The 121896-nt window shown below is 39.6% G+C and overlaps 6 protein-coding genes and 1 long non-coding RNA gene across 22 annotated transcripts; 4 read left to right on the plus strand and 3 right to left on the minus strand.

Moving 5' to 3' along the window:
- Positions 1–5660: 5660 nt before the first annotated feature.
- On the minus strand, positions 5661–43360 carry tbc1d4 (TBC1 domain family member 4). 5 transcript variants are annotated; one of them, XM_023336488.1, is made up of 23 exons: positions 41151–43360; positions 30433–30561; positions 30115–30346; positions 28704–28948; positions 26596–26685; positions 26061–26165; positions 25847–25979; positions 25641–25732; positions 25378–25488; positions 23378–23500; positions 22794–22853; positions 20643–20860; positions 20001–20138; positions 16727–16884; positions 15373–15585; positions 14182–14346; positions 13911–14069; positions 12551–12651; positions 12306–12449; positions 9229–9388; positions 8931–9100; positions 7962–8138; positions 5661–7343 (listed from the first exon to the last, which is right to left on the minus strand). In XM_023336488.1, exons 1-23 carry the CDS (start codon positions 41538–41540, stop codon positions 7113–7115), a joined length of 3744 nt encoding a protein of 1247 aa, XP_023192256.1. In that variant the 5' UTR covers positions 41541–43360; the 3' UTR covers positions 5661–7112. The 5 variants fall into 5 exon arrangements, with proteins under 5 accessions (XP_023192256.1, XP_023192257.1, XP_023192259.1 ...); XM_023336489.1 differs by having other exon boundaries at positions 14182–14343; positions 41151–43359; XM_023336491.1 differs by lacking the exon at positions 20001–20138 and having other exon boundaries at positions 14182–14343; positions 41151–43359.
- LOC111609237 lies at positions 15508–20723 on the plus strand. Its single transcript, XR_002753000.1, has 3 exons — positions 15508–15594; positions 20280–20364; positions 20634–20723. It is a non-coding gene; the product is annotated as an uncharacterized LOC111609237 (long non-coding RNA).
- Positions 43361–44535: 1175 nt separating the features above from the next.
- On the minus strand, positions 44536–49347 carry LOC111609200. Its single transcript, XM_023336242.1, has 3 exons — positions 49096–49347; positions 47179–47321; positions 44536–47090 (listed from the first exon to the last, which is right to left on the minus strand). Exons 1-3 carry the CDS (start codon positions 49265–49267, stop codon positions 45924–45926), a joined length of 1482 nt encoding a protein of 493 aa, XP_023192010.1. The 5' UTR covers positions 49268–49347; the 3' UTR covers positions 44536–45923.
- An 852-nt stretch (positions 49348–50199) lies between these two features.
- Positions 50200–53377, minus strand: commd6 (COMM domain containing 6). The gene is made up of 7 exons (XM_005798022.3): positions 53225–53377; positions 52228–52286; positions 51855–51920; positions 51680–51756; positions 51370–51538; positions 50558–50710; positions 50200–50463 (listed from the first exon to the last, which is right to left on the minus strand). The coding sequence occupies exons 1-7, from the start codon at positions 53247–53249 to the stop codon at positions 50413–50415; spliced, it is 600 nt and encodes a 199-aa protein (XP_005798079.1). The 5' UTR covers positions 53250–53377; the 3' UTR covers positions 50200–50412.
- A 1159-nt stretch (positions 53378–54536) lies between these two features.
- On the plus strand, positions 54537–58718 carry uchl3 (ubiquitin C-terminal hydrolase L3). The gene is made up of 9 exons (XM_005798023.2): positions 54537–54673; positions 54865–54876; positions 55202–55330; positions 55484–55640; positions 56520–56605; positions 56725–56772; positions 56875–56950; positions 57894–57952; positions 58093–58718. Exons 1-9 carry the CDS (start codon positions 54632–54634, stop codon positions 58180–58182), a joined length of 699 nt encoding a protein of 232 aa, XP_005798080.1. The 5' UTR covers positions 54537–54631; the 3' UTR covers positions 58183–58718.
- Positions 58719–59995: 1277 nt separating this feature from the next.
- Positions 59996–121543, plus strand: lmo7 (LIM domain 7). Of its 12 annotated transcripts, none has more exons than XM_023337264.1 (30): positions 59997–60668; positions 70404–70474; positions 73192–73261; positions 80344–80450; positions 89929–89959; positions 92622–92735; positions 94548–94764; positions 96223–96472; positions 102415–102444; positions 103043–103157; positions 104258–104397; positions 104716–105373; positions 106344–106607; positions 106822–106936; positions 108101–108262; positions 109027–109211; positions 109819–109882; positions 111189–111230; positions 111982–112007; positions 113007–113117; positions 114182–114265; positions 114681–115069; positions 115240–115296; positions 117028–117083; positions 117195–117338; positions 118437–118620; positions 118839–119153; positions 120314–120422; positions 120781–120883; positions 120956–121543. In XM_023337264.1, exons 1-30 carry the CDS (start codon positions 60597–60599, stop codon positions 120976–120978), a joined length of 4308 nt encoding a protein of 1435 aa, XP_023193032.1. In that variant the 5' UTR covers positions 59997–60596; the 3' UTR covers positions 120979–121543. The 12 variants fall into 12 exon arrangements, with proteins under 12 accessions (XP_023193041.1, XP_023193042.1, XP_023193032.1 ...); XM_023337263.1 differs by lacking the exon at positions 111189–111230 and adding an exon at positions 110853–110909 and having other exon boundaries at positions 59998–60668; XM_023337269.1 differs by lacking the exon at positions 111189–111230 and adding an exon at positions 110853–110909 and having other exon boundaries at positions 59998–60668; positions 109111–109211.
- On the plus strand, positions 97112–101423 carry LOC111609333 (LIM domain only protein 7-like). Its single transcript, XM_023337275.1, has 3 exons — positions 97112–97686; positions 98581–98727; positions 99145–101423. Exons 1-3 carry the CDS (start codon positions 97460–97462, stop codon positions 99935–99937), a joined length of 1167 nt encoding a protein of 388 aa, XP_023193043.1. The 5' UTR covers positions 97112–97459; the 3' UTR covers positions 99938–101423.
- Positions 121544–121896: the final 353 nt, after the last annotated feature.

Raw genomic sequence — 121896 nt, forward strand, 5'->3', positions numbered from 1 at the left:
TTATTGCTGCAGTGAAAACTCAGAAATAGACTCCCACAGGTCATCTGTCATCACAGGTTTTCAGGTTTTTTTCCCATGTAATGTAAGAAACAAAAATTGAAAGCCTACCTTTTCAAATAATCATAGTGTGTAACAAACACACAACTGACTGTCTTTTTGTTGTCGTTCACTTTCACACTCTCTGGGACTCTCTTGCCAACCAGTGGGAGACCAAGGGTGAAGCACACGTTCATGACGTCGCCCAGCAATGGTTTCGCAAACAATGCAAGTTGGTAATATCATATTTTTCCCTACTTTATGTACTGAAACGCTGAAGGAATATACAGACAAACAGAGGCTAAACAGTATTATATTCAACTGGTGATACAAACCATCAGAAAAGCAAATTAACAGTTTACTTGCGCAACTCTTGCTACCGTTATCTCCATGGCAGCCATATTGAATGCAGACTTCTGACTTTGGTGGGATTTGTGTTTAATTTTCCATCTTGTAAAGCTGAATTTTTTTTTTTTTTTTTACCTCCAAGTACAAATCACACCATTAACATAAGATTTTAAAGGATTTATTATACCATGAGTGAGTTTCACAGCACCAACTGCTAAGGTATCGCCTACAAAAAAAATAAACACACTGGGGTTCAATGAAGTACCAGACATTTGTGCACAAAAAATAAACAAACTTGAGCATAAGCTATTTAGTATGGAGGTAGCTTCATAGTCAGAGCTTTCTCAACCTCTAGGTTAACTAAGAAAATGTTTCTTTAAAACTAGAATAAACCTTGCTCTGTATTCTCCACACCGTTACATAAGAGCTGACTTTGTCTTGGGTGCTTTACAGAAAGACCTTGACACATGCTAATTGTGTTAACTGGCTAAAAACTTAACATATTTGTGTCCTGTACATGATTATGAAACAAAGTCCTAATCAGAAGGTCAGTTGTGGACGTGTGTTCGCCATCAAAAGTGTCAAAGCATCTTCCTCTTAAAGCTGCATCGGAAAGTGATCAATACCGAAGCTGGTGGGATGGACGGAGGAGAGTGGGAGCGCAGTGGGAGGCAGGGATGGGTTGAAGAATGAAGATAATGAAAAAAAAAAAACACAAGCAGAGCTGATAAGCCTTCAGCAGAGGAAGTGTTGTTCTGGGCCAATTCCCCCATGGAGACCCTGCATCCCACTGCTGCCCTGCTCCAGGATGTGTCCTCGTGTGGGAATACACAAGGAATGCGGCCCCTTTTGTTTAGCGTGCGATAGGCTTCTGGTTGGCGGTCATTTGTGTGTCTTGTGTGTGACGAGCTCCAGGCTTGGCAGAGGCTGATCAGAGCGACACTCCAACAGTCCTTTCTGGGTAAGGCCCTCCTGGGAAAATGATGACTGAGCTCATAGCTGCTATCTTTCAAAGCCCCTCCTTGGCCAGTTAGACACATGGTGGGTTTTCTCTCAGTTTTTTTTATTTATTATTTATAAACCACACATTAAACAAATGGATAAGAGGGGATCTAAAGCTTGCCAGTATTTTTTAATTATTTTTTTTTAGTTGGAATCCCCCCAAAGAGCCAGAAGAACTCAAAACCTTTCCCTGACACCTCCCACAATGTTCCACCAGTATGAAAGTTTTTAGAACTTGACGCTTCTCCTTCCGTCTGCAGCTAGTCTGTCTCTTCAGGTTCACCAAGGACCCACTGCACATTGTACTGAAAAATGCAAGTTTCTGTCTAAATAAATAGTCAGGAGTTACTTAGTTGGTGCTAAAACACTGTTTGACTGTTTTTATGGATACAGCGAACCTGAAAGGGAAAAAAAAAAAGTTTGCACAATTTGCTGCTAGTAACAAAGCACTTCAAGATTTTAAAAAAATGTCCTCTTGGCAAAGGTTGGATGTACTCCTGAAGATATTTTATGCTTAAATTATATGTTTAATAGCAAGAGGAATAAAAATAGAACGCCCATCTTAAAACAGCAGGGTATGAGGAATATGCTGACAATAAAAAGCAACCAATCTATAAACAAGGTCTTGACTTTCAGCAGTTGTATAAAGCTATTGCTCACCTTTTCTCAAAAGACAACAAGAGTGAGATTTGTTGGCAAGAAAATACATAGAAATGATGCATGGCAAAAAAAAGTAGAGATTCTTTCAAGATGGAATAAGGCCTGTCCTGGATAAGGTGATAAATGTTTGCAGGCGTGGGAAGCACATAACTGAGATAAGTAGCACACAGTGTTTCCCAATATATTTGTCTTTTAAAAGTTTAATTTTAAATATTCAGTAATTCCAAAAAGTGAAAGTTATATACAGATACTGATCTTACAAATTTATTTCTGCTAATTTTAAGGAAAAGCCTAAATTTGAATCGACTGAAAGTACTGCCCAATAGGCCTAGATAAAAAAAAGAAGAAAAAAATCATTTATTTTGCCTAATTAGATGTTTTTATGAAAAAAGCATAGTTTTGTCTTTTAGTTTTTTTATTTTATTTACTAAGAGAAAAGAACATTTCAAGGATATTCTATTTCACTGAGATGCAGCGTTGGAAAATGTTTTACAAAACAAGCTCAACTAACCACATCATGCCTGGTGTAAGGAGGAGTTAGGAGAATCGTCAATAGTTTCTGAAATATTGAACAGTCAGCCTTTTTAGAAAACAATGTAGCAGCAAAAGAAAGGAGGCACCAAACAATAAATCAACAAAAATCCACATTAGATAGGTATTCCCTTTGACAAATTACAATATATTTACAATTTTTTATCAAAACCAGTGAGATCTGCCTCACAGTTTCACCTGATTCTGAGCTTGGAGAGAAACAAACCGGTGCAGTGAAAACTCCAGCAACACTTGAAATAATGATTAATCAACTTTGCTGTTACTGAAGATTGTTACAAGGCATTCAAAGTGTTTTAATTCAATGTGGCAGAATTAAAACAATTCTGCATAGAAGAGTGGTCCTAAATTCTTACACGGCGATGACAAAGACTTTGTGACAGCAGGTTTGTGATTACTTTCATCAGGTCCTGTTGGCTCACATTGCGTTATTCCCCTTAACAATCAAAGCATCCTTTGAAAACAACAATCTGTATTCAGTCAGGTTATCTTTTTTTCCCACAGTGAAATGAACTTTGTCTGACATATTCAAGCGAGGGAAAATACTTTGTCACGGCGCTCTGTGACAGGACTTTCTCACAAACTAACATTTAAAACGCGTGAAACTCATCGCTTCGTACAGAGCAGTGAGTCACACATGGTCGGGACGGGAAGTCAACTATTTGATTTAATCTTAAAAGTGAACAAGGCTAAACCTTTGACTTCTACTGAGATTTTTTAAAAAAAATCTTTTTTCGTACTTTCAGCTTGATGTGGAAATACGGTTTTATTTGCCCAAGTTGCTGAGAAAAGAACAACTCCTAATAAAAAAAGCCTTTATATGTGGTCATTGTGGATGTCAGCTTATGCTGGTCTTTAAGCAAGGTAAACTTGGAGTGCTAAAGGAACAGAATTTCTTTATTTCAGGTCGTGATGGGAAGGAAATACAATGGGACATACGGAGACAGAAAACAAGGCAAGGTGAGGTTTATTGACGTATTCAGGACAGTTTCTTTGCTTCAGTGTAGCCCTCATGTTGACAGCTTAAGCACAGTGATACAAGCACTAGTCAGCAGTCGAGATGCTGACCCCAACAGTGAGATTCTTAGGCTGACACGTCACCTCCATAGACCACACACAGGGTTCCAAAGCAGTCTGAAAAAGTATGAAATGTATTTTCATAAACCCATCCATCCACTATTCAGTTTTCCATTTGTTCCGGTCACTCTTCCATAATTTTGACCTCTCGCTTTTCCGATTGTCCACCTATCCATTCATTTAGCTAACTGCCTATCCATCCATCCATCCATCCTGTTTTGTTTTTTTATTTCCATATTAAAACCTGGGATTCTGTCATGAAATGCACAAGAACCCTGCAGATAGAGCATTGTGTAGCTAAATAAAATTAAAAAAAGTGTAATGATGATAAAAAGACTTGACCTTGTTTTTTTATCGCTTACTCAAGTTTTTGTGGCCAATATTTGGTATTTCTTCAAGTTACTGTTAAAAACATCTAGAAAAAAAACATGAAGAAGGGAGACAGATTTGTTGAAAGGACCAGTAAAATATATAAAACACTGTGCCTTTTGGATGAATCCGTTCATGTATTTCCAGGAAATAAAGCACATCTTTGGTTCAATGGTCTTACATCTAAGACACACAAATATTGCAGTAGTACAAACTAAAGACAAAGGCTTAGTTTCCTCTCTACTGCATGCATCCATTAAAAGTTGTTGGTTTTTCTTTTTTTTTTTTTTTTTAAATGAACCATTTGATATGTTTTGTGGGGTAAATCCATGCAGCTCATTTTTCAATAACAACTCAATCAACAAATTAGACGTTTGTTTTAGCCGGGAACTTACGGCCTTATTTACATGACAGCCAAAAACACTTTATGCGAATTAGCTGATATCACTCGCATGTAAAGACGTGTGTATGATTGATAAACAAACACATTGCACTGGCTGCCATTACCATGCATCTTCGGGGACTGAAGTAACAGAATAAAAACACTCAAACCAACACAAATATGTCACTTGTTGTCTCCAAGGGCAGGACGACTGATGAACAACCTCTTGTTTCACATTAGAAGTCACCCTAATTTAATTGTAAAGAGTCCCCCCACACACACACACACACCTTTAAAGGACGAGAACAAGTTTTCACTTGAATAAAAAGAGATGACGGTGATTCAGACCTGGAGGTGGCAGAAAACAAAATCAAAGAGGGAGCCAGGGACAGAGCTTTAAAAGCATATAAACCGTCTGTCCATACAGTCCACCACTTCACTGCAGTGTGTGTGCATGGGTGTGTGTGTAGATGCAGTATATAGAATCCAAGACTCATTATCGTTGAGAGGGCAACTCAAGTGCCCTTAGGCTCATTTTAGCTCCTTTCTTATTTCTCTGCTAAACTAAACTCTCCAGTTTTGGACATTGTGCACGGACAACAATGCATCTAATTGAAATCTTGAGCACAATAAAGTGCCTTTCAAAAGTATTCATGCCCAGCAAATATTTCTGTACTCTGTCATGTTACAACTCCAATTTATTCAATTTCTTGTACAGATTTTAGATAACAGACCAACCCAACATAAAGGGTAATTTGGAAGTGAATGTTAAAATTGCTTATTTATAAAAACCTGGAAAATGTGCTATGTACTTGATAAACTACAGATAGTTCATTATGTGATTCTGAAGGGAATTGGCTGTACCGCAATTTATTTAGGGGTATCAGAGTAAACAAAATCCACACTGCAAAAACACAAAATCTCACAAAGTATTTTTGGTCTAATTTCTAGTGCAAGTATCTCAGTACCCTTGAAATGTGATAAAACTATCTTACAACTTTTTTTACCGAGATATAGAAGTTTATTTTAAGTCGATAATTCCTCAATATTTGTTTCAGTGGCATATTATTTCACTTATAATGTTTGAAAAATGTCTTATTATACGTGAAATAATCTGCTTGTGTAATTAATACGTTTTTGTCAATATTGAGGAATTATTGACTTAAAACAAGTTCCTATATCTTGCTGGAAAGTTGCTTGTAAGTTAATTGTGTCTTATATCAAGTGTACTAAGACATTTGCTCTAGAAACTAGACTAGACTACAATACTTGGTAAGATTTTGTGTTTTTGCAGACAAATTTTTTTTCTGTCGAATGGCACCTTTGACTTTCTGCAAGATGGTTTCCAGTTTGGAGTGGTTTTGCTCTCTGTATGTTTGTATGTTCTCTTTGTGCAAAGGTGGATTCTATTCAGGTACTCCAGCTTCTTCTCAGTAAAAAAACACGACTGTTAGGTCAAATGTCAATTGTCTGTTCTGTGTGTCACTCTTTCCCAATACCACCAGTACCAAACTCCCAACACTCCACCCTCCAGCCCTGCCAGCATAAGGGAGGATAGTTGGATGGGTGAATGCTTCAATTTCCTTCTAATTCACAATTACATGCAAATTGCATTGATGTGTCAAATTCAATCATGAAAAAATACATTGTAGTTGTCACTGAGACAATGTGAAACAGATCGACAGCTATGAATACTTCTGAGAGGCGCTGCAGAAACTGAAGCGATAGTGCCTTCGCAGAGCTTTTTCTTTTGTTTTTTTAAGTGCAGCAGCGTGTACATTCAGAACCCGTCTCCACCTCAGTCTGTTTAGTCTGCGCCTCTCGGGGAGCGCGAGCTCTGCCTCGGAGTCTGAAGGCGGTGCTAAAAGAGAGACGACTGGCGCGGCCCGCGTCTTACAGGAAGCCGAGGAGGCAGGCGACCTCACATCCTGCCTGAGATCTGGAAGAGACGTTTCCTGAGAAAACTGCACTCTGAACGATCTCTAGCGATGCCACACTCCAGTTCTGCTGAAGAGTAACGTCGACCTTCGCGGAGAAGAGAATGGACGCGATTAGAACGACCCACGAGGAGACGTTACATTCATAAAAACGTCGAGTGATTAAAATGTAATAAAGCGAAGCTTTCATTGGAGACAATGGTGCAAAAGAACAACAAAATGCTCCCCCGATCAGACACTGGTAATGGCTGTAAATAGACTTCACAAGGTCTGAAAAAATGATGTCTCAACAGGCAGCTTCTGTGGAGTCACTCTGTCAGGCAGTAAATACATCCAGGCAGTGTGAATAAGGAAATTCCCCCATGAATAGAGTCAAAACTCCGACCATTGCAGGATGTTGTGGCCGTTGATTCTACCTCCTAACCGGTCGTGAATCAGATGAGAGAAACATTGGCTTTTCTGCGCTATGGAAACCCTGAAATCATCCTCCCACCACTCTTTTTATCTGCTCATCAAACACAACCAAGATGTTTCCCCATGCAGTCTGTCTGTCTCAAGACTTCAAACATTTACAAAACGCAGCCACACTTCATCACAGAAGTAAAGTGGAACTCGTCAGCTTTCCACCACTGAGCAGTCTTCACTTGACAGTTTGTGGATCTGAGTCGCTGCATCTGCCCAAACGCAGCCAACCCGGCTCCACTCCCCCCCCCCATCCTCCCTCCATCCCCACCTACTCCCTCCTGTTGCCATCAGGGCTTCTTGGCTGAGGTTTTGGCTTTCCCGTTGGGTCCTGTTTTGATCTGGGTCATCTCCACATCTGTCAGGGCATCAGGGGGGAGGCTGAAGCGCATGCGTTCAATGGTCCTCTGGTAGGTTGCCCTCTCTTGCTCCAGGGAGCGAATCATGTGCTTCATTTTGCTCTCCCGAGAGAGGAAGTTCTCCACGCTCGTCTCCAGAGTCTGAATCTTCTGTCTTGCAGCCTGCAGGACAGAGAGAATGCACCTCAGTCGACGCTGTTGCAAAACGGACACTTAAATCTGAAAATCTTGAAGACTACAACACAAGAAGTGCAATTTCGCACCGCAGCCTGGGAGGATAATGTCAGTAATCACCGTAATGCATCTAAATGTACATTTCATCCACAGTCTTGAAATGACTTGTTGAGTTTTATAGGAGTCGCATTTCAGCTTCCAAAACATTGACCCTCTAGTGATTTTCTCTCGCTAAATCAGACACGAGAGCACCTGAAGAACTTTTAAACCTCTATTAATATGAAGCTCATCAGGTGCGACTTTATCAGTCCTCCTCCACAGATTCACACTTCACTGAAATGATTGAAGTACGTGGAGAACATAACAGTTTGCAGGCCTTTTGTGTCTTCAACAGTCTCTCATTACCGCTGTGTTTTCCACTGATGTATTACTGCCATCTACAGGCAATCTGAGGCAATGACATTTTGCAATTACACACAGCTTCTTCTAGATTGCACAAATTGGCATTGTTTCAGCGAATCGTGACTCTTTGCACAAGAATATATCCTCTCAACAGTATTCTGGTTTACCATTTAAACATGTGATACCGCACTTTTTCTCCCTTACTTGAAGTTTTTCCAGCAGATCCATGTTCTGTTTCTTCAGCTGCACGTTCGTCTTCTCTAATTTGTCGAGGCGCTCCGAGTCGTCGGGTGGCGGCCCGGCGTCCAACATCTCATCCTGCAGGACGTGGTACTCAACTTCATATGCATGCAGCTGCTTGGAGATGTCCATCTCCATAACCTAGTGATCCAGAATAAGCTCCAGTGAGGTTGTTTATCCTTAACTTAAAAGTGTAAATTTTTCTACACTTTTTGTTTACACCAATGTTTCAGACATATAAAGCCTGGAGATAAAATGTGTATTGCAATAGCCTTACTTTGTTTGTAAAACATTGATTTTTGGGGGGCACACCTGTTGAATTTAAAGATGTCTAAAGTCCAAAAACATACGACATTGCTCTTTTTGATTCAGTCAGTGAATCGCAATAAAACTACTGATGGGTATCATGCTAAAGTTAAAGTATGCCGTTTGTATGTAAACCAAAATAAAAAAATCTTAATTGTTAAGCTATGTTGGACTTTTGTTCTTTATACAGCCAAGAGTTTTCAAGATTCTCTAGGAAAGCAATGACAGGGCAGGTTGAAAATTTTAAATGATTCATTTAGAGACACAGCAGATGTGCTCCAGTCAGATGAAACCAAAACTGAACTTTCTGGCCTGGACCCAAAGTAAAGTGTTGTGGTGACAGAATCATGCTGTGGGAATGATTTCAGTTAGTAAGAAAAAAATATTCCCTGTCTTGATCCATAAAAAATAAAAATCCCAATAAAATTACACTAAAGCTTGTGCAAGGGGAGTGGAAACTTTTACAAGGTTCTGCATAAAATACATACTGCATGTATATTTTATTTTTTTTACATTCGTGTTCTGTGTTTGTCTTCACAAGTTGGCAAAACCAAAACAGATGCTCAATAACGAGAAAATTTTAGTATTACTTTGCATCAATGCATTGCATTAAATCCCTTACGGTACCTTGGTAATGGTTTGCTCCATCTGTGTTTGTGTGAGCGTGGGGAGTGTAGTTTTCAGGTAGTCCACGATGCTCTCGAAGCTGTCACATTCCACTATCTCCCTCTCATGGCTGCTCAGCAGACAGAGGGCCACTTTAAAGATCACCTCAGTACCCTGCACAAACACTAAATCTAACCACATAAAACAGAGAAGAAGCATCAGAAAAGCGTTAATGCACTCTCCAACACTGGAGGTGAAGCAGATATAATTCTGCTGAGGCATTTGGCTGCAATAAGAGAACCCTATGTTCTGGCTTTACCAAAGATGCGGGACACGAAGCCAAGGGGGAACTGTGAGGCGAAGAGCGTGAGGAACCAAGGCGCGGCGTAGAGGCTCGGCCCGATCTCGTACTCCTCCAGGTGACTGTAAAGTTCCCGGTGGTAGTCGTGCAGCAGCCTGGAGAGCTGGTACATCTGAATCTGGAGTACAACAGAGACAAAACGGCAACCTCAGGTCGGAACAAACTGGTAGAACTGGATCTGGAAGAGACAAGTTTTCCATAAGAAATTTAAGAATCAATGAAGGATTTTTTTTTTCTCTCCCCCATTCAACCGCAACGCTGGTAAAGTGAAAGCAGTGTTGCTTTAAGGACTTGCTCAGACAAGGCTGTGCGTCTGATGAACTGCAATAACTCTTTTTACAGTATGAGACAGCAAGCAGCGAAGACAGGAGAAGCAGAAGTTAGCTCGGGCTAAAATTAGACTCTCAGCTTTTACAATTTCCTCAAAGTAACAAAGACGACAACCGATACCTGAACCTCCTCCTGAAGCACAAAGAAAACAGCACAAATATGTCAGGGAACGTCTTTAAAGACCAAAACCGTTGCAGGGAGGGAAACAGCAGGCTTCTGCTCGGCTGAACGGTTACCTGGAGGAGATTAAACATTACCCCCCCCCCCCCCCCCCCCCCCCCGGTCGATGCTTCAACTATGGTGAGGTCAGCTGATGTTTAACTGGAGCTAACAGAGCAGGTGTGGTCTGACAGAGAGGTGGAGACACGCTGCTGTCAGCAAATCACACCAATAAAAGGTGGCAGGCAGATGACCGAATGGAGGAGTACACTGTGCATGGTTTTAAACAGGTAGTAAATGTGATTTTTTTGTGTGTGTGTCTGTGCATTCAAAACACATTCACAAAAGTGGAATCTGCACTTGTCACTCCCGTCAAAAGCAATTTTAAAAAAAGGCAATAAAGACAAAAAGCATAAAACTGTAAGAAAGTATTTTAAAATGATACATAAATAATGCCACAAAGTCAACAAATGTTTGGTAAAACTAAAATCAACTCAGAAAGAATTCCTGCACATTCTCAAGCTCGTGATGACATTACACAAGAAAACTGGGTAACACTTTATTTGACGGGTTGTGAATAAGACTGTCATGACACCATCATTAACATGAGTAAGTCTTCATGAATATTTATGACTGTTGTCATAAAGTGTCATGACACTTTTAATACCAAGTTGACATTATTCAAAATGTCTTTATTATGACAACTTGTCATTAACCAAGAAATCATGATCTGACATTATTATTTTTATAAAAGTATCACTGATTAAACTTTAAAAATTATGTAGCTTTATGTTATTAAAGCTAAAGTTTAATCAGTAATACTTTTACAACAAACAACCCATCAAATAAAGTGTTATCGAAAACTGAATGGTGTGTTTCATCATCTTGTCTTCTCCACTTTTGGTGATAGAGAGGATCGGGCGCCATAGTTTTTACAGTTAAATGTTTCAGTGTTTTATCCATGGCGTAATGCCTAAAATATTTAAACTATGGAGTAGGTCTGGACTGCTGGTGTGCAAACTCGGGTTCTGGGCTGTTGTTAAGTTGCTCTAAATGCGCATTATTCTTAGGAAATAAATTGAAGCCATGTGCATTTACTGGATAACAGTACTGATTATAGTGCAAATCACATTGTGCCTTTCCTTTTCCACTTGGAGAACGCAGGAGCTAAAAGTAGTTAAATGTTTATTTGTTTAAACAAAGAGTAATTTTCTCTCAGTCTCATAAAGACTGAAATGGTTCTGTCCCATTATTTTCTAAGGATTTCCTTTGCTTGTGAACAATGTTATGGAGAACTCAGCAGAGATTTTATTAATGAACAATTTTAAATACTTAAAAGTCTTAATGATTCAGTATTCATTATTGCAAACAGCACTATTTGTTGACGAGGGGAAATTACTTTGTTCAATGATACTATAAAACATTACAGTTTTTTTTGTAATTAATGTCATCAGCAGCCTTTATCAAGTATTTGTGACAAAATGTCCAAAGTGGCCAAACAGCAAGCAGGAAGGTCAACACAGGTCAGAATCTGAACCCTTTGGCGATGTTCCCATCCCAGCTGTTCATCCAGAACGACTCATCAGGCCCTCAGCAGTCGGACAAAACTGTCCCTGCAGTGTTTTGTAAAAGTATTAGGGCCACTGGAGCATTTTTTTTAATTTATTTTGTTTAGGGCCAGAACTTAATGTGTTAATTTTGATTAATTAATTACATCGATTTTAACGTGTTAAAAAGTTTTACTCTTTTTTTTTTTTTTGTTCGTTTTACAAGCAAAAGCAAAAGACAACGAAGCCGCTTGTCTTGGACCTCTGCGGGTTGATTTTTGCCTCAATAAGTAACCTGATAGGACTCTGGAAGAGGCCGTTGTTGTGTGTACGTTGTGCACAAAGGAGTCGGCCTGTAACCGAAGCCTAAAATGCCATCTAAATGCAAAACGTGCTGCAGCAGCACAGAAGTACCCAACACTAATGTGAGTGTCCATGGTGCACATTTCTAAGTATTTTTTTTCCAAAGATGTTCTGTGAATGCTGAATGGATATAACAGTGCTTTTGCCCGAATCTGATGGTTAAATAATACAAATAACAGATGAAAAGCAACAAATATCTTTGATGTTCAGCTCCTACGTCTATTTATTCAGTGACGTAGCTGCAAAAAGGGTTTTTGAATTAAAGATGTTGCTTAATTCGTCAATATATGGTCTTCAATCAAATTGTGATCAATTAATTACAAACCTTGAAATTAACTCCATTAAAAATTACCACTAATTTCGTTACAGTACAAACACAAGCTTTGATGAATTGTATTATGTGAAAGACTAAAGCAAAGTAGTGCATTGAGAATAGCTGATGGTTTTCAAGATGTTTTATTTTAATAATAGTAAAATAAAAATCCTGAACATGCAGACAATGCTACAAGAGAATATAAAAAACACTTAAGTGCAAAAGTCTTCACCAGTTTTGATGTGAAAAATATTTCTGTGCACTCATGAGTTCGCTTTTGTTCGAGTGGCATGTCAAAGCAGCCGATCGGTGTGTGCGCTGACCTGCAGTGAAACCATGTCGGGTCGGTACTGCCGCCTGATGCCCAGGTCGTACATCAGGAACTTCAACAAGTCGAAAGCTTGCTCTTCCCTCATGTGGAGCAGCAGCACTCCGGCCACAAAGCTGATGCCCTGGCAGTAGCCAACCTGTGGAGAATAAATAAGAAAAGGACGATTTATAATGACGTTGAGGAGATCCTTTAGTATAAATGTTTTTGCGAGGAGAGCAAAAAGGACTAGAGGATTACCTCTGTGTCCATCAGAGAGTAAGCCTTCAGCAAATTGTAGAGGGAAAGTTGGCCTGCTCCAAGCTGGGCTGAGAAGTACTGGTGGGTGGGGAAGGTCCGGCCTGAGAAGGGAGTTGGATTTACAACTACAAACTTTTGTTATAAAAACAATGCTTCATGTGAGATCTTAATAAACTATTTGCTGTTTGTAATTTTATGCATCACTGAGTAGTGGGACCACAGTTTCAGTTTTCCCATTGAATTTATTCTAGATCACAACCCATTTCACTGTGCACAGCTTGCAGACCTAATATAGGAAATGACTGTTGGGTTTTTAATCTAACCAATCGAGGTAATCGCTAACAATATTAGTGGCTTTTACCCTTTTATTGTTATAGATAATATGAGGGACTATATTGGCTGCTGCACCTTCCTCCAAACAGCTGTTGGTTTAGTGACGAGTGGCACAGAGAGCAGCTCAAACACTAGTCTTTAAATCTCATGGTGGTGAAATTCAAGTACCAAGTTCATAAACCTTTAAATAAGCTGTATTATCAACAAATTAAAACAGAAAGTAGTCAAATTTTAGACAAGCACTTCAGAAATTCAAGACAATCTTGGAACCATCTGGACTGTGAGTTAAGTTGGAAAGAATTTAATTTCTAATTTAAACCATGTTTTGGAGTACTCTATGGACTTTGGGAAAATAGTAATTTCTGCTACTGTAACTTTTAAGTATTCAGCTTAAGAAATGCAAGAAGCATTCAAATTCACTTGTAACTCAAATTCTAAAATTATTTATTAATCCCAAAGGGAAACTAAAAAACTACTAAATTGTTATTTAATTATTTAAAATAATTATATATACTTAATTACTGTGCATTTAATTTAATGATGTAATTACTTTAAATAATTTAGTTACTAAATTCAATACTCAAGAATTTAGCTCAGCAGCAGATTTGTATTTGTGTTTTAAATCCAACATATTAACTAAATCTCCGATCCATGTGTAGAAAAAAAAAATGTCTTTCTTCCTACAATTGTAGCAAAAAGAGAAGCATTAACTTCCATGTGCCTCCGTTGTTTTTAGGTGCTTTTGAAAGCTACACACAACTGTCATCCGACTTCCTCACATCTCTTTCACCCTGGCAAAGAAATATCTGCACAACTCATCGCAAGGAAAATCAGTCACAATACATTTCTAAACAAGACACACGGAAAGCTTTATTTCTGCTTCTTATAGATTTTCTTTTCTGATGAAGACTTCTGCTCGCTTCTGCCTGCAGTGGGGCATGGATGAGAATATTTCCCCTTTTGTTGTGTTTAATCCCAGTAGGGCCGCGTGGTTAAGCAGAGGTCACCTAACGGTGAGCACGCCCACCTAAGTCCACCAGAATGGCGTGCTGCTGTGCGGTGAGCTGCTTCAGCAGGTCGTAGTAGGGGGTGTCTGGAGCTTGCTGGCGCTGGGGCAGTCTGTGCTGCAGCCGATGCTGATGGGAAAGGAGTAACCAGACCTCCCCGCGTCTGCTCTTTGGAACTCCTGCAGAAAAACAAACAAATAAACCAAGTATAAGGAAGGTAACATTTAATAACGTTAGCCTTGTAAAGTGCATTTCAATCCACGCTCACACACCCATGCGCTTCCCTCTCACCCTGGCAGACGGCTCTGTATATGTCCTCCTTGTCCTGCGGGTTTGTGGTTCTGCCTGGAGCTGTTAGCTTTCTCTCCCAGAGCGCCTGAGCCTCCTTGGAGCAGGTACACACTTCCTGGTAGTCGAGCTTCGTTTTGCGGATGTGCAGCTCATCTCGACTCGCTTCGGTTGAATCAGGAGGACGAAAAACAGATAAGGGAAACAAACTGAACATCGCTCCGCTAAAGAGGGCATAAAAAGGACAGGCAAAAACCACCAGGAGAGGATGCAGACCATCAACCGTTTAGCTAAGGTGGAAACACAAGACACAAATGCCACAATAACACCAAATAGAAACTGGAAAACAAAAGTTGATCACCCCCACCGCCAACCCCGTAACATGCAGAAAAAAAAGGAAAGATGAACTGAATGACTCTTACAGCTGGCCACTAGTATCATGCAAAACCTCTTCCCTGATCCCAAAGGCTTCTGTTATTATGCTTACCTTCTATAGAAAACAGTTTTGTACTGTAAGGTCCTCAGACCAGCATTGACGTCAAAATATCAGACAAACAAGAAGAGATGTGTTGGTGTTGGATTAAAGTGCATTAAAGTGATGCGCTCTTTTCTTAACATCAGTCTGTGTATATAATGGGATTCATTCAGTAGACGGAGTTTGAATAAATTAACTTTTCAAAATGATCTAAATTTATTGAATACTGTACAGCTATAGCAAATCTTTAGTTCATGATCTCACATTCAAGCTGCAGAGTTTGTTGACACGTTTCCTCTTAGGATGTTGTTGTGCTAAGCACTGATATCCAGGTTTGGATTTCAAACACAACATCATCGCTAATTGGTAACATTTCAGCTAATTTCTCAGCTGAGCTCTTTTTTTCCCAAAGCTTTTTTCATATAAGTATAAGTTAGCCTAACAATAAGCTAAAACCTAAACATAGTTGAAAAGTTATTTAAAAATGACCATTTATGCTCTTTAAGCTGTGCTGGTGCAATGAAACCTTTTATACAGCATGTTACATTTTTTACAAGCTGAACAACAGGGAGAGAACTACTAGTGAGGGGAAAAAATTCCTGTTTCAGCAAGTATGAGGACATTATAAGCACCATGTGTCCTTCATGTGACCAGCAAAGAATGAGCTGCAGGCTTTAAATGCCACTTTTTGGTGCGGTGGAGAGGGGATTTACGCTCACCTTCCAGCCTCTGATTCTCCTTTTCCATGCGCAGCAGGAGGATCTGCTGGTGGATGGCAGTTTTCCAGAGAGCTCTGTAATCGGCTCCTGTCTTCTTGGGCTTCTTATCGGCCGGCTGATCAGATGCCGGGGATAAAAGGCGCCTCAAAGGGTCCAGACCCGGGTCCGAGGCACGGGGAGACAGAGGCAGCAGCTCCGTGGCATCAGAGTCGTCTGCAAAAAGTGAGTTAACACAGGAACGCGTGCTTAAAATTCACTTTGCTTTTCCATATAACAATAAGTATGATTTACTAGCAGTGTTGAGTCCGCAGAGGATTTTAGAGGATAGCGAGTGCAGCTCCACACAGCTGCTTTTAATTTAGGATTTGTTGTCTGGAGTGGTTCTCAGCTATTAAAAGCACCTGCTTTCACACAGACAAAAAAAATACTGACAAAAGTATTTAACTTATTCCAAAATTGACAGAAAAAATGGAGCATTTTGAAGTAAACAAAGATGTTTTCTGAACCCAGGGGATATCCAGTCAGAAATACACAGACAAGATACCAAATTAAAATCAGAAGGAGATTTATTTAATTTTTGCCTAGTCTCACTGATAAACAACAATGGATATGACTCTCATTGTGGTTCATTAGTCTGAAAGATGGCTTTGTAACCCTTTCAGTGACTTTGTTTCTTATCAGTGTTTCAGTTTCTTTAGTTTAGGGCAAGGTATGTTTCTTTTTGGGACATTATGGTCTTCTTCATGTTGCCAAACAGAGTCTATTTGGTTACAGGTCAGGTCAGTTACCAGGTCTAGTGAAACTGAAGGGGGAAAAAGTTAACTCTTTGTAAGTAATTACTGCATTAATGTGTAATCTTTTGCATAGACGTCTGCTGTGGTTAGTTTATTTAACTGGAATTACTATTGCAGTCTTTAAAAACGCATGTGCAGATTTATCAAATTTAAAAGTTGTCGCATTTATTTATATTTCATTTCATATTGATTTACAAAAGGAAATCTCACCGAGACACAAAACAAAATATTCTCTAAGAACAGAACTTTTGTATTGCAGAAAACATTTTCTGTGCACCACTACTCAGAGAACTGATATAAAACTGAGTGAAATGACAACAAATATTTCAATAACTCTAGTAATAATACTGTATCTTTGGAATATCAGCCAAAGTATACGCATGTTATCAAAGTACCTTAACTTAATAGCTCTGTCATTACACTGACATTTGCACACAATATTCATGCCACAACATTTTCCTGTCGGTACATTGGCAACTTTCATTAAAGCAGAGGACACAGATTACATGTTGCACATAATGATTCCTTGTAAAACAGCTTAAAGGATTATGTTACCACACCTGTGTCCTGCATAGATGCAGATGGCTTGTTCATGGGTGAGGAGACCCGCAGGAAGATCTTCTGTCTCCAGGAGACCCTGCGTGGGGTCAGAGGGAGACCTCCGCTCAGAGAGTCATTGCTGCAGCTTGACAGCGTCCTTTTCCTGCCTTCTCCATTGCTACAAGAAAGGACAGATGTGTCAGAGACACCTGATAAAGGAGTCAGGTGTCACATTACACCAACTCTCTTCAACCCCTCTAATAATGGCAGACACAAACCAAACACAAGCACAACAGGAAAACTGATCCAGCTTTCTGGACAGCTCAGTTCATAAGTGGCGAAGCTGAACCCTCCGAAAAAGCAGCAGCCACACACCGATTCCCCAGTGTCCGTGTTAATAAAGCAGCAGTAAACAGAAGAGACATCGGCCACGGCTGAGGCGCATGCACTTCTGTTCTTTCTGAAAAAGAAGTTGATTGTCAGCGAAGGAGAAGAGACCGGTGATGGGAGTTTCCTAAAAACTTTACGTTCACAACCTGTCCGCAGACATCCCAGCTGTAGAAATACAATCTAGACAGTCTGACAGAGGTGGGTAAATGCAAACTTTCACAATCCTGGTTACTAGAATATATAAAAACTTTTATGAATCCATTACTGTAAGACCATGGGCGGGGAAGGGAGAGGTCAGTGGCATAGCAAAGAGCATAGGGGAAGGTCCTGCAAACTGTGCGCTTGGTCAGATGTTCGGACTAAGCGCACAGTTTTCCCAGAATGCCATACTGCACCTTTTATTGACGTGGAGGAATTTATTTGCACAATATTTACTTTGCGCAAATACATTTAGATATGTTAAATGTCAAATTTATTGTTTCTTTATCTAATCTTATACATTGTAAATCATTTTCCCTGACACTATGAGGTTTTTGAAGAATGAATTCAATGAGTGACAAACATTCAAAATAACTAAAGCCTTTAATGGGAAAGGTCAGATCTTCAACGGCAAATTGATTTCCAAAAATTAAAAAGAAAATTAACAAAGAGAAATAATTATTTCCACCTCTTGCTGATAGTCACAAAACGCTTGAGCAATCAGTAAGCATTGTCAGAACACAAAAACTTGCCTGAACATGTGAGCTATGGGAAACAGGAAGTGACCTTGGTTCAAGACTAATGTCACTGACACAAACAATCCGGCTCCGACTGCTACTCCATGCATGCCCCAGTCACTTCTTAAAATTCCTCCCATGACACATTTTCTCTAACGTTTCTCTGCTGTTAACTCAAGCAGGGCGTCGTCAGAAAAGCTTTGGGCGCCAAAAGGGTCTCAAAACACAATCAGAAAGAAAACCTCAGAGAGTACAATTCATATTCAGCACATTCAAAAACCAAAGCTAAAATATCTGATCCATAATCTGGGAACGACGCAGTTCAAGAATAAAAAGTTGATTCTTTGGATGCCACCGTGGAGTCTGGCTGCTCGGAGAGCAAACAACACCTCCCGGTCCGCTGCGCTGCATCTCATTTCTAATGGAAATGTTAACCTTTACTTTCTGCCATCTGGACATCCGAAGAGACAGAACCCACTTCTCAGACACACCGCGGTCTATCCTGCTTTCATTGACGAACCAAACACGGTCATTGATTAGCCGAAGGTTGCCGACGACAACCTTCCAAAATGAGAAAAAAAAAAAGAAGAAGAAATTTGCAAAGCTTGTTAGGTTTTGAATTGTGCAGCATCTTGCAAAAAAACTTCGCATCCTGTGTTGTTAAAATCAAAAACTTCAATGTGTTTCATGGTACCGATGAACAACAAAGTGCTACACTGTTGTGAAGTGGAAGGAAAGTGGTATGTGCTTTGAAATATGTTCTTCAAATAAAAACGAGAAAAGTGTGATTTACTCTGATACCCCTAAATAAAATCTAGAGCACCCGTCTGCTTTAAGAATTCACCTGATTAATAAGTGGAATTCACCTGTATGAGATTTAAAGTTAGCATAAATACAACAGGTTGTAGAGAATATTAAGGAATATTCAGAATCATGAAGATACAGCCTACAGTTCAGGGAGAAAATGGTGGAAGAGTTAAATGCAGGATTGGGTTTTAAAACAATATCCCAAGCTTTGAACAAATCGGAGAGCAACCTTTTAAAGAGTACAGCCCAACTGCAAACCTAACATGGACGTGGACGTCCGCTTAAACTCACAGGCCCATCTGGTGACGGGACAAGTATTAGTCATGTAATCCTCTAATCTGAGCTTTCTGGAAGAAAGTCATTGTTGAATGAAGCCTATGTAAAGTCCAAAGGCATAGCAAATGGATAGAAGAAGGTGATCTAGATGGATGAGAACAAAACTGAACTTCGGAACTAAGAAGTAAAACGCAATCACCATTGTGGTGATGCACTGTGAAGGTGTTATGTTGTGGGGATGCAGTGGCAGCTGGTCCATAGGGGGCGCTGCCCTCCCTGATGTGGAGGAGAGGCAAGAGGAGGGGTCTAAAAATGATCTATAAACATGATTAAAAAATTTGTACTTTCCTTAATTTCTAGATCTATAGAATCTTATCACCAACTGACTCTCATTCATCAGTGAATTTTCCCCGACAGATTCCTGTCAGATAAAGCTGGTAGAGACAATCCGAAATAACTTACAGCCATATTTGCAAAGAAAGTATTGGTCACAGGGAATGAACACAAATTAACTCCGTATCTCAGTTTCAACCCTTTTTACTAATGAAAAAGAGTTGGAAACAAGTTATTAATTTCCTTCCATTACTACAAAAATGTGATGCTTTGTGTTGGTCTATCAAAAAATAAATAAAAAATAAAAATCACAATAAAATACATTTTTTTTAGCCTGGGAAAAAAAAAGCTTTAGTGGTATTGTCACGTCAGAAGAATGAAATGCAGTTAATGACGTTTGTTCATCTCAATGAAACACGCAGGAGTTTTGCGCAAAAAGCTTTAGATGCACATGCAAATGAAACAGAAGGAGGATGTATCAATATCCCGCTCTAAACGGGAAGAAGGCCAGTCCATCTGCAGAGCCGAGAGGTGGGTTAAAAAAAAAAAAGTCTTGAAATCCAGGAAACGAGAATAATAAGTTCTACTATTCAGTTGAAAAGAGACTGGAGAGTAGAGCTGCGAGTTACAAAGTTTCAGCCAACACGGATTATGGCTACTGCCATCCCAGCAACAGGTCAGCTGTTCCCATCCCATAGAAGTCATATTCTTCATCATCAGCTGTCTGTTTATGCAAGGGAGGGGGGCGGGTGGTCCGAACCCCCCCGCTCACCTCTTGAAGCTCCCACTGTCCGTCAGCGAGCCCAGCGAACCCTGGTAAAAGCTTTTCAGGAAAGTGGGAGCGGAGAAGGTGGAGGGGAGGCTGAAGGAGGACTCCCCCTCTGAAATGCTGCGTGTTCGGGACACGTGACTGGGCGGGCCCAGCGTGAAACGCCCACAAATAAAATAAAAAGAAAATAAAGAACAAACATTACATAAAGGAAAGGAAAACAGTGAGAAATGCATGTGGGTCCAAAACACTGACAGGAAACCTGTGATGCTATTGTTTCAGAGGACAGCAGGGGAACGAGGAGGGCAGATTTTAGACTGATCAAAGTGCTGCAAATAGATTACATTGTGTGTGCAGGAACCAAAAGGTCAGTGGAATATTTTGTTAGTTTTAAAGAGATTAAGGAGATTAACTGTTAAAAAAAAAATCTACTAAATCTCAAAGCTAATCACAACAGCTCATGTCAAAAGAAAACTGCAAAATGTGCAAAAGATTAATTCCTAAATCTGTAAAAAGAAAATAATAATAATAATAATAATAATAATAATAATAATAATAATAATAATAATAATAATAATGCATTTTCCTTTTTCAACAGTCTAAATAAATAATGCACAAAATGACCAATTGTTTCAGGTATTTTACCTGGTCTGCAGCAGTTCTGGGTTGACGGAGTGCTGCCTGCGGAGCGGAGCCTGTTTGGTCTGGTTGGCCGGCTGGCTCTCGAAGGAGATGCGCTTCCTCACCGGCGGGTGGCTGAAGGTGTGAGCACGCCGACGGAACTGCGGCCCGGATTCCAGCTCCTCGTCCGGGAAGGCGGGAGGCGAACCTGGCGGGGAGTGACCAGGAGACTCCTCATCCTGCTGGTTAGGACAAAATGCAAGATGTTGGTGTGAGTTTGCCGCACTTAGGTTGCAGATGTACCAAAATATTCTGCATTGCGACACAAACCCACAAAAAAAAAAAAGAAGTTGGAAATGAAATCTGCACTCACCTATTTCCTCACGATTAAACTGACTCCACGCTTAACTTCTCTACTCGCCACTATTGAACTCTGTGCCTCATGCCTGCTGGTACAACTCCCACATCTATTGTATTCTAATGGATGATGTCCTATGACTCGGAGCATCGCACACGATTGGTGGGGAGGACCTCACTGGTAACAAGTCAGCGCGAAAACCCTCCAATCTGCTCCTGTCCTGCCGTCAGAGACCTCCCTCTTGACTCCTGTCACCACGCTGGACATGCAGTGACATTTGTGCTGCCAGTTCCTATCTTTGAACACAAAATACTTCCATTTCAGTGCAGAGCAGAACTGCACAATAAACTGCCCTTTAATAAGGCCGTAAACAGAGACTCACTTCCGTGTCTCTTTGTGTCATGATGAGGCTGAGCAGACAATGCGACAGACGGATCTCAGCTGAAGTACAACTGGACATCCTGAGCGTTGTTTCCTGCTCGCTTGTACGTCCCATCCTCGTGAGGCACTCCGCAAAGTGCCTCATAAATCTATTCACGATGCAAACAGGTTTATCTGACCCACACAACATTACTTGGGAAAGCATCTCGTTTGTCTTCTACTGGGTAATGTAGGATTTTTCTGAGGAACTGTAAATCTGACTGAAGTATGCAAGGCAAAAAAATAAAATAAACCTGCAGCGGCTCACAGATTCTGAGAAGGTAGAAGATATGCGGCAACGATAAAAGAGTGAATGGAGTCTGAATTTCCTCAACCCGGCAGCTTCAGTTTTACTAAATATGATATGAGGAGTTTGAGGCAGGAGGCAAACTGGGTCATATCGGCAGATCTGAAGTGGAGGCTCTGCTGAGCTTCTGGAGATATTGCAGAGAATTTTTCTGCAGATTTCTGGGAAACGTTCTCCCGCTGATGAACAAACTCCACCAGGAGGAAACCTAAACACAGTGACGGCGTTGTTCAGCACCGCAACAACTATTTTGATTCTAATTAACCCGTTCTCGAATGGGTCCCCTAAAAATCGCTGTGAGGGCGGCAAATGGACACTCTTGATGTAGACCCTTCAAGTTTTTCCAGAAATGAAGGAAACGTTTAAAACTGATCTGGAGTAGTGTGACCAAAGTCCTACATGTACAAATAAAGTCATATTTATTAGAACAACCTGCTGGCTTTGAACTACTTCAACACTTAAAACGCTTTTAAAATTTATGTCATGAATTCAAGAAAAAACTCACTCAATATATTTTCTCCTTATATGTATCTGATCATTTAAATAACCTTAAATGTTTATTTTGAGATTAAATTAATTAGGTCAGCAGTAATGATCCTGTATCTGCAGTTTGATCAAATCATGCTGAATGCTTTTTTACAACCTCGATGCGGGTCATAAAAGCTAAAAGCTACAGCGGCCGTGTGCTAAATGGACAAAATCCTCTTAACTTCACACTGACGGGCAAACGGGACTTCGTTTCATACTCACTTCACATTCTGCACAACAGCAACAAAATTCAACCGCTTGTTACAAGCAGCTCGCTGACACCCCGGGCAAACACATTCCCGGTCAGCCGTACAGCTCGGCCTCTTGGCCAGCGGCCTTTAATCTTAAAAGCATCTGGAAACAATGCGGAGCAAAATCACGTCTTCAAGTTTGAAGAGCCCCGGAGAGAAAGCAAATCCATCACCCTGTTGTGATGCTCATGGCAAAGCTGGAGTATAAAAGGATTTAAAAAGCCGGTGGGTTAAAAAAAAAAAGAAGTGGGAATTCCCAGAATCCCCTGATAGATGCTCTGGGAATTCTCATGTTTCTCAAGGACACTTACTCTTTCGAAACTGCTAATGCTTCCCATGCTTCCCAAGCGGCCCCGCATTCTGCTGGCACCCTGGTGACAGATATCAAGAGACAACGTGAAACACGGTGCGAAAAGATACAAGTGTTTGATAAAATAAACAATTAGGGTTTATATAAAATAACTGTTTTCTTTTTAACTCTTAACGATAAAACTGCTAAAGATCGCAAAAACGCACAGTCGTGAGGAAAATCTGAAATGGGAAGATACAAAGAGGGCCGATGTTTTCAGGGTTGATAGCATTCAGTGCGATTGCCGAGCTAAGGTCTAAGAGATAATAACAGATGGCAGCAGAGACTCTCTGAATGCCTGGATCCCTTCACTAAGGAATTATTGTGTTGTCTCACTGGCAGATATGGGTCAATCCAAATCCCTTTGGATGAGCGCGACACAGAAACAGCAAAGACTGAGCCGGGTGGGGCACCAGAGAAAAAAAAAAGGTGGTTACATCCAATCAGGTGCAGAGCAATTGAAGAAACAGAAGCAAAAACTTGGAGAGAAAATATTTAACAAGGGGAAGGACTGAACTAAAAAAAAAAATCTCTACTTATTCCTACCCTTGCAAAGATGTTTTCCAGAGAGCTGGTGAGGGATGTGCGGGCTTTATTCTTGAGAATATCAAGTTTAAATCGACTGCCGGTGGCTGAGCCGTCTCCTCCAGCTGTGCTGTTTGTTGCATTCTGCAGAACATCAAGAAAATCATCATTAAATGACGTGGGAACGGTGGCCATTTTAGGTTAGAAAAGCATCAGATAAGAAGCAAATGTTAGTTGCCAAATTTAACATCCACTCCATTTTTTTCTAGTGTTTTACACCTGCATTTCTAAAGTTTAAGAACTTTACAGACTGAATGCAATTGAAGTCTAGATTTAGAAACTGTTTGTTTTAACAGAAACTTTCCCCAAACATAAGGGAATGTCTGCAAGTTTCAAAGCTTAGTGCTATTTTTATTTTAGCCTCTCATATACTCACCCGATGATGAGCACTTAATGATAGTGGAGGGTTAGGATACTTGTCAACAGTAACATTAAAAGGTGCGTGATTCGATGGTTGGTAATAGGTTTCTGGGTTTCTCTTAATAATACCTGTCAGAAAGAGCAGGGCGTTCTCTAAGACTGTGGTGTAAAAAGCAGTTTTCTCCTCTCTGATCTGTTGCTGTGTAGAATAGCTATGAGTGGATTTACCCTGAACTTTTCCCCTTTGTTAAAAAAACAACAAAAAAAAACCTAAACATCAGCTGTGGAAAACACAGATAGTCATGAGTTAGATTTCCTGAAAATCTGCCCATCTCGCTCTTTTTGGGTTTTCACTGCAGGGCCCTTTTTCTAGGAACCAGAAGTAGTTTTGTGAAGCCCATATTATTCCTATTTGTTTCCACTGCATTTACCCGATAAAACTAAAATAATACCAGGAAATGAACTTAGAAAAAGATGCCATGTAGGGAGGCAGTGTTTTTTTCCCATCTAACAGGAAGATTTAGCTAGATGAAAGACCGTGCTAAACATTTAAAATTGATAGATTATTTGCAGCATTCTAATTTACTCTTAACTCGTCAAAAGCTCATATTTTCTGTTAACTTTAAAAGTGATGTTAAAATCATCTGCATCTTTTTTTCAGGAATCAGTTGAGGAAAGGGGAACTAATTCTTTATTTTAAAAGGACAGCTCTGTGGTAAAAAGAAAATCAATTCCAATCCCAATGGATCATTGATGGATTTCTGACAAGCATTGTGTCGCCGTTATGTGTGAGGTTAATGATTCTTTGGGACACATTTGTCAGGTTTGCTTGTTAAGCATCTGTGACTACTCAAAGCTTCCTCTGACTCTGAAATGCTTTTAATACACTTTTAAAGTGTAAGCCCTGTGAAATCACTCTGTTTCTCCTTTTGTCTGCTGTTGGTACAAAACTTATGGCCTGAATAAAAAAACAAACAAAACAAAAAAAACAACTTTAAAAATAGATCACAGTTACACCTTTCACTGGATTTTATAGTGATTCCCTAAAAGAATTATAATGTGTCGTTGCTGCATTAGAATAATCAGTGAGAGATTTCTTTAAAAATCCCAGTCTATATTTTTAAGTCCTTGATCTCAGAGATAAACAAAAACCCTTATAAAGGTTTTTGTTTACCAGTCATTATACATCTGTGGATTTCACATTTTTGAACCCAAGAAAAAGTAAAAAAGCACAAAAGTGATGCATCTGCCATGGGACATTTTACACCCCCTTTCACAACTCGTGATTCTTCGATTACATTCTTTTGACTAAATATACGTCATTTCTTTTCTCTGTTTTCATTTAGAAAAAAAGAGAAAAACATGTATGATATAAACGCTAAATAATACAATTCTTTTCAAATATCCCAGCTTATTGGACTCATTGAAAACCATTCAAGTACTCAGTCCACCTAATGAAGACTGGCCCTACTTCGAATCATCAGTAACCTTGAACACAAAATGTTAGAAATTGCCAACAAGCATGAATGAGGGTAAAGTTCACTGGTTTAAATAACACTCCCATAACAGTTTTTAGATCCTCTTCAGCATAGAGAGCATACCTGAGGGGTTTCTCCGATATGAAGATGAGATTTCTGTTTGCTTTCACAGAGCTGCCTTAGATACATAATCGCCAACTCATTCTCCTCTTGGTCAGACCCAGGCTTCAGTCTCTGGAGAAACACACACCCACAAACACCTTAAAAGAAGACAACTAGAAGACGGTGTGCTTTGAAGCTAGTAAAAGGAAGCTGTGAAAACCTGAACAGCTCTCACCCAAAACCGTTAATGTGTCACTTATGGCAACAGGAGAGAGTGCGCTTACTTGAACTCGCTCGAAAATCTCTGCCTGCTCATTATCGGTCAACAGGGAGAGATATTTTTGGATTGCTAGCTTCGCTCGGGGTGGATAAAGACCTGCGGAGAGAAAACGGAGCTCTAAGAAACAGACTCATTAACGTACGGATCATCAGTACGAGTCGGGGACGCGGAGGGATGACGGGGTGTGCTGCTCGGATCGCGGGGGCTCACCCTCAATCCTCTCGCAGAGCTTGTGCAGGTCGTGCATGGGGCACGCTTCGCAGAGCTGCACCGGGGTCTTGTTGCTCTGTAAGGCTGCGGCGGTGGAGAAGGCCTGCTTCAGGGTCAGCATCACCTCGTCAACCTGATACATAAACAGAAACACAAGCTCTTCACCTCTTGCGCTTCGGTGTAATTTTCACTGACATCACCCCGTGCAACTCACCAGCGACTCATTGGCGCACTGGAAGACATAGCACATGTACTGACTGGGACCAGACTCCGACTGGTCCCGGCAGATGAATCCAAAATGATCGGTCTGCTTGACGCCCTGTTGAAGAAAGAAGCGTATAAGAAAATTCATTTTAGAAAAAAAACTACTTCGAAATGTATGTTCTCAATAAGCTAATGCTCACTCAACTGCAGTACAGAGTGAAGCATAATGGTTCACTCATGTCCCATTTTATCAGTAAATTACCAAAACCACAAGGCAGTCCATTAGCTCATAATAGCAGCCTCTTTCGATGCATTCAAAAAGCATTACATATGAAAAAAGGGGCCACATTTCCACAGTATTTCACAGATAAAAAGTTAATTCATTGTCAGTTTAAATGACAAACAAAAATCCATGTTGATCTGTGGCCTGGATCAACGTACTGCATTAAGTTACTCTGTTCAAAACCTGGAGCTGCAGCAAAAAAAAATAAATAACAAATTAGGCTCTCCTGTGTAAATAATGAGAGACAAAAAAATGAACCAACCTGACAGCAGGATGAGATATCTTTGAAGTTCTTTTCCAGCACCACTGTTTTACTGTCTGGACTAATAAGGTTCACTTCAAAACGTCCAACCTGTGCAAAACATATAAATACAGATTCATTTAAAGCACTTAAAGGTATTCACCCCCCAGAACACTCTGATTCAAGTCCTAGCTTCATTGTGTCGTTTTATTGTGGTTTTGATTGCCCAACAAAAAAGTGTGGCGTGGAAGTTAACTGGGCGGGAAACATTGCAACAACTATTTTTGCCTTATGGCCCAGTGAGCTCATACTTTCTCTCCAAGTCTCTTGGGTTATATCTGCCAGCTTTGCACATCTAGAATCATTTGTCTTTGTAAAACAGCTCAAGTTCAGCCAGGTTGAATGAAAAGCTTTCCTATTAATCCTATCACATGAATATACTTTGATGTGAATCATTCCATCGCAGCCCTGGCTGCATGTTTACAGTTGTGATCTCACTACAAGGTGAAGCTCTCGCCCAGACTTTCTAACCTATTGCAGCCTCCAACAGGTTTTCTTCTGGGGTTGTTCTGTATTTAGCAACCTGTTAAAGAATCCACACATCATAATGCTGTCATCCCCATATTTCAAGAAGTGGGTGGCACCTTCAGAGTGACATGCAACATTATTTTACCACCACACACACGTCATTCTGCATGCAATTTGAAGTACAATTTTGCTTTAATCTGCCAATAGCCAGCCCCTCCAGAATGTTGCAATATTTTTGTGACAGCTGCAACATTACTGACTTTTACAAAATGTTGCAAAGTTGCCAATTTTTTAAAGCTTTTCTCATAACATTGTCTTACACACAAAAAAGTTGAAATTGCTGCTCATGGCCTTCCAAAAAGGAAATGATTTTAACATGGTTAAAGTGCAAATAATATTTTCAAGTACGTTTTTTTTTAGAAATAGCACCGTTATTACAAATAAAGTAATGTCCTGGAAGTTGTCAAAAGGCAAAAGAAGAATACCACATTGGCCATTAAAGTCAACATAAACTCTATCCACACTGTAAAGCAAAACCTACAAAACATCTCAAGATGCTTTTTGAAAAAAAAAAAAAAAATTAGAATTAAGTTTAGCATCAAACATGCAGGTTCGACTGTCAACGTAAAAAATCAGTCAAATTAGAAACGGGCCAAGCAAAAAACATTAAGGTCATTTTTATCAGATTTGTATCTAAAAAAATTTGCAACAACTGGTGAAAATTGCAACTGTAATTATTAACCAGGTGATTTCTGAAAACAATTGGTTGCACAGGATTTATTTAAGCATATCGGAGATAAAGAATGACACTGCACACCACTGTTTTGTGATTTTGCATCTCTAAAAATGTTAAAACCCATGTAGCAATTCCTTCCACTTCACTGCTATGCAAACCTTTGTGTCGGTCTATCACATAAAAACTCATGTAAAACAACCTTCAAGGGATATGAATTAATTTTTCTGTTGGCTGATTATGGTATTAAAGACATGGAAAAAAGATCTCCAAATCAAAATATCACATGATACTAAATTGCTTGTTGATGGGCAGAAACACACCCGCTCCGACTCCGAATCAAGGCCAACGACACAGCCGCCCAATGGTTTTTCCAATAACTGGCCTCTGTGTGGAGTATCATATTGAGCGTTGTGCTCTAGTTTTTAAAATTAGCCTCGTGAGGAAATGGGCACGGTGTTTGAGGAATGGCAGCTGGCTTGCGCTGCAGCCCCACATGTTTTCAATAAAGTGGCTTTGAGTTTACACAGGAGCAGGGATTTCAGTCGGGAGTTACAGCCGTAACTCCAGCAGGAGCAGAAATGTTGCTGAGAACAGAGCAGGTCTGTACATTACACCTGCCTGGCGCGTGAGCGTGGAAATGATTTGGCAGTAGAGTGAGACTGAGCAGCCTGAATGCAGAGAGACTCGATGACAAGACGCAGCCAGGCACTAAGACAAACTCCAAGACAAAGTCCACAAAGAATGGACACTGCAAGCGACATTATTTTGTATTTTGTTTGTTTTTTGTTTTTTTTGCAAAGATGCTTTCTTTTGTTACAGATCATTCAAATCAAAGCAACTTCTCTTTGATTTTTGTATCCTTTACCTGGAACAGCATAGTGCGGTTCTTGTCGGAATCGGACGGCTGGACGTTGTTCGGCGCACTGGCGTGTCTGCGACGCGTGGGACCCATGATGACTCCCTCCCCCGGCTTCCTCTGCAGGCTTCCAGCCAAGCTGCTGCAGCGCGTGCGAAACTCCTGAGGTTCCTCAAACCCAGAGTCCTCCAGGATGCACTCGGGGAAGGATCCTCGCAGACTGCTCTGACTGGCACTGCTGGGCAGACATATACCTGGACCAGAAAAAGAAAAACTTCACTCGACATATTGCTTAGATAAAGATGAGGTTTTTCTTTAGCCTTTAGATATCACTCTTGGGTATTTCTTGTTGCAAAGACTTGCTTGATTTGCAACCAATCAGACAGGTTTCACTGTGTTTAAACATGTTTCTTTTCTGTTAGAGTATTTGCTTTAGCATGGGAACGCCTGGCCTTGATTTGACGATAAGTGCTCAGCAATTTTTATTTTTATGCAAACTCAACTCAGACTGTTTAAGTACTGCATTTTCAACTTGAGCATTTTATTAAATTCTCTCTATCAGCCTCATTTTCTGCTTCTTTAGAAGTGAAAATGAGTCAAGTGTTTTTGAACCAGCTCCTGTCTATAGAATCGTGTAACTATCTGGTTAATTTACCAATTACCTCTGCAGCACAAATTGAGAGTAAGATCATCTAAACATACTGGCAGCAAACATTGTGGATCCTGAAAGCATGAAATTACTCCACACGCTACACAGTAAGGTAGTTCTTGCTGATTATTTATACATGTTGAGAATAAAACAAACTGACTAAACTGATGGTCTTAAAATCTCTTCTTGTGCTTATTTTTGTCCTAATTCACTGCAGTTCTCCTCCCAAACAGCAAAAGCCACAACTGAAAACGATAATGACACTCCACATCAAAAAAGTCCCCACAGGAGTTCATTCTCAAATGTCAGCTTCACCTGCACGGACTTAATTTTACTGACGCAAACATTTATTAGTTTACATAACTAGATTTCAGCTCAAAACTAAAAACTCAAAGCACCAGCATCACATCGGCCTACGGCTGTTAATTATGATGACTCACATGACCAGATATCAGTAATAAATTACATGGAAAATGTTCAGTATAATTAATCAGAGAAATTGTTTGAGATAAATGTATTTCCTAGCAGAAATATAAAATAAATATGAGCGCTAGACCTTATGGCGTCTTTGATTGAAAATACAAGGGCTCTAATCTGAGCGTCTCCCTCAGAAGTCTGACTGACTTCATGCTGAAGTTAAGTTACTGCCATCTCACAACTACCCTATAGAATCCCACTTCAAAACAATTTGAGTTTTCTCTTAAACATGTAATTTGCAGACCAAAGGCTGTCAGTACTGAACTCTTAATTGTTTTGTTTTTTTTCCTTCACCTGTGATCAGGTCTTCTACTCCTGGAGCTTCCGGTTCCTCTGTCGTTCTGCTGAGGGCAGTGAAAAGCGGGTCTCCATCTCCAGTGATGAGTAAATCCACGGGGATGGTTTCTGTAGACCCTCGCTGACCGTTGAGAAGTCGCAGGCGCTTACGTTCAGTCTCATGTTGGCGAAATTTTTCCACGCAGTCATCAATGAGGGTCGACGAAGCTTTCTTGTGGCCCACAGTAACCTGGACATTTAAATCGGAAAGATAGACAACTTTCACCTGACGCTCATGAAACATGAAAATGTACGTCTGTTTATTCAGGGAACTACCTTGCCACAGTAAAGCACTTCAAACTTCTGAGAGTTGTAGAACGCCTCGTCGGCTTCCTGTTTGGGTTTGGCATCTTCCTTCAGAGCCGATTTGGACACTTGACGAATGCTGCTGATTACCTCTGGGACCTATGAGTAAATACAGTGGAATGAGAGCAGATAATGACTGAGGAGACCTTAAAAATTTTAATTAAAGTTCAGAAAATTACAAGAAAATATGAATAAAAATTATGGTTGAAACACAACAAATTTGAGAGACATAAATGTCTTTCCAACGCAAAAAGGTTTGAAAATGAAGTTAAACAAAGCCTAAAAAAATTGCTTTCATTGGATGATGACTTGTATGAAAAGTAGGGAAATTATATTCAAATATTTTCTCTACTGAGTAAAACACAAACCAAAGTCAATGTGAATCACTAAAATTATGTTTTAATTTTAGTGATTCACTAAATCACTAAAATTTAGTGATTTAGTGATTTAGTAACTTCCTGTATTAAGTCAGGAAATGTCAGACATTTCCTGACTTCATACATTATTTTGCATAACAAACATGTTACATAATAAATAACTTGATGCAAAAAAAGAAAGAAAAACACCCAAGGCCTTGGTGGAAAACAAGGCTCAAACAAACAGACTGAGCTCCAAAAGAAATAGGCAAGGAGTCATGGAAAAATCAATACGTTACTGGACTAAAGACAAAACAGAGGGCTGGAAGAAACCAGAGATCTGAAGGTGAGCCTGTTTGTGCAGCAGTGTGTTGGAGGAAGAGTCTGTGCTATCAATACACTCAGAGCAGCCTGGTAACATTCATACAGGAGAAAAAAAACACAATATAAACACAGAAAACGTAAATTTTGCAGGAGAAATTCATAAGAGATATCTGGAAATGTAAGAGACATTTGTTTTGCTTCCTATCTATACAAGAAAAGAAAAAAGAAAAAAAATACAAAATTATTATGCAATATTGAGAGCTAAGACAATGGATTCGTGTACTCTATAAATGTATTACAACACAATTGAGGTGAGACTAGTAGAAGCAGACGCATAAAATTGAAATGGAAGGAAAACAGGAAGAGGATGGTTGGGATTGAAACAAAAACATCCTGCAAAACACTTGACCGATTTCCTGTTGGGGCATCAAGAAATCCTGACAAGATTTCTTATAATTTTCCTGCAAGGAAGGCAAAGGGAGTTTGTGCCTTACATCTGGCTGCAAGGGTTAAAATAAATTTCAAAAGCTGATCTGTGCCAAGATGTTGAAAGTAGGAAGAAAATTAGGGGTGGTCAGACATGCTTGCTAGGTGAAAAGAAAATAAGTAATTATCTTTCTAGCGGATTGCAAAGCTTCTTTGTAATAATTCTTTGACATCTTGTGAGGCTGAAGAAGCCAATTTCCTGACATAAGTCATCAACAGTGGAAAAAAAGCTGAGATGAAATGAAGATGGCAACTTTTGGTCTGGCAGACTGGACAGCAGACACCTCAATCAAAGCAGCACTGTCTCCGCAAACCCCAAGGGGAACATGACTGGACCATTTTAAGATTTTAAAAAACTGCTTTACTATGCATGAGTAAGATGACGCAATGACACCATTTGGGCTTATCAATTATTTATAACCTACCCAAAATAGAGCCTGTAAAGCAGCTTGTTCCAGGTAGAAGGAGACTGACCAGGACAGAATTGGCTTTTTCCATTTAAAATCGGTTGAAATATAACCCCTATAATAACTCACTGTCAAGCTGATTTAACTTTCACCCATTTCTGCCTGGATCTGTGGAACCATAACAGTAATGTTGGGTGTGAGCAAGGAACTGTCAACATAAATGCCAGCAGTGAAGCCCAGCTTTTATAGTCCAGGAGAAAAGCAAATATTACATGAGCGGATGGATTGCAGGGTGAAATACTATGACCCCCCCACAGTCAGTCGTAATAATATGAGATCATTTACACTGATCCATGCAGGAACAGTTTCTGCAGGCAAGCCAAGTTGGATTTCTTATAAAAATATAGATTAGGTTGATACACAATAAGCATGAAAAAAATTGACACTTGGATTGTCTATCTCCTAAATGTTTCAAAAGTCCTTGTTAAAAGTCCAGTTTTAACAAGGACTTTTATTCCCAGTCCTTGTTAAACTGGGAATAAAAGAAGTAAAAAAAGGTTACTGTATTTAAGATCCAGGATAATTAAGGAACTTGTATTTTTTTAAAGTTTTGTGTATATTAAAAGGGAGCCAAGGCTGCAACCTTCATGTCACAAAAAAAGACTAAACTGTTTCCTATTCTGCAGATGTGCTTCTCTATCTCAAGAACAGACATTCAATGAACAGTTCCAAACAAGCAATAAAAGCTAAAAAAAAAAAAAAACATAGTTCTTTCCATATTTTACAACTGTGCTGAAAACATAAAACACTACATCATGCCATGCTTTATTCAATAAACACCAAGTCTAATTGCAGAACCAATGCATTCAGATTTCTTATTAACCATGAGCTGAAATAATCAAATTTTCCAAGACTTTGTTTGTTCCCCATATTTCTCACTGTTGTTTCAGCTAGTGAAGAAGTACCAACATTTTCTTCAAACAAAGGAGATTTTTTTTTATAGTATTTTGTCAGACAGCACTCATCTTCACCACTAAAAATATGTTACGTTTTGAGTCCACGGACCCTGTCCAAATGTTATATTTACCAAGTTAAAAGTCAAGGTTGGTTAACTCATTTCATTAACCGCATCAAGCTTTCAACACCACAGTTAGACATCAATATCAATGGATATCTTTATGCAAAGGTCAATTCACCTCTCACTTTCAGCCAGTTTCACATTTTTACAAGCAAAAGGCAACATAGAGCTCTCCATGTCTGTTCAATGGAAAACTGCTGAATGGGGTTGAATATGTTTTCTGTTGTGGACTTGCTGCTGTGCTTGGGGGCATTGTTCTGTTTCAGTGAAACTTCAGCTGTTGCCTCACATCTGACTCCCAAATAATTCAATCTACAGAGGAGTTCATGGTTGATTCAATCACGGCAAAGACCTCTGGTACTGTCGCTGCAAAACAAACCCAAATCCTCAGGTCTTCAGCTCCTTGTTTGACAGTTGGTATAAGGTGTTCGTGTTCACATAGTGCACAGGTGTCAAACTCCAGTCCTCAAGGGCCACTGTCCTGCAGTTTTTAGATGTGCCACAGGTACAAAACACTGGAATGAAATGGTTTAATTACCTCCTCCTTGTGTAGATCAGTTCTCCAGAGTCTTAATGACCTAATTATTGTATTCAGGTGTGGTGCAGCCGAGGCACATCTAAAAGTTGCAGGACAGCGGCCCTTGAGGACTGGAGTTTGACACCCCTGAGTGTGTCTTGTTTTCAATAAGTAGTGCTGATAGTGATGACCAAATGTCTTCAAGGTAAATTCTTCCAGAAATGTGATGGTTTATCCAGAAGGGCAGCAATGATTACATTTTTAAGAATATTTGCACTTTCCAAATTGTCTGGTGACAACATAACTCAGTCAAACTACGGTACTGTTGTTTTTTTTTATTGCAGCATCTAAATAGTATTTTAAACACTCCCAGTTAGAGTTTGGTATTTTTAATGAATAATTCAACTAGGTAATGTGTAGACTCGTTGTTTATGTTGGATAAAAACTGGTCAGATTATTTTTTAACTCCTCTTTCCTGAATCCACAAGACTGAAGACTCTGTGGGAAATGTCAAAGGTTACCTAAGAAGACAAACGGGGCAGCCGAATTTAACAACATTCATGTCCCAACATAAAACAGAAAGGCCCTTATGTCACCTTAGCACGGGGTGGAAGATTAAAACATAATCCACAAAGATGGATGTGAAACAAAACAGGTTTTTTATTTTTGTCATCAACTAATGTAGCTGTATAAATATTGGGAGTTAAATATTGCGGCAGACGGCTATCGCCTCCATTTTCTATCGTCAATACTAAATTTCTTCATACTGTATGAGGCATCATCTCAAAATTACTCTGGAAAATGGAAATAGTTATGGGAACAGAAAGCACAACTAAATGCAAGTAAGAAAATTGGACAAAGAAACTACTTGTTCTGATTGACAGTGATTTAAAAATGAATAACAGACTACTTACTGTATTGGACTAATTTAAGTGACTAATGGCCAAATGAATCATTGTGTGTGCGTCAGTTATTGTCTCAATAAAAAAAAAACAGTAATTGAGAGTTGGCCCATTTTACCTACTTTGGTCTATTAATAAAAGTTTAACTGTTGTGAAAATCTGGGGTTTTTTTCAATATGTCACAAAAACTGCTAAAATGCCAAGCATTTTTGATTCCGTTTCAGCATTCAGTTTTCCTCTGTTACAGTTCATCTGATTTACCTAAAATAAAGTTCAGCGATGAACCTGAGTGAAGCGCTTCAAGTGGTTTTCGGAGTTCATCATAGCTACTAATAATATTTTCATGGCTTCAGAGGATGGACTTGTGTCTGCTCTGGTCTTGTTAGATCTCACTGCTGCATTTGATACAATCGATCACAGAATTCTCGTACAAAGACTCAAACATGCTGTAAGGATCAAGGCAACGGCTTTGGGCTTGTTTTAGTCATATTTGTCAGACAGATCCCAGTTTGTTCATGTTAATGAGATGTCTTCGTAATGCTCCAAGCTTACTTGTAGAGGACCAAAGTGATCAGCGCTTGGGCCAGTTCCTTTTACTAGATGATTCCACTCATCCCAGCACACAGTATGGGATATAGCTCTTTATGCTGATGATACGCAGATATTTTTATCCATAAATCCCAATGAATCCAATCAGTTAGACTACAAGCAACTTTTGGAGAAATAAAAATCTGGATGAAATGCCATTCTTAAATATCAACAAATAAAAAGCAGAAAACGGTGAGAGTTCAACAAAATTAATAGGAAGACATTATATTTCTCCATTTGTCGGTTCTCTGCTAAACTGTAATCATGTTTAGCCGTGTTTGTGATTGAAGTCCCAGTTTTGACATTATAACTTGTAACTTGTAATGCAGCTTGACATTACAAACCCCTTTTAAAATACCCTTTTAAAAGGGGTTTGCACATTTTTGATAGACACTGCATAAATTATTCTAATTTGACTTCACAACAGAATTGTTGCCATGCCCTTTAATGACTACAACACCTGAAAAGCAACATAAACAGTCATAGGGTGATGCCCTTCTGAATCTTCACTTCTCAAACAGAGGCAGCATGGCTGGTTATAATAATTTGCTGCTCTCCACCTCTTAGTTTAAAGCAAAGGAAGTAGCAGAGTTCAATTTGTAATTAACAGTGAAATACGACTCGCCAATGCAGTACACTCCTTTAACCAACAATATTGGTAGTTTTCTCACTCCACAATGTTTCTTATGTGCAACGGCACGTGGTGCAGTTCAGACCCACCTGAATATTTGTCTGAATATCAAAGGAGAACACAGATTCCAGTGGTCCAATTCCACTTCAGATCACAACTTAAAAAGCAGAGGAGTATGTGGTTTATGTGATGGGCAGGCTCAAGTTCTCTACTGTTGGCCTTATAATGGAACCATGCTATTGCAGGGTAAAAGTTCGATTTGTAACTGTGGCTTAGAGCTCCACACTAAATCTCGGAGGAGGTGAAAGGTAAAACTCAGTGGAATGTCTAACTCTGACTATGATGTTAATCTGACAAAACTCTTAAAGAAACACACCTCAAATATATTTTATGATTGGATATAAACTCTTATCTTATACATGAGAGCTAAAGTTGAAATTCAAGTCAAACCTGATTTGACACGTGACCAACCAAGTATAGAGACAGAACCTGCTTTCACGGCATTTCCGAATGTTTAACTTTTTCTTTATGCATGCAAAATCAGATTTGCTGTTTGCCATAAGGCGTGCAGGAGGCCTCTCCCTATTTTATTTAACCTTTCCCTTGAATTTAATGCATGCAAGGACTCCTGACTCTTGCTTTACACAATGAGTTCCCACCATGTCCTCAGCTAAGAATAGATTTGGAAGCAGCTACAACTCTGTCAGCTAAAAGTCTGCAGCAATATTTCATTGTTTCTTTGAACTTTTCCGAGACAAACAGAAGCTTCCCAAAAGCACAAGAAGCTGGTTCTGAATAAACAGAGGATACACCTGGCAGATAATCGAATCAGTAACAATAGTCACAGCAGGGTGTTGTGCATGATGATGGCATATGGGTAGAAAAACCCGACCATCACACGTAGTCCACCTTTCATATGTTGCGTGTGGCCAGACCAGTTTTTGTTGCGTAATAACAGTGACTGAAGCATGTTCGCGATGTCTCTCCAACTGTAGACTTCAGCTGAGAGGCCGCTAACAACTTCTACTCTTATTTTAGAGCTCAAAAGAGACTCTGTGCTCAAGCCCTCCAAATACCACTGGAAACATGATACAACACAGGCGCACTTGACATAAGCGCAAAACCCGAGCATATCCATTTGTGAACATTATTTGTGAATGTTTCCCGGGTCACTGGGGTAACAAGAAAAACACGAGCGAGAGTGAAGCTTCAGATTGAGTGGCAGGCTGGGAAGGAATCGTATGTGAACATCCTGATGTTTAGATGTGCAAAAATAAACTTGCAAATTGCTCATTAAATTTGTGATTTTGTTTTTTATCCTTCTTTTTATAGCTAATTTACAGCCAGACAAAAATCCCAACATGCACCAGAGCTGCTGGGCTGAACTCCTAAGCTCAGGGACTCAACCACCCGGTACGACCTTTCAGCACCGATAAGAAAGCAAAATAGCACATTGGCTTTCAAACACCAACTCCCACGTTCCTGGTTTTTGTAATGTTTTCAAAATTTCAGTTTATTACTCAAGACTGGCATGCTGATCAGCATGTAATTGTGCTGACTCAATATGGTGCCTGTTCAGATTTCAGGAAAAATGTCTCATCTACATCGATTGTGACAGCTCCAATTTGGAAAATACAAACCAACAACAAAGAGTTACTGTAGGAGAAGTGATAGGATGCTGACATCTGCAACAAATAACACATGTAGAGAGCCTCAGTGTGTTTCATTGGGACTAAACACCAGACTGTCACATAACAGTGAGTTATAAGGAAAATCATAAATAACGTAAAAATTTGCATTTGTACAATTTGCATTGCAAAGATGTACTTCTATTTAGCCCACTAAAAAGTTCTGTTCAAATAATTAACAATTGGGTATAATTTAACTTCAGCATAAATGCAAATAAATACGAACGTTTGGTAGAGAAACGGGCAAGAGATTCAAGGTAACTCTGGAGGAGTTACAGAGATGTACAGCTCAGGTGGGAGAATTTGTTGCCAGGACAAGTACTAGCTCTCCATCCCACAAACATGACATTTAAGAAAGAGTGTAGACAGAAAAGCAATTCCTTAATCAAGGAAAGACATAAAAATCCAGCTTGCAGGCAAGCATTGCCAAAAGTCGTGTAGAAGGCAAGCAAATATGTGGAAGAAGCCACTCTGGTCAGATGACACCTAAATACATATACATCAGTCTTTCACCAGGAGATTACAGTCAGGTTCAAATACTCACTAAATGTATTGAGCAGATTAATGTCTGGATGGGCCAAAACTTCCTCCAACTAAATAAAAATAAAACCGAAATATTAGTGTTTGGGCCAAAAGAGCATAGACTAAATATAATCACCCACCTTCAGTCCATTGGATTAAAATGTTCTGACGAAGCCAAGAATCTGGGGGTGATCATGGATCCTGATCTGAACTTTAATAACCACATCAAATATATCATAAAAACGTCATACTACCATCTAAAGAATATTGCTAAAATTACACGACTCATGTCCCCACAAGACTCTGAAAAATTAGTTCATGCCTTTGTTTTTAGTAGACTCGATTACTGCAATGGAATTTTTACTGGATTATCAAAAAAAGCAATAAGACAGCTCCAGCTTCTGCAGAATGCTGCTGCAAGAGTCCTAACTAAAACAAAAAGAGATCAGCATATCAGTCCAGTTCTAAGATCCCTGCACTGGCTGCCTGTTGCTCGAAGAATAGAATTTAAAATCTCCTTAATGGTTTACAAAGCACTTCATAATAGAAACCCAGACTACATTTCTGATCTTCTTCAACCATATGTACCACTCAGACCTTTAAGATCATCAGAATCAAACCTTCTAACCATTCCAAGAGTCAGAACTAAACACGGTGAAGCAGCTTTTAGTTTTTATGCTCCAACACTCTGGAATAAGCTTCCTGCTCACTGTAAGACTGCCCCTACCTTGAGTTTATTTAAAACAAGGTTAAAAACCTTCTTATTTGACGTTGCCTATTCTTAAATTTGTATTTATTATTATTTTTTTTTTTTTTTTTTAACTATATTCAAATTTATAATGTTTATTTTGTTTATTCTTATTCTGTTGTATGTTGTTTTTAACTTCTTTGTACAAGCACTTTGAATTGTCTTTGGCTGAAAGGTGCTATATAAATAAAGTTGCCTTGCCTTGCCTTGCCTTGCCTAAATGAAACTTTTTGGCTGTAAACCACTGAAACAACCATCACAGACCTCCTGTAAAAAATGGTGGTGGGGACAAAAAATCTGGTGAGAGTTGATGGGAAGATGGAAGGAGCTAGCTGCTGATTTGTTTTCTTGAAGAAAACAAATCAGAGGTTGCAGAGATTTCTTGATAGAAGTTCACCTAAATATTTTTCAAAAATCCAAGGTACACAGCAAAGGCTACACTGGAATGGTTTAGAGCGAAGCTTATTTATGTGTCAGACTGACCCAAAAGTGCAAACAAAGTCAAAGTGCAGATCTAAATCCAGTCAAGACATTTAAAATGGCCATTCATTGTACTGTATATGCAAACTGCTTTGAAAACTGACATTTTTCTTCCACCTTCTTATTATGCACTACTTTTAGTTGGTCTACCACGTAACATTCCATTAAAATACAAAATGTGGCAAAAATCAAGGGGAATGAAATTTTAAGCTAGTGCTTATTGTGGCACTGAACACCCAAAATACAGTTAAGCTTAAAAAAACAGCTGACCTACAAGTCATCATCACATGAAGTCATCCCAAAATGAGAAGTGAGAGTTGTAATGTCTGAAAGGCTTGCGTCTAACAAAACAGCTTTACATGCATCACCATGCCCACACTTTTCTCGGACGCATGTATTTTATTGCTCGATTAATATCAATTATTGATATAATGCTTCCCAGTTACTATCAATTGACATCAATAACCCAGTAGGAGTTGGAAAACTATGCATCTCAGGACTGTGGAGGGTTACAGTGAGGATTTGTCAGCAAAAACAAGTAGAAAGTTCATTAGGTTGGAATCTGATTTGTGGCAAAAAAAAAAATACAAATAATTTTTAAAAAAATGAAGTATCTATTGCTATCTAAAAGCACCTATGAAATGTATGGGGAATAACAAAATACAGCAAGAATTGTTTGTGTAAAAAGGCAATCCAGGCAAATTCTTTAAAGAACTTTGTGTATGCACATATGTTATTTTATTTGGACTTTAAGGAGATTCCTAAACAAAAAAAGGACAGTGAATGGATTAACTGCCAAATATTATTCCCTCCAACCAGTGGCCTAAATACTTAATAGTAAGATAAACATGTTTGGACTAAAGGCTAAAATAATACTGTGTTTGTGAGAGATTAAAAGGCAAAGTCTGTCACCCCATGGTAATCCCAACTTCCTTGTCTTATGTTTGGAAAATTATGAATCATGATAGATTTTTTTTCAGATAATAGCTACTGTAACAATTGACATATTTCTTTTGGAAACACAAACTACACTTTGTGCACTTTATCTTGTGATATCTACCGTACATCTACTCATCAGTCTACAGCCTGTACAACACTTTAGACTATCATGTGCTGCTTCCATCCACCAGTAAAGTACAACATTTGATCATAATTACAGTTATTTATCAGTATTTACCTGTAAAAACTAACACTTTTTTCCAAACATTGATATAATTATAATTTTCATCTGTACTTTTCAGAATTTCTGGAGACTTTTTTTTGTAGTTTGATGAAGATTATGTTTCTGAAGGAGACCCATGGGAAAAATGTAACTACAGGCAGACCTGGCCCAAGGCAAACAAAGCCACTACTTAGCCCCTTCCTCCACAAACCATTGGGAAGCCTTCCATAAAAATCTACATTTTAACACAAATCTAAAATGTCTTTGAGAATAAGGATTACATTGAATTTGATTTGGCATTTTAGCATAGATACAATAAAATATTACAATTAGTTAGAAATGTAAACGTTTGTGGTACTAACATAATTACAATCTGATGCTATGACTATAAACTTTTCTTTGTGATTGACCTCAGCTTGATCACAAATATATCTTATCAAATAATAACCAATTATCTGTGGCTGTTTTTAAGCTCAGTCAATTAAACATGTGGAATATCACCTCCCAGATTTCACCAGTTGTCTTGAACGCTACTAGCGGTACTAGCGGTGGTAATTCAACCGCCAACCCTGATTACAATAATTAACTAACTCATTAGCACACATTGATTACATATTTATGTATTACTGGAACACAACATTGACTCATGTCTAAATTAGTTATGCATATTAACATTAAAATCGGGTCTATTTAACTACCAAAGGATGAAAATGGGGGTTGCATGTGGAGTGGCTCGCCCAGGGCGTCATTCGTGCAAGGCTCGCCACTGGCTTGTGTGCCTAAACTTCAGCACGCCTACCTGGTTCGGGTCGCAGGCCTTGAAGACGTGACAGGACATCTCGGACTCCGGGTTGTCCGGCTGGCCCCGCAGCAGGTAGGAAAAACAAGTGAGGTCATTGCTGTTGTGGATGAAGCGCGAGATCAGCTGGGCTTTGTGCTCGAAGATGAAGACCGACGAGTTGCTGCTGTTGGAGGGGACGCAGCGGACGAAGGGGGTGTTGAGCAGCAGCTGAACTTCTCTGGGCTGCATGACGGGGCCGCAGTCGCCCCTCTCGCTCCTCCTGCGGATCTCGGCCACCAGCCACGGCAGCATGGGCAGAGTGGTGCGCCTGTCCAGCGAGCACCAGCCGACGTAAGTCAGGGCGAAGCGCTTGTCCGTCCTGCTCTCCTTCTCCTCCTGGATCTCCATGTCGACCCAGCAGACTCTTCCGTGCAAAACTAGCGAGACAGCGAGGGGTAACTAAAAACACTTTCCAAAATATCCCCGTTGGACCATTCCCCGAAACCCCAATCCAAACGACGCTGGGTTTACTTTGTAGCAATTTCCATGTCCACAGCCACACTCTAAGCCCTTGCAGCAACAACGGGGCTCTGCTACATGCACAACATGTGCTCGATCAGCTGCAATTCTCCATGTTATCCAAATGTCAAAAGTGTATCCGATGCACTGTTTTTCTTTTTCTTTTTTTTCTCTTCAAGGGATTTAAAGTAATCGCATACGTGCAGTCTGATTCACTGCTCCACTCCTCTGTTGGGATAAACAGCTAAAAGTTTTCTGCACTGTGTGCTGCACTTCGTTCAAGATTGCCTGCTAAAACGTGGCTTTGGATGGTTCCTGTGTAAACACAAGGCGTTTGGTAGAACTTGATTTTCTGACGCGCTGAACGTCCCTCCAGGGTGCACAGATCGCGGCGCACTTACACCATCTAGATCCTGAAATCCTACAGCGCGTGGACTTGTGAGGTTGTATCAGTTCCGTGCATACGATCAATATATTGATGCTGGTAAATCGTCTTCAAGAACAGTCCCTTGATTGTGATCCTTTCTTCCCAAACGCCTTGGAGGCGGAGCGGCTGTGAAGCACCTCCCAGCCATCCCATGTGCTGGGGAAGCGGGTGGGTGTATGGCAGGCCGTTGTAACATATATTCAAAAGAACACCAAACTAACTTTTTTTTAAGGTCAAATTAGGGCCACACTAAGAAAATGTAAAAAATAATAAAGTCGTCATATTACAAGAATGATGTTGTATGAGAATAGTCGTAGCTGGTTTATTTTTTGTAAAGTTATGACTTTTTGCATTATTTAATTTTTAATCTCACAGTATTGTGGCTTTATTCTCATGATATTGACTTTAATATTGTGACAAAATATAACTTTATTCTCATATTATTTCAACTTTATTCTTGTACAACTTAATTCTCGTAACACAGAGTTTAGTCTGGTCATTTTATTTTTTATTAGTATGGCCCTAACACCCTGTTGTACAATGCCCTCCATATTTGCCAGGTTGTTCTATTTGAGGTTTTATTTGGTCCTCCAGGTTTCACTTTGGAAATGAACAGTCAGCTCTTTAGATGCTCTTGGAGTTCATTCTTTTTTGTCTCTGTGCACCACCCAGGTTTGTTTACCAGCTCCAGGTCCCGACCAGAACCCCTCAGTGTAAATTACCTTGAGGAATAATGAGATTTGGTTATATAAAAAACAACAGGCTTTAGTGCCGAAAAATGATCAGTGATCCGGAACAGATACAGAGTGACATCCACCATCCAGCACTGGGCGTCACTTAGCACACCTTAGGGATGCAATCAAGTGAGGCAAAGATTGCAGTGCGAGTTTAGCTTTTATAATTCTCTGCAATCGGTACTCTCCCTAAAGTCTAGTCTAATCAGTTTCAGTCTGTTTACGTATGACTGGCGGCAGTCACACATTATGCGTGTGCGTGTAAGCGGGTAAGAGAGATAATAAAAAACAGAATCCATAACAATGCCCAGATGTTTGTATGCTGGATGAATGTCACTCCTGATTTGCCAGCCCTTCCCTTGACATCTGCACCGGTTCCACCTTGCTGGTCCATCATGCTGTCCAGCTAGACGAAAGACTGTGCCTCCTCCATAGGTTGTTATTAGAGTGATCTTAAGCATTTTGGTCTTCTCCTTGTGGTCGATGAGTATAACCTATTCTGATGTGGCAGCCAACACATTTGTATTGACTTTTTGTATTCTGAAATAAACTGCTTCTTGTTATCATTCCTTATACATGAAAATACTCTGAAAATGCTGTTTAGTTGCTTACGACAGGATGTCCTTAATGACATATCTATACAATATTTAAATGAAGTCTTAGATTTCAAAAATAAAATCATATAATACCAATAATTAATGTCATAATTCAACAGGCTTGTAGCCAAACGCTACAAAACACATAAACGAGAAAATTTACGTAATGTCTTGCTTTTTTAACATTTTAGAAAGTTGAAACTTTTTGGTGTTAAATTATAAAACACCTTGCCATAGTACCAAATGACAGGACAGAGCTCCGCCTTTTCTCCAACAAAACAGAAGCTGTTAAATGGAAAGTGTTTCCCATGGCAATATGAGGAATGTTTGCAGCCTCTGTGGCACAGCTCCTCTGGGCTCCTGTTGGTTGTAATTCCTGAGGATAGTTTTTAATGAAAGCCTTGTTTAAGGCCTATGAGTATTGAGTATGAGCTTGTAAACTATAGGTTTACTGTTTACAAGCTACCCCTGCTGAATCATTGTATTACATAGCTGCTTTACGTAGCAGGAAGTTCCCATCTGCCAGACTACATAATTCCTAGAACTCCACCTATCCCTTTGCCATATATAACCTCACCAGTCAGCTAGTAGGGCCCTGCACACTAGACACCCCCCACACAGAGCTCTCCTATGTATCTTAGCTATCACTTATCAAGCACCCAAACAACTAAAAATCTTGGCTTGCATTTTATTGACGTCTAGAAGAAATAATAAGGTTCCCTTTTTAGAATTTTAATACAAATTTAAAATACTAATTTATTAAAACAGAAGAGGCATTCTGCTCAAGTCTACACATTTCTGAGCTGGCAATAATATCCAGCACACACATTCACATATAAAATTAAACTTTTATCTGTAAAATAAAAAAAATACTGCCGACTACCTAGCTTTGAACAGTCAAAGCTAAACTAGAGCAAAGTTCAGAGAGGAACAGTTGCTTTACATCACTCAATTAAAAAATGATCAAGCGCTGTTTTAGCTGCATAGATTAGGGGCCCGAACTCAAACGCTGTCACTACTGAGCTTTGAATGTCCAATTGTTTGGGAGACCTTACTACTCTGATTAAATACGGCTCCAAAACCTAAATATGATTTAAAAACAGAACCCAACACTGAGCAATAGGTAAAATTATTTATTTATTTTTTTCAATTTCAGCTAAGACAACAAAAAGTTTAACTTCTCAAAGCAATGAATCCGAGATCAAATACAAATAAGATTTATATTTATGGAAGCAGTGCTCAATTAAGATGATCCACCGATAGAGGAATAGGCCTGCAACAGTTACAAAAAAAGAAAACAAAAGAATGTTAAAAATACTGTTTATTTACATACATGAAAAAAATGGGAAAATTCTACATTTTAATACAGTACCCAAGCTCCAAACCTACATTAATAAAGTCAAAGTAAAAAGACATTATGATTTTTATTGCTAAATTGTTCAGGCCTCAGTGGAACACAATATATCCTTCAAAATGTACAAATTACTTGTGTCTGCACACAATCCTGGCCAATAGAGCTGACTCTGATTCCTAAGTGAAGAGCAAATTGTCCAAGTTTGGCAAATATGGATGATCCAGCTGATAAAAACAGTGACTATGTTTGCTTTCAAGCAGAGTGAGGCATTTACTGTAAGAAACCCTGAAAAGAAAAACAGATGAAACTGTGCTTTGTTCATTAACAAGGTGCAGGATAAAACAGGCACAAGTTCTTAAAATATGAGCCTCAATCAGGAATAGACCTAACTAAACCTGGAATGGTGAGAAAGAGAGTAAAGGAGAAAACAAGGGAGAAAAATTATATTATTCTGTGATGTGAAGAGCAGCATGAGCAGGAGATCTGTTTCCACAACGACCAGCTGCTTAAGATGTCCCATCTCTATTGGCTGTGACCTGAGCACAGTGCAAGCCCCAAAGACTGAATGGTAAATGACGCATAATTATATAGCACTTTATCTAATCCAGAAGACCACAAAACACTTTACACAACATTCAGTCACTCACTGATGGTGGTGAGCTTCGTTGTAGCTGCAGAAAATGGCTGACACAAATGGAGAAGGGATTTGAACCTGCATCCTATCGGTTGCAACCAAACTCCTACCTCCTGACCCACTTTCGCCTCAGTACGAAGGAAAGAAAAAAAAAAAAAAAACTGTGACATAAATTAATATTTGTGGTTCCAGCTTGATTCAAATGTGAAAAAATTCAAAAATGTATGAATATGTTCACATCCACACCTGTCAAGTCTCCCGTTTTGGCCGAGAAACTGGCGTTTTTAATCGCCCTTTCCTGCCGTGCTCCCATATTATTATTTTCCCGTAAATAATAATACGCTGTTATGTCAGTCTACATAATTAGTCTCGGACGGCGACATTTCCCGTTTTCTCAAGCCCAAAACTTGACAGGTATGTTCACATCACTGTGATGCAGGGATCATTGAGATGTAACATACCTAAAGTACCCTTTGCCAAGTACCAGCTTGGAAAATCTACAAAGTGGAGGAGTTTCTGGGGTCAATCTAATTACATGGCATCACAGAGTTACATATATTGCAGAGGCCACAAGTGACTCTCATAATTTTATCAAGCGTTGACATCTTTGCCGCTTGATCCGTGAGTAAGAACTTGATAGGAAAGGTGCTCCGTAAAATTGGGTATTTTTGCATTAGGTTGCCCAGAGCTCGGTCCATATTTATTCTAACTGATAAAAGTTTTTTACCTTCTGTGATTTCCCCATGCGGCAGCTGTTTGACACCTTTTGTGATGACAGGAACTATCAACCTCGCACCACGTAGTGCAACAATATCTTCAATATTAAACCCTTTGTTTGCAAGAACAGCATCTCCTGGAGCAAGATTGTTCAGGTAGCCACAGCTCTCCGTTACCAGCCGATCGGACGTACGGCCAGCCCATCCTTTGGATATAAAATTAATGAAACCTTGTGGCGTTACTGAAATTAAATACTTCATTGTATTGTGACTTTTATAATGTGAACTGTTTATGGTTTTGGTTTCAAGGTATGAAGGTCCTTCAGTTAATACCTCAAAACAGTCCAGTATCGAAACACAATCAGGATATGTAGCTTTAAAAAGTTGGGGCATTGTACTTTTTATCTGATCTCTTTCTGGCCAAAATACAGTAGAAGGAACTAATTTGATATTTAAAAAGGTGATCACGTCAGAAAATGTTTTTGCAACTGTGCTGTAGTGAACTCTGAAAACATATGATAGGTATAGCATACTGACATTAAGTCTTAGCTTCATTAATGTCAATAAGCATTTGTGAAATGGCGATAAGGCCGAGTTTGGTTTCCGTAAACAAGGCATGATCAAATCCATGATGGTCATAAATGAGACAAATGTCGGTAAACCTGTGTAAACCTTTGTTTTTTCATCATTATCTTTAAACGATTCCTCAGAGAGGTCCATGATCTTTAGCTGATCAGTCAGCAGTTGTTTTTCTGAAGTCAACTTTTGAACTGCGGATGTCAAAGTGTCGACATCTGCACCGCTCAGGTCAGTCTGAGCTTCCACACCCGTTTCTTCTTCCTCTTCCCCAGGCAGATCTGCTTGACAAACCTCTTCGTTGTACAGGTCAACGTCTTCCCCATTGTCATCCGCTGTCCCACTGTTTGGTCCAGTCCCAGAAAGATCCAGCAGTGCAGTTGCAGCACTTATTATTTCAGTCTGAAATGCAACGCCAGCATTTAGACATTTTTATAACTTATGGCGACGATTTAAAATCAAACTTTTTTATTTGATGCATTTCCCGTACCTGATTAGATTTGGTGCGACTCTTCTTCGTAGGTTCCTCGCTGTAGCTTGCATCTCTTTTTATGACTCTCCTTTCAGCGGTTGGGGTATGCGCAAAAAGAGAGGGTACATAATCCGGAGACAGAGGGTTGTTGCTTTTTTGTCCTGGAAGTGATGGCAGGAATTAAGCATTTGTGGACACAATCAAAAGTATCGTCCAATTTACTCATTCAGTTAAAATACCACTAATCAGGATTGTCAGGACACCAAAATTGGAATCTACTAGATTCCAATTTTTCCTATGTTGTGTCGAACCGGGTTTCCTTGCAAAGACATGTTTACTCACTAGTTGTTGTTCTACACATTTACGATGATGTATTAAGTCCGGGGTGCATTTAAGCAAATCTATACACTGAATTATCCATACTGAGCAAACTCTAAAATGCTTACGTTTTTAAACATCTCAGCAAGGGTTTTTTTTTTTGGATTGCCATAAAATAAGATTCTTGGCTATTTCTTGGAGTTTTAGTAAATTATACAGTAAAAACACCACAGTTTTATGTGAGTCGCTAAGTTAAATCATGTAAATACTAAAAAATGAAATCATTGCTTAAACGTTTAACAAGGTCTTTCTCTTAACCCCAATTGGAGGAAAAATCAACAGTTTGGGGAAGTTACATTGCAAAGTTTGGGAGTGTGTTACTTTACAACTTACAATTGTTTTTTCTTAGTATTTTTTTTTTCTAAAATTCTTGGTTTTTCTCTGTCTACATTTCTTTGAGCTGTCAGATGAAAGAGAGTTATACTCCTGTCATACTACTCCCGTATCTGTGTTTCAATTTAATGGCACAGAAAGATAAAGTGCTATAAGAAAGTAAAGCCCCTGCATCACATTCCCACATATTTGTCTCTGCAGCATACACAATTTGATAACTAAATGCATCGTGCTCCCATTATTTTATTGAACATGTTTTATTGTCTGCTGTAAGTGTGTCACTGACATATTTAGCATCACCAAAGAGTTAGTGCTAAACAAAGTCAATTCATGTAACAGCGATGACTAAATATTACCTAATCTTGTGCTATATTATGCTGTCTGACAGCTGAGTCCCTCAACTTGGGTTGGTGAATGCTTCAAACTGAAAGTGAAATCTACATCTTGACCTACTTTTTGATTTGGCTGAGAAATTACTTATCTCTTTGGTGCATATATAGACTATTTTGATATAAAGACAAAATTGTCTTTATGCTTTGGCCATTTCTTGGAGGCAAGATATGGCCTCCATATCTAAAATATAAAAATATTTTAGATCAAATATAAAATTGATATAAAATAATCTGATCCCATAGCTCTGATCCCAACACAAATTGACTAATGTTAATGAAGGTAGATCAAAAGACAAATAGGACTTTATTATCAAACTATTACATTGTTAATAATTAACTTGAATACTTAAGGATGCTGCAGCAGAAGTGTGTCATAATTAAAACAGGTGCTTTAGATGCTATTAATAAAAAACCTGCAGAAACTTTAGTATAATAATATTTTAAACATAACATTTTAAAATGTGTAACAGAAGATATTAGGTGTGAGTTTTGAACGTAAAACTGATCAATAATTCAAGAAGTACTGTACAATATTGTATTGACATTTGATGGCAAGAACATTTGTTAAAATATTCCTATAGATACCATAGTGAACACAGTGTACAACGTGAGGTTATCGGCCCTGAGCACAAAACGCGGTGCAGAGGCGCCATGGCGTGAGAGCAGTGCAGAGCTGCTGAGGAGGTAACTAGACGGTGGAACCAGACTCGACACAACACCCGTAACCCAGACGGTTAGTGAAAGCAACGTATAGATAAAATTATAAGTCAGCGAGTTAACTAAATCAATCCAGCAGTATAATAAAAATATACACGTAGACTGGTATATCTACCCGAGATGAAATGTTTACTGCATATTCTGGAGTAGTCGGTGGGATTCCAGTTTCGGCGGCACACTGCTTGCACCCATAAAGTCCTCCTCTCTGGGTCTTTAGGAAAGCGGTAAAATGACAAGTCTTTTCTGTCTGATCGATTACAGCAGCCGACAGCGACACAGCAAGCCATTTCGTCTTCCTAAGACTTGTTCTTTATCTTCCAGCGCGTGTTGTTAAACAACAGAAAAAGGTATCCAATGGATATCCAAAATGGCGACTTGGGTCACGTGACTTGTGGAGTGATGACGTCGACACTGAATACATTTGGACTTTTTTCGACTTTTAAAGACCTTTAAAAGTCTTATATGAAACAAAGTAGAGAAATCGAAAAGATGAAATCCCAATACGAAAGCTTCTAATTTATTTCTCCGCAAATTAGCTCTTTTGTTTGGCTTTGTTATTGGAATATTTAAAAAAAAGAAAAGTCCGTCTAAAATTGACAAACCTGCACGTTTCTGATTCAGATTTAATATGACGAGTCGTTATTTTCCGCCTGCTTTGTTAAAATGTTGTTTTTTTTTTACTTTTGTAATTTCTTACTCATTTTTATGAATCACAATATTTCACAAGTCCAAACATTAAATTAAACATTAAACATACCAACTTCCCCAATGCAGTGATTCAGGGCACTTCTCTGTTCTGAATGCTTGGGCACACAACAAATTATTTTAAAAACTACAAATATTAGGTTTTTAAAAATACTATGTGGTACCCACATTTAACAAGGACCACTAAATGTATATTTTTTAAAAGTAAATACATAATAAATGGAACAACCACTTTATTATTTGTAAAGTGCATAATGGGTTACACAGAGAATTTCAATGAAGGCATCAAAACTGACAGAAAAAGCATACATAAAATGACGTAACAGTCATTTAACTTTAATAGAAATACAAAAATTGATATTTATGGCCAGAGTGCACAAATAAAAATATATTAGTCATAAACCAGTCACATTATGGACACATAACAGATGTTGCAAAACTAAGCAAACCACTCAGTATTTTGCAGAAGAAGCAATAGGATAAATTACATAACCCTAAAAACTGCCTTTTTCAGCTGTTCTTATCTTAAAGGGCTTCAAATGCATCACGCAAGAGCTTATACAACCTGCAGAAAGACAAGCTGAGAGCTGACATTTACAGTAAGTCATGTCGACATTTTAAGACACCGGGCAAGAAAAAGAAAAGAAACAAAACAAAGATGTCAAGCTGTTCCTTCTTTCACTTTTATATAAACTGGTACTAACTGCACACTTTGGCTTTCTCGCCATCATACAGTCTCCATAATCGCTGCCATCTCCTTGAACTGCTTGTGAAAATTCTTAAGAGGCAAAAGCAAAAAAAGAAGAAAATCAGTGTCTGAATTATTCAGTTAGAATTAATATAGATCAAAGTCAATGTCGACTAACACCAACCTGGAACTGTGGAATGGTCATCTCGAAAGCCCTCTGGCAGATCTGTCCAGAGGGCTCGACGATCTTCAGCAGCAGAGACACGTATGGGGAGTTTAGAGACCGGCATGTGTCTGAACTCACCGCCATCCCCAGCTTCCACTGCATGTCCACAAGCTACAGCGTACACACAAATTAAATCTATACTGATTATCAGGACACATTTGGATACGTATTCATACCCTTTTAAGCTTAAGCTTGATCTCAAATTGTCACATTAAACCACAAAGTTCTGTTTGTTTTATTTGGGGTTTTACATGACAGACAAAGAAGTGCGTGATTCTGAAAATGGAAGAAGTGATACATGGTTGTTCAACTTCACTGACATGCCAGGCAAGGTCTGGAATAATCAGAGTAGCAGCCAAGAGACCCTTGCTATACATGAGGGAGCTGCAAAGATCTCCAGCTTGGGTGGAACAATTTGTGGATACAACTGTTAGATACACACTCACAAATGTGGTGTTTATGAAAGAGAGAAGAAAAATGTTTTTTTTTTTGACAAAACGTGAGAAGAACCAAAGGTAGTTTTACAAAATATTACCTCAAACATCCATCTCTGTGTAATTAATCTATATGTTTGATTTATTATACAGTTCCTAAAACAAATGGGCTGTGCAATAATATTCTAAATTACTGAATGGGTCTGTGATTTGAAATGCATCGTTTATACATATTTAGTACATAGAATCACAATAAGAAAGACTGGAGTTTGTTTTTGGACTGTGACCAAATGTAAGCAGTTCTTTAGATGGAAATGCTCTTAAGTTTGTGCGTACCTGACCGATGCTCAGCATGGACTGTACTTCCTGCTGAGCACGGACCGAGGCACCATGTTCACTCCACAACGTGTGCAAGATCTGAAGAGAAGCTTTGGACCATTTGCTGCTGCCTTCCTCCAGTTTGGACACAAGTTCGTCTGCAGAGAAGTTGTTCTTTCCAGCTGACCTGGAGATATAAACACCTGGTGTTTCATCTGATAGCAGACTGATGTGCTCCTCTGTGTATGATTTGACATTTTGATTTGCTAAATAAAGACAAAATTAGCACTCTGCATCCAGTGAGGGAAAAAAACATGAATAATACTACCTGAATGTCAACAGAAGAAATCTGGTAATACTCTGGACAGCTTCATGATCAATTGTTACCCCGGCCCTCTGAAGGCTCTGTACAGATGATAAACATTTAAAGAAAATCAAGAAACAACTGGGGAAGACAGTTTAAAGGTTGTTTGGGGAAAAAAAAGAAAGAAATCTTGACTCACAAGATCAATTTCAGCTGAATCTACTCCACTGGTTTGGCCTTGAAGATATGTCAGAATGTGCTGAGACTGTGAAGATTAAAAGATTTGCAGTTTAACCGTTCCAAAACCACATCCTGAGTGGTTTGTGCAGAAGGCGGCTGACATAAAAAAAAATCAATATTACTCAACTCTGTTTACATCCTACTGTTATCAAGGCAGACACATTATGCAGCAAATTATACCAGACATGTTAGAGTCTCCTCGCTTTTACTCGCCGCATTTGACAAGTTGCATGTGTGCCAGTAGATGTCAACGATACGATGAAGAAATTACAAGTGTGCCATTTCCCTTCACACCCAGAAATTAACTTAATAAGATGTTTCATATTACTTACTGTTTCAGTTAACACATATGGAGGCAAGCTGCAGATTTTGTCTACAGCTCTGCTGATGCCTGAAATTACAAAAGAACAGTTCCACATAAGGACAACTGCATTAATTATGACATAACTTACCATCTTTTCCCATTGCTTCAAGTGTCAGAAATTCTTGCAATCTTCTAAATTGATCACTTTTTAAATTTGGCTGCTTTTTATTTTGTCTTGTTCTTAACCATGACTGCATGTTGTACAAATTGTACTTCAAATGAGCAGAGGATATGAACAAAAGTCCACAAAAAGAACAAATCAGAACTAATGTATCAAGAAGCACTCGAACATACTGCCACCATGAGCAGCACGATTCGAGAGAACTTTCATTGCATTTCAAATTGGGTCATCTTGTTTATTTTTCATAGATGGTTCTTATCAAATTGAAACAAATTGTGTTTTAGTAACAACCTGCTACTAAAAAAGTGCCTAAAGATCCAGTTTATAGCAGGACTTGATGCAATCTGGTGGCTTCCTTAGAAGTAACACTTACCCACTTAACATCATAAGCCAAATTGAATTTGACTGCACTGCAACAGAATCTGTCTATATGACTGGCTTATAATGGATAAATTTATTTATACATTATTGGGTACGTTTTTTAACTTTTTGTCTTGTAAAGTACTTTGACAAGACATTTGTTGTTGACAGGCGCTATATTGACATAATGCAAAAGAATGAAACAAGGAAAAGCTTAGAGTAAATAACATAAACTGTGTCTGTTTTCTGTCTTGTAAATAAATGGAAGTGTTCTAGTGTATCTACAGTATATCCCCATTGTTTTGTATCGATGCATGGCTGAAATCAAAGTTGAGATCCAAGTGAGTGTTTCTATTCAGTCGGGAAAAAATAGCTTCTGTCATTTTATTCTGAAACATTACAACGGAGATCCTACAAGTCTGTCACTGTTTCTATTTATCTCAGTAGTAAAGTTCTGGCCCTTTTAGAGCCGTTCAGAACTCACCGTGTGATTCCTCTGCCGCTGGCATCGTTGTTTCACAGTAAAATACACTGTTTAAATTAAGAAGCTTTTTAAAGTCTAAACCTTTCTGTTTGTTTTCAATGAGGTACTGAAAACATAGCAAAATGCACACTGCTGCTTCCCTAATGATTCTTCTTGTATGTTTAACTACATTAAAAACTGCACAGCGCCATCTGCTGCACGGGAGTATTACGACACAGGAAAATCCGCAATACTTCACTGAAAATGTTATTACTCTGTTTCTCGACGAAAACAAATATAAACTTTTGGTTTCACTTCAACCATGGGGCTGCCCAGCAAATTAGAATATAATTGAAAGGCTATTTAACTACTCAATTCAAAAAGTGAAACTCAGACAGTTTTCTGTTAATTCTTTTTATTACGACTTACAGCTATTGAAAATAAAATATTCAATTTATCAGAGAATTACATAAGACTAACAAAAAAAGGTTTAGAATACAAAAAATGTCATAGATCCACAGATCTGGGATGGGGGCCTGGTACAGCTGCTCAACAAGCAGCCATTGAAAAACAAGGCTTAGTGCTAAAGAAAGACTTCAGGGAACCAAGAAGCAAATCTCACTCAAGAATTTGTGGAGATTGTGTCTGAAGTCAGCCCTTCAAGAGACGGCAGATATTGACATAACCTGCATGTTTCCTGCAACTGTCTCATTCAACAAGAAGCTCTGACTGGCCAACAAACTCTTCTGACATAAGCATTATATAAAACGTATAGAGTTTTGAGCAGAGGAAGAAGAGAGACACAAGACACAACAATGCAGACGGGCTGAAGGCCGCGATTGGTTTTTAAAGCTTTAAAGCTGCCACTTTCAATATGGCGGCAGCGTTGACGTACGATGCTGCCTCTACTACGCAAAGCTTCTACACGACACTTGAGCTAATCCTTAGCGCCCCCGTCTGGTAGCGAATGGGTATGAGCCACACACGAAAATACATCCAATAAACTATCTATTTTTTTTTTCATGAACAATGTTAAAAACAATCGTGACTAATTAACTTGAATAATTTATGAAAAGTAAGGCATAAAACCGAGGCATCTCTACAAACGAGCAACGCCCAAATTCTGGAATGATCCACCGTAAGGCTCAGAAAGGGGGTGTTAAACAAAAATATCTTTAATTTTACTGGAATAGTAGCCATTAAATGTCAATAGAAATCCAACTATATTAATATACAGATCATAAAATTCGGAATCTTCTTAAATAACGTGTTTGTTGTGAGCTAAAACAATCGAACCACCCCGGTGACTCGCCTCCGGGTCAATGTGCACGGATTAGACACGGAAGCGACTCGCAGCTGTCAAACAGGTCTTTCTAAATCAGACTCAGCTCGCAGTTAGCAGCAGCATATCATCAAACTACACCTAAAATGGACTCTCCACGCTGGCTGCCTCTGGAGTCTAATCCAGAAGTATGTACCCCATCGGGTATTTTCACAGTTACAAGGTTTTATTCAAGCCATTCATTCTAAAGCGTGTGAGCACTAGCTACTGTGCTGGCTAGCTGTAAGAACAAAAGCTGAGACCGGTGTAGGGGCTCTGCTAATAAATCATATTTATTCACCAATTTCTCTTTCTCTCTTTTATTATTTTTTTTTTGCAGGTCATGACCAAGGTAAGCTCTTTTTGGTTCTATTTAACGGTAGTGCTTAAAATAAAAGAGTTGCAAATAGTGTTCAAATGTGCAAGGCCCACGCCACAATGATGCTACATTTACAGTATTGTTGTCATAAAACAATTTTTTTTAAATCGCTGGTAATGCGGTTCAAAAAATACAGCAGTGGATGTCCAAACTTAGGAAAACATGTTTAAATAAATTTACTGTAAAAAGCATTTCTGGTTCCACAACCTTAATATATGTCTACAAGCCCAGGGGTTTTGTATTTTCAACCAGATTATGTAAGTGTATCTTATTGTGCATGCTAATTTACTCTATCTAGTTTGTCAGCTGTTTGGGCATGAAGCCATCTTGGCAGTTTGGGGACGTTTACGGGTTGGATCCAGAGCTTCTGAACTTGGTACCAAGACCAGTGTGTGCAGTGCTGCTCCTCTTCCCTGTAACAGAGAAGGTATGACATATTTATCCAGTTAGCAAACACATAGACGCTCTTGATTTTTAGGTGTCTATAGTTTATGTGCCATTAATGAATGTTGACCAGAAATATTGATGATCGTTTATATATTTCTTGTCTCTCTGCTGCTTTTTTTTTTCTTGTGTCCAGTATGAGGCGTTTAAGCAAGAAGAGGAGGAGAGACTGAAAGGCCAGGGGCACGGAGTCTCCCCTGACGTATACTTTATCAAGCAAACTATTGGGAACGCCTGTGGAACGATCGGATTAATTCACGCAGTGGCTAACAACCAGGCACACCTGCAGTTTGGTGAGTTTTAACTACATGTGAATCACATTGGAGTGAAAAGTAGAACTGAACAAAAAGCAAGCAATTCACCTGGATCTGCTCACATTTTGTTGCACTACAACGGCAAACCTTAGTGTATTTAGCTGAGAGTTTAGATGAACATGAAGTGGTGCATAGCTGCAAGGTGAAAGAAACCTTTGTGGTTTAACAACAAGATTTGCACAATAATAAACATTCTGTAAAAATATGTAATGGTAATAGTAAGCATTTCAGTATTTAACACCATTTGTGTGAATATAAAAATGTTCCATTGAAAAAAAAAAGAATATTTCCATTGTATGGTAGTCAGAAATAAGACAGTTAAACTGACAGCTGATTCAATACAGAAAACTGAACATTAAAAACAGTTTTGCCTAATCTTCATGTTGCCCTGATTAAATCAAACAATAAGAGAAAATTATAAAAGAAATGTCATTATCTGCTTTATTTTTTCCTTCGCTCCATGTGTCCTGTCTTTCTTCCTTGTGTACTTATGGGCTTCCATTCTTCATACAAAGATACATACTTGGATCTTTTGTCATCCCTTCTTTGTGCCCACTATTTGTTCAATTCCTGTCCTTTCCTCCTACCATCCTTACCTCCTCCTGTTTCCTCTCCTCCTTTCTTAGTGTTTCTATTTTTTATTTTTTTGGTCATTGTCTTTAGTATTTTCTCTCTCTTGCTTTTATTAATTTAACTTAAAGATTGAGAACTTCGGAAAGTTGCATCTGTAAAAATCTGGAATTTTTCCATAAATGTTTAGGAACCCTGACCATAGTAATAAGCGGTATAGTTTAAATCTAATCTTGTATTTAAAAGTGAGTAAACCTGTTCTGTTTCTATTTTGCTCCTTCTTCACAGAGGCCGACTCTCCCCTTAAGAAGTTCCTTGAACAAACGGCAAAAATGACCCCACAGGAAAGGGCCACGTTTCTGGAAAAAGACGAGGTAGGACGAAGCTGAAGAGAGCATGGATGGACATTCATTTTGGAAACAAACCTGAAGGGACTGTAAAGGAGAAAAGTCAAATGACTGAAGTAGTTTTTTTGTTCAATTGTTTCCTCCAGAGCATACGTGTCACACATGAATCTAGCGCACAGGAGGGACAAACTGAGGTTTGGAGTAACTTTAAGTTCATTTGTAACAGTAATTTGCACTGAATTTGACATGCATATACACAAATTAACCTCAACGAATTAATTTCTTGTCTGACATAGGCCCCGAGTTTAGATGAAAAAGTCAATCTGCATTTTGTAGCTTTTGTGAACATCGGAGGACAGTTATACGAACTAGGTGAGTTCACCCCCCAAACCCCTAAATGCAGCAGCATGTCATACATTTTCATTGCAGTTTGTCACACTACAGCGCCCTACACAGGTACTTGCATGTACAAACTTTACTGTAAGTTTATTGTAAGTTTGTATTAAACTTACAATAAGTTTAATACAAACTTACTGTAAGTTTGTATTAAAACTTACAATAAAGTCATGTTTCTTTCAAGCTTACAAAGTCTCTCGGTGAAATATTTAGAAAGGTCTGACTGTTAATTTGAGTTCATTTGTTTAGTTGGGCAAAAGAATCCTGTAAAATCATGGAGCCAAAGTTTGATACAGTAAAACTGATGCTTCAGTTCTTAACTTTTAAGTAGACCAGAGCCCCTAAGAGCTTTTATGCAATAATTCTTAACCTCCTTGTTCTGTAGGGAACAAATATGACGTTTCACAAACAGCCGATCAAAATGAGAAAGTAGGGCTGCACCGATAAATCGGCTCTGATTTTCCTTCATTTTGGGACATCGGTTGATCTCCCAAAACAATCTTCTTTATCTCTGAAAAGGATCTGAAAATCAGCCACTGTTCCTTTCTGTTATGTTGTGAGAGGGGGCTGCAGACAGACCTGCCCACCAGGTCACGTCTGCAGGTGCATGGTTAACAATAGTCACCATACTGTTTACAACTCAGCAACTTTGCTTCTATATTTAGTAGGCAAATAAAAATCTGTATCAGCCAAAATCGGAATTGGCAGATCAGAATTGCTAAAGATTGACGATCACCTACAAAACTGCAATTGGTTCACCTCTATAGCAAAGACAAGCATACGCGGTATTCAAGTAAGACTGGTGTTTACTGAAACAACTGAAGAAATAAGAAAATATCCACTTCCCGAAATGTATACACATATCTGCAGCCATGGTGATAATTAAAAGGTTTAAAGCAACAATTAATTTCATACATAGATGGAGGGAAGCCTTTTCCTATTGTCCATGGAAAAACTACAGAAGATACGCTCCTTGAGGTAAGATATTGCTAAACCCAATTACATATAAAGTTCACTTCTAGTTTTTATTATTACTTTTAGTTATTTATTTATAATGCTGGATAGTGAGAGTTTCCCTTAAATCTGTGGCAGTAAAAGGTTCTGCTTGTGTGTTCCAGGACGCTGTAGAAGTTTGTAAGGTTTTCATGGCTCGCGACCCTCAGGAAGTCCGTTTCACCATCATCGCTCTGTCCAAAGACTCGTTCTGAGAAAGCTCTCTTTTCTTTTGTGTTTTTTTTTTTTTCGACCCCAGAAAGCAAAGAAAACATTACTGCCAAACATTCTGAAGTGCTGAATATATTATAAAACACAGTTGTTGTTTTTTTCTCACAATGTTATAGCTAGCAAATCTTAAACTAAAAAAATACCAGGGATCAGAAATCTGCAACGCTGCCTTGGATTATAGTTTTGCTTAATCTGTTTGTTTGAGGCTCTTTCTTGGGTGAACATTTAACTGCACTTATTCACTGTTTATTTTATCGTGTTTGGGTTTATTTTTGACAATTACTTCAATCACATCATGGAGATGATCGGTGCAGACACATTTTAAAATGCTTTAATTTCATTCTCTCAAAACACTTAACGGATGATGATGTTTCTTGAATTAATGCGTTATGAACCTCTTTATCAAAGATGACTGACTGTAACAAAGATAACAAACATCTAGTCTGAACTTGCGGGTGAACGGTGCCTACATTTTTGTTTAATTATGAGTTTGTCAAATAAAGGGCAAATTTAATAAGCACTTTTTTGTGTGTCCTTAGTTCATCCATGGACTGTGTCTTTATTATTCTGTTTATCTTCAAGTTTACATATAGTTTCTACTAAAATTAGCTCCCACATTAAATTAGGTTTAATATAAAAACTCCAAAACTGTTGTGGTTGTAAAAAAAAAAAAAAAAAAAAAAAAACTGCAAGAGGCAGGTTTTATTTTTAGCTCTTATTACTATATACCCATAAAATGATTCAACCCTCTGAATAGATTTCTTCTAAGGAGCTTACATTTACAAATCAGGGTGTAGTCTCAGACATACCTGATGCTGCCAATCAAGATGCCTGTTTTAGAAATCTGGCTTAGTCGTGAGAATTATCTGAAAGGTTTAAGGGAAAATTATTGCATTGACAAAATGACACAAACGGACAACAAAGACTCTAAATGTTGATGATCCTAGAGATATTCAAAGTAGCCAAGCTTAAAGATAAAGGAACATTGACTACGCCTCCAGGATGTGGCATAACTGACAAAAGTCCAAGAGAAGTCTCTAATTGGCTCACTGTGGTATGAATTAGCATACAAGGTTATAAGATTATGTTCTGTGAATACATCAGTATCTGTAGAGGAGGAGGACGTACTGTCATATGGTCAGATGAGGTCAAAATAAAACCTGTTTTTATTACAGTCTTCTTTTGCCATGTTTGGAGGAAGGAGAATTAGTACAACCCCAAGAACACCATTCCAACCGTGAAGCATGGGAATGGCTCCATTATGCTCTGGATGGTGATTTTCTGCAAAGGGAACAGGGCTAGTGTTTTGCTTACCCAGTCTCCACACCTAGACCTATTAAAACGTTGTTGGATTGAGCTGAAACTCTGTGTTTCCCAGCAACAGCCCCGAATCCTGAAAGATCTGCAGAAGATCTGTATGGAGGAGTAAGCCAAAATTGTGTGCAAATCCGGTCAAGAACTACAGGAAACGTCTGACCTGTCTAATTGGGAGCAAAGGTTTCGCTACCACATTGTTTTCTATTGTATGAAATACTTACTTCATGCAAAAGAATGAACATTATTATTTTTATTCTGCCTCAGTTGAAGTGTACCTACGGTGAAAATGACAGACCTGTCCGTTCTTTGAAAGCGATGGATTAGTTTTCAGATCCTGTAATACTCAATTTCCTCCACTGAGTGGCGCTGTAAAAGCGCACGTCTCTTGGATCTCGATGGAGAGATCCGATGGCTGTCAGTTTTCCCAGGTGTTCAAACTTTTTTTTTTTTTTTTTTTTTCGTATTTTCTTCGAGGGCCATCAGTCTACAGCTTGTACAATTTTCTTTTCAACGATTTTTGCCCGAGAAGTCTATTTTCTCCTTCTTCCTCCTCGCTTGAGGAAGAGGAAACTTCCGCACCTCTGATCTTTTGCGTGTTTTGTGTCGAAGCCCCCCTCTGATGGTCTTTCTTGGGGTGAAATCGGGCTTTCGTGTTTACCTGGAAGCCGCAGGGGCACGGGTAGATACTCCCCGGACCTTGCCTCTCAGCTGCCCCCTCCCTGCTGCAGGTCTGCAGCTCTAAATGCCCTAAACTCTGTGAGCTGACGAAGTCGAGCTCAGGAAGACTTTGAGGACTCTTTTGATCGGCGCTTTGAAGAAAAGAAGCGAGCCACAGGTGTGTCGGATGAAAGGACAGGTAAAGCTGCTGCAGCGGCAGGGTGATGCAGACGGAATGTACTAACCTCCTGTTCCACCTTGCATCCACCCTGCTGCAAAAGAACAATAGGAAACTTTTTTTTTTTTTTTTTTTGCTGAACAAGAAGTGTGATCACGAGGTCACCTGTGTTTCTGGCTGTCCACGGGAAGAATTTTAAAGGCGATAGTTGTGATTGCATCTCATAACCTGGAGTGATAAGCCTAAATGATGGAGTGGCGTGAGCAGTCCTCCGTCAGCAGTGAGGAAGCATACTTGGAGGCGCAAAGATGGATCGAGGTAAGTCAAAGCCACCTGAGAACTGTTGTACTGAGGATGTTCTAACAGTAGACGCTTTTATGCTGCGATGTATTAGTGATACTATTCTGGAAAGCTCATTTGTTTCAGTAATTCTACTCAAAAAGTCAAAGTAATTTAAATTCATTATGATATATTTCATGCATTTACTGCTATTCTTTTTTTTTTTTTTGACGACTTAGGCTTATAGTTAATGACGGCCACAAAAGTCATTGCACAAGATCGTGTCCTTTAACACAGAAATTACATATTATTATGACATACAATTATGAAGAAAACCATTGGTTTAACATGAACTACTTGGCAGTGATGGTGAGCCCCAAAAGAAGAAGCTGCCTGTTAAGAGTCCTGTATCCAAACATGCTAATGGAAAATGCAGTGGAAGAAAAAAAGTGTGGTTTAAAAAAAAAAGAGGTGCAGCTGTGGAGTCAGGGCTTCAAGAGCCTCCATACACAAATGAAGAACTTTGGGATACAACTGTTGCATTTGTTGCGTTAAGTCACTGTGTAATCAGAGACAATAGTAGACGTGTCTTACCCTGGCTGGAGATTAAAAGGACTGGACTATTGTTCGACGGTCTAAAAGTCCTCTCAGATGAAAGTAAAGTATGCATTTCATGTGGAAGTCAAGGTTCTAGGGTGTGGAGGAGGAAGAGTGGAGAGGCAAAATACCTACGTTGCATGAGGTTAAGGGTGAAGCTTCCACTTTCAGTGATGGTTTGGACAGCCAGACAATCAGCAGTTGTTTGTCTACTGACAAGCTTTATGGCGATGATGAAGCTTCATCATCGCCATAAAGTGATGGCACTTTTCACCAGCCAGGCTTCCAAAACGACCAATATCTGCTTTAATGACAATGGTGACTGCTCCTTACTGGCCAACAAATTCTCCTGACCTAAATCCCATAGAAAATCTTTAGGGTGTTGTCACGAGGGACGATAAGTGACACCAGACCCAACAATGCAGAAGGCCTGATGGCTGTTATTAAAGCAGCCAGCAGGATTGCAGCGTGCATTTCACCTAACATGGGTTCACATTTAGCCAGAGGCACGCGTATGGTGGAAACTGGCTTCTTGTAAAGTGTTTCAGTGTCTTTTAGTCAGATTTAATGTTAAAAGTTCAGAAGTCTTAACATATATACAGGTTCATGCTGTTCCTTCTCAACAGGTGTACAATTTAACCAGTGAGATCTTGCTTCTGGAAAACAAAAGTACTTTCTCAGTGAACGGATGTCTTATCTTCTTAGAGAAAAGGTTACATTGTGTTGAACTCATTCCTCATTGCAGGCCTTGTCTTTCTTTAGATCTTGTCAAAACCTGCTCATCTGCTCCTCTGTTTTTAAGCTCCTGGGGCTTCAGGGTTACAGTTTCAAGCAGAAAAAGATACAGAAGCATTAAGAAAAAGTGCAGCTTGTCCCAGTCGCTGAGACGTTAACAAATAATTTGGTATATTCTTGGTCTGTTTTGATCTCACACCTTTTTCGTGTGAGAAATATTGATGGAAAAATTCTTAAAGCAGTTGCACATCATGCCATGCAAATTGTTTATGATCAATTCAGGAAATCGGCACTGTAGGATCACTGAAAATAACCGAAATAAAGAACGGCTAAGGTTTAGTAGTTTTCATGGTATTGGTTGATCAGTTGGATTATTTGATCCAGCAAAGCTTGCAGTCAATTTTTTCGCTAACATTCTCCTCTTAGCTTGTCAAGTGTGCTTTTGAAGTGGTTTGTAAGAGCCATGACTGTGGATGTTTATTGCAACTGGGCCTATTTTGTGAAACAGACAGAATGTGCTAGGGCAGCTGAGCAGCAGTGTGTAGTAGGTGGACGTTTTTCCTTATGATTAGGAAAAGACCATTCACTCCAACACTTTCTTTGGCTGAAAATGGTGTCTAAACCATACAAATGGTATGATAGAAAATTTTTTTCCTGTTTAAATCCTTGGAATACCTTAATAGTCAAAACACACTTCCCATTTCATGCAGTCAATACAATTTGACATATACCCTCTAAAATGCTAACAAATCTAAAATGTCACATTACATAAAGTTTCCACCCAACTTCTTGCCATACTCTTTCTTATCATCTAATTAGGGAGCCATTTTTCTTCCCCCCTCAATTTGCAAATTCTCCTCCCAGCATGGCGGCACCGAGAAGAAGCTGCTACATGACTGTAATTAAACAAATGTTGTTCTAATTTCATGAAGGGGTGAATCTGAATGCTTTCAATGTGACATCAGGGTCTCTCCCATTCACACACTGGCCCATTGTAGTGGCTTTGCCGGACTGGGGTGGGGGCCGCAGCGCTCAGCTGAAGGCCGCAGTACAAGAAGGTGAAGGTAAAGGCCATGGAGCTGCTGGATGAAAAGAATGTGAGAGAGGGCTGGCACAGTGGAAATAAAAGAGCAACAACAAACCATACTCTGGCACTAGAGGAGCTGTTTTCCCCCCTCAAAGAGAAAGTTTTTGTTGCTGTTGGATTGTGCCTCTGAATGATTAACAAGCTGCTTGGCTTCACAGAGCTTTAAACCGAGGCATGTGTGCACTGCGAGGTTGGTGGTGGTGTTAAAAAATGAGACTAAATGGTCCGGAGCCTGTCACATGGACACATTCCAGGATTTGCTGCCATGGCTGTGAACGTGGCCCCCTCAGAGGCAGTCGGCTGTCAGCGCAGGGCACGGGATCCTTCGACCACAGGGCTTGTTAGAATAATGGAAGCTCTTGTTAATTTAATAGAAAACTCTTCGAGTGTAACTGTTATGACGACCCTGAACAAGTGGTGGTGTTTGTGCAACTTATAGGTCAGAAGAGCAAGCATATGGCTGCTTGTAATGACAATTAGTGATAATAATGGTTTCCTTTCATTGGGATAGGTGCACTCTACTTCTGTTTGTTGATTATTTTTTCAGGGATTTTTTTCTTTTAGTACAAGCACTAAGATTGCCAAACTCCATTTTATGTTATACTTTGACCTGCTCATACCAATTTTATCTTAGTTAAATTTCTTTTTAAGAGCTGTAATTATCAGCATCCATGTGTTTTTTTCTTCTAGCTCTCTTTTAGTGAGAGGTTGTTTGTTTATATGCTGCGAGAATAAGAAATGATACTTGTAAAATAGAAAATTTATATTTTTAAATTTAATTATATATTTAGGAAGTTGTCTTTCTTTTTAAACTGGCGTTAGCATCTTATATTAGCTATTAGCAGGGCTAGCACAGCTAGCATTACATAATAAGCAGTCCCCATGTGTATTCCCCACAGAATATAGATCATTACTTTAACTCTTGAGATATCCTGGACAGACAGAGCTCCAAAGGATTAAATAAAGCAGTTTGCTATACCTCTTTATCAGCTTTCTTGCTAGCATCTAAAAGTCTTGCTCTCTCACACTCTATTGGAGCCTGAACCGCAGATATGATTTGTCTTGTTTTTGAAAATAAGATTTTTTTTTCTCAACAGTTTCTTAAATCTGCATTTAATCTGCATTGCATCCTCTGAAGGTATTATATCACTCCACTGATACTAAAACTAATGTTTGAGTCTTATTCATCTTGCATTATAGTGAAAGGTGTTGCGGACTGCACGACCTGCTAGCTGATAAGGTACACTTCTCTGATCATTAAAGAAGATTAGATTTTTGATTTTTTTTCCTATTAGTGGTCAGGACCAATCAAGATGAAAACTGGATTGTCCCAGACAACCACTGATTTCTCAGCAAATGTATAGAAAATGTAATCCATCTTAAAATCTAACATGCAAAAGAACACACGTGCAAATTTTTGACCAAATTTTCTGTTTTTGTGATGTAAATATTTTAAGATGTAAAACATTTTTAAATTCGTTTGAAGTGAAAGCAGGAGCACAATTCAGAACGTTGAAAATGCAAGAGACATGGTCCGGCATGTCGGTTTTATCAGTTTGTCAGAATACAATCAGATTGTTCACTACACTGATAAGAGTACTTTTCATTCAATTTCTACATTTAGCAGTGAGTTATTCTAATGCTTAGTACTTAAAATATATTAATATGTATATGTTTTTATATATAGGCACCCCAAGTTTTAATACATAGTTAGCTTTATGAAAATAAAATTAGAAAAAAAATCATACTGAGTACTGCAAGATCTTTAAAAAAATGTGGAAACTTATTTTATGAATATTAGAAAACCTTTATGCATGTTTAATAAACAATGTTGTGGAGCAGAACTGTTCTACTACAGAACCACACCCTACACTCTCATAAGTGTCATTAAAAATTATTTCATACCTTCACATTTTAAAATGTATCTCTAAAGTCTGAAATTGATTAGAAAAAAAAATATTTTCTACACATTAGTCTGATGCACTTGTTTTTGTCCTGCAGTCAGTGTCAAAGGAAATACTTCACAGATGAAGGGAAAATTGATTTCCCTCCGTCAGTGGATACATCTATTGTCTTCTGTTGTTCTCAGTGGGTGGGAACCCTGCAGTTGAGCTGGCTGAGAAAAAATATCTGATTTCCTATCTAAGGTAATGATCAAAACATTCCATGAGAAACAGTGACAATATAGAGTGGGCCTGCATAGCAATACATTATTAATAAAATACACTCAAATCAAAGAATATTAACCCAAAAAACAGTAGATAGTATTTTCAGAATTTACTAAAAATCTCATGGAATACGAATCCCTTCGCAGCTGTAAGAAACAGCAGATCTTCAGGCAGAATTTTAGTTTGTTTTACTCTCAAAAATGCTCAAGATAGTCAAGAATAGAGTAGGTTTTCAAGAGCAATACAAGCTGGTGGATCTAGAATTCTGAGTTGTATAAAGTTTCCTTCCTGTCCATATTATGCAGGAAACGAGAGACTTACTCAAGAACCAGCGTTCTGCTTCTTAATGTTACAAGGACTTATTTTTATTGGCTGCTATTCCTAGAATTGGGAAAACAAAGGTATTACCAGATTTAATGGCGTCCCACGCGAATCTTTCTGTCACTACCCATGAAAACTGAATGGAAAGGAAATTTACAGCTCCTAAGCAATGTTTCCTGGACATTTTCCCGAATAAATTACAAAATATGTTTTGAATGGCTCTGCATTTGGAACAGAGTAGTATCAATCAAAACAGTAAGATCTCCGAGTTGATCCATCTCGGTGGACGTTTTTTTTACTGTGTTTGAGGGAATTAAATTATTAATAACTTGGAGAGGAAACAACTCTTCCTCTCTGGAGCTGATGTTGCTGTATTGTTTACCACCATAGAAATTTTGAGTCTAGACTGGCCTTTTGTCACCCTGAATGTTCCCTTTTGACAGTTTTGACATGAAGTAATTAGTAATTGCATTCAGAATCATCAACGTGAAACCAAGCCCTTGCACAGGAAGCCACTCACTTTGGTGTTAAACAGTTGTAGCTCCATTGTAGCAGCGGTGATATTAATGGATTCCACAGCTGAATTTTTGTTTTCAATTCAAACCCCAAAGCATGTGGAAAAATGTTCCCTCTGTTGACCCATACTTCTATGCTCGAGACACAAAGAATGTCAGGAACAATTAGTGGTTGAGTGCTACATCAGTAACCAGATTGGCCTTGGTGTCCTGTGTGAATAAACATGGGCTCCTCAGACTCTTCATGCACTATCTGGCCCCCCGTTTGGTTTGCTGCTGTAATAATTACTGTTCCTTGCAGAAGTATTCATATGCCTTGAACTTTTCTCCATGTTGTCATGTTACAACAATGAACTATGCGTCAGTCTATTATGTAAAGTCCTTACAATCAAAACAAAATAGCTTATCATTGTAAAGTGGACGGAAAAGAAGGCGTGGTTTTCAAAATACCTTAGAAAGCAAGACTCAACCTTTTCCCTGCATTTACAACTGCAAGTCTTTTGGGGTGAGTGTATACCAGCGTTGCCTGTCTATGGAAGCAGGTTTTGGCCATAAATAATAAAGCAAAATAGCTCTAGCTCAGTCATATCATGATGGAGAGTTGACAGAGACTAACCAAGCCATTCCAACATATGGATGAGTTTCTGGTTGCTGACCTGGAACTTTTAGATGCAACTGGTCCAAAGCAGTTGAATGAAGTGGCTGGATTACTTACTTAGCCTGCATTCAAGTTCTAGATATTCCTGCTTATTCCTAATTATTCGATTCAAGTATTTTGAGCAGATCATCCTCTCAAAACCCATGAGGACTGGATTTTCGGACCCCCAACCAAAGAATCCAACTTCAGTCTCACCAAAGAGACAAATGCCTTCTTCCATCTAATCACTGTTTCCCATAAATGGTTTGTGTCACAATTCAAACTGAATTTCTCTAGGCTTTTTATCCAGCATATTTCAGAAGCTCATAACCAATTGTTTTCCTGTTGAGAAATTTGACCACCTGAGCAATGGTGGGTTTCTTTTACAGTTCCCCCAAAGCTACTATGTGTTTCTTGACAAAGGACGGACAGAGGGAAGAATTTTTTCTCTTCACTACTGCATAACACTTGGTATTGGTCTGGCACATTAAAACCAAATAAAATGCATTAAAGTCAGTTATTTGGAACATAATAAGATGTGGGAAAAGACAAAGGCATATAAAAACTTTTGCGAGGCACAATTGTTTTGCTCGGACATCTGTCTTTACCCATGGTGAACCAGAACCATATCTCTGGAGCTTTCTGCATCGTAACTCAGTTGTTGATTCTGCTCCTATGTTTCGTCTCTGATAAAACCAGAGCGCCCGTCTGCCGTTCCAGATCAGACCTGTTGATCTTGATGGTTGATAATATCTCTAATGACAGTGGAGCAGACTGGTATCCTGTTACAGCACATCCAGCTTTGTGCCAGGGTGGTTCCCACACCTAATACCCTAATTGTCCTCTTTCAATCAGATTAGCCGATGTCACTTTTGATTAGAAAATGTGAGGGGAGAGCAACATCAAAGTAACACCCTGTGGAAAGAGGATGAAAGATGCAATGGTTCACACTGAGCTGTTTCCTTCTCTATTGTTTATTTGCATGCAAGTGAATCCCAGCAACTTGCCCGCGCATCCGTGGAACAGTAGGGGTCAGGATTTCATATGCTAAATGCACAGCCTGGCTGACTGCTGCAAGTTGCATAAGGTTGTTTTCACTCCTTATAAAATAATGGCTGCTCTCCGTGCCTCTCTCATCTTCCTGTTTGTCTTTTTTTTTTCTTGTCTGAGGGTTTAGTTTGGATAGTAATTTTGTGAATGATAAAGAAAGAAGCAGACTGAGCTGAAGTATTTCTTACCATGTAGCTCGATTCCACTGTGCAAAGACACAGAAGTAGGCAGTGGAAGTGTGAGAACTTTATTCTTGTTCATGTATCTTGGCATGGTCTAATTCTTTTGGAATGATAAGCATTTGAGGCCGTGGCCATCTCTGGTTACCCAGGGCGTGTTCTGAGGTGTAGCGCAAATTGTTTGAAGATAATAATAGTCACGTTTAAACGCCTTTAACTGTTTCGCTTTTTCCTGTCTTGTCCCTAATTATGTCCTGTACTTTACTTTGCAAGAGTTTGTCTCAAGCTTGCTTTAAAACATTTACATAATCCTTAATTGTAAATGCCAACAAGCCTGCTTATTTTTACAGTGTAATATAGAACACCCTTTTATAATATGCTTGAAACCTTCTTTTTTAAGGACATTTATTTACTGATTTAAGTAAAGAGTGTTGTTGCATTTTGCTTTGATCCTTTTTGAGCTTTCTTGCAACACTTTGTTTTTACACCTAGCAATTCTGGTTTAAAACAAAAACAGAAATCACAAATCAAAACTTTTCTATTTCTAATTGACTGATAGGACAAAAGGGGGTAGACGTCAGCACACCTGTGTTACACCCCTGACTGACCATGGGAGGTAATCACAGGCCCACATCAGGCGGGAAAGTCTTTGCAGGGAAAGGGAGGGATGAAGTGAACACATACAGTTTCTTCGACTAAGCAGTCACAGGACTGGATAGTGCAAACAACACTAAGAAATGATTTGTAACAAGAAGAGCAAGAAGTTCTTGGATTCAAAGTAGAAGCATTAGCTCAGCCAATAACAGGATCGTTAAACTGAGTTCCTCTGCCAGCGTTGTTTTGAAGAGAAGGGAAGCCTTCTTTCCCTACCCCACACTTTATTTTTGCAATTTCACAGCATTGCAGGACACAGCTGAGTCCACTTGACTTCCTTGGCTCTATGTGTATTTTTGCAATAACATGAACATCACAGGAAGTGCGGAAGATTGAATTTAGCTGTAAAACACATGTCAAGCCACATTCTAAGCATGGAGGAGTCAACAAGCTGTCAGAAGCTACTTTTTAGAATCAGTCTGCATTGAACTCTGTCCGTCAATCCGTCTGCCTGTCATGGCACACAGGACACAAAAAAAAGACATTTTAACACTTACTCTTCTATAAAAGCAAACATTGTGAAAGTAGTTATAAAGATAGATTGAATATTAGTCCATATTATCTCTGTGAATTAAAATTCCACCATTTCAAATGAGTGTTATGAAACTTTAATGTTTCGATTAGGGGTGCATCAATTGCAGTTTTCTGGCCAATCAATGATCTTTAAAAAAACTTTACCTGGTGATTCCGATATTGATTTTTTCTTTCTCCAGATTTTAACCACAAACATGTAGATATGACCTGATGTTTGTCAGAGTAAGTCAGGAGGGAGAGTGACTGATTTTCAGAACTTTGCAGAGGCACATGAGACAGATTTTATTTGTAAGTATTGGCTGATCCCAGATCTCCCAAAATTAAGTAAATCTGGTCCAATTTGTCGATGCACCCTACATTTTAAAGTTCCCAACATATTTATGGACATTATTTATGTAGATATTAATACTATCACTTTTTATTTATCAATCTATTTGCAAATTCAAACATTGTTTTAGAAGCACAGTGTTGTATTGAAAGTATTGAGCAGGACTGCTGAGTAAATACAGTTTTTTAGTCACTTTGTATTCAAGAGATCCAGATTTAGACTTTATTAGACCAGGAAGCATTCCAACAAAACACTGCAGGAATCAGGGAGTGGCTAACATCATGCACTTTGTTGCAAAACATAAAAAAATAATTGTGCTTTTCTTTTTTTTCCACATAAAAATGCTGCATGAAGGAGAAGCTGCACAGGAAATGTAGTAAATGCACAAATCGCTGTAGAAGTCCTGCATGTTTTTTTCAGTTGCTCCACTTCATATGTGCTTGTGTTTAAGGCTGCACGTCAGGCGTGCATGCAGTGACCGTGTTTGCTTACATAATGGTTCCTGGTGTTTCTGCAGCGGCGGTTTGAGATCATGGGAAAAGCATGAGACTGTAACACAGCCGCTGTGTTCCTTCAGTGTTCCAGCCTTGTGGCTTCTGCAGACTGACTCCAGTACAGTTTTAATACAGCCCGCACATTTCCCAGCAGCTTCCAGCACTAAAGTGAGAGGAAATCACCCACTCAGGACCCCCCCCCCCCAGCTCCCTGAGGAATACCTGGAGGACCTTACTTAACGTTGGCCCTCAGAGACAGTGCAGGAACTCAGAAGGAAATACCTCTGACTTCCTCTGCTACTGTTCTCAACATCCTACCTTTATTCTCCAACGCTCCCCACCCCTCATCACACTCTGCCCCCCAGACCCCCACCTCCTCCTCCTCTCCTTACCCAACCCTTGCTGGCTGTTTTTGCTCACTGTTCTTGTATTCTTGCTTCTTTTTTCTTTTTGTTTTTTGTTTCTCTCTCCCCAGGCAGCAACCAAGAAAAAATTTGGGAACGGCGACTTCCGATCAGCCCTGGAGAATGGAGTTCTGCTGTGTGAGTAAGTACTCCTCTTTTCCCAGGCACCTCTATTAGGCCACTCATTCATAAGGAATCCCTCCGCTCTCCTCCACGTCTGCTCTCCCAACGTAAGTGTTGCTGATATTTCCCAGGCAGACCCCCTGCCAGGCCACTGTTTGTTTGTTAGCTTGCATAAACGGAGCCAGGGTTGTCCAGACGGAACAATGGAGGCAGTTATTTGTAGTTATTTGATGCTATCACGATCAAACTTTCTCTCATGCCTTGCTGGATAGGAGAGCGATGTCTTTCAGTTGTGTTGTCTGTTGGACAGATGTTATGGATCTGTGGACTGGGCTGCGTGCCGTCCTCGCTGTAATGAGAAGCTGTGCAGTGGATGAAAAAGTTTCAGTTTTGACCACAGGAAGGTTCAAAGCATGCTGCTTTCTAATTTCCCCGAATGGATCCGGGATGAGCCAACAAGTCAGTTTTAGGAGTCCTGTCTTTGCGACATTTGCTTTTTTTGCGTTAACTCAATAACTCTTGTCAGTCAGGACATTTGTAAGGCAGAGCATAATGAAGCAGCATGCATATGTGCAAATTGCTTAACGGACACTGCGATGGGATTTGCACATATCAGCATGAGGCTGATAATTAGCAGCAGCCCGTGCAGAGTCGTCCAAACCTTTATCGGCAGCCGCTCGAAGAAGAAGAAGAACCGCCTCGCTCTGCTGATTGGGGCCTGACTCTGACGAACAACACCGTCTGCAGTTTTTTTTTTTTCGTTTCTTTTTCTTTTCAGTCATCAAGCTGTCCGTGTTTTCTCAGCACGAGGAAGAGGAAGGCAGATTAAATCACCTTCACCTACAAACCCAACCCTCCTGCTCCCATTGTGTTGCAGATATCTCAGTTTCTTGCCCAGAAAGGAATGTCCAGTGTTGCTCTCACACATGATTATATCCTACTCAACCTTAAGTATGTGTGTCTTATCTCATGAAAATCCATTGTTTTGCTGTTAAATGACCAGCATGAACCCAAGTGCAGCCCCTCAACCCCCATTCCACCTCCACACTCTTTCTTTAAGTCTATTGTCAGCCTATCCCATCCGCCTACAGCCAGAAAATGGATTCATCTTATATGGAGTTCAGTTTCTTTAAAACAATGGCTTCTTTAGTTGCATGTTTTCAAAAATATTCCCACAACTTACTTTTTAAGTTCATTTATGCAGTTATTTCACTATAACTAGTTGTTGTGGAAGCCGTGCAAAATATTTACTGTTCAATGACTGTATGATTAGCATTTTTTGGGAAAAAATAACATATTTTGACTTGGACCGTTTTAATAGAAGACTTGAGAGCTAACTTTTGTCTTGAATTAAAGTACATTGGTACATGCCTAAAAATGTAGATTAGACAAATATAGACATATGCCTTTTTTAGCTAGGTTCTTTGTGCTTTACGGTTCCAACTGCTGTGTTATCCTGAAGACACCGAATGATTGATTTATCTCCAAAGTAATGATCAAAACACCGATACTCAGTCATACTAATTGGATTAAGATAAACTAGATTTGGTGGTTACACTTGGTTAAAATAAGATAATGTACAAAAATGTATCAACTATCAGGAATAGTCATGGGTAAGTCGGCTCAGAAAGAGAGTCGACTCTTTTTGGTCTTCGGTCACGGTTCTGAACTAGAAGAAATGGGGTTTCACATTCTGGAAACTCATCTCAAGTGAATGACTTCTGAGGAATGTTGCTATTTTCTGTTCAGCCTTCTTATTATCTGCTAAAAGTCGTTCTCTCTTGGACTCTCACATTAATCACGGACATGTCCCAAAATGTTGTGGAAAATATCAATCCTTTTGAATAGCTTCTTTTGCGTCTCTTGTGTTTCTTTGGCCTCATTACTAAACAGCTCGTTGTTAGCAAAAATAGTTAACTTCGAGTCCTGGCTATGCTTATACGTGGTGGGTTCTTTTGTCAGAAAACAGACTCACAGGTTTCTGATCAGTAAGTCACTTCTTGATCATCCGGGAGCAACAAGTTAATTGTCCTCCTATTTCAATTAACAGCCAATTTCTCAGTACACATCTCATAAATATCTTAGCTGGATAATAAAGACTAAGGTATGTTTGACTTTCCCCTCTTGATCTGTTAGATGTGCAACTTGATCTCATATATGCGGAAGATGGATAATTACTGAAGTAAATTGTGCTGGAAATATACAAAAGAACAGATGAGACTGTGAAATTATCTGTGGTTAGTTTCTGTGCTGTTGTTGTGAAAAACAATTTGTGCAGCAGAGTAAAAAACCTTCTTAAACAGCCTTACTACAAAGGTTGTCATTGCATGCAATTGTTTTTTATATATATCTTTTTTTATATTGACTCTTACTCTATAACTTTCTTTCAAAGTGGTTTAAACGGCACCACAAGTCCATTATCCTCTATCTAAAACCATACCTGTTTTCCGACTTTAAATGTGGTTGTTCAAGTTTGTTTTGAGGTTACTTCTGCTGTGGAGGGCATGTTTTTGGAAGCACAAGGGCCCATTTTTGTTTAAACCATGGCGCGGCACCGGTGATTTACTAAACTGAAGCCAGGTGGCCACCATTAAACCAGGTCGTAAACACACAACACCACCAGGACTGTGTATCAAGTCCTGCTCATTCCTTCGTAGCTGGGGCAACAATGAACGGGTGCTTTCACTTACCTTTTAATTTCCCCTGATGTTCTGCGTCTCTTTCCTCTGCTTACAGTCTGATAAACAAGATCAAGCCTGGCACCATCAAAAGGGTCAACAGGCTCCCTACACCTATTGCTGGACTGGTAAGTTGTCTTCTGTTCTTGTTTAGTCTGGGATTGTGTTCTCAAATTATGTCAATATAGCCATCAGTGAAAGCATTTCTAAGCTTACACCACATCATTTTCTCACGTGTTTCTTCATGTTTGTAACGCTCCTGATGTTCGGTGTTGTGAGTTAAAGCAAAGGGAATATGAAGTTTGACAGGTCAAGGTAATTGGATATGTGCTTCTTCATAGTTGTCCAGTAAGTTTGGTGAATGCGGAGCTGCTTCAAAGGATGCAAATCCCTTACTTAACTATTGTGTTATAATTATGTCAGACAGTCTTGTATAGTAGGATTTACAAAAAAGGAAGCCTGGTACTGATTCATTCTGAAAATAGGTTATGATGAGTCCCTTTTATTTTGGCAACATCCAGACTCTTTAATGACAGACAGAGATTAAAAGATGAAAAGGATAAGACAACCAAAAAAAAAAGCAATAGTTGCAACAGCCTAAGTCCTGGCTGTTATTCCATCTTGGTTAGACAAAACATTTCCATGGTGGGATGGAATTAATTTCCTCTGGCAGAAATAAACAACTGCAGCAATTGTAATTAAGCCAAAGTCTAGATTTTGGTTGTTGCAGCCATTATGAACAACTGAAATGCTGACTTTGCTTCTTCTGTCAGTAACAGCCTTCACACAGAAGAGGGTGGAAATGCAACACAGATACAATCTGATTATTCCCAGTGGATGCTCTGTTCAGAATCAAATTTTTGAGTTTCCAACAGGTTGGCCAATTTTCAGGACTGGTTGTGCCTATGGGTTTGATTACATCTTTTTTATTCGCCTCATCTTCTTCACAAGGCACTAAATCCCAAATTGAACTTCATGCTGCACAATTAATGTATGAATGTGTGTGGATTTGTGAGTGTGGATAGCTGCATGTGACTCCAGTGTAAAGGTGTTTTAATTGGTCAGTAGAGATTCAAAAGTGCTATAGCTTAGTCTGTTTCCCCATTTAATCAAGTGCATCTCCAATGTAGTCCAGTCAAGTTTTATCTTTTTCTTGAAAACTGGGTTTTTGAGTGATGGAGCAGTGTGTCTTTTAAACTCTTTAAGATGCAACATCTTCCAGTTATAAATCCTTACTGGAAGATGTGGCATATTGCTCATCTTCCAGTTAAGGTTTTTGGGCCACCATGGCTCTCTGCAGATGGATGTTTTGGGAGTGCCTGCAAACAAGTTCTTGGGAAGTAGAGGCTTGAAAACCTACCTAATACCCATCCCTGAGAAAGCCCTTTCTAGTGGGAGTAATTGAGTCCAGCTGTCTAGAGGAATTATGAACATAACTCTCCCAAGCAGTGTGTGTGCGTGCGTATGCATGTGTCTCAGCATGTTCACGAGACAACGAACGTCGTCAGTAAAATAAACAGACTGTAAATCATAAAGTGTCATATGTGTTTTGTGACAAAATCAACTTTTTTTCTTTTTTTTTTTTTGCCATTTGCTGTGTTGACGTAAAGACTGGGCACCTGCTGAGGTAATGGGTACAGCTCCATCGCAGCATTTGTGTGGTATTTCCGAGACTTGGACGCAAACCTGAAACCACTTGATCATAAATTCCCCCTTCCAAAAGCTTCTGGCTGGCCTGAGGCTATCCGTTACTGCCGGCCACATGGAGCGAGGCTGAATGCTCTCCCAACAAACATTACTCACTCTCGCTCTGAGAGTTGTTGAGACTTTACTCCCTCAGCAGTAAAGTGGTCTTCCTTTCTCCAGTCTTTAAAAATAGCAGTGAGTGTGAGGATGGCATAAAGTGTTAGGCATTGTTTTAAGTAGAGAAACACCGATCACTGACTTCCAATCTTCATTATTGTGAAACTCTGATCTGTTGAGGGCAATTTTAGCTGGAATGTGCCACTGTATGCAATGCTGACATAATGAGGGCTTCAGTTGGACTTATTGGGCTATTTTTCTAAACAAGCATTTTTCCTTCATTCATAAAATTAGATCTACTTCTGCAAAATATCTTTTATTTCAAGCCAGAAAACTCTTACACTTATGAGCCACCAGCTGGTGGTGATAATGTTTGCTCAAACAACAAAATTAAGAAGAATGCTTTAAACATGCATGGCTAAAGTGGAGCTAGGCTAAAGTTTAAATGCTACCACCTAAAATATTGTAGAATCTTAACAATTTGTGCTATTTACAAAAGGCTGCCAACATTTCCAAGTCCAACATGTGTCAAAACCAAATTTAAAAGTTCAAAAGGATAAAACAGAGCAGCTTAGCTTTAATGTATGTTTAGCCTACATGACATCTGTTCGTGTTAAATTTGGATCAATTCATCTCTTTGCCAAGTGGATGAAATTTCCTCACAGTGTTATGTGGCAAAAATACCCAATCAAAAGGGGTAAAGACAAGAAATGGCAAACCATTTGTACAGTTCCCACCAGAAAATTGTGCTCTCCCTCTGCATTTAGTGGGTGGATTTGTCAGCTGGGGGCGGTAGCTCTTCTGATTGATCAAATTGGTCAGATTTTCAGTTTAAATCCATTCATAGTCTGCACAGGAGAAGAAAAAGGCAGAGGAAGACAAAGAATAAGAAGGGTAAGAAAAAGGAAAGGATAAATCAAAAAACTTTCCTTTTCCTTTCCTTCTTAATCCTTTTCGTCCTCCACCACCTTCTCCTCTTCTTCTACACTTTGATTCCACATCATGTCCCCCACTACTCTTCTTACAGCTGACCAACAGGAAAAGGAATGTTTTTGGCTTTTTATTTTCTACTTTGTCAGACTGGTTGTTACTTAAAACCAATCTGACAAAAAGAGCTATTTGTAACTACGCCTCATTGCCACTTAAATGTGAACATTTGCCATCATCATCATCATCATATGTTCTTTTGCTTTTGCTGTCTGAAGGATTTTAAATGGCTCAAATTGATACCAGCTTAAAACTCTGGCAGAGCAAAATGCCAAGGGAGGGATGGGAATATTTAGCAATGCTGGCTCCCAACCTGGGTCTATTCTTTGGTTTTACTTGTGTCCAAGTGTTGTTTTTTTTTTCTTTCCTGTCAGCACATTTCTGTTCCTGAGTACTCTGCAGGCTGTGGGTTTGGACCATCTCAGCCCCAGCTTTGGGCCCGGTCCTGCCCACCCAAAATACACAGTAATTGGTATGGTGCTGGATGTCCTTTGCACACATCAACCCCTTAGTGAGTTGAGGTACCAGAAGGAGGAGACAAACAGGCAGTTTCGATAGGCCCCAGGGTGTCTTTACACATGTAGATGTGTGTGTAATCATCTGTGCAATGACAGGCTTTTGACCATGCTTTGTTACTGTGTTTATCTTCTATGGGTGCATGTTATGACTGGATAGGACTGCTGGAACTGTCTGTCTCAATAAAGCCCTGTTTGAGGAGTGGCAGCATGTCAAGTATTCCATCTCCTCTTAGTTTCTTTTCCCAAGATTTGGAAATGTGTAGCCTGATATTTTAAGCATAGTTTTCATCCTCTGTTTGCTTCCTAGGTCGTGTGAGAGTAATCTCAGAGTAATCCTTGTTCTTAACCCGGTGAACGAACCAAGGGAGATCAAGGTGCACATTTAAGGATAAAATGCCAAGTCAGACATCCTGTGAGGCAAATCTTTTTATTCCTTGTTGTGAAGTGCTTAAATCAGGGTTTTTTGAGTGTCCATGAGATTACCCTTTTTCAGCAATACACTGACTAGACAACATGGATGGGTAATGAAATATGAACTGCCGCTGTTAAAAAGGTTTTTTAAATGCCCAATAAATAAAAAAATAAGTTCCATCTCCTTTTTATGTGCTTGTGTCAATTACATTGGTGCACAAGTAACCAGCTGAACAAAAAGTGTTGGTCAACAGTCTGGCGGATGAGAGACTTTTGACCAATTTTGACGTAAATTCTGTTGCACTTCAGTCGCACGGGGTTCAACTTTACATGGTTGAACCACGATTTGACTCCAGTGACCTCTGAGCCTTGATAGATGTCGCCGTAGAAAGCTAGAATAAACGCTAACAAGGACATCACCCTTCCTAATAACTTGAACTTCTACTATTGTCGAGCGATAGGATTTTATTAAAAACGTGAAAAAGAAATGGGAAACAAAACACAAAGGATACATATTTATGAATGTGCTCCAATGTAATTCCAATAAGTTGCCTGCTTCCTTTTGTGGCATCACAGGAGGCATATTGGTTTTTGAGAGGGTGGGTTTTTATTTTATCTACTGACAGTTTTCAACAAAACAGAAAGACAAACGGGAAAACCGGACAATGTAATGTAGTTGACGAGCTATGTAAAATGAGTTTGACTGATCTGATGGTTTGCAGCTTTAATATGTGGGGTCCTTTTATATATAATTATTCATGAATAATTATGTTGACTTGAAGACGTTTGTCATTTTTTCAGACAAATCCCCTTTTCAAATTTCTGCTATGCCAGAAAAGACATAAGCAAAGTTTAATCTGAAAACAAGTTTTCTTAAGTCTAGGTGCTGCTTCTGATTTTGGTACCGCTTGACTTATTAAATAGGAGTCCTCCAACTCTGCATTCGAACACAATGGCTGAATTACAAGGAACAGGAAGAGCTGCAACCCATTGTCAATAAACACCACAGATTGTTGGCAAGTCCATAAGGACAAAGGGAAGCAGTTAAGATCCTGTAATCAAGGAAGAACAAAAAAAAAACAATATTTTGCTTTCGAAACCACACTGACTGGTTTCCTCATATTCCACATACTTGCATTGTCTGTAAAGATGGAGGGTGTGCAACACAGTTGAAAACATCCACCTGTCCTTTCATTTTCCTTGTTGTGTTTTCAGTTCTGTGTGTGTTTGTGTGTTTGTGCTGGATTTCTAATGGTTTAGTTCTTTAGGTGGAGTTGAGGCCACCAAGGTTTTAATTATTTCGAGGTGTTGATGATTCCACTTGCCTTTGAAAAAGAATCAGGCCCCAACATCTCAGGTCCTCCACCATACCTGACCCTCTTAATTGTCAGTCAGATTGTAGCAATTGGCAAGTTTAGGCAAATTACCTTAGCTATTTTTCAGACCTACGTAGATCAACAAACATCTGTCATACTTAAATGTCGTGCTTTTCAAATTTCAACAGTGTCTAAGAGAAAAGAGCCGCTATCATTTCCTGTTTATACCATTGTGAAGCAGGAAATCACACATTGCTAATTAGAAGTTTCTCAACATGAATGAATTTTAAGTATAAATAAAAAAAAAACATCAGCTATATTTGTTCTACAGTAATTTGTAGAGGTGTGATTAAATATTAGAGCTAATATAAAAAAATAATAGAATAATATTTCTTTTTTTATTACTGAACAAATAGATTTGTTAAGTTGCTTTTCATAGCTGTTTAAATTTGTTTCTGTATTTAGTTAAGATATAAAAAAGTAAACAGTAGACATTTTTGGCATCCTTTTTTATCTAACATTTAGTTAATATTAAGTTTTTATTTTTTGTTTCCATTTCCATCTTTGTGTTTATATTTAGATTTTATAATTGTCAATACATTCAGTTAACTTAAGGGATTTATGGGGTCATTTTATTGACACATAGATCTAACATAATCCAGTTTATGCAATGTAATCACCTAAATGCTGCGTTAGAGAGTTGTGGTGCTTTTGGAACCATAAATAGTTTAAAGCTGTGCTTTGCCAGCCATTTCCTTGTAATTTAGCTATCGTGTAGTTTTAGTTCAGTCAAGGCTAATTATGTCTGTCTGCTGAGACATTTATCTCATGCTTTCAATACTGAAGGTGTTGAAAGGTGTGTAAACATTTTAAAGAGAGTTAATGGAGTTAAACTTTCCAAATAGGTAGCTCACTGTCATGTGTCCTTTGCTATTTGTGGTTCACATACAGGCTGTACTCTTGGATGTGTCATAAATTTAGGGTCAGTGAAATGTACACAGGAGAGGCATGTAATGACAACAAACTGGGTTTGGTAAGAGCCTGAGAAAATCACTCAGCTTTTGCTCTAACAACTTAAAGCCTTATAAATATTGCAAATGTTTTAATAGTTTTTGTTATTACATTAAAAAAAGAGGTGAGAACATTTTAACAGTGTCATGATGCATTCAGGGCAACAACCCTCCTCCCCCCCTGACTGATCAGTAAACTCTTCAACTTGTTTCCTAGGTATTAATTAAGATGCAAGTGTTGGGAGGTTAGATGCCTCTTTGACCAATTACTAATAAGCATGCTTGTCACATAAATATAGAGCCATCCAGCCCTTAATTATCCCAGCCAGTGTTGTGATCACATCAAAACCCTTTTGAAGCAAAAAAACGAAAAAAAAAAAAAAAAAAAAATCAGAATCCAGAAAAGCAATGGTGCTTTTGTACTGGAAGGTTTATTTTAAACTCATGAGACATGAGGACATTTATAGCACAACACGTCCTCTGGCTCACATCTGTGGAGCTCCTGTGCTCAGACATAACCTTTATGCAATGTGACTGACACGGTGTCGGAAGACAAACCGTCTCATCCACTCCCACATTTTCATGAATAGCTATGGGGAAATAGTTGTCCGCCTCTGTCACCCGACCTCATGTTTCATAGCAACTGAATGTCTACAAAATACTACTCAGGTATGTTTTGATTAAAAAAAAGGCTTGGCAGGGAGGACAGGGTGCAGTTTCTGGGTGTGAGAAGAAGTAGCAGCAGAAGGGCCATGTGCTGCTGCGTGCGTCACTTTTGCACTTGCATGGCAGGTTGGGTGGGACTTGTACATGCCTCTGATGTCATTCTTCCTGCTTTGGTTTGGTCCCCACCCTAATCCATCCCACAGGTGGCTTCGCCTCTGTCACTCAGCTCCTGTCAGGCAACCCCCGCCTCCTCTTTCATCTGTCTCTCTCTGTGTGAGTGTGTGTTCTGCTCCGGGTCACTTCTTATTTGCTGCACTCACACGCTCCTCCCTGCAAGCCGCTGTTCCCTCCGGTGACCTGAACTTTGGAAGCAATCAGTTGTAGGCTGCTCCCTGTCAGAGAGTTGTTTTTTTTTTTTTTCCCCACCGTTTTTTGAGTGATTATTTTCTGCGTCTGAGCACGGGGGACAGCAATCATCCCTGCTTTGTTCTCTATCCAGGACAACCTTAACGTCTTCCTCAAGGCCTGTGGGAAGCTTGGACTAAAGGAGGCGCAGCTCTTTCACCCCGGGGATCTGCAAGACTTATCCACCAGAGTGACAGTAAAGTAAGTTTTGATCTTGTGAACGATGCTTTACACCCACTCACCTCAGACTTTAGGCTAAACTTTACATTAAGAGAACCATCTTTCATCATACTCATACCTTTTACTTTAACGTGCCATGAAGTGTGATTCCAGCTGTATTTAGAAAAAGGTCAGTGTTATTTTCAGCTTGCTTGTGCTTCTTTCAAATGGAATGGCTTTTAATAGGAGGAGGATGTACACAGAGGTGTACTGATGTGAGTGATATCATAATTTAATTTAACAGTTTGATCAGACAATATGTTGCTTGAGTTACACAGTAGGCTTGTTAATTTTCCGTTTCAGGCATCGTTTTGTTTTCAGTCACCCACCTATCAGAGAGGCACGTTGACCAACCAGTTCAGTTTTGCTCTAACTTTCACTCTGTCTGCTGAGATGGACTGTTTATACAGTATTTTGCTGTGCAAGCAAAAACAAAAACACTTGCTGTCGAGGCACTGAGTCCTCAAAGCTGTTCTAAACTTAAATGAGGTACAGTGTTTATAGACAGTAATTAGCTGAGGGATTCATTCAAAGTTAGTTTCCCTTCAGTTGGCACCAGTGTACTTTCTGTCAGATAAGTCACACCTAACTTGGTCACATAATTGAACCATTAATTTCACTTCAGGCATTATCACCTTGAGAAAGTAGCTCCACTTCCTGGAGCGTTTTCTTTGCTTTGATTCCTTCCAAAGTGTCATCCTAATAAAACAATAAAGCATGCGCAGTCTGCGTGTGTGTGTATATATATGCACTGTCATATAAGATGTACTGTTCATGGAATGGAATATGGACTCCAAATAAGCAAATCTGTCTTCCATTTTATTGGGACACACCCTCGGCCCACAGCAGATGACACTCTGTGTTCAGGTGGAGCTCACTAAACGTCTGAATCAGGGCTGTAAATGTAACGATAACGCTTTGATGCGCTGAGTGTTGCATAAGATTTTCGCAGGATATTGGCTGTAAAGCACTCTCGGTATGACAGCAGAAAATTATCTTCCTTTTAATGGCAGCCAGATGAAGCAAACCAATATAACAGTAGGCGAATGCGGATAGAGACAAAACATAAGCGGCCTCAGAGTTCTTCTGCTTCTGTTGAGCAAGTTCCCCCTTGATCTATTCTTAGTTCGAGGGGGGGATCACTTTGACAAGCTGGATTGATTGGAATGGTGTCAGCACTCACAGTGGACAAGCTTTTAATAGATTATTGGTATGTTCTACTCTGGCGTACAGTCGTTCAGAGCACACCTGTGTTTGTTTGCATGTGGCATTTAAAGTCGGGTTGGGTTTTAGCTGCTCTTTCATACAGGATTGTGGACATTGTTGCTGCTGGAAAGCATCACATTTAGTAAATTAACCTGAAGCTGTTTGTGCTTTTTGTTATCATTTTTTCTTTCACTCTTTTGAGAATAGATGAGACTGAAGGTATAATTACGTTGCTGCAGTCAAAGGGACATGGCGCACAAAGAGGTAACATGAGTCGAAAATGCCAAACAAGGCTGCAGACGTGCATCCAACGGCTTTATTGCTGTGCAGCTTATCAGAGTCTAGGCAAATTAGCTCTAGAGAGAGAGAGAGAAAGTTGTCTCTATCAGCTGTCTGAATCCTGGTGTTTGTCCAGCCTCTACTCCCTTAAACCCAGTCTGACAGGTGCTTTGCTTAGCGCTGTTGGGTTTATAACAATAGTTATTCAATGAGAGCATGACACAATGCTCTCATTGTGTCATCAGAATATTTAACTTTTTCTTTTTAAGATAATCTTTTGAGTGGGGATGAGGATAATCAAAACTGTTTGGGATTACTGTCTATAAACATCAGCCAGAATGTGTATTCACCGAAGAATGAAGATCATTAATGTACTATTTCCAAATCCAGCATAATAAATAGTAAACTGTAGTTTAAAGCCTAAATCAATAAATTGGGATAATTTTAATATAATACATTTAGCCTTACTATTATTTATGTGACGAAGGAACCGCAGATATATCTAAACATATGTAGAAAATAACATATAGTGTTATACGTCTGTATCTATTTCTGCCTCCTCTGATATAATTTGAACAGATTACTACTGCTAAAAAATGCTAACTTACACACTTCACTGAGCTGAAAATCTTTTCATTCCGGTCACATCTTGTACTGTTATAATTTTTAATTACATCAGATATTGTTACAGATTCAATCATTTAGACAGTTAACAATCAGATAAAATCAGGGCTATAAAGCTTTGGACAAGCTTATTTCTAATCTTTGGCTTTTTTTTTTTACCAAACAACTAGTTGGTTACTTTGTTAATTTAGTTGATTTGTTTATTCCTAATCATTTAATTGCTTTAAATTTGAGTAGTTTAAGTGAAAAACAATCCTCATTGATTTTTCGGTGATTGGTCTTCCGTATCATTGTGGTGTGATGCAAAGCTGGAGTCAGATATTGACTGACACAATGTGTGCTGAGAACACAGTTCAATTCATGCAACGCTCTTGTTACGACAGCCATAAACGCAGATTGAATATCTTCCCTGACCTTTGAGCTGTGAAGATGCTGTAGTATTCACCTTCCTGCTATGCTGCACTGCTTTGTGTTGTGCAACGTTTGTCCTGATAAAGACCTTTATCAATCGACTGCTCAGTCAGTATCAAAATTTTATTGCAGCTAAACAAATTCTTGTGATTGAGCAACACCCTGATAAGAAGGGATAGCTGTGCTGTTGGACCAATTAAAGATTCATAAAAATACCGAGCAAACGTAACACCTTTGTTTAAAATTGTGACCAGACTGGATCTGATGCATAATAGGAGACTGTGATTCACTAAACCAGCGTTGCTACATTTCATCATCTTCGCAGGAAACTGCAGCAATCCAGATGAGTCATTGAATTTAAAGATATTTGGTGGAATTCGACACCACCCACTGCCTGTTGACTCGCAGTTTTATTTTGGGAATTATGCTTCATAGGCTGCACAACTGAGACTAAAACCCTGGAGAAATAAAGAAGGAGCAGGATGTAGGGGGGACTATACCTAATGCTGGGAAACATTGTCTCAGCTGGGAGGGTTGAAACCTGGCCTGTAGCTTTGCCTCAAATCTTGTCTCGCTTTCTTAGTTCACTATGTCTTAGCTCTATACTGAATAAAACCCACCAGCCAACCAGAAAGTGCTAGTTTGTAGCAGCTGAGGAACTCTTGGTTGGCTTACTGCATCAGGTACTGAGACCTTGTCTCATTGGCAATATTTTGTCGAAAAACTACAAAATTTTGTATAAGCCATTGAAGTGTTTTTCCTTCTAACAACCCATGTTACAAAACCTTAAAAGCATCAGCATCATAAAGATGATCTAAGAGATCAACCAGCATAACTTTATTAAAGGTTCTCATCGATCAGAATTGTATAGCAGGTGTAAACTTGTTTTTGTTCCCCCAGCCTGTCAAATTTTGCTTTTCTCTTTGTCTTGGCACAATAAAATTGTCTGTTTTCACTAAAGAGAGTCTGAAATCTATCCACTCTATACTGTCCATACCAAAAAGTGCAAAGACAATGTTGCCACATTAACAAATATCTACTGTTGCAAAATGATGACTAAAGAAATAGGAAGGTAAAAAGAAAGTCACTGCAAAATTAATATTTTTAGGTGGGAACAAAATGTATTTAAAAACAAATAAATAAGGGGTTTATAATTTTGTCAAATAGCCAAGGTAATTAAACCAGAGGCCATGACCTTTAAATATGCCAACATACTTATTTTGAAGTCTGAAGTGTGATATTCGCCTGCTGGCTTTTTAAGCCACAAATAACACTTTTTGAATTCACACCTCAAATAAGTGTGCTAATCCTGTAGGTGATTTACCAAAACTTAAAACAATCTAGCCTACTCGTGTCTTAAAACATTCAGAAAAACACACGTTGGCTGGTCAGACATGTTGTCTATGTTGTACTTAAAGTTGTGTTTATGAAGTGTGATGAGAACTAAGGAAGGAAGCGTTTTTATGATGACTTGATCATTAGCAGCTAGCTATCAAGCCACAGCACTGTGGTCTCTGCTTAAATGTTTCTATTCAACAGAAAACAAAATAAAACGACTCTCATATTAATAAAGTATTTTAAAACTATTAAGAAGATCTGTCTTGATTTACCAAAAAATGGCCGCAGAAATCAGGCTACAAACCTGCTAGTGAGCTTGTAGCTAGTAGCTACTAGCTACAAGCTCACAAGCAAGCAATATGTTATGAGAAAAATGTCTCTCATTCAGAGAAAAAAAAATAACTTAGGAATCAAGGTAGTATGCAACCAAAGCCCATTTCTCATCTCTAACATATGAACTTTGTTGTAGGTACAATTAATGCATAAATTAGTCAGAAGTTACTTGAAATACGTTTTGCTGCCTGTAAGTGACCAGAATGTAAATTTTTCACTCATACGTGTTTGTGTATGTCCCTTATGTCCCCTATTTAATTCAACATCATTAGAGGTGTTGTATATAGTGGAATATATAGTATGGATATAAGTTGGACTGTTATTTTTAATTGAATAAGAAACCCAGGCATCTGCTTATTGACCCCAGTGACTTAGAAAATCAACCCCCTGCAGAGAGGTTCAAAGTCTCGTTTTTTTCCAAAGTTTGATTGAGTAAATTATTGACAAGATGTGACTGCTGCTCTCCCAAACAAAAAAAAGGAACTACTTAAGATGGACAGGTACATCAAGGTTTATGCTACCATTCAGGAATTTCAAGGGCACATTTTACAGAACAGAGGAGAGGAGGGCCTATGCAATGTGGTTTCATTATGTAATGGCTTTGTTTGGCTGCAGACCAAATGTCTGCATTACCACAAAAGAACATTTTGCTTTTCCTCACAAAGTTTCATTCACCACACAGAATGTATTTAAGGTGGATATATACTGTACCAAATCCTGTGCGGGCATGATTTAGCTGTGTAAAATTAGTAGCTAAGTTTGACTTCATAGAAAGAGCGAGAGTCACGCCTAGTTTGTTGGTACTGAGGGTGTGGCTCACTGTGCACTAATGGTGCGAAGACGATGTTTCACAAAACCATTAACCATTTCACAAAATAAGTTTCATGGTTTTATGTAAAAGGCACGGCCATCACTGTTTGTCCAATTGTGAAACTGAACAAGGAGCAATACGAAGCAACCTTTAAAGTTTCCTGCTCTGCCAGTTGTGACCCCAGCTGTACCAGGCCAACACAAGGGTTGTGTTTGTGCTATGTAGCTGGCTGGGGAGGGAAATGCCAGCCTCATCCTGCTCCTTGCCCACAGAGGCTGCTGTGTCTCAGATAAGCACGCCACAATGATGTCCAACACTGTCACAACCACAGCTGATTCCACTAATTAAACTGAGTGCAACTTTGTTTTTAGCACTGCTGAGATTGTCTTGGATGCTTGCTGCAAGCCGCAGCAGACTTTTATAAAGTGGAGAAAGAGAAAAAAAAATTCAGATTCATTTCTTATTTGTATGTTGAGACAGATGTTGAAAGAGTGAAAGATTTTCATTACTAAGGTATGTGTTTTTGTTATTATTATTATTATTGTTATTATTATTTTTTGGAAGTAGCTCGCTTGTCTTTGTGACGTTGAAGAAGTTGAGCAGGTTTGCTGGTATGTTGCTGTTTACTCTCAGTTTCATGCCATGTAAAAGGTTTCACCTGCATATATTGCTCATCACACAACTGTAGATATTAACATGCCTTTTCACTTGTGTTAGAGCACAAGCGGAAATAGGAAATCGGAGAGAGAATTTCCTTTGCTCTCTGTTAAGAAAGTCATTTGTCTAAAATTTGAATAGTAGCCCAAAAAAGGAAGTTTCTTTGCTTCCTTTTTTGCATTTTTTTTTTTATTTGTGTTGGCACAACTCACGTTCACTCCTCTTGAAAACGATTTAAAAGACTTGTAAAATGTTGATTGTTTAGTTTTTTATGTCTGGTTTTTGATGTTCTCTGGTGTCTGTCCTCAGTAAAACCTATTTTCATGTCACCATGAATACGTCACAGATATTACCAGTAATATTAAAACTTATCCATTATGTGTGTATGAATTTTAACTAATTTGTAAAAAAAAAAAAAAAGAGAAAAAAAAACCATCCAATAGCCCACCACTTTATTAGGTATTACAAATAAAGATTCAGCCAATCATATGGAAGCTGTTCAGTGAATTTAGGCAACTAAGGATGGAGAAGATGACTTGCTGAAGTTCAAACCAAGCATCTGGTGTAGCTAATAAAATGGAAAATGGGTGTATGCGTGAACATGATGCTGTTTTGTCACTTGGTCCTGTGTCAGAGGATGTTTCTTTTGTTAGTTGTACACTCTGTGCTGTTTTCGTATCAGACTCCTGATGTGTTTTTTTTTCCCAGTGATTTTGCATCATCATATGAGATCTCAGCTGATTCTAACATCTATGTGCGAGTCCTGAGGCACCGGGGATTTTAAAAAAAGAGATGTTTTTGTTTACTTCTCTGCTCAGCTGCTGCTATTCCCAATGCGTGACCTTAAATCTCCTTTTTATTTCCAAGTATAATACTTCGTAGCTGTTTTATAAAAAACAAGAAAGGGTTGTTTTATTCTTTCTTTGCCGTTTCTTTTTCTTTGCCTATAAATTTGTTCAATGCCCAACTGAAAAAAAAAAAAACGTCCACTTCAATTTTCACTTCTGGCAAATGACCGTGTTGGAAACTCCTCGTGTGAGATGACGCACACTGGTGGGAAAGGGGATCTGTCACCCATCCAGTTTAAATGCCATAAGTGGTTGAAGGTTGCAGTGCTGCAATCACAGCAGTTTGACTCTCTTAGAGGAAAGAGTTCCATGTAAATACACAACATTCACTTTTGTCATACAAACAAAGAGCTACATGCTCCACGGAGCACATTAGTTGGCTGTAAACTCAACGACTTGACTGTATTTCTCTTTCCGACACAACACAGCTGTTTTGAGGGGGGGGGGATTGAACTTTACAGCCAACAGAGAAAGTTCCCAACAACCTGGCAGCTTGCTAGAGAGACGACCTCACCAAGTGTTGCTGGTACAGACCCAGGATTTAGTCCAGGCAGCTGCTGTGATACTTAAATGCATTTGCCAGGTGGCAAAAAATACATTCTACATAAAAAGTCTTCATCCTCAAATGCAGATGAGTTAATATAGTTTCTCATAGTCTCATATAGTTATAGTGAAGTTAAAGCAATATAGTTTAACCACCTATGCTGGTAGTTTTAAATGCATATCTGCCGTGCTCACTTTTGGGCTCACAAACGTATTAGAAACTTTACTATTGTACAATAAAAACTCTCAAAGAAAAATACAGCTATGCAGGCGCAGATGTTGGCAGTAGTAGTGTTATGAAGGGAGAAATAAAACAAAAATAACACTGCTTCTTAACGACAAACTGATGTTTGCCCTGCAGCTCAGCTTGCTGCTGCAGGAAGCTAGAAAAGTAGCAGTTTTGACATGTATTATTGCTTTAGAAAAAATAAGCAAATGGCATTTTTAATGCTTTTGGATATCTGCTCTATGCCAAATATTATAGAGTGTAGTCATTAGTGCCTCTGCACATGTTGAGTTACCATTGGCTAATTTTAGGAACAAAGTTGAAGATTTGTTGGCCAGTGTGTTGAGTGCTACCAGGGTTCACCATCGAACTAGGTTAGTGAAAAACTTGTGAAATTGTCTCCACATTCATATAAAAATATTTTTGTATGTGCTTATAGCTGTGCTTTGTCAATAATTCTATGGTAAATAGTTCCACTTAGTTTCAGCAGAAATCCTTCTTGCAATTTCCAAAAGATTTAAACGTACTGATGACACATAATGATGAATAATAATAGTAAATGTGTTTGTATTCATATCTCACTTTGCTTTGAGTGCAGAAAACAGACGTTCAGTTCTGTGATCTTTGTCTCCCATGTTGCCCTCTGCTCTGTTGTTGAGTGAGATTAAGGTGTGTTTGGGATTATTATCCCATGGTTACAGCACCATGTTTGCTGGTGTTAAATTTCATCCTTTCTATTCGTTTGACGATAAATAACTCTCGTGCCACTAGCTGTAACACTACACCCAAACACACTCTAGTGAAAATATTTTTTCCTAAATTCTGCTGCTTTTTCTCCACACATTCCTGCCAACATATTTTACCTGTTTACAATCTTGATTTATTTATTTAGTTATTTATTTTTAAAGATTTTTACAATGAGGTCGAGATCGTTTATAGTTAGATTTTTGAAGGTGGGGCTGTCACTTTGAATAGTTCGTGTACTATCTAATTTAAAGATCTTCAGCAGTGTTAGTGGGGCAGCAGGGGATTTATTAGTCTTAAATTCCTGTTAGCACTTATCTGAAAAATGACTGTTGTTTTTCTTAAACTCAAACTTGTTACAACTAGTTCTTGGTTGTAAAATAACGATGGAGATAACTGAGAAAGTCATATTCGCAAATGTGAATTTTTGAACTCTTAGTTATTAGGTTATAAAAGTCTGTCATTTACAAGGAAGCCTTTTCAGATCAGAAGTTGAATATGAAGCTGCCTGTTGTTGAAGCACTTACTGTAAACATTATGGGGATGATTCCAAAAATATTAACAATCAATAAGTTTGTTTTTTTTGGCAGGGGTTGAATCATAATAGTAAGCATTAATCACTCGACATGCTTGAGGGTGTTATTTGAATTTTACATCACTCCGTGATTATGGCCTCAAAGGCGCATACTTTTAGTCTGCTTTTTAGCTATTATCAGCACAACTGCATTAAATCAAGAATGTGTTGGATGCAGCAGAGATGGAAGCAAGGCTGTAAATCATTTCTCATTGTTGCATCTATTGCTGCTGCTGATCGCTCTTCAGTGGCCTATATACCGACACATCTGTCACCTTAAGTGACAGGTAGACATGAAACGCACAAAGGTGAGAGTCATACGGGGCTTCCAGGATGACACTGAGGGTTTTGCTATTGTCTCCACAGGAACTCAGATGTTTCCCTTTTAGGTGATTTACTGACAGTCAGGCCAGACTGCTGAGCCACAAGAAGAGAGAAAGAGCTCAGCTAATTCTTCAGAGAGTTCATTCTCCCGCAGCAGGGCTGCGCTTTATATCACATTTCCGGTTGTTAGTTTTATTCCCATAAAAATGACAATCAAGAACCCCTCTTTAATGTCAAACAAATGTTTCGAGTAGCTTATTGTTAGTTCTACATATTTGAAAGCTAAAAAAGAAAATCAGTTTCTGGTGTGCTTTGATGTTATTGTTTTTTTGTTTTTTTTCCATTTCAGAAATGATGTTTGTTTTTCTCTCTGCCTCTGTGTGTTGTTGTACGGAGGGCTGACAGGAGTCAGGACTGTGCTCTCAGCTTCCAGCTCTTTCACTGCCCAGCTTACATAAAGCTCACAGCGATGCCCTCTGCTCTTTTATTGTCATTTGCAGTTTTACACAAACATCTCTCCTTTCTGCTTTTTTCCCACACAGGCATCAAGAGACAAACAGGAGGCTGAAAAATGTGAGTTGTTTTCTCATAAATCATCTGTCAGTCTGTGAATTATTAAGTAATTATAAAAGGTAGAGCTTGATTTATTTCAGGTACGGTGCTGTCAGTGACAACATGAAGTTATGGTTTCTAACACATATCACTCCTTGTTCGTTTCTACTGTAATATTTGATATGTTTGACAAATGATAGAGGAGAACACAGAATCACTGCTTGTTAATAAATAACTCTGTGAAAAATGCTGACCAATAGAGACAGAGTCTATTAATTAAATGGAGAGCCAAATAAAACCGAATACTAACGGCAATGATCCTTCCTCTTATACAGTTAATTACATAAATACAAACAATTACAATAGAATATAGTATTTAAATGCAATTGTCATTTCCACATTAATAAGGTTAAACTGCCTCTCCTGCTGTGGAAAACACAGAAAAGCATTTCTAATAATGCAAAGGTGCTGGCCATTTCACCTCACCGCACAACTCATACTAGAACAATCAGCAAAGATGGTTTAAGCTATAACCATAACATGCCTGACAAGGGATAGATTGAAATGTAAGTAAATGGTAAACACTGTGTTTTATAGTGCATAGTCTATGTAAGATTAGATAAAACAGGTATGTGCCTAATAAGCATTTGATTTCTTCTGCTCTCTTTTGGATAAGTCATAGTAGTTGTTCTATTTTACATTTAGCACAATTTGCATTAAATATTTCAACACATCATGAGGATATTTTTGTTCACCTGCTTCCTTTTCTATTTGGTAACAAAAACTTTAGCTCACATGTTCAAAATAACTGTTTCATTCATTCAAATAGTTGAAAGAACAAAAGGCAAAAGGAAGATATTTAAAAACAGATTTTTATCCACTCTTATTGGACAAGTTAAGGTAGACGTGGACTGAACAGATTTCTGACCTCCAGTAAAGCTTTGACCTGAAGATAAGTGTTTTAGCTGATTCTCATTCTCTGTTTATCAGTGTTCAAAGTATTTTTCCTAGACTTCCTGACTCAATGTATGATTGATTATTTGTTTGTAGCAGTGGTGAGGAATCACTGCAAAAAAAACAAAACGAAAAAAAAGTTTTGGTTATTTTTTTGAAAGGCGAAAAATAAAATGATTAAAGAGCTGACCTTTTACATCATAAACAATTAGCTTGGTTAGCATTTACCAACTGGAAACAAAACATTTCTGTGTACTCAATAAAGAGCGTTGATGCTGATTTCAATCTTCAAAAAATCTGCTAATATTTTTCAAATCCAACAAACAGCATGACTAAAGCTCAAAAGCATAAAAACAATCAACAGTGCAATATTTTGTTCATGCTAACAAGCTAGCTTTGGTAGGGCTAACTTTGAGAATTCTTTCTTCAGTCACAACATCCACACTGAAGAGAGACTGTCTGCGTAACCTGGAAGGGCTTAATGTTAGTGTTTACTGAAGGGAAAAAATATTTTATTCCTGTATTTCTGACAAAACCGTTACTGTTCAGGCCTGGTCAAGCTGAAACTTTTGGTCACCAGCTGATTTTTTTTTTGTTTTTTCAGTGTGTCTACAATTACATGTTGCCAAAAAGAAAAAACAAATTGGAAGGTGTTTTATGCATGCTTGCACAAGATATGAATGCTTCTTGTTTACCAAAATCTCTGGTATGCATTTGTGTTCCACAATACAAAAGAAAATCCAAAACAAGAAGAAAATTCAAAACAAAATGAAATAAAGTGCAGTATATTAATACGAAAGGACAGCTCAGCAGGAGCTCTCATGGCTATTATTATCACAGTTTTGCAGTAGGAAATTGAGCATAGCTTTATCTAAAAAAGTAAGAATGTGCATATTTAACAACTGCAACAATTTCCCACATCGTATATAAACACAGATACAGGACAATAGTGGAAACACTAAGATGTGTTTTATGAATGTGTTTTGATGGATGTTTGTCAAAACGTTTTGAGCTAAGTATCAAAATGTCCCTATGTCAATTTTGTCTATGTGTATTTTGAACTTGTCCTCAAATGTCAGAGAAGACCTGACTTAGGGTTTAATCTTACATGTCACTGAGAACCTCATTAAATGTAGGAGGCTGTTGATGTGTACTTATGTGTTGGAGAAATTGTATACTTAGCTGTATGGCTTTTTGATGTGCTGTTTTCTAAATGATCCTAGAAATCAAACCAGAACAATCACCTACCTTAGCACAGCATAAATCATTCACCACTGAGGGCAAAAGTGCTGCAATTGCTTAATAAATATACATCTCTGGAAAAAAAATAGGAGACCATTGCACGGAACCCCATTAAAAACCTCATGGTTATAATGGCAAATATTAATTTCTGAACACTTCCTGAGTTAAAACTTTAGTTTTGTTGTTTCTAAATGAATATGAACTTGGTTTCTTTGCAATATTTGAGGTTTGAATGCATTTGACAATTTTCCATTTTCTGCAAATAAATACAAAATTTTTCCTTGGAATTTCAGAGACATGTTGTCAGTAGTTCGTAGAGCAAAAGAACTATGTTCATTTTACTCAAACATATACCTGTAAAAAGTAAAATCAGAGACGTTGAGCATTTTAAGTGGTCTCTTAATTTTTTCAGGAGCAGTATATTCTCTGACGGCTATTAAATTTTGCTTTCTGACATTTTTTATTTACTGTCTTTCTTTGTCTCCAGGTTTTAATCACCATTTACTGGCTGGGTAGAAGAGCTCAGAGTGATCGTTTCTATGATGGACCTTACCTAAATTTCAAGGCCTTTGAGGGATTATTAGGCACCGCACTATACAAGGTGAATTCCTTTTTGAAGGTGTAATTATACCTCTGGGCTCTATAACCTGTTTAAAGCTTTGTTGTCAGCATGCATTGAAATCCTCTTTTACAGTCACTGCTCAGTACATTTGTGTATCCTCCCTGGTATGTGGGCTATGCGTGAGGACAGCCACAGACGGCCGAGGGGGCCGTGCTCTGGTGGGCGGTGAAACCAGCATTGCGTTAAGTCATAAGTGACCTGATCCCTTGACTCAGCTATTTTCATCTTGTTTACAACGTGGCACACATAGTTCACATGTTAAAATAGCCACTTCTTTTCCTGAGAGAGGCATTCCACCCTCCCGTCCTGCCCGTGCCAGTGTTGAACTTGGCACCTTGTGTTTCGCGTGGATTTATAGCTTGTGTGCGAGCCCTCTGTAATCCAGTTCACTCCAGGGATTTTTGGTAATGGGAGTTGGTCAGGGCATATTTTGTACATTTAGCCACGTTAATCCAAGTTCAGTGGCTCTTGAGGTTTGCCTGGGTTTAATTTGTTGACCTGTATTGTCTGGCAGGATTCGGAAGATTACAGATCAGAAAACCGTCTTTCTCTTTAAATCGTCTGACACGTTTTGGCTTGTTTGGTGCACTTGTGTTTGAAGAGGCTTTTATGTGTTTGTGTGCAGTGACGTTCTCGTCTTGTAGTAAACACAGTCATTAAGGGAGTGGGGATGAAGTTTGTTTTGACAGAGATGGCAAGGAGGAAGAAATAATGATGTTTTTTGATGTAGATTTCCCCATCCATCACCCATTATAACTCATTGTATGTTTACAGTAGCCAAGTCAACACAGACTTTAAAATCTACCTGGGAGATCTCGCACACCTCCGCCCCTTTAAGGAGCTAAATATTAGAATTGGCACAGTGTCATTTAGATGTGTTACTGACTGTGTGTTTAGGCATAAAAAAGGTATTAAGCACCCGCATTATATCTGTCCGTTTGCATACAGTCACGTCTGGCTTAAGTACTTTTGAGGCTTTTAATTCTTTATTGTTTGGATGTTTCTTCCTTTCCCTTTTTAGCTTAATATTTGAACACTCTTTCTATTTAATGAAGAGTTAATTTAAAGCAGATGGTTTCCTGCCACTGACTGGGCTATTAAACAGGGTACATTTGTTTTCAGGGGCTTTAGGTTAGCTCTTTGGGAAGAGAAGGTTAATGTTAGCCTGCTTTAGTAGTTTAAGCCAGTTTAAATGTCGGTTTGCGGTCGTTTATGTCATTGAGTCCACACAGATCAAGCTTTGTCTTCTCTAGCCACGAACCCTTGAGGGTTCATGAGGGCAGCTGCCAATTTTAGTTGAGTTGGAACTTGTTGAGTTGATAGCAGTGGCTTCTTTCTCACTCAGCACCCTTTCTGTCAACGGGAAAACTTAACGTTAGTCCACTTTATCTCTTCCCACAACATTTTTGATGTATGTTTGGTGTCATAGTCCTATTTGAAGTCCACATTGTTACCAAGTTTTTATTGTCTGGATTTTGATTTGATTTGAGATTGCAGATTTCAGAGGTAGCGCTTAGTCTTTGCATGATGCTATGACCACCACGCTTGACAGCTGGAACATTGTTGTTAGGTCTTGGCCAATGGCCAAATACCTAAATTTGTCTCGTCTACCTGCAAAACTCCACAAGACACTTAGGCTTGTCTGTACTGGAAGCTCTTGAATGGTTCAAAATTTTAATCAGATGAACCAGGGTTCCCGATGGACTGTAACAGAGAAGCTAAATATTATAACTGGCACCCTATTATCATCAAATGTGTGACTGACTGTGTGTGTTTATGTATGCATGAAAGGCTCTGCAGGAATCAAACAGTCAGAAGAGCTCCAGCGTTCGAGACAGCGGTTTTGGAGACAGTTGGTACTCTGAGCGAGAGGAGATCTATTCACTGAGAGGAGGTGGAGGCGGAGGAGGTGGACACAGGAGGGACGACTCGTTGGACAGTTTGGACTCGCTGGGCTCGAGACCCCACAGCATCTCATCTGACGTCACTCTCAAAGGCAGCAGCGAGGGTACAGTAGATAATTTAAACCACTTTTCCTTACCTTTGTGTCGTTCGTCCAATAAATTGACTGGATTTTGCTTTTTAAATCTGACTTTCACTCTAAATAGTAGAGGTAATCACGGAGTCTCTAGATCTATACCTCTCAAACTGTGGTCCAAATACCACTTGTGGTACTCTGACTGTGAACTATTTATAAGTTAATTAGTACTAACATAGAGTAAATACACCCCAAACAGGCAAAAATATTCTGTGACCACAGTGCTTTGTGCACTTTGATCTTTGTTTCAAAAAAGCAGGGCTCACAGAGGAAGTGTAGTTGAGAATATTTAAAAATAAAAACTCCAAGAAAATGAACCACAAACAAGGGCTGGTGTCTACTTGTCTTGTGTCCTATTTTCCTCTGGATAAAACCAGTAATATTTGCTGTTGTTCTCATTGACCGTTCATTGGCTAGTTACTGCAGCACTTTGAACTGCCTTGTTGCTGAAACTGTGCTATATAAATAAAATTACCCTACCTTGTCTTATTGTTCACAATAAACTGCAGTCCAATGGCAATGGATCCTTCTGCAATTCAAGCACTAAAGATAAAATCTTGGGACATAGAGTTTTTTTTTTTTGCTTTGTTTTGTTTGTTCATTAAGAAATAAGCCACCAGAAGTAAAAACAGAAAGTTTTTAAGTGCAGCTTAAACAATTATCGGCCATGTTGGATTTTTAGGTTAAGTTGGTTTACCTATTACCAAAATCTGTCTTTGACTGTTTCAATTCTCACTTCAGAGGGCATTTCTTCTTTATTTCTTTATTTGTGTTTCTTTGCTTCGCTCTTCCTTTCTTACTCTTTTTCTCTCTTTTTTGTTGTTTCTCTCTTTCTTTCTTGCTGCAGCTCTTGTACTGTTTTAAAAGGTTTGGATTACATAGAACTTGGAACACCTAATATTTCGTGAGGTAATATTTATTTTTCTTAAAAACTAAAGAACCCCTGGTCTAGACCTTCTTATCTTGTGTGTTTGCCTCAATATTTCAAATCCATTTCATCCGTCTGGACATTCAAATATTTGCTAACTGGGAAGACCCACTGTCTTGGAAAGCTGACTCCCATTTGTGAAAACAAACGTCTATTGCCATCTAGTGGTAGGCTTGTGGAAGTTTTTTTATTATTATTATTGTAGAATATCAAAGTAAAAAACTTCGACACTTATTCTCTGGTAATGGACGTTTGTGCTACCAAGCAGTTCTTTTGTGTAACTAGGGCAGTGAGACATTCCACAGCCGTCCACAGCAGCTTGTAAATGGAAGAGGCCTCTGTTCCCCACCCTGCACCCCTCAGTTACTCCTCCAAAGTCACTCCAAAACACACACACACAAACCTCACTCTTTTCTACATCCTGGCTTTGTTTGTCTTCTTCTCTTTTCCCTCCTTCTGTCTCACACCGGTTCTTGTTCCTGTCTTGGTTCTCGGTCCAGGTTGTTGCAGCGACACCGAGGCAGACTCCATCTTCAGGATGGCTGACAACAAGAACAGCCTCAGCTACCGCAGGTCACTAGTCATCACACCTAAATCCAGCGGCCAGTTTAACCAGTTCCTGCCCACTAAAGACAAGCAGTCGGGCTACGTGCCGGCTCCGCTGAGGAAGAAACGGGCTGAGCGCAACGAGGACAGCCGGCGTAGCTGGGCCAGCTCCAGCTTTGCAGAAGATGAAGCCACGCTCACCAGGTACATTATTTATCCACTTAAAGGTGCTGTTCCTTATTTAATTCATGTTGGTAAAATATTTGGCTTGTTTAGTTGCCGAAAGTTTACAAAAGTGTTGGCATGGTTGCTTGTGTTTTTAATTTTTATGCTGTGGGATGACGATCTTAGTCAAGAAAAGATTTCCGCTCCTGACTATGGCGGCAGCCATGTCCCCCAGAGCGCCTTACCATCAGCTCTTCCCTGCTGGGAATATGGCTCAGAGAGCGGAAGTGACTCGGACCCAGACCGACCGGACCCCGATCTCGTCCTGGACGATCTGGCAAGCAGACGATTCCACAGTCCCTCCCCTGCTCCTCCCACCAACTTTGCCGTGCCTGACAGCCCCTCAGCAAGGGGACGGGGTGGTTGGGGTAAAGGCGGCCACTGGCCAAAGGTCACTGTTTCCCCCACTCAGCCAAACGTGACCTGTGACAGGTCAGAGAACATGAAGATGCAGTGTGGATGTGCCTGTGTGATGAGAGATAAAACCCAATGCTCCTCTTCCTCTCAGTTTGCATGGTTTATTGCAGCCATGAGCAACATCTTTATCCAAAGTATTCTGCCTCTAACACAGCTTCAAACACTTCAGTTTGATGGATTTTGGGGGTGGGGGGAGTGATTTACATATTCAAGCTGCAGTAAAACCATGTTTGTTCCTTCTAAAGAAAATTGTGGGCTTTGAGTTGGAATTAGATTTTTTTTTTTTGGCATAGTACCTAAAATTGGTTTCTCAGTTTGCCTTGAGCTTGCTTGGGTTTCCTAATCCTTACATCATTTGGTTTGAGGCTGCTGTGCTTTTTTTGCGTGACTTTTGTGAGCTTGGTTCCTGCAACGAGTGATTTTTAATTTGGCACTTGTGGTTGGCTGTCTCCTTTGAGCAGCAGAAGCAGGAAAACGCAGTCCCTCGACCGCAGCTACGTGAGGGTGGACCACCGGCGGGGCGTGTGCTCTGACAGCCTGTTCAGGTATATGTGCGATGATTCTGAAGAGGATGATGATGATGAGGTGGGCTATGCCGATCCTGTCCAGGACGATCTCTATGCCCGTAAGATAGGCGCCAAACCTCAGCGGGCGAGCAGCGTGTCTTATAACAAGTTCTTACCAAAGTTCTGGACGCCCGAAGAAGACGTTCATATACAGAAGATCAAACTGGGCTCTCAGAGGAGGCCCTGGTACAAGGAGATGCAAGGCTTCAGGTGTGTGAGGGGGTGACGGTGTGTGTGTGGCATTACTGGGGGCCAAAATGCAACAGGGAATCATAACATGTTAGCTACACCTCAGCTTACCCAATGCTTTGCAAGAGTATTCATACTTCTTGAACTTTTTCCACATTTTGCCTATACAACCGTAAACTTTTAGTGTAAAATAAAATAAAGATTTTGTGGTCGGGTTTACATTTTGCCCACTTTACTCTAAATAAAATGTAATTAAACCACCTAATCAGTATACAGCAGGGGTGTCAAACTAATTTCGAACTGTGGGACACATGAAGATCGTGAAGATCCTCAAAGAGCTGGGAGTGATAGAATGTAAAACCAGATAAAAACTGTTTTGATTTGACTGATGAAATAATATCACAACTGTTATCTTGAAGGCTCTAAAGTCTAGAAGGCCACATAAAAACTTACGGTGGACCTGACTTGGCCCGCAGTCGTTGAGTTTGACACATATACCATTGAGTAGCAACCCGGAGTGCAACATCTGTATTCCTCGCCTTGTTGCACCCAATCTCCTTCTAACTCCAGCACACACCAATAAAAACACCATCTCCACAGTGAAACATGGTGGTGGTAATATCATGCTGTGGGAATACTTTTCCGGTCAGAGTGGACGTGATAAAAAGAGACAAAGTTCAAGGGGTATGAAGACTTTAGCAAGGTGTAAGTCATATTGCTTTGTTTTCTTCTTGCTTAGTTTTCCTTAACTAACTGCATGCTAATATAAAATATTTGTAGTTTATTTAACAACACATTTCTTTGCAGTACAGCTTCCCGACTCCTATGAGTCCTACTTTTATCCTGTGATTGCACGCCCTCTGCTCTGTTCTAACCTCCTCTGTCCCTCTCTCTTCCTGCTCTTCTCGGCTGTAGCCGTCAGAGGTCCGGCTCTTCGTCTGACGACTCAGAGGGCGGCATTGGTCCTTGGTTCTCTTCTGCTCCCCCTTCTTCTGCAACCTCCCCCTCTCACTCCCACAAACACGAGACCCCAGCTCAAACCCTCCATCTTGTCAGGAAAAGGTCGATACAGCTGCACGACTGTGACGATGCGAGTTCGCTTTAAAGCATCGCATTTTAAAGGAACGCTACTCCATATGGGGCTAAATTGATTTAAGCTGCTTTCTAATCGACTAATAAAGTAGTTGAGCTGCTGGGGTTGCCTTAACAAGCTCTAACAAGGAGTTTGCATCCCTTTTTTTTGGAAATAGGCTGTATTATGGTTGTATTTTAAATTTATTACAGCTTCTACCCAGTTTTGCAATCAACTTGCATTGGTATTATTTCGCAGTTGTGTACATTTACTAGTAAAAACCTAATTTGATCAGCATCTGTTTGAATCAAATGTCCCCTTTCCACCTTTTCCTTCACCTCAATCCAGGTCCCTTGCATGTGCTCATCATCTTTCTATCCTTTTCTCTCCTTCTGCTCACCCTGCAGTCCTCATGTCCAAGCACACCCTCCCCCACAGCTCCCCAAGATAGAGCCCCCTCTTTTAGAGATCCCTCCTCTGATGTTTGCCCCCGTGGACCCCACCTCAGGTCCCAGACTGGTCAAATGTGAGAAGTGGCCGCTTCTGGGGCGCGAAGACCCCAGAGAGCCACCGGACCCCATTGACTATGAAAGCATTGACCCGGACTTGGAGAACGATGACATGTTCGCCAGGCGGACCCTGTCGTTTCAGTCCAACGCAGACTTGGCCGCGTTCAAGACTCGGCTCCCCGCCAAGCGCAGACTCCACTCGTCTGAGCCGCAGCTCAATATCGTCACACGGCAACACCTTCATGGAGACACAGAGGAAGATGATTTTCCAGACATTGAGCGGGACGATGTCGTTTATCGCAGGGAGAAACCTCAGGGGCAGCGAGCACTTTCAGGGGCCCCAGACAACTACGCCTCCATGCACATCCCGGAGCCCTGGGCCCTCCCTGCTGATCTCAAAGCCAGACTCCTCTGCGCCCCCTGCCCTCTGACTCAGGAAGCGACCGCAGCTGAACAGGATAAAGCTAAGAATGAGCTCCAGCCAGAAAAGGATGACATGCTGGTTCGGAAGCTGCGAGATTGTTCCGATCATAGTCAGCAGAGAGGCCCGTTGGCCGGTCGCATGACTCCCTCCGTACCTTCCTCCTGTAGCGAAGGCGACCTGCAGAGGTGGCAGGCAATCAGGGAAGCCTCTCAGCTAAGATACAAGAGGAAGCTTTTATTGGCGAGACTAGTGGCTCTGAAGGTGTAGAAGCAGATTGATGTAAAACTTCTGATCTGTGTACCATTTACTACCCCTGTGTCAGATGATACATGAGTTTTGATGGATGTGGAGTCAGTCGGAGGTTGAACTTTTATCCAGTCGTGCTCTTGTTTAAAATGAAAAGCTGCTTCTTTTATTTCACTGGGTCACTTTAAAACATGTTGCTACAAGCCACATAGAAGGAGATATAATGACATTTGCTGTAGAAAAAGTCTATTTAGTTCTTGGCATGGGCTGTGTCACTGTTTGGTGACTTTGAATGAAAATACAGTCTGACGGTATTTATACAAGAAAGTTGAAACGAAAAAACGCAAAATAATCTATCTGGTTAAATTGCACCATAATATTGCTGTTGTAATTACTATTGGTTATAATGCAATAATATGCTTTTGCATTTTTCTTTTGACACATTGGCTTAAGCAAAAATACAGTAATAAATACCAACTAAATTTAGCTAATTTTTTTCAAGTTAATAGTGATTTGTGCTTATTGCCCAGAATAGTATGCGTTTGTCGTTTGGCTCCTTATAGAGTAGCAGGAATGGATCTAACTTATATCAGCTGTTTAATTAGTTTGGCAATCAACTCATAGGCAATAATGCAGTATTTTTCCAATAATGTAAGAAAGGTTTAGGTCCTTCAGGATAACAACATTTTGTCAATAATTCAATTGATTAAGTTAGTACTTTATTGTTGTAGTTCCAAGAAACACAGGGCTTTATATGCATTATACGACTATCCACGGCAGTGATTACATTTAAATTAGTTTTTTAATTCTGAACCAAAGAGGTAATAACTTTTTGTTTTGTTACTGGCAATATAGCAGTTTATTATTAGATATTCTAAACTTTATTACATCATTGAAAAGGTATTTGTGTTAATAGCTTTATTATATTTGGAATTTCAAAAATGATCACTTTTTTTTGCTGTTATTATGTTTTTAACGGTGAGCTGCTCATAGCTTACCTGTAGTTTTAAAGTATCATAAGAGACTGACTTTGGGGCTGAAAATATTTACACTGACAGATATGTCTTGTTAGCGTAGTCCTCTTTTCAGCCAGCTGACCAGCAGTGTGGAGTAATGGCATCTTGTTAAAAGGGTTTTAAACCAAAGCAATGATATGATGGAATATTTTTTTAAAACATTTGTCTTCCTTGCCCATGAGAAGTTTCAATTTTGTTTCCTCTTATTTTCAGAATTAATACTTTATTATTTTGAAAAGGGTTACGGTTCAGAGGTGCATGTTGTTTACCTTTAGCTTGAACTCCCTGGTCGTGCAATGGACATACTGCTCCTGCGTGTGGGTGTGAACAAAAACCCCAAACTTCTCTTTGGTCGGAAAGGATTTCATGAACAAACTGGTCCCATATATTTTCATCTTTAGTTTGTTTTCTTGGGAGTCTGAATTTGCCTGTAAATTGTAAATCTCTATATTTCTGCTTAATAAAATAAAAGAAACAACTTCATGACTTTGCATTGGAACCAGTTGAATTTATCCCCAAGCCATGAATCTGACCCGAGTTCAGTGCCGCCTCTTCAGCTGCAAAGAACTTCATGCCAACATGCGAAACTCGCAGTGCAGCAGCAAGACGGGGCAGACACGAAATACAGCACCCCCGACTGCAACACGTCAGGCAGTTTAATGTGCGGCAACATTTATTAGGGGGTAAAGAATTTCCCCATAGCTCTGAAAGTACATGCGACATGTGCGCTCTTTTGGTGAGCAGAACTCAATAGTTTTCACCACAGGCTGGGCACACAATGCAACCATTTAAGCCGAGTCAAGCTCATCTGGATTTACTTCGCTGCCATGTGTGAAGTTACGTTTGCATCATGGAGTCTGTGGAGAGGATGTGTTGCTTAGAGGGAAATCCAAACACACCTCTATTAAGTAAGGAGCTCTATACAGTAGAGTCAATTTTGGTTCTTGTATGAATGGAGCTTAGGAAGCTTTCTCCATTCCACTAAAGCCTTTTAAAATGCAGGAAATTATCTGTGATTATGGGGTGTGATTAAATATTCCATAGAGCTCTGCACAAAGCACACTGGCTAGCCTGTTTTTTGTTTTTTGTTTTCTCAGCAGAATGAGGGTTCACCTACATAACATACAGAAAATGCAATTCATTGCAATAGAAAACTTTCTTAGCTGACTTGACAGATAAGTAATATTTTTTACCAGGTGTTCCCGTGCCTCCCTTTTTCAATGCTTCCCTGGGCAACTGCCCATAGAATTCATACTGTCAAGTCAGCTATGTCACTCTTTATCTTCTGCAGGCAGCTACAAATTTTAGACTTTGGCAAGCGGAGTCATGTTTGTGTCTGGTTTAAATACAAATGAGTTTTAATAGAGTCTCCACCTGGCCTCGAGCTATTGACCTGAGAACTGTCAGTCACACTGTGGGAAATAAAACCCTGCCTACAGAAATGTGACTTTTGTTGTGTGTGATTCTCTCTGGTTCCCCCAGACAGCAGCAAACGCAAGAAAGTTCTGATGGGTGAGTTGACGCGGGCGCCCAGAAATGTGGCATGTTTTGGATTTGCTCGGACCTCTGTCCAGTCGCACCCTGCCTTTTGATCTCACTGTTGTTTGCTGCTAACTTTTTACATGCGATATTAAAAACCAGGGGGAAGTCCAGAGTGGGAGGGTGGGGACGAGCAGCTGCAGAAAGCTCTTTCTTAAAATTAAATTTAAAACAAACAAACTGCAGTGTGACTGTTATGACTGGTTAGAGGTCTGAAATCTTTGTATGACATCTTTAAAGGAAGGTTTTTTGTCAACTGTGACCCTTTGGAGACTTTTTCTTTTGTTGCATGATGGTGGGGATGATAGTCGTAAATTTTATTAACCCACTAATTTTTTATAACCTGTTTTATTTTTTTCCTGGCTGGTCTTCGTGGTGTGCATACTAACTCCGTAAAATGAAAGTCTAACATGATTTCCAGTATTTGCAGATATGGCAGTATGGTAAGAGACGATGCATGCATGAAATGTTTTTAATTGAAACTTATGAGGTAAGTTTTTCTTTGGAGATTAGCAATGCAAAGAAGGTGACTTTTTTTTGTACTATTTCCTCCACTTTTCTCGTCCCTCAGGAGCAAATCAACAAGCGACATCCAGGTGGACCCCTCAATCATGCGGCAGAATCGCTTCGAAGAGCTTCAGAAGTACCGCGAACAGATTAAAGAGAGTGAGGATAGGTGGCAAGATGTGAGTATATCTGATATCGGTATCTTGCACATGACATGTGCCTTGCAAAAGTTTTCCACATTCTTTGTCACATTACAACCATGCTTCAGTGTGACCATTTATTTATATATTTCCAATTTACACAATTTAATGGTCAGTGGAAACTAGTTTAACTTTAGCCGTATTTGATTATATGAGTTCCCAGGGCAATTGGTTGCACTGGACTTTACTTAGGGTTACCCAAGTGAAAGGGGTTAAAACTGACGTACGGTGAACTTCAGATTTCTTTTTCTTTAAAATCATTTTCCTCCCACTTCCCCAATTACTAGCTTCAATAAAATACACTGAAGCTGGTAATTATAATGTGACAGAATGTGAAAAGGGCACATGCCTACGGCCATCTTTCCCACAAGTTTTCTGCATAATCAAGACAGACAAGAAAGATGTTTGCTTCTGCCAGAGATAATGCTGAAGTGAAAGACGAGCACGTGATCTGTGAGATTAGACTTTCAGCTGCTGGCTGAAATCAGAGCCGTTTGGATTGAAGTCAAAGAGGCAGGAACTGGTTGGTGCAGTGCTGCCCTCTGGCTATTGACTGTTCTCATCGGTAAATGTCCCTGCTGGCAAGAACAACTCCAACAACATATTCAATATGAAATATTGTTATGATGTAATAACGATGGGTAAGTTGCGACATAGAAAATTACTTCAGTTTAACAAAAGAACAAAGTTTTCTTGAAAGTGATGACAAACGGCAATTATGTACCTGTTTTGTCACTTACTTGATGAGTAATAAAATGTCTATTACAAGATAGATGTCTTTAAGTACTCGCTGTTGTACCTGACTGCTGTCTGATTGATGTCTAAGCGAAGTAATGGAGTCCTGAAGCAGCATTTAGGTCACACAGTCCCCAAACCACAGGGGAAGTGAGTTGGGAGGAGCTTCAGGCTCACAAATAGAACACCTTCAAATGCAGCTCTGTTTCTTTTTTTTTTTCTTCCCCAACTTCTCCATCACACCCCTAGCTGTCCTCGACAGCCTGTCACTTTAATCCAAACCCACGTTTTAATGTGTTAAAGATGCGACACATTAGGTGAACTTGGATATCTTTTATCCGCAGGACCTGAGCAAATGGAAAAACCGGCGCCGGAGCGTGAACTCTGATATAGTGAAGAAGAAGGAGGAGCGGGAGAAGATAGAGCAGATCACGTACGGCAGCGACGGCAGGTCCAAGTCCTTCAAGGAGGTCCAAGAGGAGAGGTGAGCAAAAAGGGAAAAGTAAGCACACCTGACCAGGCAGCTGACATGGTCCAAGTGTAGTGCATCAGGGTGGTTGTGGTGCTTAATAAGTTTGTTCTTCTTTTTACCCTCAGAGGGGGGATACTTTGCTAAGGTAATAAAAGGTGAAAATGCTTTTCTATGTTGTTGAAGAGAAACTGCATGATTGTCTTCAGTGTGTAAATAAGAATCAGTTTATTATACCTCATCTCTTTGCGTCATGCTCACCTCCTCATCTCTAATGTAGCCCCCCTTCCCACTCACTACTCTCACCTTTTTCTTCCTCCCTTCCACCTGCAGAGAGACTAAAAAAAAGAACAGCATCGGCAGCCGCCTGTCATCTCTCTCGTACTTGGACGACGACGACGACGACTTATTTGAGAAACCCGCAATTCGCGCGCCGATCCGATCGCTTCCATCCAGAAGCTACACCATCGACGTTCTCTCGTATTCCCCAGAGCCCTCCGAGCCCTCTCCGAAAGCCGAGGAGCCCCCCACTGCTTTCCCACGCACTCGCAGACTGCCTTCGCCTCCTACTCCGCAGGAAACCGTGGACGGTCCTGCAGCCAGAAACTCCCCCACTACCACCAACCAGTCTCCAGCAGCTGCATCCTATCAGAAGAGTCCAGTGGAGGAACGCGACCCCATAAAATACACAGAGAAGACTACAAGGGACGTAGCCCCCCACTCCTCTTTCGCCTCCACCCAGAAGGAGCTCGAGCCAAGGCCCTCATTGTTGGGAGCACCGATTGGGGTGGAGGCCCCCTCTTCCAGCTCTCTGGACAGACAAGCACAGTTGAGCTCGATGGAACCCAAGCCTCCCGCCGTGTCTCGGGTTTCCGCCTCTCTCCCCAGAAGCTACCAGAGATCGGATAGCGCACGGCTAACCTCGGTCATCGCTCCGAGGCCCTTTGGGACCCAGCCGTCCCGCATCTCCTCTCTTTCCAGAGCCCACACGGTCAGTACAGCAAACCGTATACCAGGCACATAGAGGTGCATCTCAATAAATGAGTACTGTGCTGAGTAGATTACCTGTTACATAGATTCATTACACAAAGAGGGTTTAGTTCTGCTCATTTTGATGATCCTGGCTTACAACTAATGCGAACACAAAATTGAGTTTCTCTGACAAATGTTCTATTGCGTGTGAAAATAGGTTTTGGAAAAAGACGAATGTTTATAGTCATGCTGAGAGTAATTGATGAAAAGTTGAGTGGAAGAAAAAAGTCTTGTGGTAATAGAGGTACAAACAGCAGAGATAATAAAACAGCAAAACGTGCTTGGGGTGTGCTAGAAAGATGAGGGAGACCAAACCCAACAATGCAGATGAGGTGAAGACGGATATTAGAGCAACATGTGATTCCTTCCCACCTCAGCCATCGTTGCTCTGGCCGTAGGTTTCAGGTTATTGTCCTTTTGGAAGGTGGACGTCCGTCTCAGCCTCAAGTCTTTTCCTGCCTGGACTTCCATCTGTGTAGCTCCAGCTATCTTCAACTTTGATCAGCTAGAGCTACCGATCAATCTTTGACTTTGTATTTTTGTGTTTCTATGACATAAAGCACTTTGAAATGCTTTGTTGCTGGAATGTGCTATACAAAAAAACTTGATTGATTGATGCTGCCTCTGATGAAGGCAAGGATCCCCACAGCATGATGCAGCCAGTACCATATTTGCTTATTGCTTCGATGCCTTGATTCAGGAATTCATGCAAAAGGAGGCCCAACTGAGTACTTTTTGTACACTTTAAAATTGTTAAAAAATACTGTTCGAATATAGAATAAAACTAGATTATAAAGATAAATCGCATTAAGTAATAGAACAAAATTACAGAGGAGGTTTTGAAATAACAACCAGTCCAATTATCCTTTTTTTTTTAACATTTATTTGTGAAAAGTCGCTCTGACTCTTTATGTGTTAATCCTCGCCAGATGGACGAATCCCACAAGGGTGTCAATGGCAACGTCGATGTTTCTAAGAAGGCGTCAGTGCCGAGCCGGTATCACCAGTACATGACCTCAGAGGACGAGACTCAGTCCAGTTCTGCACACAGCAGCGATGAAGAGGAGGAGGAAGAGGAAGAGGAGAAGGCCACAGCGAAGGGCCTGTCCTCGACTCAGAGCATCAGATCTCTCCCGTCTCCTGTCAACAGTGAAGTCTCAGTCAGTCCTGCTCCTGGCAGAGAAACCAGCAAGGTACTGGGATTTCTTCTTCTGGTAACATCAGATATGTTTATTTGTTTTATAATAAAAAAAAATCAATGAAACTAAAATCAATTTATCTACAGTGGTTGCTGACTAAAATGGAGCAGCAAACTATTGTTTCAGAAGCTTTCCTGGCCAAATCAAAACAATAATCTGAAAGGTAGTCCATATTCTTATTACTCGCCTGCTGTTGTGTGATTTCCAGGAGGATTTCTGTGAGATGCGAATCAGCCTGAACCAGAAACCCAACAGCAGCCGAGACTTTGGCTTCCAGGCTGCCTGGGACTCAACAGGAGCTCGGGTCACGTCCATCCAACCAGGTAACCAAACACAGCTGAGCTCGAACCTGAACCTTTCACATGAAAAGTCACCCATGCACTGTTTGTATGTTATTCACGGTAACATGTGGAAATACTGAACACTGGTGCTTTGGTTCTGTTTCATCTCACCTTTAAGCTCTGCCTGTTAGCCGTTAGCAGGTTTTCGAGTCCACTGCAGTTGTGATGCCAGAACCTTATGTAGGGCAGCGTCTATCTGGGTCAGATCTGCTGGGTCTGAGCCTCTCTTTTCTGCTGCAGCTCCCCACCAGCACATGAACAGCAGGCCGTGTATTTTAAGCTATACTGACATCTCACATCAATTCAGGAAACCTGCCCCAAACCTTTCTTTATGCAAACTTAATTCTGTTTATTCACATAGCTTTTTTTAAGTTTTCACCTACATTTTCTTCTTCTTCTTTTTTTTCTTTTTAAAAGAATCACCTTTAGCGACGTAGATGAGTTTGTTGCTGTTTGTTTGAAAGAAAAGATAAAAAAGAAAAGATTTTTTTTCCCTACAAAATCAGGTAACAGACCTAATATGTATCTGTTCAGTTGGGGGAAAAAATGTCAGTGTTAGGAAATATTTGCTTTTAACAAAATTAATGTTCTGTTTTCGTCAGGTACAGTTCTCTCAGTCATTTCTCAAAAAGGGAAAGACAACATCTCATTTTGGTCCTGATAACTCAGTCTGTCGCTCAACTTACTCATCTCTACAGTGAGACAAATGTTTAAAAAATTTGAAACAACTGGGTAGGAGTTTATGTTGCCGCCACACACGATGAAGAAGATTGTGATTGAGGTAAAAAGAAATCTGGACGAAGAAAGGACAACACTTGCTCCATAGCAACACTTGCTATGGACACGCGTGTGAGATGCTATCTGCAGTACCTGCTAACTGATTGTTTGGGAGTGTTGCTAAAAGCCTCCTATGTTCGACCATCACAAACAAAAATGTGGAGTTTGCTCATTTCTACTGGGTATTTTAACTGTGTGCTTTGCTTCTACCGTTCAGTTGTCATAGCTGAAGATGCTTCTTTTGTTTACTGATGTTTGAATATGAGCAGAAACCCTGGACCAGGAGAACTGGAAAAGCCGGGACTGCTCTGATATCGGTTCCAAAACTGTCCCTTCTTCTTATAAGCCCGTTCTCCCTTTAACTTTCAGGTAGCTCGGCCGAGATGTGCCAGCTGCAGGTCAGGGACGAAGTGCTGACGGTGAACGGGCTCCGGGTGGCACAAATGAGTTACGAGCAGTGGAAGTCCAGCTTGGAGGAGGCCCTGCAGAAGGGCAGCCTGGTCATGGATGTGCGCCGTCACGGCCAGCACAGTGAGTCATATCCGCTGTGTGTGTGTGTGTGTGTGTGTTTGACTGCTGTGACAGCAAAGAGACTGAACACGAAGGAAAGGTTCAAGGGTTACTCTCCTGGACTGACACTGCTGCTTAAACTCTGGGCGTCGCTAAACAGTTTTGACACTTTAAATTGGTCCGTAAACTATTGTGAAGTCATCCATGAATGATATCATGACAGCTAAATGACGAAGGACCTGCTGAGGGAGGGTTGGGTGTGTTCTCACCTCTGTGGTTTATTTTCTTTTCCTCCCCTTTTTTTTTAATTGGCTGGTTAAAAATGTTCATGTTCCATCTTTTTTCCCTGATCATTGTTCTCTTTGCTGTCCATTTTTTTAGTGTCTATAAAACATTTCCCTTTGGAGAGCTAACCCTGTACTGTTTGTCTTTGCAGTCCTTCACTTATATCAGTGTCACTGCAGAAAAGAACTAAACTACACAGTCACTGAAACTAACATAAATGGCTTGCTGAAAATCAGTTTGAGTTTATGACTTCTTTGGGCTGCATGGCTGGGGAAGGTGGTTTCTCTGTCGCCCCCTGCTGTTCTCTACAATAACACCATAACGGCACCTCTTGGTCCCCCTGCTTTATAGTGGTGGTGTGTGTGTGTACATTCTGCCTCCGGATGTCCGGGGTTCACATTGACAGATTCACGGACTCACATACACCTACATGCACAGATCATGGGTTTATCTTCAAGCACACCATCTATTTTTTTTGCCATTGCATTTACTGCATGCAGACTGGGACAGAGATCAACCTTCCCTGCCATTTAAAAGCCATAAGACCATCAATCTGACCAGTACGGATCATCCGACACTTCTAGGTCCCCCTGAGACAAAGACCGCCAACTCCAGCCTGGATTTCACTTCTCGTACCGTCACAGAATCGGTGCTGGCTAAAGAGCCCCCCACTCTTCCTCTGGTGGTAAGTGGCGATACCTACTCGGTTGACATGAATTTAAGCCGTTTTACCAAATTCTTAACATTTTCTCTAGCCTTCCAGTTGATTGGTCAGTCATGGTCAGGGCAGGTGTCACATGACTACAGACATAAATAAAGACAAAATGATCGGTTTGCATTTTAAGTTCTCTTTAGCATAAGAGTTAGCTTTACTAACTATGAAATCCAGTCTCTGTGTGCATAGTTTGCCAGTTTCCATATCCAGCATGTTTTATTACAGAAGGCAAAAACTTAAGAGGCTAAAACAGAGCAACTGTGATAATCTATTAAGTCTTACTGTTATCCGCTGAAATGCTTGCTCTCTCTGGCTCTCTCGTTACCTAAACTTTGCCTCAATATGTTGTAAAAAAATATTTTTAACTTCTTACATTTCTGTCCTCACTGATTCTGAAATAGCCAACAATGAGCAATTTGTTAACACTTAGCTGTGGTGCGTTCATTGAATCAAAAGAAATTTGATTTTTGAATTTCCAACCTGCTGGTCACTTATTAGGATCAGTTGAGCTGAAACTTGCTTAGCGTTTCCAGTGTTTTTCATTCATTAAGTGATGACCTTAAGCCTTTCCCTGCAGGACGTGGCTTCAAACAGAGTTAATGGGGACTTCCAAGACCAACCAGTGACCATGAGGAACAAAGGTAATTACCGGTGCTAAAAGTTGGAAAGGTTATGGAATTGATCTCTGAGATTATTTCTGACCATAGCAAAGATGTGGAAAATAAGCAAACCTTAAACAGAGATGTCATTTATGACCGTGTGCTGGAAATAGAACGGACAAATTTGTTGGTAAACCTTGTAAAGATACGTAAAAAGCCTTTAAATAGGTTCACTTTTTCTTGTGGTATCACAAAGTCCTTCTGCAAAAGGGTGGGAAAATGTTACCTTTAATTTGTGTGCCTTTATTCAGAGGAAAATAATCCCATTTTGATTAATAATTGTTTCTAACAAGGTGGCACAGTTATTGATGGCCTACCCTGTTAATTATTTATAAATTTACCTGTTGCCAGTAGAACAATGTTTAGTTTTCTATAAGATTTCACAAGGTTGGAGCGGACTAACAGACCTCTGACCATTCCTGTTTAACCCAGCCTTTCTTTCTAGACCATTTTAGAGTCTTGGGCCCTTTCTTAATGGATAAGGTAAAAGGATTAGGATTGAGTCAGGTTTGATTTGGCCATGTCATTCAGATTGTTATCCTTTAGAAAGACACATTAGGGGTAAAGCTTCGCTTTTCCAGCAAAAAACACCAAACTTCTTGCGCTCCTGGTGTTTTTCATCCTTTGAAATAGAAATATGTACACAGATCCTCCACTATAATTAACAGTGAGAATGAGGTGCTTACTTATGTTTCAATCTCAATTAATTCATTTTTAGGTGGCTATAGTTGTGCTATCTGTAACTTTTTTTAAATGTGGTTCAATTTTTCCCGTACTGAATGAACACACACAAACAAAAGATTGAGTTTTTGCAGATTATTCAGTATGAAATTACCCTTTACATAGGGTACCAACAAATCTGTGTGCATCTGTAAGTGTACTCTTCTCAGGTTAAACTAATTTCTCTCTTCTGCTGTGTCTCACCTAACCCTGTTTTCCGTTTCTCACATAGAATCAGAACCAATATCTTTGAAAAACTTAAAACGGAGATCAGAGTTTTTTGAACAAGGTAAAAATCATAGCGAAGAAGCGACTGAAAGGGATGAATGTGGTTCCTAGTGCTGACTATGACCTCTGTGTATTCTGATGGCCGATCTCTGTGCGCTTTTTATCTGTCCGAATTCCAAGTCGGAGGAGCTGCATGTCTTCCTGTCCGTCTCAGACTTTCGTTCTGTTGATAAAAATGGGACCCTGCTCCCAAGGTTCCTTTTTGTTATTTCTTTTTTTTCCCTTTTTCCTGTCTGGTGTCAAAGCTTAACCCTTGTGCTGTGCCCCTTCCCTCCCTCAGGTGGCTCAGGGCCCAGTGTCAGTGCGCTGGTCTTCCTCTGTGGTAAACAGGGTTCATTGTGTGCAGTGAAGTCCTCACCTTTGCTCGGTACAACTTGGGATTTTGACATCCTGCTGAAACCTGAACAGTTTAGTAATAATCTTGTGCAACTTGATGCCCTGTAAAAATAAAAATTGAACGCAAGCTACATTTTGAAGCAGTGCGTGCTGCTCCTAAAGATCTGCAGCATGTCAGCATCCCAACATACCAACCACAAAAGCACGTCTCTTGAATCCCATTGCATTTGTGGTATTACACAGATTAGCGCATTGCTCCACTCTTCATGGAGTTTTAGGTATTCCTGACATGCACGTATCGAAGCATCTGTCTGCCTTTCGCGCTGCCTGTCTGCTGCTCCTCCTGTTGTTGTTGCTGCTGATGCATGCATATTGCTGATTTAAGCTTCTTTGGTCATGTTTTTGCAATCAGTTTATTGATTTTCCTCTCAGAAATACTGAGGTGCAAATGTCAATAAGTTTGTGATCTGCCACCAAGAGACCAGATGAATCCTAATTAGTGGAAATTGACCTACGGTTCCCTGAGGCTTGGTGAAAACATTAATTACTGTTTTGCTTTGAATTTAAATTTTAAAACACACATCAACACTTTTTAATTGAACTGGAATGCTAACAAGCCATTTTGCCATATTGCCATATTCTCAGGCCTCAGGGTTAACTTGTCTGTGTACATGTGCTGCTGCACCGCTCCGCCCGAGCATGCCTCTCATACTGACTCAGTGTTATTTCGTTCCCAGGAGGATCGGAGTCTGCGATGCCAGATGTGAGTAGCGTCAGTGCATCAGAGGGCAATCTTCTATCTGTGTTATGTTTATTCGATTACCATGACAACATCTGTGGAAGCAGACACTGTTAATCTGTGTCCATGAAGCCCAGACATACTATTCCCAACAATACTCAACTCACAGAGACAGGGTCGTTTAATTAGTGTCGATGTTTTTGTGTGGAACCAGTTTGAAAAGGTAAAAGCCGGTAGACACATAGCCCAAAATATTTATTTGTAGTATTCACTTAGCGGAGGTGAACTCAAATGTCACATGTATATATATACAGTACAGACCAAATGTTTGGACACACCTTCTCATTGAATTCAATTAGAAAGTGTGTCCAAACTTTTGGTCTGTACTATATATATATATATATATATATATATATATATATTTTTTTTTTTTTTTTTTTTTTTTTTTTGCTCATTTTACAATTATGCGCCACTTTGTGTTGGTTTCTTATTAAAAATAGAAATCTTTAATAGAATCTTTCAAATTTTCTGATTGCAACATGAGAAGTTGTGAAAATGTTCAAAGCACGTGAATGCTTTTCCATCACACATCCATAACATCTTAAAAAGTTAGTGCCAATAGCTGGAGCTGCCATCCTACAGTGCAGTGTAATCCTAATAATCCCTCTGCAGCTACACTAAAAATGGGTTGCTGCCGCCCCTGATTGCACTCATTGCTGTAACATCTGATTGCTTTAATTTTCAGATTTCCTTTGCTGCAGAAAAAAAACATCATGTCAACCAAATTCTTTTTCCCTCTAAATGAATGAAATTCATGTTATCTTTTGGTTTTTGGAGATCAAACTTTTTTTCTTTTCTTTTTTTCACCGCTAAGATTGGCTTATTTTGTAGCATGGAGATTTAGACTTTCAGGGAAAAGGCTAAATCTCCAATAAATCCGTGTGTGAAAAAACCAGTGAGCACACCCATCACTATTAAATGTATAGAAAAGTGACGTTTTTTCTTTTCTCTGGTGGCCTCCAGATTCCTGTTCCTGCAATCACTCCAACTTCCTCCAGCCGCTGGTCGTGGAACCCAGAAGAAGAGCGCAAGAGACAAGAGAAATGGCAGAAGGAACAAGAGCTCCTCCTACAGGTTTGTAAGAAGCATATTAATATAACTATATCACAGTATGAACTGAAATAAATTATCACCATAATTTTATCATATTAAAGACACAAGTAGGTCCGTATGAGAAAAAAAATAAATAACCCAAATTATAAAATTCATAACTTTTATCTGTTAGTTTTCTTTGTTAAAATTAAAACTATGATGTTTCAGGTACTGATTGTAATTAATAAAGAATCTTCAAACAAACAAAGAGCAAAAATTTAACTTAAATTATTAATAGTCTGTGTTGAAAACAAGAAAGCATTCAAGAACCCAGAAGTATGTGTTATACATCCACGATAATTAGAGCCTCTATGAAGCTAGGAGAATCACATTTTTTGAGACAGGATTTCCTGATAAATCTCAGAGGGTTTCTTGTTTCAGTAGTCTTCATCCCTGTTCGAAAAACGACCTGATTTCAAGATGAGCCGGGATTCATCCTGCCAAGGTGTAATAGGTTCTTCAGATCAGGATTCTTTGAACGGTTACATGAGATATGGGTGACCTTCATATCCACAAACCTCCTAGCACGCTGTCTTGTAAAAGTATTCACACTACTGTTACGTTTTCACATTTTACAACCACTAACTCTGTGTATTTTATGTGACAGACCCACACAGTGGAAGGAAATGATTTTGGGGGGGTTGAAGGGGTTATAAATAACAATCTGAAAATTTGAGGGTGCAAATGTATTCAAACCTATTTACTCTGATCCTTCTAAATTAAGTTACCTTCAGAAGTCACCAAAGTAGTGAGTAGAGTCCATGTGTGGGTGTTATAATCCCATTACAAGACAGCTCAGAGGTTTGTTACAGAGCATTAGTGAACAAACAGAAAAGACAAAGGAACAGATCGAAGTAACTTTCAAGAGGTTAAAGTCTAGGAATGAATATATGCATGAAATATATCTAGGTTTTTGGTTGTAATTGTCATAAAATGTGAAAAAGTTTAAGAGATTCAAGCATTTTTGCAAGATACAGTGCATTTCTGCATGCTGTGTAGACAAAAAAAAGGTGTTTGGCATTATAAAAACGCTTTCTACCCATCAGGAAAAATACAAGCGTGATCAGGAGAAGCTGCAGGAGGAGTGGCTCAAGGCTCAGCAGGAGATTGTCACAAGCGTGGACCACCAGGTAATGAATTTCAGTTCTCATGAGTTATGGACTTCTGCCTGAAATATTGTCTGAATTGTTCTAAAAGGGTGGCAATTAGTCATGAGTCACAGTGGAAATTCATCTAAATGTATCCAAAAAGCTTTAGTGAACAGAAATCCTGTAATTATAAAGCCATTATGTGGTCTCGCAATCTTGTATTTGACTTTTATAAAAGCAGAACAATTTCCAATAAAAGGATGTACCAAAAGTAAGGTGAGAACAAGGATTAGTCATGTAGATGCTCGTAATATTGCTATTATTTTTACTCTTAAAAATATTATTATTGTTGTTTAATATTAGGGAATTTGTAGAGATTATTTAACAAGTGGCTCCTCCTGATGTCAGTGAGGAATGAGGCTGCTGAAGGCCGTTGTGCGTTTTAATGTTTCTCCAGGTGAACAGCCACGGCGTCAGCCCACACTCGCCCCCATCTTCTCTCCAACAGTCCACTCTGTGGGAAGAGGAGGAGAGGCAGAGGAAGGTGGAGCAGGAGCGCCAGCGGCAGGCGGAGGAGAGGAGGAGGAGGGAAGAGGAGGAGCGGGAGCTCCAGCGACTCCAGGAGGAGAGGAAGAGAAGAGAAATGCAGGCGGAGGAGGAGAGGGAGAAAAGGGAGATGGAATTGAGAATGCAAAGGACGAGAGAGGAGGAGCTAAGAAAGAGGGAGGAGGAGCAGAGGAGGAGAGAGGAGGAGCAGAGGAGGACAGAGGAGCGGGAGAAGGAGCAGAGGCAGCAGGAGGCGGCGGAGCAGCAGCGCAGGCAGAAAGCCTTCGAGCAGCAGAGATGGTCAGTGCCGTGGTGCTGCTGCTCCTATCACACACACGTGTCGTGTCACTTGATGCGCTTTGTTGCCTGTGCATTAACATAGTGCAACTAATGCATTTGCTGTGCTTTACTCTACTTCCCCCCCCGCTTCCATCATCCCACCTGTCTGCACACACTGCTGCTCACCAAAGGGCCGCTGTCTCCCACGACTTTGACAGTGCTCAGCCACCACTGTCCTTTACTGACAGGTCAGTGTTCCTGCTGCCATTAACCCATCCTCACAGCTTTTACAATGCTTCATGTCATGCCTGTTTGCTCCTTAGGCTACTAACACCAGTGTAGGTTGATGTTTATATGAAGTATTACAGGATCCATCCATACCACGCAGCTTTTCTTCTGTCCATTTAGTCGTCCAAACATCTGTGCATACGTCCATATATCTGTTTATTCATCCATCAGTCAATCCACCCACATATCTGACCATCTTTTCATCCATTGTTCTGTTCGCCCATTTAGTCTCTTAGCAGTTCTTTTTGCCATTATTGTATTTAACAGTCAAAACTCTGTAGGAAAACTGTCCAAAAATGGACAGATTAGTCTGCACATTTGAATCCGAGGAGTTCTAAAACGAGTAATTTTGACACAGAAAATGTCACATTGATTGTTGAGATCTTAAACTAAAGACAACAACAAAAAAAAAGCTTGTGTGAAGAGCTCGGGATCGGTTCTTGTTTAAAATTCTCTCCTGTTTAGAGATATACACGCTGCATGCCTCTCAGTATATTACACAACCAAAAAGTTTGATATCATGTGAAATATAAATTATTGGTTGAGAGCAGCTATGATCCAACATCTGAGTTTCTTAAAGTGGCATTTTTGTTGCCTGTGTGATTTTTTATCATTTGGGCTTAAACTTATTTTGACTCGTGTTTCAAAAGAACCACCTGGACAACAAATGCAAACTGAAAAAATGGTGATAAGAAAATTTGATCACTTAGGAGCTAATAATATATTGAAATAAATAATATTGAAATAAAAAAAAAAATTCCATAGCATGTTGGACCTCAATGACACCTACTTTAAATCACAGGTCATACATTTCCAATAGATTTGGGGTTTTCCATAACTTAGCTTTCCTTACTTTCTATTCCAAAACCAGGTTTGATGTGTTTGGGATATTGGAACGTCCAATTGCACCATAGTCTTTACTATTTGACACAAACTGTCACTCTTAGGTGTCATAAAATTAGTTAAGATGTTCAGGAAATATCCAAACCATCAAGACCCAAGTCCTCTATGAACTGCAAAGTTTGGTTGAAATAAACTCTACCAGTTTTGCCTGGAGGAGAGGAAAGACGTCCAGCTAAAAGCATATTAATGGCTTCAAAAACCTAGTTTTATGTAGAACTATGAACCACAAATGAATGGGAATGTTGTACTACAACTTTGACCATGTGGTGAATGGAGAAAAAAACCCCTGTATTCAAACTTGTGCACCTAATTTTTGTCTAAAACAAATGTTATTTGTTAATTCCACCTTTAAAAAAATGGGTCAAGTGCACCATTAAAAGCCTAAAATCGGTATGACATTTTTCCCTGTGATGTTGATGTAAAGTTAAAGTTCTAAGTGTATGTTTATAATTAGACGTCTTTTAATTAAAGTCAACTGAAAAGTGTTGGATGTTCACCTAAACGGGAAAAAAAATAGCTTTTTTTCTCTGGAGTTAGCTACTTTCCACTAAAATTTTTCAATTTAAAAAATGAGTTTAAATGAGAGTTTGAGATATAAAAATGCTAATAAAGTGTCTGCCTTCAGAAAACAAAACATAAAGTTCAAACATTTGACATGTTTTATTGTGAAAATAGTAGGAGAATTTATTGACGAGAATTCTACGTCTCCCATAGCTTTTTATTGATTATTGATTAATTTGTAGTTAATCATTTCTCACTAATTATAATATTAACCTTTTGTTTGACAGGACAAAATCCCAGTCGTCTCCCCAGCTGGATGATGACAACAAACCTCAGAGGAGAGGTCAGTTTGGTACATGTGTTTCTTCATCAGGTTGTTTTCTGAACGGCTCCACGTAGGGCTGTTGTGTGTGTGGTGTGTGTGTGTGTGTGAGCCCTGTCCTGCTGTATGTAGGCTTGCTACGGCAGACAGAGGACTTGTCTCTCAGGCTGCTGGAAGAGGAGTTGAGGATTGCACGTAGAAAACACCTCCAAAGCCAGAAGGCTGCACCAGAGCTGGAATGGAGAAACTACCTCAGATACACAGAGGCAGAGAGAGGTTGGCTTCGCCCTGGAAGCTCCACTGCCTCTGCTTTTTTTTTTTTAAGTCAATCCCTCCCAGTCTTCTTCCATTATGATCGACTGATTTGTCGTTTCACCAAATCAAAACTTACAGCTGATTGATTTGCATCGGACTGACTAAATGGCCGCATTAATCAGTTGCCTTGCACTTAAAGTGACTCAATTACTGCACTTGTGGCAGAACAGAAGCTTGTTGATTGCAATAAAATTACTTTCAGATCGTCGTAGTTTTTTTTCCCCAAACATGATTGAAGTCTGATTTGAACAGGGCCTTGGAAAAGTTTTCATACCCCTTAAAGACGTTTGTGTTTTGTCACATTAGAGCCACAATCCTCAATGCTTTTAATAGGAATTTTACGAGAAAGTAAATCATAACTGTGACGTGGAAGGAAATGATACAAGGCTTTCAACATTTTTGCAAATAAACAGGTCAGGCAAGGAGGGTATTAATCAGAGAATCAGCTGCGAAGCTCATGAGGTAAATGAAGGTAAATACAGGACAAAAACAGATTAAATTCACAACCACATCCACATAAAACGGTCTAGTTCAAAGCATATTTGTGTGTGAGAATGGCCCTGTCAAAGTCAATTTTGATAATTGAAAATCACTGGAAGCACTTTAACATTTTTTTATTTATTGTACAGACTCTCTCCATCTAATCTAGCTTAGTTGAGCTATTTCTTAAAGATGATTGAGCAAAAAAAAAAAAAATCAGTATCTGTGCAAAGTTGGTGGAGATATTCAGACCAAAACAATTGCAACTGCACAGAAAGGTGGTTCTGGCATGTCGTTACACAGCAATAATAGAAATTAAAAACAAGGTGTATTATTTTCTTTCCATTTCACAGTTATGCATCACTTTGTCTCTATGACAGACATTGAAGCTTATGGTTGTAACATGACAAAATCTAAAAACCTTTAAGGGGTATAAATACTTTTGTCAAGCATTTTTGGTGGGCACTTCTGCAATATGTTAGATAGTAAACTCATATTTAAAAAAATATGTGGTCTAATAAAAAAACGTTCTTTTCACCAAGCATAATTACGCTGTTTATCTCTCCTCTCTCGGTGCAGTGGTGGGAAGCACAGTTCCTGACGGGAGGAGTCAGCAGCCGCAGTCGCAGGCCGAGCTGGAGCGCCAGCAGATCCTGAATGAGATGAAGAAGAAGACGGCGCTTCTGACGGACAACAGCTGGATCCGACAGCGCTCCGCCAGCACGGCCGTCAACAGGGACAGCGACATGCCGCCTGTGCGCAGGTAGACACCTCTTATGTCCCGGTTCCTGGTTGGTTCTGTACTTTTACTAACGGCCCTGGGTTCTAAAGCGGAAACGTCTAACGATCTGGCTACCACACCGACACTGATTTGGCACATTTTGTTAGAAAAACTGAAAGCGGTTGGTAGTCAGATGGTTTTTACTTCTTCAACTAACATCTTTTAACGGAGGGGTTGTGTGGTGTGGGTTGGCTTTACAGAGGGGAATCTCTTGACAACTTGGACTCCTCCTATGACTCTCGGCGTTCATCCTGGACTCCCAGAAGCAGCTCTTTTGCCTCAAACTACTCTCGGCCGTATTCTGGCTACTCTGGCAGCTCTTCCTTTTACACCGGCGCGTCGGGGCCCCGCCGGCCAGTCTCCTCCACCCTGCCCCCCTCCTTCTCTACGGGCTCCCTCCGCGGTGGGGCAGGAACCTACTCGTCCCCTTGGTCCCGTCCGTCCCCCACCCCTTCCACTCCGTCACCAATCACCTCTCCAGAGCCCGCACCTGACGCCTATCAGCAGCGGAACAGGTAAAAACCAAACGTGCCGGGTTCCTAAGGCCCCCAGGAACCTGTTTCTACCTGTCTACTGCTATACTGGGTTGTATGTGTTATGTCTATGAGGTGAGGAGTGGTTGCTAAGGGCATTCTGGATCTTTCTCCTTGATGTACTTCTGGTTATTTGTTAAGTCTGCTCGGGGAAGTCAAGTCTGCATGGGGAAGCCAAGTATCTTCTGGGGAAAAGTTTTATGGTTTGACTTATTTGGCCACGGTAAGTTGAATATTTGGAGGAGTCAAAGTGAGGTTTTATAATCTTAAGAACCCTGTACAAACTGAAGTATGTTGGTGGCAGCATTATGCTGAGGTACGGTTGCATTCCACAAGTGGATGTGACATTGAAGAATGAGTTTCACTCACAGATCCATCAGCTTCACCTCTAATCAACAGCTAGCTAATTAATACTTGAACATAAATGCCAGTAAGTGAAAATGAATTTCTGACCAGCACTGTAAAAGATTACCTTACAGCTGAATTAATTTCTATAATTAAATCTTTAAAAGATGGTTCTGGATCTACAGCCAGGCACAAAGACAATCAACAGGCCAGTCTTGGTCACATATATTTATAACATCGTTTATCATTTATTGTGATGCAATTTCTCCAAGATAAGAATTTTGATTCATTGTTGCCACAATGAACTCCAATTAATTATGTTTAAAATCACCCAAAACTGTCCGTGTTACTGGGATTGGTATTTTCTCCGAAATACTGGAGAAATTTGAACAAATAAAGAACTGTTTGTTCTTTATTTGAACTGTTTGTTCAAATAAAGTATCAATAAATACTAATAAATTTTAAAATGTGACTAAATGCACTTAATGTGGGTACTATACTAACACAAGTTACAGTTATTTTTGTGACTATTGGGCTGTGATTGTTGCGCCATGCAGTCACAGCCATAAAGTCATCTAAAAAATTAGTAATAAATAGTTCTTATAATCACTTTTATTGTTACCACAAAATATCGTGATAAAACTTTAGGTCTACATCGTCCACCCCTACTGAAAAAAATTGTGCAGGAATTCAGTGTAAATGTATACCAGTATGTTTTGTGTGTGCATGCAGTCACACATGCCTCGTCGCATGTGTGCTTCAGCTCTAAAATCACAGCTGTGGATTCTGTAACCCAGGTCAGTGAGTGGCAGGAAAACCTGCACGTTCTGTGACACCCCGCTGGGAAAGGGAGCAGCCATGATCATCGAGTCCCTCGGGCTCTGTTATCATTTGGGCTGTTTCAAGGTGAGAGCCGGGGACTCCTTTCGCCACGGCGGAGAGTGTCGTCTGCACGCCTTTGCTGATCTTCACAGACTAACTCGGTCGATCTGAACTTGTTTTCCTGGTTCTACTAACTCGGGGGTTGGGGGATATCCTGATTTCTTCCCAGCAGCTCAAACTTTTTAGCTCTCTACTTATCCGGGGACTTTGACCTTCAATCAGATCTGATCTCCTGCACCTGTGTCGTTACTTTCTATCATGATGCATGTCCTGTGACTACTCTAATCATTTGTGTTTGAATGAATATGGCCTTCGGTCTGTCTGTCCTCACCACAGCCTCCGCGGCTCTTCACCTCTCCCCTCTCTCTCTAAACCCACACAGTGCATCGACTGCAAGTCCGACCTCGGAGGCTCGGAGGCCGGGGCCGAAGTCAGAATACGAAACAAGCAACTCTTCTGTAACACCTGCTACATGCGAGTCAAAAGTAAGAAATCGATCCGGCTCACGCGACTTTCATTTTTCTTTTAAATTAAATTATGATGTTCCTTTTTTTTAGCTGGCCAGCCAACATCCATGTGATGCAGGCGTGCTGCAGCAGATCGACGAGGAGACTACATGTGACAACAACCCATGAACTTTAAAGTGAAAGCCATTGCAATAATAAGCCGGACCTCTGGTGTCTTTAATTGTACTGATGAGATAAAGATTTCAAAAGAAGTTATCTACTTTTATCATGATATCGTATGACGTATTATAACTGTACAAATGCTCCACATTCCCTATCTATATATTTTTTTTGTTTTTTTATGTTTCAGCCATAGATTTATCTCTACGAGATTCCAGGAGAGCTTACTTTCCCGACTCCATTTAGACAGATTTTGTAAATGTGGTGAGAGAAAACTGCAGGATCATGCTTCTTTTCTATGCGTGTCTGGTGGTATTAATTTGCCCATTAGGGGGGAAAAAAGGTATGCTTTACACGCGTATGTGGCTTTGTATTTGTAAGAGACAAAGGAAATAAAATTATTAGGATTCTTTAATGCATCGTGTTTAAAAATGACGGCCTATCTATGCTAAGACTTCACGTCATTCTGTACTGAATTAAGGCAAAGAATAACCCTGTAAATAAATGACTAAATCCTCAGCTGGGATGTGTCTGGGGTGTTTTATTCTGTGTTCGAAAAGTATACGAGGCAAAAGCATTTACACCCTTTGACTTTTTTACATTTTGCCACTTTCCAATTACAGACTTCAGTGTGTTTTATTGACATTTTAAAGAGGATGGAAGGAAAAACTAAAAGGGAATTCATATTCGGCTCACTCTGAGTCAAAACAGACAAAAATGGACATCACACTTTTTCATTTTTGTTTGTAATCCGATTGACTTTTGCAACATGTAAAATGTGGAAAAGTTCTGAGGCTATTAATACTTTTGCGAGGTAATTTAGTGCTATAATATTTTAGAATATGATGCGAAGGTTCTCCAGCCTCTGTTAT

The sequence above is a fragment of the Xiphophorus maculatus genome, chromosome 7 (genome assembly GCF_002775205.1).
Source record: "Xiphophorus maculatus strain JP 163 A chromosome 7, X_maculatus-5.0-male, whole genome shotgun sequence".
In the NCBI taxonomy this organism is placed as follows: Eukaryota; Metazoa; Chordata; class Actinopteri; order Cyprinodontiformes; family Poeciliidae; genus Xiphophorus; species Xiphophorus maculatus.

Coding starts and splice junctions, on each gene's coding strand:
- tbc1d4 (XM_023336488.1), bottom strand. CDS start 41,540: ATGGAGATCCAGGAGGAGAAGGAGAGCAGGACGGACAAGCGCTTCGCC. Junction 8,139..8,930: donor TGGAGCAAACCATTACCAAG/GTACCGTAAGGG, acceptor CTGGATCACTAG/GTTATGGAGATGGACATCTC. Junction 7,344..7,961: donor ATCTGCTGGAAAAACTTCAA/GTAAGGGAGAAA, acceptor TCTGTCCTGCAG/GCTGCAAGACAGAAGATTCA.
- LOC111609200 (XM_023336242.1), bottom strand. CDS start 49,267: ATGGCTTGCTGTGTCGCTGTCGGCTGCTGTAATCGATCAGACAGAAAA. Junction 47,322..49,095: donor CAGTAAACATTTCATCTCGG/GTAGATATACCA, acceptor CATCACTTCCAG/GACAAAAAAGCAACAACCCT. Junction 47,091..47,178: donor GTCGCACCAAATCTAATCAG/GTACGGGAAATG, acceptor GTTGCATTTCAG/ACTGAAATAATAAGTGCTGC.
- commd6 (XM_005798022.3), bottom strand. CDS start 53,249: ATGCCAGCGGCAGAGGAATCACACG. Junction 51,539..51,679: donor TTTCTTCTGTTGACATTCAG/GTAGTATTATTC, acceptor TTATATCTCCAG/GTCAGCTGGAAAGAACAACT. Junction 50,464..50,557: donor TGACCATTCCACAGTTCCAG/GTTGGTGTTAGT, acceptor TTGCCTCTTAAG/AATTTTCACAAGCAGTTCAA.
- uchl3 (XM_005798023.2), top strand. CDS start 54,632: ATGGACTCTCCACGCTGGCTGCCTCTGGAGTCTAATCCAGAA. Junction 55,331..55,483: donor TCTTCCCTGTAACAGAGAAG/GTATGACATATT, acceptor TCTTGTGTCCAG/TATGAGGCGTTTAAGCAAGA. Junction 55,641..56,519: donor CCAGGCACACCTGCAGTTTG/GTGAGTTTTAAC, acceptor CCTTCTTCACAG/AGGCCGACTCTCCCCTTAAG.
- lmo7 (XM_023337263.1), top strand. CDS start 60,597: ATGATGGAGTGGCGTGAGCAGTCCTCCGTCAGCAGTGAGGAAGCATAC. Junction 73,262..80,343: donor CTACACCTATTGCTGGACTG/GTAAGTTGTCTT, acceptor TTCTCTATCCAG/GACAACCTTAACGTCTTCCT. Junction 104,398..104,715: donor AAGGAGGTCCAAGAGGAGAG/GTGAGCAAAAAG, acceptor TTCCACCTGCAG/AGAGACTAAAAAAAAGAACA.
- LOC111609333 (XM_023337275.1), top strand. CDS start 97,460: ATGTGCGATGATTCTGAAGAGGATGATGATGATGAGGTGGGCTATGCC. Junction 97,687..98,580: donor AAGGAGATGCAAGGCTTCAG/GTGTGTGAGGGG, acceptor TCTCGGCTGTAG/CCGTCAGAGGTCCGGCTCTT. Junction 98,728..99,144: donor CTCCATCTTGTCAGGAAAAG/GTCGATACAGCT, acceptor CTCACCCTGCAG/TCCTCATGTCCAAGCACACC.